This window comes from Triplophysa rosa, linkage group LG12 (genome assembly GCF_024868665.1).
Source record: "Triplophysa rosa linkage group LG12, Trosa_1v2, whole genome shotgun sequence".
Lineage (NCBI taxonomy): Eukaryota > Metazoa > Chordata > Actinopteri > Cypriniformes > Nemacheilidae > Triplophysa > Triplophysa rosa.
Genome location: NC_079901.1, coordinates 12311275 through 12434109, shown reverse-complemented (window position 1 = coordinate 12434109; position 122835 = coordinate 12311275). Strand labels below are relative to the sequence as shown.

Below are 122835 nucleotides of genomic sequence, written 5' to 3'. Positions count from 1 at the left end.
AAAGTGTGTACTTTTACTCTTACTTGAGTAAATTTCTAATAGAAAATCTGTACTTTTACTTCGTTACATAACTTACATTGCGTGACGTTCCTTCGTTCCTTCATTTTAAAATATGCTTTTTAAAACGCGTTGTTTATTTCAAGGTTGTCGTCTCTTTTTACGGGCATTCCCGAGTGATCGATTCTTTTGAGTCGATTCTTTTGAAAGCATTAATTGAACAATGGGCAAAACCATTTGAATAGGCTAATGAATCAGTTCAAATGATTTGTTCAGTTCGCAGCACGATCTGAATCATCTGAAGCAGGATTACTCACTCCTCGTATAGCGCGAAATTTAAGAACACTCAGAACACAATGAGCGTTGGATGAAGTGGATATTAATCTATATCTATACAATCAAAACTGCAAATGTGACATATTGTTTGCCAGCGATGATAAATGCCCGCCATTTGCGCGCACCCGCGCGACCTGTTCACATGCGCGTTACCTGTCAGACACAGAGACGTGGGCCTGCAGAAATATACATTTGAAGAACAGAAGGAAGAAAACTTGTTGATGGGCGTGTGGTTCACTGTGTACAGTTTGTTTACAAGTAAGAGCGTTTCACAACACACACGTGACACAACACGAGAAAACATGAGCTTTGTTCAAAAATGTGTATTTCATTTAAGAGAGCACTGCAGATGTTCTAGATCATCTTAGGAAATGCTCTGAGTTTAGTTCATGCTTTAGTTTGACATGGTCTATTATTCTAAATAAGTTGTGTAAACTACATTGACATCAGGACTAGATGATATTTACAGAAATGCTCGTCTCTTCTGTGTTTGTCTATTCTTTAGTCTCTCTAGTATATTGCAAAGATATCTGCTTATGATAAGTAAAAATATTGATTAAAATGTAATATTAAAATATTGGCGTTAATATTAAGTTAATGTAGTAGGCCTATATAATCAGATACAAAGTAACTAAGTAACTAGCTACTTGAGTAGTTTTTTCATTGCATACTTTTTTACTTTTACTCAAGTAATTTTTAAAATAGTGACTTTTACTTTTACTTGAGTAACAATTTCTCTAGTTACTTGTACTTTTACTTGAGTAAAGATTTTGGCTACTCTACCCACCTCTGATTATAGCATATCATTATAAAGACAAGCATGTACTGAAACACATGCACATTCATGTTTTTATACAGTTTCAGCACATTCAATAATGGCATCAAAATTACAGTGTATAAAGAAAGAAAACAATAGCATGTGTAAATTAATAAATATATATATTTGTATATTAAGCACACATATACATATATGTGTAGGCCTCATGGGTCTTTAGAAGTAAGGTGATATTTCATGTTTTATTAAAAGCCTGGACTGAAACTGGGAGAAATCTTTGTGGTCTGTAGACTTTTAACTTTTTTCATTTAATTCCTTTATTGCAGCCTAGTGACTTCTAACTTCTGACTTCTCTGCTTTCATGCTAGCTAGTCATGACTGGTTAGTAAGTCATATTAGTCTGACTAATATTGTCATTAATTACCTCATCATTACAATGCAACCTGCAACGAGGAAAGCTGAATGGAATTTCACTGAATTTTAAGTCAGGATTATTAACACCTTTTAGGATGATCTTCCCATTAGGGCTTTTTTAGTGTTTCTTTCTGGATGCAAAATAATGATGAAGCACTTTGGAGCAAATATAGCCACCAGCAGTCCAAAACTAGAAGCCAAAATGGCAAAAATCTCCACAGCCACTGCATATTTCCCCGGTGAGCTGACATATGCTGGAACAAATGTGATCCACACAGCACAGAAGATCAACATGCTAAATGTTATGAACTTTGCTTCATTAAAATTATCTGGAAGTTTTCTTGCCAGGAAAGCTAACATGAAGCTTACAGCCGCCAAAAGGCCAATATAGCCAAGTAACATGGAAAAACCTGCTACTGAGCCTATAGTACATTCATACACTATTTTTGAGCGTGTATACTGGCTGTTTCTATGGGGTTTTGGAGATGCTGTTGATAGCCAGACTGCACAAATCACCACCTGGACAGCAGTTAGTACCAAGACTGTGCCTCTTTGTTGAGCTGCTCCAAACCATTTCATTGCACTTTTACCTTCTGGCCGAGATGACTTGAACACGGCTATTACCACCATAGTCTTGACCAGAATGCTGGAGACGCACAGAACAAAACTAATGCCAAACACATCATGTCTCAACTGACACGTCCACAACTGTGGACGACCAATAAACAGCAGCACACACAGAAAACACAGTTTGAGTGACAGCAGCAGCAGGAAGCTGAGCTCTGAATTATTGGCGCGCACTATAGGTGTGTTTCTGTGATGAGTGAAGATGACAATTACAAAAGCACAGAAACTGGTGCCTATAAGGGAAGCAGTGGTCAGAGAGATGCCCAGAGGTTCCTCATAGGACAGATACTCCACTTCCTTTGGGACACAGAGAACCTTTTCTGGATTGGACCAGAACTCATCTGGACACACCATGCACTCAGTCGAATCTGTGAAAAACATACAAAGCGAGTTGTACAAAGTTGCAAAACATGTGCACCAAATACTTCAATAATTTGAATAATTTTGTATTATGTCTCACCTGTTGTGTTAGAAATCTCTCCATCTGCACATGGCAGGCAGTCAAAGCAGCAGACAGGAAGGCCCTTCCTCCTGGCTCGTCTGGTGCCTGGAGGGCAGCTCTCACTACACACAGACCGCGGAGGCTGAAGGAGACATTAACTGTTACATACTTTAATCACAGTGCATTTCATTTAGTTGCTATGCATTAAGTGCTTAAATAGAAATGTTTAAATAAATAAAATCATATATGTATAGAGGATTTGAAACTAAACATGCAATGTACATTACTTTTCTAGTGTCAAAGTTCCAGTATAATGCTTCTTCATTCAGTGTGAGCACTTTCCCTGTTGCCGCCCCTTCATCCACCACACCGACTGTTCGGACAATGATGGACCCATCAGAGCTCGGCTGCCAGTTCATCACATCATAGATGGCCAGAGCATCTCCATTCTTATCAAATGACACATGATCCCCAAAACTTGTGGCGAAGTTCACTTTCTGTAGATAATGGACCAGCTGTACATTTTGTAGACAGGACAGGTGTTAAATGTAAATCTGACATTTTCCCCACATAAAGATAATCTGCTGTGTGCAGTATTACCTGCCAGGGCTGCAGGTTGGTTATGTCAGCACATGTATTCTCACTGAATGGTCCTCTCCCCTCCTCACACTGCATCAGGTCATGAAGTGCATGTGCCAGAGCATAAACTGCCTTATACACATTATATGAAGCCCTCAGCTCTGATACATCAGTGTATGTTGTGTTTGTACTGCTCAGATCCTCTTGACCTGTACATGCTTTTTCTTTCTCACTGTCTGTTGTGTCAAATCTGCACCCAAACATATTCTCCCAGAAGACTGTAACAATATTATTTCTTGGATTTTTGTCAGGACGCAAGCGTAGCAAAAAGTCCCAAAGTCCCTGGATCTCTCCACGGCGGATGGCGATGCCCAGTGTGCCCCCCAGGAAGGGCAGAAGACGTGGAGTGTGAAACACAGGAGAGGTGGCCCAAGCTTCACTTGCAATCCACTGCCTGCCTGTCACATTCTTTATTTTTATCTCATCCATCAAAGCCAACAAATAAGCTTCAGTGGAGATAACCACAACCACTTTAGCTTTGGAGGTCTGAATCACTTGTACTATGCGCTGAATATCTCTGCGGTTGTTATCAAGAGGCAGGATTTCTGAAAAAGCAACGCAACCTCCAAACAACTGCACCTCTTGATGAAAGGACTGAGCGGCGTAGATGCCATAATCATCATCACTATATATGACACCCACCCATGTCCATCCAAAATGTCTCAAGATCTGCATCATAGCCCTCACCTGGAAGGCATCGCTGGGGATTGTTCTGAAAAATGACGGGTACTTCTTCCTGTCACTTAGACAGGAGCAGGTGGCATAATAGCTAACCTAATAAAAGAGACAATGGTAAAACAGAAAAGTGTCATCAATTACTATTTTATATGGCTTTTAAAAAGTAAAACCATTTAATTCATGGAACATTATTTCTACCATAGGTATTCGAAACAGCCCCAGCACACTGGAGATTGCGATACAGTGAGTGGATCCTGGATCTCCAACAATTCCAATGACTGGTGGTGGTCCAGTACATTTGAAATCGGAGAGAGACTCTTCTGTCCCACTGATCAAAGCTGTTGCAGCCCGGAACGCAACTCCCAGCTTCACACAGTTGTCATACAGATGATAACCAAGAGTGATATTAGGCAACAGTCTAGACTTCTTATTGATCTCATTTATGGCAAAAACCATAGCTTGTGCCTGCTGGAAGCTTGCCATATAGAATCTAGAAAAACATACAAAAATTGTATTCAGTTACTTTAGAATCTCATCACATGTAAAATAATGGGAACATTTGTGCAGCCTCATAATATGATCAAAGTTTTTCACAATTTCAAGAACTGTTACTTCAGTTAATTTGAAATACATCATCAGACAAATATTTAAAAATACAAGTGAGTAAGAGCAAATAATTTGTGTTTGCTTCCTTTCCCCCTCATTATCTTTCTGTTGTCGTGTCCTTTTCATTTGCAGTCTTTGTTTGCAGATTTTGGGGCTTTTTGTTCAGTTTAGCCCAAGCTCACCGCTGGCAATACGGTTGTTCCGGTTCTTGTCTGAAGCTCAGTTCTGGGAACACTGTGATGAGATGAAATGCAAACAGGCCTCCAATAATAAGATCTCCATCCTGGTACATCCCGTTTAACTTGAAGTGACCCTGAAGCTGACAGAAGCCTGAGCTACTCATTGAAGATACAGAGATACAGTTAAAGGTCAGATATAGACATACATGCAGAGTGATCCACATCTCTCTCTCTCTCTCTCTCTCTCTCTCTCTCTCTCTNCTGAAATACTTGGCAACAGTAAAAGGTCCTGGCAGATCGCAAGCCAGATAAATTGCGCACACAGGAAACCCCGCTGCATAGAAACCATTTTCTACTTTTGGACCTTTTTATAAATGTAGTGGAGTAAAAAGTATGATATTTGTCTTTCAAATGTAGTCAAGTTAAAGTACAAGTACTCAGAAAAAATAATACTCAAGTAAAGTACAGATACTCAAAAAGTGTACTTAAATACAGTACTCAGGTAAATTTACTTCGTTACTGTCCACCTCTGGATTTTGATAATGCTGTTTGCTTTTCATGGCTGTTCTCATCCTGTGCAGTCCAAACTCACTCTTCACACTGCGGTTGTTCTGGCTCCATTCTGAAGCTCAGGTCTGGAAATTCGTTGACACTCTGAACCTCAAACAGGCCTCCAATAACAAAATCTCCATCCTGGTACATCCCGTTCAATCTAAAGTGTCCCAGGAGCTGACAAGAGTCTGAGCTGGGGATGAAGGCAGGCGATATACAGGTAAAGCACAGATACAGGCAGATGTTTACAGTGATCCACATCTCTCTCTCTCTTGATCTCTGTTTGACCCCCTCACCCTCTCAGTGCGCCAAGATATTATAAGAGCTGTGCATCAGTTTTTTTATATGGGGCAGGAGGTGCTACATGGACGTCCCTGGGAATGAATACATGAATTTGTATTCATTTCCTTTTGTCTATATCATTGGTCAGTGGCAGTTCAGAATGTTGAATTATTAGGTTGCATGCTTTGTTGTCAATGTCTTTCTCCAGTACTCTGTCATTACAAGGACATATTATTGTTTTAATTTAATTTAAACAAATATAATGCTTTTTTCTGCCTTTTCGTTTTATTAAAATTAATTTTACGTTAATGTCACTTATTTATCAGTTACTGTTTATATAACATGCTTGTTCTCAGAGTGAATGAGTGGTGTGTTTTGTACTACATGCATGATGCAGCTTCTGCACCTTATTCTGAGGATGTTCTATGAGGATGCGAACACATGAAATTCATCTCTAGAGCTGCAAGAATTTACTTGACTAACATTTCACTGTTTCATTACAAAACCTTTTGTCAAACATACAATGAAAGTCAAAAGAAAAAAAGAAAAATGTAATTTGTGAAAAAATAAAATGCATTTCATAGGGCCCTACATTGTACACACATGCACCATCTACGTTTGTGCATACTGTTTACAGGGTCTTTTGGCACATGTGAACAAAAATATATAATATATTTAAATACATATACTGTATATTTTTACAATATTTTATACGTCTAGCAATAGATATTTTGAAACAAGATTTTGAAACAAGGTCAGATGAAGAGAACTGGAAGATATCCTGGTGCCCTGACTTTTGATTCATTTTTTTATTTCATTTAATTTTTTAAACATTTCACAGATTTTTAATTCAGCATTGTTAACATTTTTAGGTGCCTCTTCCCATTAGGGCTTTTTTAGTGTTTTTTTCTGGATGTAAGATGATGATGAAGCACTTTGGTGCAAATATAGCCACCAGTAATCCAAAACTAGAAGCCAAAATGGCAAAAATCTCCACAGCCACTGCATATTTCCCTGGTGAGCTGACATATGCTGGAACAAATGTGATCCACACAGCGCAGAAGATCAACATGCTAAATGTTATGAACTTTGCTTCATTAAAATGATCTGGAAGGTTTCTTGCCAGAAAGGCTAACAGAAAACTAACAGCTGCCAGAAAGCCAATGTATCCCAGCAGCACAGCAAATCCAACCACTGAACCAATAGCACATTCATACACTATTTTAGACCTGATATATTGACTGTTTTTATGGGGTGTTGGAGATGCAGTTGATAGCCAGACTGCACATATTATAACCTGGAAAGCAGTTAGTACCAAGACTGTGCCTCTTTGTTGAGCTGCTCCAAACCATTTCATTGCATTTTTACCTTCTGGCCGAGATGACTTGAACACGGCTATTACCACCATAGTCTTGACCAGAATGCTGGAGACGCACAGAACAAAACTAATGCCAAACACAGCATGTCTCAACTGACACGTCCACAACTGTGGACGACCAATAAACAGCAGCACACACAGAAAACACAGTTTGAGTGACAGCAGCAGCAGGAAGCTGAGCTCTGAATTATTGGCGCGCACTATAGGAGTGTTTCTGTGATGAGCGAAGATGAGAACCACCACAGAACAGAAGCAGGTGCCGAGCAGTGAAGCAGTGGTCAGAGAGATTCCCAGAGGCTCTCCATAGGACAGATACTCCACTTCTTTAGGGATACACTGATCCTTATCTGGATTGGACCAGAACTCATCTGGACAAATTGTGCACTCAATAGTATCTAAAAAAGAGAGAAAAATAATGTTATTTGTTTCAAATTAGGATTTATCTTTATTTCTGTAAATAATCTTGTCACCAGTTGTGTTAGAAATCTCTCCATCTGCACATGGCAGGCAGTCAAAGCAGCAGACAGGAAGGCCCTTCCTCCTGGCTCGTCTGGTGCCTGGAGGGCAGCTCTCACTACACACAGACCGCGGAGGCTGAAGGAGACATACATCAACTTTTATTTACACACAAGCATTAATGTGTTTTTCTGTCGTAATTCACATTCATTTTAACTTCATTACTGTGCATTTTTGCTTCAGGGATTTGTATTAAATTGATATGGCATCTGCACAAAAAATAACATGATGCGCACACAAACCTTGGGGACTAAGGGGGAACAACATCTGTCATTACTCATCAGTCATGTGTGTTTGTTGGATATACTACAGGACATTATAGTGAACAATCAAAGAATACACTTTACATTAATCTATTATCAGATTTGATTATAGTTCTGTGTTGTTTTGTGTTAGTTACTTTACTAGTGTCAAAGTTCCAGTATAATGCTTCTTCATTCAGTGTGAGCACTTTCCCTGTTGCCGCCCCTTCATCCACCACACCGACTGTTCGGACAATGATGGACCCATCAGAGCTCGGCTGCCAGTTCATCACATCATAGATGGCCAGAGCATCTCCATTCTTATCAAATGACACACGATCCCCAAAACCTGTGGTGAAATTCACTTTCTGTAGATAATGGACCACCTACACAGGTTACAGAGAGGACAAGTGTGTATTTGTTTATTAATATTTTGTGTTAAATTAGTTTTTTCTAGCTATAGAGAAAAAAATGTTGTGTAAAAGATAAGCTGTGCTTCTGTGTATAGAATTACCTGCCAGGGCTGCAGGTTGGTTATGTCAGCACATGTATTCTCACTGAATGGTCCTCTCCCCTCCTCACACTGCATCAGGTCATGAAGTGCATGTGCCAGAGCATAAACTGCCTTATACACATTATAAGCGGCTCTCAGCTCTGATACATCAGTGTATGCTGTGTTTATGCTGCTCAGATCCTCTGTCCCTGTGCACAATTTCTCTTTCTCACTGTCTGTAATGTCAAATCTGCACCTAAATAAATTCTCCCAAAAGACTGTAACAATATTATTTCTTGGATTTTTGTCAGGACGCAAGCGTAGCAAAAAGTCCCGAAGTCCCTGGATCTCTCCACGGCGGATGGCGATGCCCAGTGTGCCCCCCAGGAAGGGCAGAAGACGTGGAGTGTGAAACAAAGGAGAGGTGGCCCAACCTTCACTTGCAATCCACTGCCTGCCTGTAACATTTTGCAGGGCCACCTCATCCATTAAAGGTACGACATAAGCTACAGTGGAGAAAACAACCACCACTTTAGCCGTAGAGGTCTGAATCACTCCCACTATGCGCTGTATATCTTCGTAGTTGTTATCGCGTGGCAGAATTTCAGAAAAAGCCACACAGCCTCCAAACAACTGCACATCTTGATGAAAGGACTGAGCGGCATGGATGCCATAATCATCATCACTGTAAAGGAGACCGACCCATGTCCATCCAAAATGTCTCAAGATCTGCATCATAGCCCTCACCTGGAAGGCATCGCTGGGGATAGTTCTGAAGAAGGACGGGTGCTTTTTTCTGTCACTCAGACAGGAGCAGGTGGCATAATAGCTAACCTAATAAAAGACACAATTTTGAAAAAGAAAGACATCATTTTTATATCAAATACGGCTGTAAATAATAAAGTGAAAACAGTTAATATTCAACGGAAAGATACAGAACATTATATTCTTGACATCCTACCATAGGTATTCGAAACAGCCCCAGCACACTGGAGATTGCGATACAGTGAGTGGAACTTGGGTCACCTACAATTCCAATGACTGGTGGTGGTCCAGTACAGTTGAAATCGGAGAGAGACTCTTCTGTCCCACTGACCAGAGCTGTTGCAGCCCGTAATGCCACTCCTACTTTAATACAGTTGTCATACAGATGATAACCAAGGGTGATGTTAGGCAACAGCTTAGGATTCTTATTGATCTCATTTATGGCAAAAACCATAGCCTGTGCCTGCTGGAAGGCTGCCATATAGAATCTAGAAAAAGCATCACAGTGTCGGAATTCAGTTACTCTAATGAATCTCATGACATGTACAGGTATGTAAAACAATGGAATATTTACTGCACCCTGTAATATGATGTACTTTTTGTCCCTATTTAATAACAATTAAGTCACAATGTTAAATCATTTTAATACATTTTCAAACATGTAAATTAAGTATAAGCAATAAGAGCAGCGAATTTGTTGTTAATGTGCTTCCTTTTTTTCTTTTTCATTCTGTTGTCGTGTCCTTTTCATTTGCAGTCTTTGTTTGCAGATTTTGGGGCTTTTTGTTCAGTTTAGCCCAAGCTCACCGCTGGCAATACGGTTGTTCCGGTTCTTGTCTGAAGCTCAGTTCTGGGAACACTGTGATGAGATGAAATGCAAACAGGCCTCCAATAATAAGATCTCCATCCTGGTACATCCCGTTTAACTTGAAGTGACCCTGAAGCTGACAGAAGCCTGAGCTACTCATTGAAGATACAGAGATACAGTTAAAGGTCAGATATAGACATACATGCAGAGTGATCCACATCTCTCTCTCTCTCTCTCTCTCTCTCTCTCTCTCTCTCTCTTTCTCTGGCTCATTAATGTCTGACAAAGACTGTGTGCAGTACTCATTTATAAAGCAGGTGGTGCCACATGGGCTTCTCAAGAAAGACGTCACACTAAATCTGTCTGTCACTTCATTTTACAGTATTTTAGCACTGAGATGTAGTGACAACTTGTCAAATGTAAAGAGGGGATTCTTTAGTTAGATTCTTTGTATTTTTAAGATCTCAAGTAACTCTGTCACATTATCACACACACTATCAGTGTCTGTTACACACTACTGACGTATTTTAAACAGGTAATGTCTTGTACTGTAAAGGAGAGTGTGCCTTAAATTGTCCAGTAGATGGCAGTCACCCCACAACAGGCTGTACAGTAGGCCTGTCTGTCATTTCTCACTCCATTAAACAAACACTAACCATACATACCTAGATAGTTTCATCAGACACACGCGCCTTGCTCGAAGTTAACTTCCGGTCTGTTTGTTGATCGGTCTGGCTAGTGGCTAATAATATAAATATTTATATTCTATTTAATTTCTATTAATATTAATTTGTATTACTATTTTATTGTATAATAATTGTATTAAATAAACAATATGTTGAATTTTTTTGTATATTCATTTATTAAATAAACAATTTGTCTAATGGGTCGTGTAACTTTGTCACATTTAAGTTTAGCCAAGTAACGGTTCTTCTATTGCTAACCCAAAATAATAGGCCTACTGGCTACTAGACATACTTTTAACATGCTAGCAAATGAAATTTACTTATTATTGCTTTTGCTTATTTTTAGAAATAATCTACAGGGACTCTATTCTTTGCGGATGTGTACCGGAAGTAAGTTTGGGACAGAAAAGTGTGCATGCGCAGCCTGACACAAACACACAAGCACACACAGATACATAACACATACAGTAGGCCTACCTGTCAAACAGTGTCTGAATAGTTTTATTAAAAAAAACCTTGGTTATTCATAACACATCTGCATAAAATATCAGTTTCCCTAGAAATTATTGCTCATGAATGTAAAATGATCAACAAAAAGATTAATTTTAAATAGATGTTGATTTAGATGTGTTTAGATGTCAGAAGCACGCGTGTCGCTATACTCCACCCACCATGTACTTTGTATACCATTGGCTAGATATATCTGATGTTTCAAATGACATGTCTGTGATATTTTTATATAGCAGGGAATTCAAGACTTTCATACACTCTGGATGGAGTCCTCACCAGCTGTGTCCATGGTTGTTTTTAAAAGATTCAGCAATGGCCAATAAGATGCCAGTGATTGAACTGGTACCACTGGGTCTTTTGCTTTGCTTGCCAGTCGTCTGCACCTCGTTGGACAATAAGTGCTGGAGATTGAGTGATTTTAACTCACCAGTGCTGGAACGGGAAGGTGATATTATAATTGGAGGGCTGTTTCCATTGCACTACATTGCTCCGGAACCTGAGTACACTTACTCTGAGCTGCCACAGTATCAAGAGTGCAGCGGGTGTGTGAGACTGTACTGCACAGACATAGAGAAAAGCAATGAAATTATAAGTTTAAACCCTTGAATGTAGCATAAATGAGATTCAGATTGTATTACCCAGATTCTATGTTGTATTTTATTCTACTACGTTGAAAGAATTGATCTTGTTTGTATAAATTGTTTGTGTTTTGTATGCAAATCTGTTTTCTTATATTTCACCAAAGCTACATACCGTATGTCTTCCTCCTTTGTGTCTCGTCCTATCTGCTACACAGGTTTGATTTTCGTGCATTCCGCTGGGTCCAAACAATGGTTTTTGCCATTGAAGAAATCAACAATATTTCCAGTTTGTTACCTGGAGTGACACTAGGCTATCGGATCTTGGATAGCTGTGATTTTGTCCACACCAGTCTGCGGAGCACGTTGGCTCTGGTGAACGGCACCTCCGGTCAAACACAGGCTGCTGGCAGTGCCAGTGCTAAATGCCTTTCCACGGCCCCGGTGTCAGCTGTCATCGGTCTGGCATCGTCTTCACCTACTCGTGCTGTGGCACATACTTTGGGTCCATTCGGAATTCCACTGGTAAGAATCTGAAATACCTATCAATTTCAGACATGCAATTATAATATGTAGTGTTCTCCCTTTTTAAACTTTTTTTGTCATTTAAACCACCTGTGAATATTCAGAAGAATTTCACTCACTCATTTTGGCTGGTGTGAGTAAAACTATAAAAGGTGGTATTCTTCATTAAACCTTTATTAAATCCTATTAAAGAAATTCATGATGATATCTGTTGATATATTTTGCTACAAGACTACAAAAGGTGTCTTAGGTGTCTAGCGGTTTTGATGATCTGTTTTGTCTGTTATGATCCCCAAACACATTCACGATACTTTGCATCTGTTATTTTCTATATAAAAAATAGTATGATTGTGATGTATGATGTTCAGATTTTTAAACATGTCAAAATCCCAATTTTTTGTAAAGTGTTGCACATAACCGTTTTAGTTAAAAAGCAATGAAAAACATCAGAGACACACATGCACACTGTCATACTTGATATTTCAATATTGCCACCTTGGAATGATAAGTTTCTATCTGCATTTTGAGCAGAGATTGTGCTTCAAAATTGTTGCATTCGATTTGACTGTAGATAAAACCTTTATGATTTCCAAAAAATTCCCAAAATGTACACAACGTCAAGAAAAACATCACATAATGTAAACAGAGCGTACAAGAATATGTGAATTACCCAGTTTCGACAAATATGTAAGAACCTTATAATTTCAGGGTAATACTGTCAAGTGTTTGTATACATTTTTAGCAACATATGACCAGATATTAACTAATTCAGCTAATTCAATATTCTGTTCTAAATATAACACTTTCCAAGTTTAATTTAATTCTCTTACAAAGCTCTTAAAAATCAGAAAAAATAATATGCCAAATACAGTACGACCAAGCTTCACTTTTTAAATCCCTTCTAACTTCCCTTTTTCCATTTCTCTTTGTCTGCTGATATCGCTTTAAGATAAGCTACTTTGCGACTTGCACCTGCCTTACAGACAAGACAGAATATCCGTCTTTTCTCCGAACGGTCCCCAGCGACGTTTTTCAAGTGCAAGGACTGGTTCAGATGGTTTCCTACTTTGGCTGGCACTGGGTGGGCACAGTGGGCACAGATGATGACTACAGTAACTATGGCATCCAGGCCTTTACCGAGCAGCTCAGACAACTTGGTGGCTGTATAGACTTTCACCACACTATACCCAAAGCAGCCTCCCGGGCACAAATACATGCTATTGTCAACAGTCTGGAGGCTTCATCGGCACGAGTCATAATAGCATTTGCCACGGAAGGGCAGCTGCTGGAGCTCCTGACTGAAGTGGCGCGCAGAAATCTGACAAGGCGGCAGTGGATAGCCAGTGAAGCTTGGGTGACAGCAAAACTTCTCACTGTCCCGGAGCTTCACCCTGTTTTGGCTGGAACAGTGGGCTTTGCTTTCAGAGGCACCACTATTCCTGGCTTGGCTGAGTTTCTTCTAAGAGTAAGGCCTTCACCAAGTGCTGAATCTGTTTTTACTAACATGTTTTGGGAGGAACTGTTTGGATGCAGACTAGATTATGAGGACGACGGTGATTCAGAGTTACCCCTATGTACTGGCTCTGAGGATCTGATGGACACTGAGAGTAGCTACACTGATGTAACACCGGTGAGAATTTCCTACAATGTCTACAAAGCAGTGTATGCCATCGCCCATGCTCTACACCAACTGTTACAATGTGGCTCTGAGGGCCGAGGCTTTGATGATAAAGTCTGTAACACGGCATTAAAGTTCTCTCCATGGCAGGTAATGCGTTTTTCATGTGCTTTTAAATTGTTTGAAATGATCAAAATCATTCTGTCATTCAATTTTTTTCTTTCTTTCTAAAAAAGCCTTACAATCAAATGTGCTTTTCCACATAATTATATAAAGATGTTCATTGTACACCTTTCTTGCCTAACCAATTCAATAGCTTCTTCGCTACCTGAAGGAAGTCAATTTTATCAACCAGTTAAACGAGAAAGTAAATTTTGACGAAAACGGAGAACCTGTGCCCCTCTATGACATCATAAACTGGCAAACAAGTGGCGGCGGTGCCATCGGGTTTCAGATCGTGGGCACCTTTGATGGTTCTGCCCCACAAGGGGAGCAGCTTAAGATAGATGAGAAGTCAATTCAGTGGGCAGGGGGACACGTTAAGGTGAGGTTTCCTAACAAACAGTTATAAAACTCTTTTTTTTTTATTAAGAACTTGACTCACTATTTTCTACATTGTGTGCAGGTCCCCGTTTCTTTATGCACCCCTCCTTGTCCTCCGGGAACACGACAGGCCACTCGGCCAGGGCAGCCTATCTGCTGCTTTGACTGTTTGCCTTGTGCTGAAGGGGAATTCAGCAATATCTCAGGTAAACATCGCATGGATTTACAATGATGCATGATAACTCAAATATGTAAAGTTTACATTCTATATTGATTATAAATCTGGTTATTGTGTGATATACTAGGTGCTACTGAGTGCATCAAGTGTCCCCAGTACTACTGGCCAAACAAAGAAAGAGTTGCCTGCGTTGCTGGCATGGAAGAGTTCCTCTCCTACCACGAAATTATGGGCGTCATTCTCATTTTTCTGTCTCTCCTTGGAGTTGCTGTAGCAACTGTTATCACAGTGATATTCTTCCTCTTTCGAAGCACGCCCATAGTTAAGGCCAACAACTCCGAGATTAGTTTTTTACTCCTGCTCTCTCTCAAACTCTGCTTCCTTTGCTCGCTGGTGTTCGTGGGCCGGCCCTCGCCATGGACGTGCCGTGCCCGGCAAGCTGCGTTCGGGATCAGTTTTGTTCTCTGTATCTCATGCATTCTGGTTAAGACCATTGTAGTGCTGTTGGCTTTTCGTTCGACTATGCCTGGGTCCAGTTCTCTAAAGTTATTTGGTCCTCCGCAGCAGAGGGCTTTTATATGCTTTTGCACAACGGGTCAGGTTATTCTATGTGCTTGCTGGCTTGCACTAGCACCTCCTTACCCCTATAAAAACACATCATATCAGGGTGGTAGGATTGTTCTGGAATGCAAAGACGTGTGGCCTCTGGGATTTTATCTGGTGCTGGGTTATATTGGATTGCTCTCTTGTATGTGTTTTGCCCTTGCTTTCCTAGGACGGAAACTCCCGGATACGTTTAATGAAGCCAAGCTCATCACGTTTAGTATGCTAATTTTTTTTGCGGTGTGGGTCTCCTTTATACCAGCATATAACAGCTCACCAGGGAAATATACAGTGGCGGTTGAGATTTTTGCCATTCTAGCTTCCACTTTCGGACTTCTGTTTTGTATTTTTGGACCTAAATGTTACGTGATTCTGCTAAGGCCTGATTTAAACACTAAGAAGGGAATGACTGGAAAAACATCAAAATGACATTTTTTCGACCTGCGTCACATTGCCCATGTCCAGAAGGATTGTCATGTGTTATGGTTATATTTTCAATTCATTGATTGATGACAGTTTTTTTTAAATGTGTGTACGCCGCCATTATACTATGTGATAAAATAACTCTCCTGCAAATTGTCTTTAATGTTGACATAAATAAAACCATTTAAAAATAGAATGTTTCTTTGCCTTTATTTTCCACAAAATAAAGTAGCCAAGCATCTTTATTTAAAAGGATATGCAAAAAGTAATGAAAAATTATATACAGTTTAATACAGTACACAGTATATATCAATTCATTGTTTCCATCTTCTGTGGGCTATTTCAAACCTAGTTTCTATACACTTACAGAACAAACTTAAAACAAATGGTTAAAATGAATCACGAATGCATTAAAATGATATTATATATTATGCTGTGTGTGCTTTGTTTATCTCACAGGGCTTTTGATGGTACTTTCCCCATTAAATGTTTTTTGGTATTCTGCTCTGGCCTAAACACAATAATGAAACACTTTGGAGCAAAAATACAGATAATCAGACCAAAGCTTGAAGCTAAAATAGCAAATATCTCTACAGCTACAGTAAACTTCCCAGGAGAACTGACATAAGCTGGTACAAATGTGATCCACACAGCACAGAATATGAGCATACTGAATGTGATGAATTTAGCCTCATTGAAGTTATCAGGCAGCGTCCGAGCCAGAAAAGCTAAAACAAAACAAAGGAAAGCCAAAAGGCCTATATAAACCAACACAGCCCAGAAACCTACAGCTGATCCTAAACTGCACTCTAGAATGATTTTTTCTTTGTAGTGTTGCATATTATTGTTAGGGAAAGGTGGGGATATTGTTAACCAAAGCACACAGATAAGAACCTGTACAAGAGTAAAACCAAGAACACTCATTCGTTGTTGTACAGGCCCAAACCATTTCATGACATTACTTCCTGGAAGTGTGGCCTTGAAGGCCATTAACACAACTAATGTTTTCCCCAGAACACAAGAGATACAGAGGACAAAAGTGATCCCAAACGCTGTGTGACGTAACATACAGGACCACTCAGTGGGGCGACCAATGAAAGTAAGTGAACAGAGAAAACACAGAGTCAATGAGAAGAGCAGCAGGAAGCTCAGCTCTGAGTTGTTGGCTTTTACTATGGGAGAAGCTCTGTTTCTGTAAAACACTAAAGCCATGCTCAAAGCCACTAAAGAGCCGGCAATAGAGAAAGCAGCAAGGATTATCCCAAGGATCTCATCCCACGACAGAAACTCCACTGGTTTAGGAAGACATTTATTCCTCTCTTTATTGGGCCAGTACTCAGGGTGACAGGCGTGACAACCTAAAGAATCTGTAAGATGAAGATTTAATGACAATGACTATTTACAAAGATAAAAAAACAACTCTGTTCTGGAAAGACGATGCTCCTGTTGGAGCATTACAGAACAAACTAATACATTACCTATTACCTATATGATGCATAAGAATCACTGGTTATTTATTTAGAAGCAAACACATTACCTGTCTCATTACTGATTTCTCCATCTGCACATGGAATACAATCATAACAGCAGACAGGTCTTCCTTTCTGTACAGCCTTCCTAGTGCCTGGAGGACAACTCTCACTGCACACAGACGCAGGCACCTGGAGGTGACAGGTGACACAAAGCACTCACAGATAACCACAAGCAGATAGAAACAGAAGAAAACATTAGCATACCTTTTCACTTCCATCATTCCAAATTATAGCTCTGCTCAAACTGAATTCTTGGCCTTTAGGCTGTGCAGCATCATAGTGACCCACTGTGACAAAGTCAATCGAACCATCTTTCTGACGCTGCCAGTTCACAAGTTCATAGGTGGCTACTGGGTCCCCGTTAATATCAAATGAAACAGGATAATTATTTTTAGTGAAATTCACTCTCCTGAGCTGTTCAGAAATCTGCATGATGGACATGAGACATTTAGTCATGATTTGTTATTGTTGATTAGTGATATTGATGAAAATTACATCTGCTAAATAATCTGTGTTGAAATCCCATGTGGACCTCTGTGTCTGTACAGTGCAGCCTACACATTACAGAAATTGATTTTAAAACATACTGTATGTAGATCTTCAAAACGTATTTACGAAATTAAATTATGTGTCACATTTTATCAGGAAGAGAAAGCTTACCTGTGAGGGTTTAATCTGGATGTTTTTGTCACATTGCTTGTCCTTACAGACAATGGCATGGATGGTATGAGCTATAGCATATGTGGCTTTGTACACCATGTTAGAGATTCTCAGTTGGGATGTATCTGTATATGGGTTCTGTATTGTGCGCAGGTCCTGAGTACCATCACATGCTGGCAAACCAGAGGAAGAACCTGTTTGCTGTTTTAAACTACAACTAAATGAGCTTTCCCAAAATTCTGTCAACAGGGGAGATTTCAGTACCTCTTCTGGAGAGAGATCAAGTAAAAAGTCTTGAAAACCCGGAATAACAGAGCGCTGAATTCCAAAGCCCACAGCACCGATGCACAAATTAAAGCGCAACATTCCTGGGTCTGTAACCCACGACTCACTGCCAATCCACTGTAACGGAGGAGGGGGCTCCTGGCTAAGTTCTTCTAATAAGATTCTCATGTCACCTGAGGCAAGAAAAGCAACGATTACACGAGCCGTTGACCTGCGAATGACATCTGCGACTCTTTTGAGTTTAGTGCGCGGCTGGGTCCTGTAGTAGGCCTCTGAATACTCCACACAGATTCCCTCCTCCTCCGCAGCTTTCAGAAATGATGCCATGCCATTGTTCCCATAGTCTGAATCACTGCGCACCGCCCCGATCCACGTCCATCCTAAGTGCTTGACCATTCGTGCTAATGCGGCCGCTTGATGGTGGTCGCTGGGGATGGTCCTGAAGAAAGTAGGATACTGACGCTTATCACTGAGACACGCGCAGGTTGCGTAATGACTCACCTATAATTCGCCATAAAAGAGACAAAAATGTGTGCCAGTAAGCCATCGATATATTGTTTTAAATTTTCAATATACTTGTTTGTTTATTTATTTATTTTGGAGCACGCTAATAAATTAGGTCGAAATTACATTTTGGTTACTTATATCAAATACTTCTCAGTCAAACTTTCTGACAAAGATGTTTTGCTGGAGTCACACTATTACAAAACATGACGTTATGTTTTTTTACAACGATTTGGAAACCAATGTAAGATAGCAAACTTTTTCTCTTTGTTATTTTTTGTGGTATCGTGTATTATATTATGATGTTGAAGAAGCACCTGTGGATATCCAAATCGACCGAAAATCCTTGACATGCTTATAGACGGAGTGGAACCAGATTCTCCAATTACTGCGGCAGACGCAGCAGATTTTGCGCATGACTCGGTGTTATTATAAACGAGATCAAATCCATTGGTAAGCTGAAACGCCACTTTTATTGCCATTGGCACAGATGCACAAGAATCATAGATTTGGTATCCTAAAGTGATGCCCGGTAGGAGATCAGAGCTGTTGTTGATCTCTTCAATGGCAAATTGTAAGGCACGAGCAAAGCGCAGCTCTCTGGTATCCATGCTGTAAACATACACGTAACAAATATTACATTAATACAATAAAAAGTAAAAAAAAAAACGAACAAGTGAAAAATGTATGTTTGATTACTATTATCTTATTTACACAACAAACAGAACGACAATTATAATTTCAACAGTAAAACAAATGAACCCTGACTGTATCCTGTTTGTCAAACTCTAACCTGCCACTGCACTCTAGTGGCTGTGGCCGTCTAGTGTAGGTGCGATTCTCTGCCTTCAAATAATAATGAATGGTGAAAGCCCCTCCGATAATAAAATCTCCGTCCTTGAAGAGACCAGGAGGCTGGGGATCACCTCGCAGAAGGCAGGTGACTGGATTAACCCCACACAGAGCAGGACAAAGCCTGGTAATGTACAGTATTGTCACTGTTAATATGAGATTAAAATGCATTTCTCCCACAAGGACAACAGACACTCCAAATGTGAAGTGAACATCACAGCATGTTTAAATAGCCAACACTACCACAACTGTACCTGTGTTGTAACTATACAACTGGGATCCTAAGAGGGCGTGGTTATTTTTCTTACCTGTCACTCATAATGACAGAATCTGCCTTAAGTGTAACATCAAATTTAAAAACACTAAAATTAAAATAAAAAACCTGCCTTTTTATGGTGGTCATTCCTGCCAACCTCATGAGAGATGTCACAAAGCATATTTTCTTACCACACGACAACTCCTATTTCTCGACATGTAAGATAAATAAAATAAACAAGAAATAAATGAGACAATCTTTTATTAAATATAAAATCTTTATTAAATACTTTTTATTTAATTCTCTAATTTTATTGTCTGTTAAATTAAGATAAAAAAGTTACATGAATTAGTATAACATTACAAGTAACAAAATTTGTAAAGCTCAGAGATTTGCTGAAAGGTTATCAGTTAAATAATAAAGTAGGCCTACAAACATTGTGAATAAGCATCTTCTGTTGCGATTACATTTTAGGTGTGAAAATAAATCCATAAAAAGTGTATCAGCACATTCTTGTTTTGGATTTTTTGTGAGCTCTATTTTACTATCTGCATTTTTTTGTAATAAGTTACCATTTACAGTATACATTATAGTTAGTTTGAGAGATGAAAACTGATACAATCACAGAATGTACGTATATCAGCATAAGTGTCACTAATGGTTGCTTTAAGTGTTTTAAGGGGCTTTTGACTACTTTCCCCATTAAATGTTTTTTGGTATTCTGCTCTGGCCTAAACACAATAATGAAACACTTTGGAGCAAAAAACAGATAATCAGACCAAAGTTTGAAGCTAAAATGGCAAATATCGCTACAACAACAGTAAACTTCCCTGGAGAACTGACATAAGCTGGAATAAATGTGAAACCAGCACAAAATGAGCATACTGAATGTGATGAATTTAGCTTCATTGAAGTTATCAGGCAACTTTCGAGTCAGAAAAGCTAAAACAAAGCACAGGAAAGCCAAACAACCTATATAACCCAACACAGCCCAGAAACCCACAGCTGATCCTAAACTGCATAATGATCTTTTCTTTATAGTATTGCATATTATTGTTAGGGCAAGGTGGGGATATTTTTAACCAAAGCACACAGATAAGAACCTGTACAAGAGTAAAACCAAGAACACTCATTCGTTGTTGTACAGGCCCAAACCATTTCATGACATTACTTCCTGGAAGTGTGGCCTTGAAGGCCATTAACACAACTAATGTTTTCCCCAGAACACAAGAGATACAGAGGTCTGAGAATGTGACGTAACATACAGGACCACTCAGTGGGGCAACCAATGAAAGTAAGTGAACATAGAAAAATGATGTTTTATTAACAAAGTTCAGGAGGAGCCGGAGCATATAATCAAGCCCAGGTGATGTGCATCAGCAATCGCAGCTGATCCGCATCATTATCATGACTTCGACCCTATCAGACCCAGCAAACTATTCAATAAATAGGTAACCGTCTTACCTGCACTTTTCAGTCTTCGACATTCCTCCACCACCCCGGCTCCTCTCCCCGAACTAACTTTTCTCGCAGGACACCGGGGGGTACACAGGGTTCGGGCCGGTTCCGAGCTCGAGGCCCGCCCCCCCGGACAGCACGCCAAACAAGCATACCCTCGCTACTCCTGCTACCATCAATATTATCTGCATAGGCAAACTAGTGAACACAGTGTCAATGAGAAGAGCAGTAGGAAGCTCAGCTCTGAGTTGTTGGCTTTTACTATGGGAGAAGCTCTGTTTCTGTAAAACACTAAAACCATGCTCAAAGCCACTAAAGAGCCGGCAATAGAGAAAGCAGCTAGGATTAACCCAAGGATCTCATCCCAAGACAGAAACTCCACTGGTTTAGGAAGACATTTATTCTTCTCTTTATTGGGCCAGTACTCAGGGTGACAGGCGTGACAACCTAAAGAATCTGTAAGATGAAGATTTAATGACCATTTATAAATAACAATAAAATAGAAATACGTAATCAGACTGGTTTTAGAAAAGTCCAGTCCAGAATCATTACCGGTCTCATTACGGATTTCTCTATCTGCACATATAATACAGCAGACAGGTATTCAATTCAATTCAATTCAATTCAATTTTATTTATATAGCGCTTTTCACAATGTGCATTGTTCCAAAGCAGCTTTACAGGAGCAAATAAGAAAAACACAGAAAGGTAAAACACAGCACAGTGCATGGTGTTTATAGACCAAGCAAGATCATTCTAATAAATAATATCTAAAAAATAAATGAATAAATAAATAAATGCAGTCTCCCGGTGAGCATGCCAACACTGCACTGCTGTGGCGAGGAACCCAAACTCCAATGATGAATAATGGAGAAAAAAAAACCTCGGGAGAAACCAGGCTCAGCCGGGAGGGCCAGATCTCCTCTGACGTGTCATAGCTGCACTCAGTGACCCCGACCAAAGCCACCGAGCAACGTCCACGAAGAACAGGGAGAGCCCACGAGCCGCGACCCAGGAAGCCCCACCCGCCGAAACCGTGCAGGTCCAACCCGGTCCCATTCCGCGATCAACAACAGACAACAGAGGAACAACCAGGGAAAAGTAGTAATGGCATAATTAACTTTATTCCTCTGTTGTCCGACATCGACCACAAAACAAGACCAACCAGACCAGACCCACACAGTCCCAACAAATGAAACGCCCCGAACCACAACCAACAAGCCCCCCCACTCCCTACAACACCCACCCAGCTACCTCCAATCAAAGTCACTGAGTGCAGCCATAACTTCAAACTGCTGTCATGTGATGTAAGTTTAGCATTAAATACCAAGTATTGTAAATTTAGCATTAATGTGACAAGTAGTCCTTCTTTGCTCTCGGTTGGGGATGGAATTGTCTGAGCTGGGCCGGTCAGATGGTTGCCTTTTTCTTGGGTGGTGATGGAATTGCCTTGGATGGAGCTGGGATGGTCAGTCAGTCCGCAGGCTCTCGCAGGAGGATGGCACGGGATTTTCCGATGTAGCTGGCGTAATCTCTAGTTGTGGATGGGCATATGACGTTCATCTGGGCCTGGCGGAATCTCTCCCTAGGCGAGGGCAGAAAGAGAATAATTAGCATAGCTGCTGTTCATTAGCTATGTATTAGTGAATGCTTGGCTGAAAAGATGTGTCTTTAATCTAGATTTAAATTTGGAGAGTGTGTCTGACCCTCGAATAGTATCAGGGAGGCTATTCCAGAGTTTAGGTGCTACGTATGAGAAAGCTCTACCTCCTTTGGTGGATTTAGTTATTTTAGGTGTTATCAAAAGTATTCCTTTCTGTACAGCCTTCCTAGTGCCTGGAGGACAACTCTCACTGCAGACCGACACAGGAACAGGCACCTGGAGGTGACAGGTGACAAGCACGCACAGACAATCACAAGCAGACAGAAACAGAAGAAAACTTTTGCATACCTTTTCACTGCCATCATTCTAAATGGTATCTGCTCAAACCGAATTCTTGACCTTTAGGCTGAGCAGCATCATAGTGACCCACTGTGACAAAGTCAATTGAACCATCTTTCTGAAGATGCCAGTTCATAGGTGGCTACTGGGTCCCCGCTGGTATCAAATGAAACGGGATAATTATTTTTTGTGAAGGTCACTCGCTTGAGCTGATCAGAAACCTGCATGATGGACATAAGACATTGGTTTTTGATTTAACATCATTGCTGGTTAATGTTACTGGTTTATTTTTTGCTAAATAATCTGTTGAAATCCCCAGTGGGCCTTTTCTGTCTATGCAAAATCTTTAACAGTTTACAGAAGCTGAAATAATATTCCAAATATATGCAGAATTGAAATATCTTTAGTAAATCAAACTTTGATGAATTAAAATAGCTTATTCTATGGAGAGAATACGCTTACTGCTTGGGCTCAATTTTAATATTTGTCACACTGCGTGCTGTTACAGCCAATGGCATGAGCTAGCATACGTGGCTGAATACACCAATTAATAGTTCGTAACTGGGGTGTATCTGTATACGGGTTCTGTAATGTGCGCAGGTCCTGTATCAAGAACGGTGAGTGCAAGGCAGAGGACCCAGCAGGTGAGGGGTTAACAAAAAATGATTTAATATAAATAAAACAAAAACGAGGGGGTAAAACACCAGAAGAAGGGTATAAACATGACAGGTCACAGGAACATAGACGGACTACACCAAATTAGACAAGACTAAATACAACACTAGACAAACTACAATTAATTACACTAGATAAACACAGCAATACAAACTGGGAGGGTGACAAGAAACAAACAAAGCAAAATGATCCAGCACAAGACAGAAGACACAGGGGCATTAAATAGGGAACCAAATCAAGAGGGGAACAGGTATAGGGCATGAAAACATTAACAATCAATTACGAGGAGACAGGAACAAAGACGAGACCCGAGACAGCGCATGGTACATCATAACAATATCATGTCTCTCTCACGCTAAACACGTGGGTCTGTCATGATCCTGCCACTAGACTACAAAATCAAGACAAAAGGAGGTAGAATCATGACATCCTGAGTACCATTACATGCTGCCAGCAGATGTACCCATTTGCTGTTTGAAACTATATCTAAATGAGCTTTCCCAAAATTCGGTCAAGAGGGGAAGCTTCAGCACCTCTGGTGGTGAGAGGTCAAGTAAAAAGTCACAGCACCAAAACCCACAGCACTAATACGCAAATTAAAGCGAGCATGCCCAGGTCTGTTAAGACTCACTGCCAATCCACTGTAACGGAGGCGGTCGATCCTGGCTCAGTTATTCTAACATTCAAAAGTCACCCGAGGCCATGAAAGCAACTATTATACGAGCCTTTAGCTTGCGAATGACATCATCTGCGACCCTTTTGAGGACGGGAAAGCGCTGGGACGTGGAAGCACTGGGCGGGTCCAGACAAAAGTCAATGTCATTTGTCCAATCCAACAGTCCAGAGGCAGTTTGCAGCTCACCCTTGGCGGCGGGAGTATGGGCTGGGCTTCCCTCAAAGCCCATGAAGTCCACCAGTCCTCCCACAGCGGAGGACGATGTTGCCAGCTCACGCACCTGGTTAGACGTGTCTCAGGCTCCAGGGCGAATGCAGGCTCAGTCACTGATTTGCATGCTGGAGTCAGTGTCACTGTGGGCACAGGTTCTCCATCTGCGGTGACATCTGGCGAGCGCTCCGTGCTGAGGGGTGGTGGCTGGCTGGTCGCTGGCTGGTCGCTGGTTAGGGGCGGGATCTGTGGGGTTCAGAGCACTGGACTGCGGAGGATTGAGGCGCGTATCACAGGTGAGCCGAAACAACCCCGCCATTTACGGCCGGGACCGGATGACTACTGTACTCACACTCATTACTTTCCCCAACGTAGTAGTCACACCCCACTGCCTGGAGGACACGGTTAATAAAGTGAGTAGCTCATCATCCAGTCCCGACAGAAACAAATGGTTAAATTCTGGGTCGCACCAACTCACCAGTCTGCACGCCTCGAAGAAATCCTCTGCATACCTATCCAGAGACATGCCGTCCTGGCAGAGCTGCATTAGCTGGGTCTCTGGAGAGGTTATGTCAAAGTCCAGGTCCGATAGGGGGTCAGTGAAGGGGTCCGTGAAGGAGTGGTCGTCGTTAGTGTTGGTCAAGTCTTCTGTAACAATTACAGGCAGAGGGACGATGCCACACAGAGAGCTGAAATTGACTTATTGGTTTATTGCAGGGTTTGCAGATGAACAGAAGACAGGTGAAACAATCCAGGTAACATTCACAGGCAAGTATAAATGACAGGAAAACATCCACGGGTAAGTAGAAATAACAGGTAACATCCATAGGTATCAAACAGTCTACCTAGTGCACGGAATAATACAACTAGACTAGACCCAGAACACAACAAAAGACGTGGCATATATCCTGGGGATGAGGTACAGGTGTGAGTGCAATCGGGGATGGTCCGGTGCAAGGGATTATGGGAGGTGAATGGGAAAAAGCCCCGATGCTGAGGGGCGTGGCTGACAGACGAGAGGGGATGTTACACATACAGCAAAACAGTAATGCTGTGCTGATTTTTACAACAGCGATTAAGTAGCTATGTTGACATATTTTGTTTTTGTAGGCACTACAGAACAAGGACCTGTGGACATCCAAAGCAACCGAAAATCCTAGACATGCTTCTAGACGGAGTGGAACTGGATTCTCCAATTACTGCGGCAGACACAGCAGATTTTGCGCATGAATCCGTGTCATTATATAAGAGTACTTTTATTGCCATTGGCACAAATGCACAAGAATCATAAATTTGGTATCCTAAAGTGATGCCCGGTAGGAGATCAGAGTTGTTTTTGATCTCTTCAATGGCATAGTACTCCAAGGCATGAGCAACTCGCAGCTCTCTGCTGTTAAAATACAAATAAGAATATTGCATTATAACAACTCGTTCGTTTTTTAAATTAAATTATCTTTTAATTACAAGTAAAAATATCAATGTCTGGTTCTCATTAGCTTATTTAAACCACAAACAAATGTACAATCATGACAATTTCAGCAGTAAATTACATTAAACCCTGATAGATATTGTAACAAACTTTAGCCACGACTAAGGACACTTCGGAGCTTCAAGTAATGTTGCTGCCACCACCACCATTAATTATAAACCGGTAATGTCCGGAGTGAGCACTACAGAAACGCACAACTCAAGGACACCAGATAAAATTGTGTTTATTTCAATAACAGCAGCTCTGCAGCATTGGTCATAATTTACTTCACAATAACACACTAGTTATCCCCTATAACGGCCATCCACCATAAATTGGCCCAGCACACAGTAGACATTCACAGCAAACAATTCATAGTGCAAATGATCAACAAACATCATAAATACCAGTAGCACAGCACACATTATAAAAGCTCTTAATACACGACCCATGCACATACGTGAAGTTAACCATCCTACATAACCAGCATATGGCATTGAGAGAAAATTAATCACATCTGCAAAGGAGCACAAGAACATTAACAACACATAAAGCAATAAAAACCGGACTTCCCTGTCTGTCTGACGACACCCCACCGTCACGTTCAGTAGGCAGCCGTCTCTGAAGCTCCCCTGATGTACCCGCCAGCCTAGGAGAAAACAATTGCTACTGAGCTAGAACTTCCGCTGAGGAACCCGACGTCCTTGTCTCTACTGCCTGATCTGGTGTAGGAGAACTTTCGACCCCTGTAGGCAGCACCAATGAAACTGGTGTCTCCGCAGCAGCTGAAGAAACCGCCAAGGGAAACTCTTCCACCACCCTGGACGTGACCGTCAAAACAGCTAGACCCACAGCGTGGACCCTTGATTCGGTTACACCCAGTGGTCTGAATGGGTGTATTCTCCTGGACAGCCATCGCTTCAGTACCACCCCCGCAGGCCCTGAAACAACAGAATTGCCATAAGGTTTCAATTGGTTAAAATGCACTACATAATTTGTAGCTCCACCTTCTGGCTGTATCCGATAGAGGACTTCGGACAACTTTTCCACGATTCTGTAGGGGCCCTTAAATCACTTCTGCAATTTAGGACTCACCGCTTTCTTTCGAGCCTTATTCTTTAACCACACCAGCTCCCCCACTGAATAGTACTGCCATTGAGCTTTAAAGTCAAAGTAAACCTTTTGATGCACTGAAGCTAGCAACTGGTTTTTTTCACAGCTTCAACGACTGTAGAGAGACCTCCTGCCTCCCTTTCAACGTAATCATTTACGGTTGAAAATTTCTCCTGTCCCTCCACGTCCATCATTACATCAATAGGTAAGACAGTCTCTTGACCAAACAAAACCTTATATGGGGTAAAACCAGTGCTGGCATGAACACTACTCCTATATGCCATCATGATATAGACAGCAATCAACGAAATTGGGATGTCTTGCTACCCATGTTGTCTTTTTACGTAGATGACAAAGTACAATTAAACCTCTCAATCATACTGTCTGACTGTGGTTGTTCTAGTCTTATTTATACTCAACAAGCAGCACAGTTCCCCAAACAGCTTTGATTCAAAATTCCTGCCGCAAACTTTCCACAGTTCCAAGTAAAATAGCCATTTGTGCATCATCAGGAGTAGTATTTGACACTCCACGCACTCTTGCTTCCGGGGTCATCGGACTCTGCTCTAACTCCCGAATAAGCTCAAGTTCTGTAGCCAAATTTATAGCTGCCTCTAACGTGGTTGGTCTAGTGCTACGGAGCTGTATTCCCAGTTCCCCAACATGAGCGATAAAATGTTCTCGTGCTAACAGATCCTGCATAGCACAGTCGGCAGCTGGTTAAGATTTAGTCACGAGTCATCTTAAGGCATTACCAAACTCTCGTATGGTTTCCCCTGGTACTCTTCTTCTAGAAGAGAAACTAGCACGATTCCAAGCCTCAGTTTCACATGGATTAAAGCATTTACTTGAGCTTCTTTCAATTTTTTATACGTGCTACGGTCATCCCTGGTCAGACCACAGAATACATCTCTAGCTCTACCTGACAATAAGAGACATAAACTTTAATTTCAATACTTCAACCCAATTATTGACGTCTGCTGCTAGCTCAAATTGTTGGGACCAATCAAACCAGCCGCGACCACATCCTGTGAATGTCTCTGGCATAAACACCAGACAATTCACTAAGCCATGACTGTTACCGGTCCTCCCACCACCTGCCTGAGCAGAAAGTTCTTGTGCAGCTTCTGAGTGCCCCATTATCAATTTTCCTAGAAGAATTAGGAATTTAAGCTAAGTAGCACCGCTGCCACCAGTGTAAGACCCTGTCCCAGATGGCGCACTCCGGTCTTGTGGACCTCCTCCGAGTCCACACTTGGTGACGTCAGGAAGTGCCTAGTGCCCTATAAATCTTCACAAGTCCAGAAGGGTACATGGGAGTGCATTTTGGGACAGACTCGAGGTCATCACACCGGAAAGAGCAAGCGGTGCTTTCTAATCACTCTCACGGTACTTTGTTGTCATACACTGAGACTGATCAGCACCGCATGAAGTTGATCACACTTGTTGTCCCATTGTTGTTATTTGGGACAGGAGCTGCCGTTCTTTTTTCCATTGTTCTATATTTTTATGTTGCTATGCCACCCGAGCATTATGCAATAGATACTTATGTTTGTAATGCATTAATTTGGCATAACGTAAATGCAACTGCTTATTTATATTTATTTGTATACACTATACTTAATGTGCATAATGTCTTCTTAATATGCATACATGTTGTTATTTAATATTTCTCTATAATACAGAAGCTGTGCTATTCAGCTCTACAGAGCCCAGAGACAACTAGATATGAATCTACAACAAAACATGGATTATTACCTTAAGTAAGAAAATGCACTGCATAATAAGTTTTTATTCTTGAATAGCTGGCTTAATAGAAAATAAATAAGCAATAATGTGAATAAGAAACGAATTAATTAATTATGAATTTTATCAAAACATACATTTAAAAATGTATCCGTCATGTTTACGTACATGTCTGACATCCACGACACTCCTCCCATCCGTGCTATGATTGGGCGTTTGCAAGGATTCCTGGGTAGGTAACTTCAGTGGAGTCTGCATCAATGCGGGCTTCGCCGAAGACCGCATTGATGAGAGCTAAAAAGACAAATGGGACACACTACGGACTTGTAGACTTGGCGAGCACGCGCAATTTAAGTCCACGAGACCGCAAGTCCACCTGAAGTGCGCCATTTGGGACAGGGCCTAACAAACTTTAGCCACCACTATGGGAACTTCGGCGCTTCAAGTAATTTTGCTGCCACCACCTTTAATTATAAACTGGTAAGGTCCGGAGTGAGCACTACAGAAACGCACACAACTCAAAGATACCAGAGAAAATTACGTTTATTTCAATAAGAGTGTGTTATTTTGAAGTAAATATGACCAGTTATCGCCTATAACGGCCAACCACCATAAATTGGCCCAGCACACAGTAGACATTCACAGCAAACAATTCATAGTGCAAACGATCAGCACACGTCATAAATACCAGTAGCACAGCACACATTATAAAAGCTCTTAATACACGACCCATGCATGCACATACGTGAGTTAACCGTCACACATAACCAGCATATGGCATTGAGAGAAAATTAATCACATCTGCAAAGGAGCACAAGAACATTAACAAACACATATAAAGCAATAAAAACAGGACTTCCCTGTCTGTCTGTCTGACGACACCCCACCGTCACGTTCAGTAGGCAGCCGTCTCTCGGCCGTGGGGACTGAGGAGAGTAATTAAAGACGTCCACCTATAGTCCCTTTCCTCGCTCTCTACCTTTTTCCCGCTCTCTAACTTTTTCCCACTATCTACCTCCGGGCCAATAAGTGGCCCACGGTTTTCTTCGGCGCCGGTGGTGCTAGCCAGCCACGAATGCCACAATTCGATCCCAGTGGACTCCCGGTGTTCTGCCAATTTATGCTACCCATACATTTGTGCTACCCTCGTGTTGTGATTGGGTTGGGGGAGGGGTTATTTAGGTGTAAGGGTTGGGTTGGGGGAGGGGTTAGTCCTTTTTGTATGGAGGTAGCAAAATTTGATAGGGATGCATAAATTGGCAGAACACCGGCTTGCTTTTCCGTGTATTCAGTCTTAGCTCCTCCTCCATTTTTTCTCTCGTTGCTCTTCGTTCTCCCCCTTTTTTTTTCCCGCGATCACTCATTGTCCACATGTCCGTTCATCAACAACAGCGCACCTCCTTCATTACGTCACTTTTAAATGACATCACTATCACCCAGGTTATACACATTACAATATTGTAGCCTACTGTATTGAAGCTTGTTTTTTAAACTCTAACCTGCCACTGCACTCTAGTGGCTGTGGCCGTCTAGTGTAGGTGCGATTCTCTGCTTTCAGGTAATGATGAATGGAGAAAACTCCTCCAATAAGAAAATCTCCGTCCTTGAAGAGACCAGGAGGCTGGGGATCACCTTGCAGGATGCATGTGACTGAATAAACCCCACACAGAGCAGGACAAAGCCTGGTAATGTACAGTATTGTCACTGTTAATATGAGATTAACTTGCATTTCTCCTGCTAGGCCAGCAAGCACTCCAAATGTGAAGTAAGCGTGCATGTTTAAATATCCACCACTAGCCTACCGCAACTGTTGTCTGACTCTACAGTGGGGAAATATAAGAGAGTGTAGTTAATATTTAATATATGTCAATCATAATGACAGTATGTGTCCCAAGTGTGTCTTATACTGTTAACACCAAAACAAAGACCTGCTTTCTTTAAGGTCATTAAACTCCTGCCAACCCCATGAGAAATGTATCACAATAAAAGCATGTTTATTTTATTTAACTTTAATCAAAATATGATAAAAACGTTTCTCAATAATAAAAAACCTTTTCTCAATAAAAAATAAAATACTAAATCTACCTATCAATAAATCCATATACTAACATAGATAGATTTATGAGGTGAAGGCAGTTCTGATTTATTTAACCTAATTGATTTTGAGATTTTGATGACCATCACAATGGCCATCGGTTCTGATAGGTGTCCGTTTTTACATGGCAGTAATAATACTACAAATTATACATAATAGGATAACTGTTTTACATAATGATGCCTTTTATCATTTAATTGATGGTCTTTTTGTTTATTTAATCATTATTAAATACCCGATTTATCAGAATTTCCCTATGACAATACAAGCATTGGAATTAATTTAGATTGTTTATCTCTGTATAAATCACTGAAATTTGCTGAGAATTCAGCAGTTAAAATAATAAAGTGCTCACAATCTAAATGAGCATCTTTAGTTCGGGTTACATACTGTATGTGTGAAAACAAATCAACATTAAATGTTTTAAATATTCTTATTTTGAATTTAATTGTAATATATTTTTACTCTCTACATGTTTATGATGACTGCATGATTTATAGTACATATAATCCGTGTGAAAATTGAAACAAATTGAATTAAAACACAGAATGTCTGATATTAGCACGAGTGCATTTTGTGTTTCAAGGAGCTTTTTACTGTACTTTCCCCATTAAATGTTTTTTGGTATTCTGCTCTGGCCTAAACACAATAATGAAACACTTTGGAGCAAAAATACAGATAATCAGACCAAAGCTTGAAGCTAAAATAGCAAATATCTCTACAGCTACAGTAAATTTTCCAGGAGAACTGACATAAGCCGGAATAAATGTGATCCACACAGCACAGAATATGAGCATACTGAATGTGATGAATTTAGCTTCATTGAAGTTATCAGGCAGCGTCCGAGCCAGAAAAGCTAAAACAAAGCACAGGAAAGCCAAAAGGCCTATATAACCCAACACAGCCCAGAAACCCACAGCTGATCCTAAACTGCACTCCAGAATGACTTTTTCTTTGTAGTGTTGCATATTATTGTTAGGGAAAGGTGGGGATATTGTTAACCAAAGCACACAGATAAGAACCTGTACAAGAGTAAAACCAAGAACACTCATTCGTTGTTGTACAGGCCCAAACCATTTCATGACATTACTTCCTGGAAGTGTGGCCTTGAAGGCCATTAACACAACTAATGTTTTCCCCAGAACACAAGAGATACAGAGGACAAAAGTGATCCCAAACGCTGTGTGACGTAACATACAGGACCACTCAGTGGGGCGACCAATGAAAGTAAGTGAACAGAGAAAACACAGAGTCAATGAGAAGAGCAGCAGGAAGCTCAGCTCTGAGTTGTTGGCTTTTACTATGGGAGAAGCTCTGTTTCTGTAAAACACTAAAGCCATGCTCAAAGCCACCAAAGAGCCGGCAATAGAGACAATGACGAGTATGATTCCAAGTATTTCATCCCATGACAGAAACTCCACTGGTTTTGGAAGGCACTTATCTTTCTCTTTATTGGGCCAGTACTCAGGTGAACATGGAAGACAATCCACAGAATCTGTAGGATGAATCATAGTTAACAAATGGTAACCAAACAGAGTAAATCAAGATGCAAAATTTTTGCACCTGCAAAAATAAGCTTAGGAATGACTAACTACAAGCAGCTTAGCTGCTTAGGATATTCAATTTTATAATTATGAATGTTTTTCTTATCAGACTATGTCCAAAAATACATTACTTGTTTCATTACTGATTTCTCCATCTGCACATGGAATACAGTCATAACAGCAGACAGGTCTTCCTTTCTGTCCAGCCTTCCTAGTGCCTGGAGGACAACTCTCACTGCACACAGACGTAGGCACCTGGAGGTGACAGGTGACAGAAAGCACTCACAGATAACCACAAGCAGATAGAAACAGAAGAAAACATTAGCATACCTTTTCACTTCCATCATTCCAAACGATAGCTCCGTTCAAACTGAATTCTTGGCCTTTAGGCTGTGCAGCATCATAGTGACCCACTGTGACAAAGTCAATTGAACCATCTTTCTGACGCTGCCAGTTCACAAGTTCATAGGTGGCTACTGGGTCCCCGTTAATATCAAATGAAACAGGATAATTATTTTTAGTGAAATTCACTCTCCTGAGCTGTTCAGAAACCTGCATGATGGACATGAGATACAGCATGGTGACTTGCTGGTTTATGTTATTGATCTATTTGCTCAATTTTCTGTGATATCTTTATGTACAGCATTTTACAGTTCAAAGTAACATTACAATAAAAGCAAATATCTTTAGTACATAACCCTATGTGGAATTTAAAAAAAAAATAATTCTGTGGCGATAACTCTTACCTGCTTGGGCTCAATTTGAATGTTTTTGTCACACTGCGTGCCGTTACAGACAATGGCATGGATGGCATGAGCTATAGCATATGTGGCTTTGTACACCAAGTTAGTAATTCTTAACTGGGATGTATCTGTATACGGGATTCGTAATTCACGCATATCTTGAGTACCATCACATGCTGGCAAACCAGAGGAAGAACCTGTTTGCTGTTTTAAACTACAACTAAATGAGCTTTCCCAAAATTCTGTCAACAGGGCAGATTTCAGTACCTCTTCTGGAGAGAGATCAAGTAAAAAGTGTCGAAAACCCGGAATAACAGAGCGCTGAATTCCAAAGCCCACAGCACCGATGCACAAATTAAAGCGCAACATTCCTGGGTCTGTAACCCACGTCTCACTGCCAATCCACTGTAACGGAGGAGGGGGCTGCTTTCTCAGCTCTTCTAATAGGATTTTCATGTCACCTGAGGCCATGAAAGCAACGATTACACGAGCCGTTGACCTGCGAATGACATCTGCGACTCTTTTGAGTTTAGTGCGCGGCTGGGTCCTGTAGTAGGCCTCTGAATACTCCACACAGATTCCCTCCTCCTCCGCAGCTTTCAGAAATGATGCCATGCCATTGTTCCCATAGTCTGAATCACTGCGCACCGCCCCGATCCACGTCCATCCAAAGTGCTTGACCATTCGTGCTAATGCGGCCGCTTGATGGTGGTCGCTGGGGATGGTCCTGAAGAAAGTAGGATACTGACGCTTATCACTGAGACACGCGCAGGTTGAGGAATGACTCACCTGTAACGCATCGTAAAGAGGACAAAAAAAATTGTCCGCAACACATTAATATACAGTTTTTAATATTTATAGCCTATAGGCCTATCATACGATTTTTGTAAAGCCAGTATATTTATAAAGCGTTTTTTTTTAACGCAAAGAAAATAGGCCAATTGCACAGTTTTCTTTATTCTATATGTAGGCACTGCAGAAAAAAACACCTGTGGATATCCAAAGCGACCGAAAATCCTTGACATGCTTATAGACGGAGTGGAACCAGATTCTCCAATTACTGCGGCAGACGCAGCAGATTTTGCGCATGAACCAGTGTCATTATAAACGAAATCAAATCCATTGGTGAGCTGAAACGCTACTTTTATTGCCATTGGCACAGATGCACAAGAATCATAGATATGGTATCCTAAAGTGATGCCCGGTAGGAGATCAGAGCTGTTGTTGATCTCTTCAATGGCAAACTGCAAGGCACGAGCAATACGCAGTTCCCTGGTATCCATGCTGTTTAAATACATATACAAATATTGTAATAAATGCATATAAAAAATATTTAAAAATAAATAAGTGAAAAACATACATGTCTGATACCCTTATTTACACAATAAACTCACAATTATAAACATAATTTCAGCAGTCAATGTCATTCAACCCTGATACAGATTGGACTGTATTAACCCTTTTTTAACTCTAACCTCCCAGTGCACTCTAGTGGCTGTGGCCGTCTAGTGTAGGTGCGATTCTCTGTTTTCAGATAGTGATGAATGGTGAAAGCCCCTCCAAAAATAAAATCTCCTTCCTTGAAGAGAGCAGGCAGCCACGGATCACCTTGCAGGATGCAGGTGACAGGATAAACCCCACACAGAGCAGGACAAAGCCTGGTAATGTACAGTATTGTCACTGTCAAGAACAGATTCATTTCTCCTGGACCAGCAAACAATCCAAATGTGAGGGGAAAATTAGGTCTTGTTTAAATATTCACCATTACCACAACTGTTGACGCAACTGGGAAACCTGGAGGGTGTGGTTAATATTTCATATCTCTCAATCCTAATGACAACTTGTGTCTCAAGTGTGTCATATACTGTAGTTTCCTAACACCAAAACATAGACCCGCCTTCTTTAAGGTCATTTCGCTCCTGCCAACCCCACACTGTAAAAGAAAATCCCGTAAAAAACGGATAGAGTACTGGCAGAAAATTACCAGTACATTTTCCTTTATTTTATGAACATTTCCATTAATTCTAAAATGCAATTTAATGCAGTCTAAAATGTAAAATACAGGTAAAACAACTGTAAAAATGAATACGGAAAATTCCTTCATATTTATACAGTATATTGTGCCCTATTTTTACGGATTTTTTTTAGTGTGCATGAGAAAAGTATCAAAGCACGTTTATTTTCCTTTACCTCTGACCAAAATTGTATAATAACCATTTCTCAACATGTACTGTAAATAAAAATAAACACTGTAGATAGATATATTTTTTAATCTGTTAGGTCTTTTGCATGCTACGTGTGGAAATGGATCAATGAAAAACGTTTCAACACATTCTTATTTTGAATTTTATTGTAATATATTTTTACTCTCTACATGTTTATGATTGTATGATTTACAGTACATTTAATTATTGTGAGGATTGTAACAATAAAACAAAGTATGTCTGATATAAGCAGGAGTGCTTTGTGTGCTTCAGGGGGATTTTTACTGTACTTTTCCCATTAAATGTTTTTTGGTATTCTGCTCTGGCCTAAACACAATAATGAAACACTTTGGAGCAAAAATACAGATAATCAGACCAAAGCTTGAAGCTAAAATGGCAAATATCTCCACAGCTACAGTAAATTTTCCCGGAGAACTGACATAAGCCGGAATAAATGTGATCCACACAGCACAGAATATGAGCATACTGAATGTGATGAATTTAGCCTCATTGAAGTTATCAGGCAGCTTTCTGGCGAGAAAAGCCAGAATGAAGCACAAGAGAGCCAGTAGACCAATATAACCCAACACAGCCCAGAAACCTACAGCTGATCCTAAATTGCACTCTAGAATGATTTTTTCTTTGTAGTGTTGCATATTGTTGAAAGGGAAAGGTGGGGATATTGTTAACCAAAGCACACAGATAAGAACCTGTACAAGTGTAAAACCAAGAACACTAAGTCTTTGTTGTGGAGGCCCAAACCATTTCATGACATTACTTCCTGGAAGTGTGGCCTTGAAGGCCATTAACACAACTAATGTTTTCCCCAGAACACAAGAGATACAGAGGACAAAAGTGATCCCAAACGCTGTGTGACGTAACATACAGGACCACTCAGTGGGGCGACCAATGAAAGTAAGTGAACAGAGAAAACACAGAGTCAATGAGAAGAGCAGCAGGAAGCTCAGCTCTGAGTTGTTGGCTTTTACTATGGGAGAAGCTCTGTTTCTGTAAAACACTAAAGCCATGCTCAAAGCCACCAAAGAGCCGGCAATAGAGACAATGACGAGTATGATTCCAAGTATTTCATCCCATGACAGAAACTCCACTGGTTTTGGAAGGCACTTATCTTTCTCTTTATTGGGCCAGTACTCAGGTGAACATGGAAGACAATCCACAGAATCTGTAGGATGAATCATAGTTAACAAATGGTAACCAAACAGAGTAAATCAAGATGCAAAATTTTTGCACCTGCAAAAATAAGCTTAGGAATGACTAACTACAAGCAGCTTAGCTGCTTAGGATATTCAATTTTATAATTATGAATGTTTTTCTTATCAGACTATGTCCAAAAATACATTACTTGTTTCATTACTGATTTCTCCATCTGCACATGGAATACAGTCATAACAGCAGACAGGTCTTCCTTTCTGTCCAGCCTTCCTAGTGCCTGGAGGACAACTCTCACTGCACACAGACGCAGGCACCTGGAGGTGACAGGTGACAGAAAGCACTCACAGATAACCACAAGCAGATAGAAACAGAAGAAAACATTAGCATACCTTTTCACTTCCATCATTCCAAATTATAGCTCTGCTCAAACTGAATTCTTGGCCTTTAGGCTGTGCAGCATCATAGTGACCCACTGTGACAAAGTCAATTGAACCATCTTTCTGACGCTGCCAGTTCACAAGTTCATAGGTGGCTACTGGGTCCCCGTTAATATCAAATGAAACAGGATAATTATTTTTTGTGAAATTCACTTTCTTGAGCTGTTCAGAAACCTGCATGATGGACATGAGACAGGGTTGCTGGTTAACATTACTGATTCGTATTTTACTAAATTATCTGTGCTCCAGGGTTGCTGGTTAACATTACTGATTCGTATTTTACTAAATTATCTGTGCTGATATCCCCACCCGGTACGTAACCTATGGCATTTTACAGTTCACGGAAACTAAAGTAACATTACAAACATATGCAGATTTAAAATTTCTTTAGTAAATAAAACTTTGTATGTCTCTTGTTGTGAATACGCCTACCTGCCTGGGGTCAATTTTGAAGTTTTTGTCACACTGCGTGCCGTTACAGACAATGGCATGGATGGCATGAGCTATAGCATATGTGGCTTGATACACCAAGTTAGTAATTCTTAACTGGGATGTATCTGTATACGGGTTCTCTAATGCACGCAGGTCTTGAGTACCATCACATGCTGGCAAACCAGAGGAAGAATCTGTTTGCTGTTTTAAACTACAACTAAATGAGCTTTCCCAAAATTCTGTCAACAGGGGAGATTTCAGTACCTCTTCTGGTAAGAGGTCAAGTAAAAAATTACGAAACCCAGGAATAACAGAGCGCTGAATTCCAAAGCCCACAGCACCGATGCACAAATTAAAGCGCAACATTCCTGGGTCTATGACCCAAGTCTCACTGCCAATCCACTGAAGTGGAGGTGGGGGCTCCAGGCTCAGTTCTTCTAAAAGGAAATTAATGTCTCCTGACGCAAGGAAAGCAACGATTACACGAGCCGTTGACCTGCGAATGACATCTGCGACTCTTTTGAGTTTAGTGCGCGGCTGGGTCCTGTAGTAGGCCTCTGAATACTCCACACAGATTCCCTCCTCCTCCGCAGCTTTCAGAAATGATGCCATGCCATAGTTCCCATAGTCTGAATCACTGCGCACCGCCCCGATCCACGTCCATCCGAAGTGCTTGACCACCCGTGCCAATGCGGCCGCTTGATGGTGGTCGCTGGGGATGGTCCTGAAGAAAGTAGGATACTGACGCTTATCACTGAGACACGCGCAGGTTGCGAAATGACTCACCTGTAACGCATCATAACGAGGACAAAAAAGAAAAACGCGTCAGTAACTCAACAATATTTCTATAATCTATATTTAACATTTGTTTACACATTTACATAATAAATATCGAGTGAAATATAAAACGAACGGACTCAAATCACATAGGTTTCATAGTATTTATTTTACACAAATCCGAATCTTAACGATGTCATTATCATATAGGCCTACAAAAAACTATTGTAATGTTGTGCAGTTCTTATAAAAATTATTCATTAAATAATAAATTGGCACTATGGGAAAAAAAGCACCTGTGGGTATCCAAACCGACCGAAAATTCTTGACATGCTTATAGACGGAGTGGAGCCTGTTTCTCCTACTAGCGCCGTAACAGCAGCAGATTTTGCGCATGACTCGGTGTCATTATAAACGAGGTCAAATCCATTGGCGAGCTGTAATGCTATTTTTATTGACATCGGCACAGATCCACAAGAATCATAGACTTGGTATCCTAAAGTGATTCCCGGTAATATATTAGAGCTGTTGTTTATCTCTTCAACGGCAAACTGTACAGCGCGTCCAAAGCGCAGCTCTCTGGTGTCCATGCTGTTAAAACAAACATCGCACAAATACACACTGCATTACAATAAATGGTTATTTATGCTCTTTTAAAGAAATTATTAAGTGAAAAATAGCTATGTCTGATTCACATTAACCTGCCACTGCACTCTAGTGGCTGTGGCCGTCTAGTGTAGGTGCGATTCTCTGCCTTCAGATAATAATGAATGGTGAAAGCCCCTCCGATAATAAAATCTCCGTCCTTGAAGAGACCAGGCAGCCAGGGATCACCTTGCAGGGCGCAAGTGACTGAATAAACCCCACACAGAGCCGGACAAAGCCTGGTAATGTACAGTATTGTCACTGTTAATATGAGATTAACTTGCATTTCTCCGGCCAGCAAGCACTCCAAATGTGAAGTGAACACTAGGCCTTATTTAAATATGCACTTTAACCACACTGCTGTGTTGTAACAATACAACTGGGAAACTAAGGAGGGTGTGGTTAATATTTCATATCTGTCGATCATAATGACAATATGTGTCTCAAGTGTGTCATATAGTTTCCTTAATAACAAAATCTAGACCTGCCTCCTTCAAGGTCAACATACTCTTGCCATTCCCATGAAAAATGTGTCACCTTGAAAGCATGTTTTTTGAAAGCATTTCCTTTGACATCTCACCAAAAGAAGAAAATAAACCTTTCTCAACGCATACTGTAAACATATATAACAACTAATACAAAATGAAATGCAGGAAGTGTACTCATTTCTAATGTCATTCACAACATGCCTTGGGTTTAGGTGTCCACTTTTACATGACACTCTTATATTCTTATTAGGTAAAATGACTTTTTTATTTAATTCCTAATTACTGAACTTATTTTCTGCTTGATAATAATTTAATACCAGATATATCAATGTACAATTTGTGTAATATTTCAAGTATTATGTACAATTAGATATAATCATATAAATTATAAAAAAACGTCTATTTTCTGTATAAACAACAAAAATATGCTGAACAGTTAGTTAACACTAATTTGTGTGTGAAAGGAAATCCATAAAAAACGTCAGCACATTTTATTTTTAAATTTGACCATGACGACATAGTACATGTTATGATTTTCAGTATATATACAGATTTATCATTAGTGTGAGAGCTGAAAATCAGCATAAATGTCATTTATGTTTGCTTTGTGTGCTTCAGGGGGATTTTTACTGTACTTTTGCCATTAAATGTTTTTTGGTATTCTGCTCTGGCCTAAACACAATAATGAAACACTTTGGAGCAAAAATACAGATAATCAGACCAAAGCTTGAAGCTAAAATGGCAAATATCTCCACAGCTACAGTAAATTTTCCCGGAGAACTGACATAAGCCGGAATAAATGTGATCCACACAGCACAGAATATGAGCATACTGAATGTGATGAATTTAGCCTCATTGAAGTTATCAGGCAGCTTTCTGGCGAGAAAAGCCAGAATGAAGCACAAGAGAGCCAGTAGACCAATATAACCCAACACAGCCCAGAAACCTACAGCTGATCCTAAATTGCACTCTAGAATGATTTTTTCTTTGTAGTGTTGCATATTGTTGAAAGGGAAAGGTGGGGATATTGTTAACCAAAGCACACAGATAAGAACCTGTACAAGTGTAAAACCAAGAACACTAAGTCGTTGTTGTGGAGGCCCAAACCATTTCATGACATTACTTCCTGGAAGTGTGGCCTTGAAGGCCATTAACACAACTAATGTTTTCCCCAGAACACAAGAGATACAGAGGACAAAAGTGATCCCAAACGCTGTGTGACGTAACATACAGGACCACTCAGTGGGGCGACCAATGAAAGTAAGTGAACAGAGAAAACACAGAGTCAATGAGAAGAGCAGCAGGAAGCTCAGCTCTGAGTTGTTGGCTTTTACTATGGGAGAAGCTCTGTTTCTGTAAAACACTAAAGCCATGCTCAAAGCCACCAAAGAGCCGGCAATAGAGACAATGACGAGTATGATTCCAAGTATTTCATCCCATGACAGAAACTCCACTGGTTTTGGAAGGCACTTATCTTTCTCTTTATTGGGCCAGTACTCAGGTGAACATGGAAGACAATCCACAGAATCTGTAGGATGAATCATAGTTAACAAATGGTAACCAAACAGAGTAAATCAAGATGCAAAATTTTTGCACCTGCAAAAATAAGCTTAGGAATGACTAACTACAAGCAGCTTAGCTGCTTAGGATATTCAATTTTATAATTATGAATGTTTTTCTTATCAGACTATGTCCAAAAATACATTACTTGTTTCATTACTGATTTCTCCATCTGCACATGGAATACAGTCATAACAGCAGACAGGTCTTCCTTTCTGTCCAGCCTTCCTAGTGCCTGGAGGACAACTCTCACTGCACACAGACGTAGGCACCTGGAGGTGACAGGTGACAGAAAGCACTCACAGATAACCACAAGCAGATAGAAACAGAAGAAAACATTAGCATACCTTTTCACTTCCATCATTCCAAATTATAGCTCTGCTCAAACTGAATTCTTGGCCTTTAGGCTGTGCAGCATCATAGTGACCCACTGTGACAAAGTCAATTGAACCATCTTTCTGACGCTGCCAGTTCACAAGTTCATAGGTGGCTACTGGGTCCCCGTTAATATCAAATGAAACAGGATAATTATTTTTAGTGAAATTCACTCTCCTGAGCTGTTCAAAAACCTGTGTGAAGGACATTTTGATGCATTTTACAAGAAGATGTTGCTATGTATGATTTAAATATTAACTGAATAATTCATATTGTATATATTTTTTTCAGAAAGTACAAGAATATTTGAAAAGTTTCATACAAGCCTTTGTTGGCTGTCATTTAAGACTTACCTGCAGGGGCTCAACTTTGATGTATTTGTCACATTTATTGTCGTTACATACAATGCCGTGGATGGCATGAGCTATAGCATATGTGGCTTTGTACACCATGTTAGTGATTCTCAACTGGGATGTATCTGTATATGGGTTCTGTATTGTGCGCAGGTCCTGAGTACCATCACATGCTGGCAAACCAGATGAAGAACCCGTTTGCTGTTTTAAAATACAATCAAATAAGTTTTCCCATAATTCTGTTAATAGGGGAAATTTCAGCACCTGCTCCATAGAGAGGTGAAGCAAATAATTACGAAAACCCGGAATAACAGAGCGTTGGATCCCAAAGCCAACAGCACCGATGCACAAATTAAAGCGCAACATTTCTGGGTCTGTAACCCAAGCCTCACTGCCAATCCACTGTAACGGAGGAGGGGGCTCCTGGCTAAGTTCTTCTAATAAGATTCTCATGTCACCTGAGGCAAGAAAAGCAACGATTACACGAGCCGTTGACCTGCGAATGACATCTGCGACTCTTTTGAGTTTAGTGCGCGGCTGGGTCCTGTAGTAGGCCTCTGAATACTCCACACAGATTCCCTCCTCCTCCGCAGCTTTCAGAAATGATGCCATGCCATTGTTCCCATAGTCTGAATCACTGCGCACCGCCCCGATCCACGTCCATCCGAAGTGCTTGACCATTCGTGCCAATGCGGCCGCTTGATGGTGGTCGCTGGGGATGGTCCTGAAGAAAGTAGGATACTGACGCTTATCACTGAGACACGCGCAGGTTGCGTAATGACTCACCTGTGCACCATAAAGAGAAGAAAAAAGTCAGCTTCAAAAATACATTACATTTTTTAAACGATATGTAAAAACTAGACAATCACCTGTGGAATTCCAAATGGACTGAGAAGTCTTGATATGCTTATAGATGGAGTGGAACCAGATTCTGCAACTACAGCAGTAACAGCAGCAGATTTTGCGCATGAACCAGTGTAATTATATACAAGATCAAATCCATTTGTGAGCTGAAACGCTACTTTTATTGCCATTGGCACAGATGCACAAGAATCATAGATATGGTATCCTAAAGTGATGCCCGGTAAGAGATCAGAGCTGTTGTTGATCTCTTCAATGGCAAACTCAAAGGCACGAACAAAGCGCATCTCTCTGAATCCCACACTGTTAGGGTAAACATAATAAAAATGTTTCAAAAACAGTTGCACATCTGATTTCTCATAATCTTACTATTACATTTCAAACATTAAGTAATTTTATCCAAACAATTTAACTCAATACATTAAAATCATACATCATGATTTAATTCATATTAAGCGTGCTATTCCATCATACATGCATATGCTAACCTCCCAGTGCATTCTAGTGGCTGTGGCCGTCTAGTATAAGTGTGTTTCTCTGCCTTCAGATAGTCGTGAATGGAGAAAACCCCTCCAATAATAAAATCTCCATCCTTGAAGAGAGCAGGAGGATGGGGATCACCTTGCAGGATGCAGGTGACAGGATAAACCCCACACAGAGCAGGTGTGATGTACAGTATTGTCACTGTCAAGAACAGATGCATTTCCCCTGCAAGGCCAGCAAACATTCCAAATGTGAGGGGAACATCATAACATGTTTAAATAGCCACTGGTGTTCTCTGTGGAAATTAATTTGCATGGGAAATGTGTAAGAGGGTGTGGTTAATACTGTAACTGTATATCACAATGGTAGATGATAATGACATTGTGTTGTGTTTACTGTCACCCCCAAGATTAAATAATCTTTTAATGTGTCCTTTTGAGACCTGTTTTATTCTAGCTTAGGCCTTTTGGGTATGTGAAATATGATTGAGTCATTTGCTTGTTTGATTTCATTTTGTAAAACATGATTAATCCATTTTATATAAATTATTATAGGATACTTTTAATTGCAGATTGTAATAGTTTCCCTGTTGCCAAATGATTCAGCATTGATGTTTGGCATTAAAGGTCCAATGTGTAATTTTTTGGAGGATCTATTGACAGAAATGCAATATAATACACACAACTATGTCTTCAGAGGAGTATAAAGACCTTACATAATGAAGCGTTACGTTTTTATTACCTTGAATGAGCTATTACTATCTACATACACTGTGGGTCACCTTGCATGTAATTCACCATAGACTGTAAAAAAGATGGACAGCATTATGCCACTTCCTTCCATTGTAGTGAATTGAGCGTAAAACGTCCGATTTTGGAACCTGGGCGTGCGCAGAAGGAATTGTAACCTGAGTCTGCGCAGTAGTGAGCACGAAGTGGATCCTGGTATTGTAACAACACCAGACAGATGGACGATGCCACACGGGAACTGGAGTGAACAGGAGGTTTAATGGGGTGAAACAATAGGTGCAGAAACAAACAGGGAACATCCATAGGTAAATCCACAGGTAGGCAAAAACACAGGTAACATCCACAAGTAAATCCACTGGTAAGTAAAACACAGGTAAAATCCACGGGTACGTAAAAACGCAAGGTAACATCCACAAGTAAATCCACTGGTAAGTAAAACACAGGTAAAATCCACGGGTACGTAAAAACGCAAGGTAACATCCACAGGTAAGTAAACAATGGGTCTGAACTAGCGAACATAACGAAACAACTAACAACTAGACCTGACAAATCATAAGACAAAACACAGGGTTTAAATGGTGTCTGGGAATGAAGATCTGGGGTATCATTTATAACCGTTGCGTACGCACAAAACGTGCCCTGAAAGAGGTGTACGCCACTTCCTGCGCAAAAGATGGGATTTATAAAAACAAACTTGACGGGAAAATTTGCGCATTTGCATGCTAACTCTGACCCATGCGTACTGACATTTTGGCGACACCAATGGTGAGCGGAGGAACTGGTGGCAGATGACGGAAATTAAATAAATTTAACTTGACATGTTGCTCAAAAATCACTTTTACCACAAACCACAAAAAAATCACTTTAAATCCAGGAGGTGGACGAGGGGTAGGTAAAGGGAAGGTGGCAGGGGATAGTCCATGGGGCTGTGGAGGTGAAGATGGAGTCCACAGCAGGATGAGAAGAATGACCCAGAGACCAGCCAGGAGGCGGTCCTAGAGTGGAGTCGAGGGGGGGGAGCCATGGTGGAGAGCAGACAGACGACACTCTAGGGACGAGCGACAGAGACGACGAGGGAGGAGTCCAGGGTGGAGTGCAGGCGGAGAGCCCGGGCGACTTCAAAGGTCCGAAGGGCCAAGGCAAAGCCGACCAAGGTAAAGACATGGACACGGAAGACCGTGGCGGAGCCAGAACGACTGAAAATGAAGGAGGAGCCTGACAGAGCCGAAGGGGCGGAGAGACGAGGCATAGCCAGAGTATAGGAGCCCCAAGGCGGTGGATGTCGACGACTGACCACGACGGAGCCGGAGGGACGAGGGAGCCTTGTGAAGCCAGTGGGATGATGGGCCACGGCAAAGACGAGGGAGACAGGAGCCAAGGTGAAGCTGCTGGGTCAGAAAACCGAGGTGGAGTTTGGGTCTCAGAGGCTGAGGGCGGAGACATGGGATACTCCATTTCAGGGGTAGTAGGCAACTGTAGATCTAGAGGCTCATCCGACCCAACGGTGCTGGCATTCTGAGGGTGAGCTGAGGGATTTCTGGGTGCCAACCGATCCAGGGCTTTCAAGCTTTCAAACTGGCTGACGAAGGCAGAGGGAGGGAGGGCAGAGCTTCCAGGGGGCTGGCGAAGGAGAGTTGGCTGCTGAGGGAGGACTGGTACGGGTCCAGCGGAGATGAGGAAGCGCTGGGCGGGACCAGCGGGGACGTGGAAGCGCTGGGCGGGACCAGCAGGGACGTGGAAGCGCTGGGCGGGACCAGCGGGGACGTGGAAGCTCGGGGCGGGACCAGCGGGGACGTGGGAAGTAATTAGTAATTAGTCCAGTCATGAAGTCCAGAGGCCATTTGCAGCTCACTCTAAGCGGCAGACTCGGGCGGGGCTTCCCTCAAAGCCCTCGAAGTCCACCAGAACTCCCACGGCAGCGCACGGAGTTGCCGGCTCGCGCACCTGGTCAGATGCATCTCGGGGCTCAGGCTCCAAGGCGAACGCAGGCTCATTCGCTGGGTCGAGTGCTAGCGTCGGTCTCGCTGTGGGCTTAGTCTGCGGTGACGTGGCTGGCTGGTCTCTGGTTCGGGGCGGGATCCGTGTGGTTCGGAGAGCTAGATGGCGTAGAATTGAGGCACGCATCCCGGGTGATCTGAAACAACCCCGCCTTTCACAGCTGGGACCGGATGACTTCTGTACTCACTCTCATCACTTTCCCCGATGCAGAATTCACACCCCACTGCTTGGAGGACTCGGTTAATAAAGTCCTCCAGGGGGTATTCATCTGCGTCAGGAAGCATAATGAGAGTGAGTAGCTCATCATCCAGGTGTCAAGGTCCTGCCCATATTCCGTGATGACTGTATTGTAAACGAAGAAATCATATTACCACACCCCTTTTTATCTAATAACTTACTAAGACCAAACTTATTAAAAAAACAAACATTTGGACATCCATTAACCTGATAAAAAACTGACTGAAATAACAGAAGACATCTTTGGGAAAATGTTTTTTGAAGTGTAATTGGATTTTATAGTTTGGCTCCTGTGCAATTTGTTTACATGGAGAGGGCAAGGTTTATGACCTGTACTGCAGCCAGCCAGCAGGGGGCGATCAAAGAGCCCGTAGCTTCACTTTTCAGGACGTGTGAGGCACTACTGGAATCCAGTGCCTCAGAGATTATGCATTTTTGTAGGCTATCCTGGAAGTAAGCGCCGCGCTGGTTCCCTCGACCAAAAGCCTTTTTCTATATTTTTCCTATAGACTTTTGGAAGATCGCAAAAAATAAGATCTGTGATTAACAGAGGTTTATGATGTTTGTACGCATTGTCTATCAAGATAATGTTTACAAATTAACACAACATTTGTTACTTTTGAAGCCGATATACAGTCGGCAGAAGTAAAAAGCTAACACGATGCAATAAACAGACTATACTTAAGGTCGCTCGATATCAATGTCACCACCACCAACCCTCCGACAACTCTTTAAAACTTTATTCAAAATGTGTTCCCTGGTAAGGAATTACTCCGTGAATGAATCTGCATCTACGTTTTAAGAGATCTGTGCCCATGTTGCATTATTTGTGAGCTTTATATGCGCGTTGACGTCTAACATCCCCCCCAAAGGAAGTCACTTTTAGCAACGTGTTAGCATCTGCCGTTTTTAAGTAAATTATTTAAATAATCACAAGCGGGTTATAATTATTGTGTTTTATGTCATAGAATAAAACTTGAAAATATTTAGAGGTTTTGTTTACGTCAGACCAAACCGATTTAACAAAAACCTATTATAAAAACCCATAGACTTTGGAGCAATGGAACCGGAAGTCCTAAAATGCTAACTTGCTTCCGGGTTTTGCATACAAAAATACGTCATCTCCTCGGCTCCCTATTCACCATGTTGTTTCTACAGTAGCCCTAAACGGACAAACTGCTCTACAGAGTGTGTTTCGTTTACATTTACATTTATGCATTTGGCAGACGCTTTTATCCAAAGGGACTTACATTGCATTATACTATACAATTGTTTCTAAGTCTGTCCAATCTAACCCAAGTCTGTGCGATCTAACCCATGACCTTGGCGTTGCTAGGGCCATGCTCTAACCACTGAGCTGCGGGAAAGCGGGAAAAGCTGGAAATGTTATCTCCGTTGGGAAAGAAGCTAAAACTTGACGACATGTTAGTCCTGTGTCAGCCTCCATAGTGCCTCACCACTAGATGCCACTAAATTTCATACACTGGACCTTACTAAAAATGTTGGCATTGAGTTAAAAATGAAAAGATAACAATATAATATGAGTTTTATTTATTTATGAGGGGTGGGGGTAATGGTGCTGTTTCATAAACATTTGTAATAAGTACACAATATGATTAATATAATTATTTGTCTTTTCCCATGAGATGTTGTTTGGTATTTTTCTCTGGCTTAACTAAAATTATATAAACCTTTGGGGTGAACAGACAGAGCAGCAGACCAAAACTAGAGGCTAACATAGCAAAAATCTCTACAGCTGTTGTGAATTTTCCAGGTGAACTGACATATGCAGGTACAAAAGCCAACCACACAGCACAAAAAATAAGCATGCTGAAAGTGATGTACTTGGCCTCATTAAAATTGCCCGGCAACTTTCGAGCCAAAAAAGCCAGAAAAAAGCAAACACAGGCCAGGAGGCCGATATATCCCAGCACACACCAGAAGGCCATATCAGAGCCAACACTGCAATCCAGGATGATCTTAGACTGTTGATATTTAGTGTTTCTATAGGGGAACGGTGGGGACACTACAAGCCAGGCAGTACATATCAACACTTGAACTAAAGTGCAGCTGAAGATGATGATTCTCTGCTGTGTGGGGCCCAACCATTTCATGATATTGTTTCCAGGTCGAGTAGCTGTGAACGCTGCTAATACCACTAAAGTCTTTCCCAGGATGCAGGAGATGCAGAGAGAGAAGGTGATGCTGAAGGCAGTGTGTCTGAGCATGCAGGACCAGGATGTGGGTTCTCCAATGAACACCAAAGCACACAGAAAACACAGAGTCAAAGATAACAGGATGAAGAAACTGAGCTCTGAGTTATTCACTCGGACTATAGGCGTTCCTCTGTTGTACAAAAATATCAAGAGCACTGTGATAGTAAGAAACGCTCCCACAACAGCTATCACAGTCAGGGTGATTCCCATTGCATCATGGGAGAGAAACTCAACTACCTTCGGCACACATATTGTTCCGTTTATATTGGACCAGTAATCTTCAGGGCATGACAGGCAATCTATTGAATCTAAGATAATTACAAATAACAGTCAGAGAGAGCAAGAGAGGAATAAACCAGCATATACTGTCTGTAAGAAAAAAAGAGTACCTGTTTGATTACTGATCTTGCCACTTTCACATGGAACACAGTCAAAGCAGCACAGAGGCTGCCCACGACGGACAGCCTTCCTAAATCCTGGTATACATCTATCAGTGCACACAGAGACAGGTACCTATAAAATATAACAAGACAAAGTCGTTTAATTAATTTGTCAGGAATATGGAAGACAATTGTATTATGCTTTTGGTATAATGTTTTAGTAAATACACTCTATGTAAGAGCTTTTTTAAAAAAAATACAGCTATATTTTGATATAAAGTACAGTACACTTTAATGTATGCAGGGGTGAATAGATTACATAGTTCTATTATTATTATTGTTTGTTAGAAAATGAACCACGCAGGTGGCAGCGCAGCGCACTGTCAACACCTTGCCTTATTGTGTTGGTTAGACCACATGATGGCCTCCTCCTCAATCACCAGTTCTTTCCCTGAATGCTGAGCACCGTCATACAGGCCCACATTAACAAACTCAATATCTCCATTTTTGTGTGTTTGCCAGTTTATTAAATCATAATATGGGGTTGCATCTCCTTTCTTATCAAAGTCAACATTTTCTCCTGAAATTGAGAAGGAAACTTCCTGAAGGTAATGCTGAAGCTAATGTGCATTAAAAAAACAGATGAAGAGAGAGACATAACTGTTAACAGGGCATAACCATTTTTTTTCAATGATAATTATTTGAACAAAAACTAGAAGATTAATATTAAACAATTTGAAATATATTATTTATTGGTAACACTGTACAATAAGGTTGTATTTGTTAACATGCATTAACTAACATGGACTAACAATGAACAACATCGTTTTTCAGCAGTTATTAATCTTTGTTAATGTTACTTAATGTCAGTACAATTATTCATGATTTTAACATTAGCATGAACTAAGATTAATAAAAGATGAAGAAGTTTTGTTCATTGGTAATTCGAGTTAGCATTATCTAATCTTATTGTAAAATGTTAACAATTTATCACATATATTATTATTTATTAGTTATATTATGTATTATTATTTAGATTTTGTGGGACAAGTCAATTCTCATCAGACCCTAAAGTATTTTTACCTGCCATGGAAACACATTGTTGAAATCTGCACATGAGAAATTCTCAAACAGTCCATTTCCAGGTGTACAGTGAATGAGATTATGTAGAGAATGAGCAAAGGCGTACACCGCTTTATACACATTATAGCTGACACGAGGGCTAGATGTGTTCATGTATGCAGAATGCTCTTCTCTGAGCGTCTCTTTCCCTGTACAGGAGGGCAGATGACTGTTTAAACTGATAGAAGGAGAACAGCCGTAGAGAGCTTCCCAAAGCTCCTGAACCTGAGGGTTAGACGGATATTCTTCTGGATTCACAGTTTTGAGATAATCCTCCAAACCTGGAATGTGTCCTTGACGAATCGCAAACCCAATTGTGCCTTCTAGAAATGGGTATGTTTTTGCTAAAATGGAGGCTGTAACCCAAGCCTCACTTGCAATCCATTGAATTCCTGTGATATTCTGAATCATAAACTCTCTCAAGAACGGATAAAACTCCCCCTCTACTGAAAAAACAACTACAACCTTAGCTGTGGATTCTTTCATTACTTTTAAAATCTTGAGGACTTTTTCTCTGGTGTAGTCTTTTGGGATCATTTCATGATAAGCTAAACAAATGTCAGTGTTTTCAATTTCTCGTTTCAAGCCCTGTAAAGCAAACCTGCCGTAGTCATGATCTTCAGTGACCACGCCAATCCATGTCCAGCCGAACTTCTTTAAGAGCTGTGCTATAGCTTTGACCTGGTAATCATCATTGGGGACCACTCGGAAAAATGTTGGGAACTGCTTTCGGTCGCTTAGACAAGAGCAGGTTGAGAAGTAGCTTATCTATGAGTTAAAATTAAGAAGAAAAATACACCAAAGTCTAAACATTAATGTCTCAAGTTAATCATGTTTTACCTAAGGTATGTCACAAATAGGCAAAAGACTGAAGAGTAGAATATTAACAATTTAGAAACCACATGCATCTTATTACCATTGGTATTTTGAAAGGCTGCAGAGTTCTGGAAAGCACAATAGATTGTGAGGAACCAGATTCCCCTACTAATCCTATTAAAGGAGCAGACCCCGAACACATTACACTTTGCATAACATCCTGCCCATTCAGTACGGCCAGGACGGCTTTCTGAGCTGTTACAGGGGTGGAGCAGGAGTCAAATATCCTGTAAGCCAGAGTATGGTTGGGCAGGAGGTCTTTTCTGTGGTTTATCTGTTCCACTGCAAGCTTCATTGTGAGAGCCCAGCGAAAGGCCCTTGGATCAAACCTGCATACAAAAGACTGAATAATAACTTTATACATTTACTTTTCGAACAATAAACTGACATCTCATAACTTGATTTAAATAAACAAAACATATATAAACACTAGACCAAATTTTGAATAGCCAAGCTCATATCCTTACCCTCGACACTGTGCTGCTAAGGGTCTCTTTATGTAGTATGTTGGTGGAAGCTCTACTCTGTAATGCAAAGGAAAAATCCCTCCTAGTGTGAAGTCTCCAGTAGTTAAAAATACTGGCAGATCAAAGTCATCCTGTGGGGAGCAGTTTGGAGACACAGCTGCACTGGAAAGGTGAAACACAAAGACAAAAATGTAAATCATTGTTCTTTCGAGCTCCACATAAACAAAGAGTTAGGACATATCTTGTTTCCTGAGGTTTTAAATGGCTAGTCGTGCTCCTTGCATATCATTATGTCTGACGTGTTCTTGGGTTATTTGCTGAATCGGTTGTGTGTAATATTATCCATGATGTAGCTAAGGGATATTACTGCCTTGTGTGCTTGTGAAAGACATGAAATACTTCAGAAGAAAAAACATCTCATTTTTACACTACATATTGTATTGCTTTCCAATCAAATATCAAAACGTTTTTTTCAGTGTCAGACTTCGTTGACATTGTTAAAGGATTCACACAACAAATAAAAAATCTGTCATCATTTATTAGCCCCCATATCATTCAAAACCAGTATATGACCTTCTTCTGGAAACAAAAACACAAAATGAGACATTTTGAGAAATGTCTCAATGGTTTTGTGTCCATACAATGGAAGTCAATGGAGGCCAACATTGTTGGTTACCAACGTTCTTCAAACTATCTTCCTGTGTTCTACAGATTAAGGCAAAACATACAGGCTTGAAATTATTATATCTAAATACTATCCCCTAAAAAATTCATCCAGTACAAATGACTAATTGTGTGAGTTCTAAATTTCTATAATTTCACTGATCACATGACTTCAACTGAGGTCAGTGTACATGACCAAACATTTTGTTGTTTGTTTTGTATTTTTAAACTGACAGGAGGTACACTTTGTCTGTTTTCAAACAGACTTATTTCACAGTGTGATGTGTACAAACCGGAAGGTAAACACTTGTCAGGTCAATGCTCTAGCTCTGTTCACTTCACAGAACAGTTGTGGAGACCAGAAGCAGTTGGGCATGTAGCGCTCCCTTCATGCTGATTTGTCTAACATATATATCAGACCTTGATAATAAATAAATTGCTCAAAGAAACAATGTTTTTGTAATGTTTGTTTTCCCTATTTTTACATCTCCCAGTAAACCATGAACAAATCGCACAACATATGCTACTGTTGCTTTGGGTAAATAAAATAAATGCCTGTGAGAAAACAAGCTGAATGAATGAATGGCTATGGCAGCAGTGCGACAGGAAAACGTTTTCCCCTACTTCCGATCTCTGTTGTCATATTGTGAAATAGGCGAACTGCTAGTGGGATATGACCCCCATTGTATAAAGATTCATTTGCTGAGTCTCATCAGTTATAAGACTAATGTAAATTCAGAGATATCAGTAAAGTAGATTATTTTGTTTCCATAATTAAGTAAAGTGTATCATTTTAACACATCTTAATAATGTTTATTCTTTTCCACAGTTATTCCATACGAGAAGGCCCAGTTAAGTCAGTAACATGGAGGATTATTTAAAAAACAACAACAATAAAATAGTTTCAAATGAAAGACCTTTTTTATTATTTTGCTACTTTTCCCATTAAATGCTGCTTGGTGTTTTTTTCAGGCTTTAGTAAAATTATGTAGCATTTTGGAGCAAATAAGCAGAGCAGCAGACCAAAACTTGAAGCTAAAATAGCGAAAATCTCTACAGCTGTTGTGAATTTTCCAGGTGAACTGACATATGCAGGTACAAAAGCCAACCACACAGCACAAAAAATAAGCATGCTGAAAGTGATGTACTTGGCCTCATTAAAATTGCCCGGCAACTTTCGAGCCAAAAAAGCCAGAAAAAAGCAAACACAGGCCAGGAGGCCGATATATCCCAGCACACACCAGAAGGCCATATCAGAGCCAACACTGCAATCCAGGATGATCTTAGACTGTTGATATTTAGTGTTTCTATAGGGGAACGGTGGGGACACTACAAGCCAGGCAGTACATATCAACACTTGAACTAAAGTGCAGCTGAAGATGATGATTCTCTGCTGTGTGGGGCCCAACCATTTCATGATATTGTTTCCAGGTCGAGTAGCTGTGAACGCTGCTAATACCACTAAAGTCTTTCCCAGGATGCAGGAGATGCAGAGAGAGAAGGTGATGCTGAAGGCAGTGTGTCTGAGCATGCAGGACCAGGATGTGGGTTCTCCAATGAACACCAAAGCACACAGAAAACACAGAGTCAAAGATAACAGGATGAAGAAACTGAGCTCTGAGTTATTCACTCGGACTATAGGCGTTCCTCTGTTGTACAAAAATATCAAGAGCACTGTGATAGTAAGAAACGCTCCCACAACAGCTATCACAGTCAGGGTGATTCCCATTGCATCATGGGAGAGAAACTCAACTACCTTCGGCACACACATTGTTCTGTTCATATTGGACCAGTAATCTTCAGGGCATGACAGGCAATCTATTGAATCTAAGATAATTACAAATAAAAAGGTTAGAGTTAACATCTGGAAGAATAAATTAGACATGGAACCAGATTATAAACAGAGTCTTTCCATTTATTTAATTTAAAAAATACAGCTTGGGTGGTAGTGTTACCTGTTTGATTACTGATTTTGCCAATATCACATGGAACACAGTCAAAGCAGCACAGAGGCTGCCCACGACGGACAGCCTTCCTAAATCCTGGAGTACAGCTGTTGCTGCACACAGATACAGGCACCTAGATGAAAAATAATTCATCAAACAATCTAAAGGAACTGGACTAATTCATGCAAATTCTGATTAATTTATAAATTGCAAAGTTAAAGCTAACTTCATACAAATTCCTTTACACAACTGCATTTCCTCATAGTGTAATTATTTCTTATTTAGCATCATTTGTTTATTTAATCCAATATTATTGTGCTAATTGTGGCCCCAGGATCCTATTATGCTTCAGTTTTTCTTAAATGGCAACAGATGGCAGTGCAGCACACAGTCAACACCTTGCCTTATTGTGTTGGTTAGACCACATGATGGCCTGCTCCTCAATCACCAGTTCTTTCCCAGCATGCTGTGCTGTGTCATAGAGACCCACTTTAATAAACTGAATATCTCCATTTGTGTGTCTTTGCCAGTTTATCAAATCATATGATGGAATTGAATCCCCCTTGATATCAAAATTAACTTCTTCTCCAGAAACAGAGAAGGACACTTCCTGTAAATAATGCTGTAGCTTTGGAATACAAAATCAAAGAAAACATAGAAAGAAGGGGCAGACATTTAAATTAAGATTTACTATTAAAAGAAAAATGTAACTTGTTTGTGGATTGCTATTCCAGAATTTTTTATATATATATTGTTTACATGGAAATAGACCCTAAAGTATTTTTTACCTGCCATGGAAACACATTGTTGAAATCTGCACATGAGAAATTCTCAAACAGTCCATTTCCAGGTGTACAGTGAATGAGATTATGTAGAGAATGAGCAAAGGCGTACACCGCTTTATACACATTATAGCTGACACGAGGGCTAGATGTGTTCATGTATGCAGAATGCTCTTCTCTGAGCGTCTCTTTCCCTGTACAGGAGGGCAGATGACTGTTTAAACTGATAGAAGGAGAACAGCCGTAGAGAGCTTCCCAAAGCTCCTGAACCTGAGGGTTAGACGGATATTCTTCTGGATTCACTGTTTTGAGATAATCCTCCAAACCTGGAATGTGTCCTTGACGAATCGCAAACCCAGTTGTGCCGTGTAAGAATGGATAGGATTCTGCTAAAATGGAGGCTGTAACCCAAGCCTCACTTGCAATCCATTGAATTCCTGTGATATTCTGAATCATAAACTCTCTCAAGAATGGATAAAATTCACCCTCTCCTGAAAAAACAACTACAACCTTAGCTGTGGATTCTTTCATTACTTTTAAAATCCTAAGGACTTTTTCTCGGGTGTAGTCTTTTGGGATCATTTCATGATAAGCTAAACAAATGTCAGTGTTTTCAATTTCTCGTTTCAAGCCCTGTAAAGCAAACTTGCCGTAGTCATGATCTTCAGTGACCACGCCAATCCATGTCCAGCCGAACTTCTTTAAGAGCTGTGCTATAGCTTTGACCTGGTAATCATCATTGGGTATCACTCGGAAAAATGTTGGGAACTGCTTTCGGTCGCTTAGACAAGAGCAGGTTGAGAAGTAGCTTATCTATGAGTTAAAAGAAAAAAAGGAGAAGGAAAACAATTAATGGTACATTCCTCCAAGAGTAACATTTTCATCACACAATGAAGCCAGTAATTGTTAATCTGCTTGCAAACATGATAAATAAAACACTTGAATGTGCTTTAAACATACACAAAAAAGGAAAACAACTCTGTATTACCATTGGTATTCTGAAAGGCTGCAGAGTTCTAGAGACAACAATGGACTGTGAGGAACCAGATTCCCCTACTAATCCTAATAAATTACCAGTTTTAGAACAAATAAAAGCTGAAACAATATCATGCCCGTTCAGTACGGCCAGGACTGCTTTCTGAGCTGTCACAGGAGTGGCGCAGGAGTCAAATATTTTGTAGGCCAGAGTACGGTTGGGCAGGAGGTCTTTTCTGTGGTTTATCTGTTCCACTGCAAGCTTCATTGTGAGAGCCCAGCGGAAGGCCCTTGGATCAAACCTACACAAAGCATCCCATAATTAGCAATAGTATTAGTAAATTAACAATAGAAAAAACTGAATAATCACACACGAACACATTTCCTTACCCTTGACACTGTGCTGCTAAGGGTCTCTTTATGTAGTCTGTTGGAGGAAGCTCTACTCTATAATGCAAAGGAAAAATCCCTCCTATTGTGAAGTCTCCAGTAGTCATGAACACTGGCCGATCAAAGTCACCTTGTGGAGAGCAGTCTGAAGAAACGGCTGCACTGGAGAGGTGAAACACATAGAAAAAAATATAAATCATTATCTTCTTGGCTTCACTAAACACAAGTGTGTGATGCTACTGTTACTCTTTGTTTTATATGTCAGTCATGCTTCATGCATATCATTATGTACATGACGTCCTCCTGTTTTATATATTGAATCAGGTGCTTTGGGACGTTTCCCAAGATACCACTGACAAAAACACTATCATTACTGTAATGTCACACATTTTCAATTAAATCAAATTTTAACGTTTTATGGAATTTTGTAACAAATTCTAACGATTGTGCATTGTTGAAAAGCAGCTTTACATTAAATACATATTAGTACTAGGGATGTCACGGTTATTAAATAATCGTCTCATCGCGATTGTTTGGCCTCATCGCGATGGTTTCAGATCATCGCAATTATTGCACATCTCTACAGAAGACACTAGGGGGAGCTGTAGTGCATCTGCATATTACATATTTTAGTGTATTTATTGTAACTAAAGCATGGTAATACTTGTAAAATGTACCACCACAACACAATAAAAACTAAAGCATATACCATAAAAATCACCTGCAGAACAATCGAATATTATTTAAAATAATCTCAGTGTGAAAACCAGTCTACCAAAATTTCATTAACATAGAAGTAAATTTTTATTTTAGTCTTGTAAGTGAGAAAAAACAGACTAGACGCATTTCTATGACTGATAGCATATCAATGGTGGCTTCAATTCACCCCTGATCAATTTACTTAATTTACAAGTATTTTGCGGTTGTATTATTGACAGGTAAAAGCCTAAACCTTAAATATTTGATGAACCAATATTTCCAAGGAAAAAACCAGTCTTATATTCAGAACAACATGGTCCATTCAAAGCTGAATAAAAAATGTATGAGAATTAAATGTCAAAGCTCTAAAACAGACAATTAATCGTCATAATCGTCAAAGCCCTAAAACAGACAATTAATCGTCATAATCGCAATGATTTACTAGACAATTAACCGTCAGCCAAATTTTAGAATAGTGACAGCCCTAATTAGTACAGACAGTAGAAGCATTGGGGAACAACAAATTATGAAATATATTACATAGTGTATTAGTCTATTACATATTACATAATTACATAGCACAAGTGCATGTAGACCATTACTATAATTTTCTAATTACCTTTGTAAGATTTAATCACTATAATATACATAGTGACATCAACAAAAGGGTAAGTTTGACTTAAACTAGCATTGAAGGGTGAAATCATCAAACATAGAAGTAGCTAAATTTATTTCACCTCTTTAGAATGAAATATTTTAGAACATTAAATGTATCATGGTCATCATAAATGTTTATGGTCTTATGACTTAAGGGGCTTGGTTCATAGACTGACAGTAGAAGCGGCATATGCTATTGGTTTGTATGTTTCTCCGTGAAATGTGAAAGCCAACCCTCCATCACAGATTGTCTATATATTCTGTATATCCACTAACTCTGTTTGTCTGTGTCAGTTATGGCACAACTCTATTCAACTCTGCTCACATTTTGCCTTCTGCTGTCTATCGGTGTGCATAGTCAGCCTCAAAGCAAAGACAAGTGCACGTATCAGGGAGATGAGGATACTCTTAGCTTTTACCAAGAGGGAGATGTCGTTTTGGGGGGGCTTTTTCCAATGCATTTTAGCCCTGTATCATCGGATTTATCATTTAGGACCAAACCGAAGCCAAAAACATATAAATTGTGTGTGACGGTTTTACCTTATGATCCTGTAGATATTGTGTAAAATAGGAATACAACTGTAACTTGTCTGGTTAGATTTTTTTGGTTGTTACATGTATGCATTTAATACTAGCTTTTGATGTCCGTTGCAGCTTTACCCCTCGAGCACTGAGGTGGATGCAGACAATGATTTTTGCTGTGAACGAAATAAACCAGCGGAAAGACCTCTTGTCAAATCTGTCTCTGGGCTACCACATCAAAGACAGTGGTGATGACATACCTATATCTATAAAAAGATCTCTTCTCCTGGTCAATGGACAGCCAGAGAGAGGCAGAGAGGGACAAGACTGTCAAGACACACAAAAGCAGCCCAGTCCTGTGATTGTAGGGGAGGCTTCATCAGGAATATCTATGGCTGTTTTGAGAACTCTTGGCTCCTTCAAAATACCTGTGGTAACACAAAAAAGATTATGTTTATCATTTATTTAATTAAATGTATCCATTATTGAATGTTTTTATGATGTTAACATCTTGTATTTTATTATAGTAATATTTTCTGTATTTTGAAGTTTTGTTTGTTGTACTTAAAATGTTTTTGTTTGATTTCAGGTGAGCTACTTTGCATCCTGCTCCTGTCTCAGTAACAAGAGAGAGTTTCCAGCGTTCATGAGGACAATGCCAAGTGATGCTTTTCAGATTAAGGCTTTGGTAAAGCTTTTCCATTATTTTCAATGGACATGGGTTGGGGTAACCGGCGTGGATACAGATTATGCTCGCTTTGCCATTCAGCACTTTCTGAAGGAGTCAGAAAAATTTTATATTTGTCCTGCTTATGTTCTCCTTTATCCTGTTGCATTGACCCAACATGCAGTGGAGGAGTTTGTGAACATTTTAAAAGCCTCTTCTGCCACAGTCATACTAAACTTCTCTGTAGAATCATATCTGCATGGCATCCTTAAAGAGTGCAGACGACAAAATGTGACACATCTTCAATGGATTGCTAGTGAGGCCTGGGCCACATCAAAAGACCTGTGGGAAGATTTTGGTGATCTGTTACAGGGGACACTGGGATTTGCCATACGAAGGGCTGAAATTACACATCTTGGCAGTTACCTAAGAAGATTAAGTGTTCCAGTTGCACAAACATCCCATTTTCTCTCTGAGTTTTGGGAAGAGACTTTCCATTGTCGGATAAAGGGGTCTTTAAATACTCATGTACACAGAGAGGATGCTCAGAACTGGCCACCCTGCAATAGCAGTGAGAGTCTGGATGATGTGTACACCACTTATTCAGATGTTTCACAACTCAGAGTCTCTTACAATGTTTACAAAGCTGTATATCTCATAGCTCATGCACTACATATCATGAGCACATGTATCCCAGGAAAGGGCCCTTTTCAGAACGGGACATGCGGGAGTCTAAATCCCATTCTGCCATGGCAGGTGTGTGTTACTTTCTGTTGAATATTCTCTGCCTTTATTGTCCTGATAATGAATATCATTTTATAAAACAAAGAACCTCTCATCCTTAAAAATACATACATATTTATTATGCGTGCCTAACTTTGAATCATCCTTTCTCCCAATCTTCACCCAAGCTTCTGTACTACATGAAACGAACACATTTCACAACATTAGGGGAAGAGGTGAGATTTGATGACAATGGTGACCCAATTGCATCCTATGATCTGATGAACTGGCAAAGAGGATCTGACGGCTCCCTTCAGCTGGTGAAGCTGGGTTTCTATGATGCATCCCTGGAAGAGGACAAGGACCTAATAATAGATGAGCCAATAATTATGTGGCACAGAGGAGAGAAGGTGTGTGCCATCCCACTCATCACCAGATATTTCTTGCTATTTTTGCTTTTTCTTGAACTTTACCTAATGTTAATGTCTGAAATAAGTAGAATTCAATTTTGTATATCTTAATGAAAAATATAGTTGACTTTGTGTTTAAATATGATGTTCATTTGTAACTCTGCACTGTATTACTGTACTGTATGTAGCTGATCCAGCACACATTTTATGTTTTCTATGTTCTACAGTTATTTAATTTATACACATTTAGCATAGACAGATAAACTGTAGAATATATACAGTATATGTGGTAAGTGGAATGCCAATGCAAATAGCAAATTATGCAGTGCTTGTCTACTGCCTCCTGTGCTGTGGTCATTAGGCACCAGAATCACTGTGCAGTAAAAGCTGTCTGCCAGGCTCCAGGAAGGCCAGGCAAAAAGGAAAGCCAATCTGCTGCTTTGACTGTATACCATGTGCAGATGGAGAAATCAGTAATCAAACAGGTGTGAATTGCATTACAGCTCCACACTTACTAGTATTTCTGGAAGCAACGAATATTAGTGTTATACTGTAAGTTCCCCTTTCCACAATTTTTTCCCCACAGACTCAATAGATTGCCTGACATGTTCAAAGGAGACATGGCCAAACCAAGCCCAAGACCAGTGCATTCCCAAGACTTTAGAGTTTTTGTCTTTCCAGGAGCCCTTGGGAATAGTTCTGTGGTCAGTTTCAGCACTCGGGGCCTTTACAACATTAGCAGTGCTTGGTGTGTTTATAAAGTACAGAAAGACCCCAGTCATACGAGGGAATAATATGGAACTAAGTTTGCTTCTCCTCCTGTTCCTCTCCGCATGTTTTCTGATAAGTCTGACATTTATAGGAAAGCCCACTGACTGGCTATGCCGGATTCGGTATCCAGCTTTTGGAATCAGCTTTGCTCTCTGTATCTCATGCATTCTGGCAAAAACTGTTGTTGTTTTAATGGCATTCAGGGCCACTCTCCCTGGCAGTGATGTCATGAAATGGTTTGGTCCTGCTCAACAACGATCAAGTGTAATCTTGTGCACTTGTGTTCAATCACTTATTTGCATTATATGGTTAACAACCAAACCACCATTTGCTTCGCATAACACCAAGTTCATGAGTGCAACTTTAATTGTTGAATGTTCTGTAGGATCTGAAGTTGGATTTTGGTGTGTATTAGGATATATTGGTTTCTTTGCTTTTTTGTGTTTCTTACTGGCATTTTTGGCCAGAAAACTACCAGATAACTTTAACGAGGCTAAATTCATCACATTCAGCATGCTGATATTTTTTGCTGTCTGGATTACCTTCATTCCAGTTTATGTGAGCACACGTGGAAAGTATACGGTCGCTGTCCATGTCTTCGCTATTCTAGCATCTGCCTTTGGTCTCCTGCTGTGTATATTTGCTCCTAAATGTTATATTGTATTACTGAAACCTGAAAAAAATGACAAAAGGAGTATGATGAAGAAATAGTACTTATACAAAAACACTTAAGGTGCCAGCCTTGTATGTAATTACACAGATTTACAGTTTACAGATTTTATTCAGGTAACATTGTGCATTTTTTTTTACAGCAAATGGACCAAATTATAGAAAATTTCAGGCATGTAAGATGTACAGAAGAAACTTATTTAAAGATCACACTTATGTTTTATCTTCAACCAACATTAAACATTTGTCTAATTGACCAGCATCAATTATTAGCAATATATGGTTAATCAATGGCTTTGAGTAGCCCTGACCCAGATTTCTAATTTTCCAAAAACCGCACTGTACATTTTCACCTCCTGTTTCTGTTTGTATTTTTAAAATAAAAACAAACCTCTCTATTACACTACGTCTTCAATTGTCATATCTAAGTATATTTGATTTCATATAATGTAATTTCTACAAGTCATTATTTAGGCAATTAATGAATGAATGTGAATCAATGCATTGGTGTACTGTTATGACGTTAACTGTTAAACTGAAAAAAATGTGGATCTATCCAATGCGGAGCTGAACACTTTGACATTGCATCAAAAGCTGATGCTTGGCAAAAGCGGAGCCATGTAATGCGCTAAGAAGCCATTAACCATCTGAAACAAACGGTTACACAAGCATACACAACTTCAAGTAGAAAAAGGGTTCAAACTCACAGAAATGACGTAAAGCAAGGAAAGCATTAAGAGAATAGGAACAACTCTTTTAGACCTTGCACCAGGTGTGCAAACCATTTTTCCCGTTGTTAACCTAGCAAAAGTGGATTTTGACATGCCCTAAGTGCACTTGCGCTGTGTGCTTCAGAACATGTGATTAGATCGTTAAAATAGGGCCCATATGGGGTCTTTGAAGGTGTCTGGGTCAGGGCCATCTTTGTCAGCATTTGTGCCTGGAAAACCTGAAGCACTGCCATACAGTGAAGGGCCGCTCTCTAACATAGGCTGTCGTCCAGCAAGACTTTGAAGGAAACGTGTCTCCGTTCAACAAAGTGACTGCTTCCCCAACGGGGGAATTCTTGAATACCCCTTTGCATCCACTCTGTTGATCCTCAAGAAGGTGATCCTGAAGTGTGGGTGTGCGTTAAATTGGACCACGTCTTAACTAACAAAGGGATACCATCTCTAATATGGTGTGGTAGCTTAGCACCAATTTGTCGGAGGACTCCTACTGCAGACTGAAGTCCTTAACCACTTTAGAGAGGATTCTCATCAGCTCCTCTCATACATATCCAGCCCCTCAGCCTTAGATTGCTCCCCTGGGCATTTAGGCCAGTCATTGTCCAATGCCATGGTGGACAGTGCATCATTGCCATGCCCTGTTGCGTCAAAGGATATTTTACATTTACGCATTTGGCAGACGCTTTTATCGAAAGCGACTTACAGAGCGTTCATGTGTGTTCCCTGGGAATTGAACCCACAACCTTTTGTGCTGCTAACACAATGCCGGTCCAGTGTTTACGAGTGTGAAGAAAGAAGACTGTTCAAAAGATCTTGGATGTTGAATGACATGTTATATGTCTTTGAGTATGGCTATTGATTAAAATGGTCAGTTCGTGGGCATATCAGGGATGTTTTAATCTTTTGAAATCTTCATCACGCGTAACCTTTCCAACGTGATTGTTTAATATGGAAGTTGTGGACGCGAAACCTGGAGGACCTCCAAGGCAGAACAAGCTGTATATTTATGTTTAAAAAGTGTCATGATTCAGCAAAGCAACGGACTCAGATGCAGGGTACAAGATAATGCTTTATTGTCACCACAGACTGGGAGAGCAACCGTAGACAAGAGTCACAACTGTCCCGATAACATGGCAGAGAAATTCCAAGGACAATGGAGGTTGGGGGTTAAAGTCTCGAAAGCTCGGCCGGGGAGGGTTATGGGAGAGACGCCCTGGCGATCCTGACTCGCACCGTGAGAGAAGTCACAAAAGGGAAATCCACAGGAGTGACGGAAATAATCCACTGGTGAGAAATTCACCTTAGTGACAAGAATAATCTGTTTGAGAGTAATCCTTTTGAGCGGCGAGAATAATCCACTAGTGAGAAAGGGACGAGAACCACGGACAGAATCCGCCCGGAAGACGAGCTCCACTGAGGCTGGCGAAGCGGCTGTCGCCAAGGAGGTGAAGAATCTCTGCCAGGGCCAGGTTCCTGGAGGCCAGATGTAACCCGCAGTCAATCACGAGGGACCCAAATAAAGGGAGGAGGAATTTGACTCTCGAGGTGAGAGTGTGAGTCGAGGTCGCTGGGGCAGCCGTAGAGGACACAGAAGACGCAAAACACTGTGCAGATGATTAAAAGATCTGGAGCCTAGACAGGGTAAAAGTGTTACTATGAGAACTAAATCTAAAACTAGACAAGATACTTAAGACAACACTTGGCAAGACTGGGTAGTCACTATGGCTAGAAACATCTAACGATCTGACAAAGGACATTAGAAACAGAGGCAGTATAAAGGGAAGGAAATCAGAATCTAATGAGAAACAGGAGGGGAGAGAGAGAGAAGACAATGAGCAGGGCAGGTGAAAGTCATAAAGAAAACGAGAGACAGGAGAGGAGAGAGATAAGACAATGGTCAGGGCAGGTGCAAAGAAGCCTCCTGGCCCTAGCGGAAGCCGACTTGGGGGAGGCGGCAGCTGACTTGGACATGGGAGCAGGGGAAACTGCAACTGACTTGAACATGGGAGCAGGGGAAACTGTGGCTGACTTGTATATGATGACAGGGGAAGCTGCTGCAGACTCGTTGGCCGGCTCAGGGAAAACGGCCGCTGACTTATGGCCTCCTGGCCCTAGAGGTGTAGCGGTGGAAGCTGGCTTCGGGGAGGCTGCAGCTGACTCTGACGCCGGCATGGGGAAGGCTGCAGCGGATCCAGACACTGAAGCCAGAAAAGCAGCAGAACTCCTGGCTCTCTCTGCTGCCCTCTGCTCTCGTCGACGTCGAGCGCGAGATAGATCTGGCGAGAGCGCTGGGAAGGGTTGGTGGCACTGGATCTGGGAGTTCGAATGGCTCTAGGGGCTCAAACCAGTCAGAGTCCGAGGAGTATTTGAAGACTGATGGAGGGTTAGGAGGGGTTGGTGGAGTAACTTCTGGAAGGTCAGCAAACTCCGAGTCATTGTCTGAACAATCCGAGAACTCAGAAGGAGAGAACAGCCAAACCATCATCTTGCAGAAGTCCCCAAAGCGGTGGCAGAAAGGTGCCTCAGCCCCACACAGCAAGCCCCCAGTCTCTAGTCCGGCCAGTGAGCCGTGTGATGGTATAAGCCACCTTGGCAGTCTCTGTGGGGTATAGATGGAGCTGAAGGGCAAATACAGAAGAGCACTTTAAAAGAAAAGGTCGACAGGAACTGGGATCACCATCTTAGGGCTGTGGGTCGAGGACGTGGGGCTAGGCCTCATAGCTGGGTGGTGTCGACAGCCTGGTGTCCGGGTCTAGGGGACAAACGGCAAGGTGACCACCAACATAGATGCCCGCTGAGTCCATCTTCTGTTCAGATCATTCTGTCATGATTCAGCAAGGCAACGGGCTCAGATGCAGGGTACAAGATAATGCTTTATTGTCACCACAGAGTCAAATGAGTCACAACTGACACAAGAGTCACCACTGTCACAAGAGTCACAACTGTCCCAATAACACAGCAGAGAAATTCCAAGGACAATGGGGGTTGGGGGTTAAAGGCACGAACGCTCGGCCGGGGAGTGTTATGGGAGAGACATCCTGGCGATCCTGACTCGCACCGCGATAGAAGTCACAAAAGGGAAATCCACAGGAGTGACGGAAATAATCCACTGGTGAGAAATTCACTTTGGCAATAAGAATAATCCACTTGAGAGTAATCCTTTTGAGCGGCAAGAATAATCCACTAGTGAGAAATCCACATGAGGGACGAGAACCATTGTGCGGGACAAAATCCGCCCGGAAGGCGAGTTCCGCTAAGGCTGGCGAAGTGGCTGTCGTCAAGGAGGTGAAGAATATCTGCTGGAGCCCGCTTCCTGGGGGCCAGATGCAACTTGCAGCCGATCACGAGGGACCCGAATAAAGGGAGGAGGAATTCAACTATCGAGGTGAGAGTGTGAGTCGACGTCGCTGGGGCAGCTGTAGAGGACACAGAAGACACAGAACACCGTGCAGATGGCTAACAGCTCTGGAGCCTAGACAGGGTAAAAGTGTTACTAAGAGAACTAAATATAAACTAGACAAGATACTTAAGACAAGACTTGGCAAGACTGGGTAGTCACTATGGTTAGAAACATCTAACGATCTGACAAAGGACATTAGAAACAGAGGGAGTATAAAGGGAAAGAAATCAGATTCTAATGAGAAACAGGAGGGGAGAGAGAGAGAGAAGACAATGAGCAGGGCAGGTAAAAGTCATAAAGAAAACGAGAGACAGGAGAGGAGAGAGATAAGAGAATAATCAGGGCAGGTGTGAAGAATGAAACAATAACGAAGAGATTAACAGGGTAATGAGGGGGCAGGGTCACACCACAATTACAGGGCACATGGCAGGTGTCAAGCACACCATGTGCTTACAAGAAACAAAACATCAACACAAGAGAGGAAACAAAGACACACTAAACAGGAACCCTGGCAAAAAAGTCTATAATCTTTTAGTTTTCTTAGAAAATGACTAATCATTTCGCTAGACAACACCCTTATTCATCTGCTGGTGTTGTGTAGAGCCTTTTGAAGCTGCGATGAAACTGAAATTTGGACCTTAACCAACAGCCCCAGTTTAAGTGCATTATATGGATAAGAACCCTGGAAACCTTTCCTCAAAAGCCTCAATTTGTTTTTCGACAGAAGAAATAAACACACAGATGGCTTGTATGACATGTGGGTGAGTGAATTAGCATGAAATTTTAATTTTAAAGTGAACTACTCCTTTAACCAAACACTTAAAAAAAAACATTAGAAGTTCGAAAAATTAGATGAAAATGACAAAAATGTGTTCTCTTGTGGTTCACTGAGCTTTGAATGATTTACTGATCTCTTATATTCGCTACTGATTCAACAGTTTTAACTGTTCCTAGCCAAAGCCACTAGAAGGCAAGCCTGCAACCTATAGCCAAAAAAAGCATAACGGCTAATGCTAACACTCTGGCTTCAGCGGAATGCAGGAAAGGAGACCAGATGCTCGTTTTTTGAATGGATGTCAATGGGTTTTGTTAGCTGTTACGGGTTCAATTGGAAGTATTACAGACCCTCCCATCTCCCTATAATAAGAGTATCTTTGTCCTAGCTCATTAGGAGGAAATTCAATTGCAACTCTTCAGAGCCTCCTTAGTGGAGTAATGCCACAACTGCAGTTACAACTGACAGTCCATTGAGTGCACACGGTTTTCTTTTTTTGTGAAGTGAAAAAAGAAACCAGTGGCGGCTGGTGCACAATTTTTTTTGAGGGGGCGCAACAAACCATTTAACATGTGATGTAAACATATCATCACTGCTTAGCTAAAAAAAGGTTTAACTATCAAAGCAAGTAATGGTGTTTATTAACAGTAAGGTGCCAGTCCAAATAAAAAAATATTGCAGTATACTACTTTATTATTTATTATAGTAAACTTTAGTAAAATTCCTAGATGCTACAGTGTTTTTGAACCGTACCATAGTAAATATTAAGGTATAATACAGTATTTGTATATGTATTAAGGTATAATACATGTTCCGTACCAGGGTTCTGGGTGAGAAAAGGATTCGCTGTGAAACAGTTGAGAATTGTCCAATCACCTGAGGTCAAACATGTAAAAATCAATATTGATACGCTATCAGCAAAAGTAGGAGGGTCAAGGGCGCACAGAGCTACGCCCTGGTGACGTTCTGATGCGAGCCAATACGCCCTTTTCACAATGACGTCACTTAACTTCCGCCTTTTTGCAAAGCAGTGTATCATAACATCCGTCTTGCAACAAACAACAAGAAGAAGAACTTCCGTTTTGCCGTCGCGCTGGAATTTAACAACAGTGAGGAAAAAAACTGACAGAACACGTATTCAGGTACTTATCCTAGCACCTTCACTAACACTAAAAGAAAACAAAACACTTACCTTCATAATCAAACAGGTACTGTTCTACGAAGAATTTGTATCCTTTCTCTAGCTTTGATCTTGTCATTAGCGAAAATTTGTCTGCAAGACGTTGTACATCATCTAGACGTATTTGTGTCAGATGTGCAAGCCACTTGGTAAACTCCATTCTGAGGCGCTAGCGGAAGTAACTTCTTCTTCTTGAGTTTTACTGGCGGTTGGCAAATCAGCTTATAGGTGCATTACCGCCACCTTATGAACTGGAGTGCTAGCGGAAGTAATGATACACTGCTTCGCGGCAGAACGGAAGATGCGTGACGTCATGTGAAAAGGGCGTATTAGCCTGTATCTGCCTGCCAAAGGTTTGTCTACCTACTACCTACATAAACACTCATTTGTCCGGTGTAACACAAACATGCATTGTCATGAACATTATTGCAAGAGGCATACATATTATACAGTTCAATAAAAAAGTTATTAGATGTAGTAAGATGAAATGTAATTAGAGGAAATTTGAATTATACTGATTTTTTTCATTTTGTAGATTTGAATTATTACAACACTGTACAGCATTGTACCATACCACTTGATATGTTGATAGTCGTATTGTGAGATATGTTTATGGTATTGTGACAACCCTAGTTAACATATATGTTTAAACCAAATATTTCTAGAATGTTAGGAATTGTGTCACATAAAAAGGACCTGAATGTAAAATATACACTAAAAATTGATGTATACATATTTTATGACAAATTTTGCTCGCAACAAACAGATGCAGAGCATTTGGATTCTCTCAGAAAATGTTGTTATTTTATTAGTCTGCATATAATATATTAATCCAAAAACGATGATTATAACTGTAGTTTTTGGTTTAGTTTAAAACATTCTGAACAGGTTATGTGAGTTTAGATAAAAATAAATAATTAAAATTATTTATGCAAAATATTGCATTTACAAAATATATATTTTTGCAAACTATATATTTTTCCCAGAAGACAAAATATTCAAATTGACAGCAGGACTGACATTGAATTGCCATTGGATTGTCTGTTTCCACGTGAGACATTAAGGCCATCCCTCATAACAGATTGTCTATATATTCTGCACCCCCAGTTCCATCTGTCTGTGTCAGTTATGGCGCGGCTCTGTGTAACTCTGCTCACATTTTGCCTAATGCTCTGTATTGTTGTGCAGAGTCAGTCTAAAACAAAGGACATGTGTATTTACCAGGGAGATGAGGATATTCACAGCTTTTACCAGGGGGGAGATGTTGTTCTGGGGGGGCTTTTTCCTTTACATTCCAGCCCTATTGCATTGATTTCTTCTTTCAGGACCAAACCAAAGCCAACAGAGTATAAATTGTGTGTTATAGTTTTATCTTCTGGTTGGTGTGTAAAAGAACAGTTATTAAAATAGTATTATATGCTCTTACTTTAAAGCTAATGGTCTTTTTATATTACAGTTACGTAATGCAAAGTGTTTGAAAAATCTGTTGTAGCTTCACCTCTCGAGCACTGAGGTGGATGCAGACGATGATATTTGCTGTTGAAGAAATAAACCAGCAGCAGGACTTATTGCCAAATCTGTCTCTGGGCTACCACATCAGAGATAGCTGTGATGACATACCTGTGTCTGTTAAAAGATCTCTCCTCCTGGTCAATGGACAGCCAGAGAGAGGCAGAGAGGGACAAGACTGTCAAGACACACAAAAGCAGCCCAGTCCTGTGATTGTGGGAGATGCTGCATCAGGAATATCCATGACTGTTTTGAGAACTCTGGGCTCCTTCAAAATACCTTTGGTAAAACAAACATATATTAAAACATTATTTTATATTTGAACTCTTCACAATTACATATAATTTCTTTAAGCTTTGATATGGAGGCTTTAATGTTGTATTTATATGTTCCTGTATACGTTGATTCACTTAAGATCAAATACAGTATATAAACAATTTCTGGGTATAGTTTCGTATATAAAATTATGTTCATTTTTGTCCAATGATTTTGCTATTATGCTCAAATCCTTTTCTTTTAGTTATTAGTTGCAGTTTTGACCTTACTAAACCATGTTTTTAATTGATTTCAGGTGAGCTACTTTGCATCCTGCTCCTGTCTCAGTAACAAGAGAGAGTTTCCAGCGTTCATGAGGACAATGCCAAGTGATGTCTTTCAAATAAAGGCTCTAGTAAAACTGGTCCATTATTTTCAATGGACATGGGTCGGGGTGATCGGTGTGAATAATGACTATGCTCGCTTTGCCATTCAGCTCTTCCTGAAAGAATCAGAAAGATTTAATATCTGTCCTGCTTATGTTCACTTTTATCCTGTAGCACCGATCAAAGATGCTGTGGAGGAGCTCGTGAACATTTTAAAAGCCTCTTCTGCCACAGTTATAATAAACTTCTCTGTGGAATCATATTTGCATAGTATCCTAATGGAGTGCAGACGACAAAATGTGACACATCTTCAGTGGATTGCTAGTGAGGCCTGGGCCACATCACAAGGTCTTTGGGAGGATTTTAGTGACTTATTAAAGGGAACATTGGGGTTTGCCATAAGAAGGGCTGATATTCCAAATCTTGGCAGTTACCTCAAAACAGTAAATGTTCCAGTTGCACAAACTTTCCATTTTCGTTCTGAGTTTTGGGAAGAGACTTTCCATTGTCGGATAAAGGGGTCTTTAAATACTCATGTACATGGAGAGGATGCTCAGAACTGGCCACCCTGCAATGGCAGTGAGAGTCTGGATGATGTGTACACCACTTATTCAGATGTTTCACAACTCAGAGTCTCTTACAATGTTTACAAAGCTGTATATCTCATAGCTCATGCACTACATGTCATGAGCACATGTATCCCAGGAAAGGGCCCTTTTCAGAATGGGACATGTGGGAGTCTAAATCCCATTCTGCCATGGCAGGTGTGTGTTACTTATTAATGATTAAATAAAGAATAGTACTAATTTCTCATTTAAAAATGTAGTTTCATTCATTTTAATGTGTGTGCTTTATTTTGAATCATCCTGTCTCCCAATCTTCACCCAAGCTTCTGTACTACATGAAACGAACACATTTCAGAACATTAGGGGAAGAGGTGAGATTTGATGACAATGGTGACCCAATTGCATCCTATGATCTGATGAACTGGCAAAGAGGATCTGACGGCTCCCTTCAGCTGGTGAAGCTGGGTTTCTATGATGCATCCCTGGAAGAGGACAAGGACCTAATAATAGATGAGCCAATAATTATGTGGCACAGAGGAGAGAAGGTGTGTGCCATCCCACTCATCACTAGATATTACTTGTTAGTTTTGCTTGTCCTGCAACTCTGCCTTATGGTTATATGTGAACTAAGCAGCATCCAATTTCGCAATTTTAAATGGAAATGCACGGTTTATTCTGTTGATTTTATTTTGCATTAATCATATGCATATTCAAATACTGTATGCACTGTTACGCAACAAATGTGTAATGCAGAATTTAATATATAGATGACTAATTTAGTTAGATTTTATATTCAGATAAGATAAGAGTTCGGACTGTGCTGTGCTGTGGTCATTAGGCACCAGAATCACTGTGCAGTAAAAGCTGTCTGCCAGGCTCCAGGAAGGCCAGGCAAAAAGGAAAGCCAATCTGCTGCTTTGACTGTATACCATGTGCAGAAGGAGAAATCAGTAATCAAACAGGTGTGAATTTCATTAACGCTCCACATTTAATATTTTTTGAAGGAAGCAAAATTAGTGTTATATTTTCCAATTTCCCCCCAATTTTCCCCCACAGACTCAATAGATTGCCTGACATGTTCAAAGGAGACATGGCCAAACCAAGCCCAAGACCAGTGCATTCCCAAGACTTTAGAGTTTTTGTCTTTCCAGGAGCCCTTGGGAATAGTTCTGTGGTCAGTTTCAGCACTCGGGGCCTTTACAACATTAGCAGTGCTTGGTGTGTTTACAAAGTACAGAAAGACCCCAGTCATACGAGGGAATAACATGGAACTAAGTTTCCTTCTTCTGTTTTTCCTCTGTGCATGTTTTCTAATCGGACTGACATTTATAGGAAAGCCCACTGACTGGCTATGCCGGATTCGGTATCCAGCTTTTGGAATCAGCTTTGCTCTCTGTATCTCATGCATTCTGGCAAAAACTGTTGTTGTTTTAATGGCATTCAGGGCCACTCTCCCTGGCAGTGATGTCATGAAATGGTTTGGTCCTGCTCAACAACGATCAAGTGTAATCTTGTGCACTTGTGTACAAGCACTTATTTGCATTATATGGTTAACAACCAAACCACCATTTGCTTCGCATAACACCAAGTTCATGAGTGCAACTTTAATTGTTGAATGTACGGTAGGATCTGAAGTTGGATTTTGGTGTGTATTAGGATATATTGGATTCCTGGCTTGCTTGTGTTTCTTACTGGCATTTTTGGCCAGAAAACTACCAGATAACTTTAACGAGGCTAAATTCATCACATTCAGCATGCTGATATTTTTTGCTGTCTGGATTACCTTCATTCCAGTTTATGTGAGCACACGTGGAAAGTATACGGTCGCTGTCCATGTCTTCGCTATTCTAGCATCTGCCTTTGGTCTCCTGCTGTGTATATTTGCTCCTAAATGTTATATTGTGTTACTGAAACCTGAAAAAAATGACAAAAGAAGTATGATGAAGAAATAATATTCTCTCTCTCACACACAATTATAAATATTTAATGTTTAAAGGTTATTTTATGCTTGTGAAATTTACAATGCAGAACCCATGAATGTTCCTCAGCCAACAATAAATTTGCTGTTAAGGTATATTAAACGTTGCTTGTAAAAATACACTTTGCTTTTCTTGTTGTTTACTACTATAACAAAATACTGTTTGATATTTACTTTCAGTAATATAGACTTGCAGATGGAAAAAAATCAGGCCTGGCTTTAATTTTTAAGTAATCTTTTGATATCAGTAATGGGAAGAAAGGCTTTTTTTTCTGCAGACATAATTGCTAAATAATGATATTGAGTAACAGTGTGTCACTTTATGCACATTTCAGTATAAGTGGGTTGGTTCATTTCAAAGCCTAATTCATTTAGGTTGGCCAGTGAATGAATAAATTAAATAAACAAGAAATACAGTAGAATAGGTGATTTTCACAGTTTGGGCTGGCAGCTGAAACAATCAATTCACAGCAAATGATAAAATTGACCTTACAGTTATTTTAGGATACGGTAACAATATGTTATGCTATAAGTCCAATCGTTAAAAACCAAAAATAACTTACTTAAACAAGAATCAAATAAGGCCAGAGACCAGAATAACTTTGTTTTGCTATTTACTAATTAAGGTTGAAATTAGAGACATCTCATATGATGAAATACCTGTAACAATGAGATCTTAAATCTAAAATAAATGAAACTCAGTCAACTGAAGCTATTGTCAGTGAGTTTCATTGAATATGAGATGGTGATCTTGTTTCACTGCATTGTGCTACCGTGCATACGTCACAGCCCTATACAACGTCAAACATGACATCCGTTTAAATCTCTGAAGATTATGTGGATTTATAAAAAATAAACTGACCAGGAAAATTTTATCAAGACAAAGTCACAGCCCTATACATCCTGGTGTAAGAAACTAGATACCGTGGTAGCCACGCAAATATTTTACTATTTCATTTCATCAGTAAAATCAGAAACTATGGTTGTAGTTATTATGCTATTGGTTTGTGAATTTCCCTGCAAAGAAAAATAAGACCATCCCTCAATCACTGATTGTCTATATATTCTGTGCCCACCAGCTGCATTTGTCTGTCAGGTATGGCACGGCTTTCTGCAACTCTGCTCACATTTTGCCTTCTGCTGTCTATCGGTGTGCACAGTCAGTCTCAAAGCAAAGACAAGTGCACGTATCAGGGAGATGAGGATACTCTCAGCTTTTACCAGGGGGGAGATGTCGTTTTGGGGGGGCTTTTTCCACTGCATTTCAGCCCTGTATCATCAGATTTATCATTCAGGACCAAGCCAAAGCCAACAGAATATAAATTGTGTGTGTTAGATTTCTATTTTCTGTCAAATGTTATGTGGATAAAAATACAATTGTTTACAAATCGTAAATCAATCTAAAGCATGCTTTTCTTTGTTATGTTGCTGGTGTGTTATGTCTTCAACATGCATGTGTGTGAAATCTCTTGCAGCTTTACCCCTCGAGCACTGAGGTGGATGCAGACGATGATATTTGCTGTTGAAGAAATAAACCAGCAGCAGGACTTATTGCCAAATCTATCGCTTGGTTACCACATCAGAGATAGCTGTGATGACATACCTGTATCTGTTAAAAGATCTCTCCTCCTGGTCAATGGACAGCCAGAGAGAGGCAGAGAGGGACAAGACTGTCAAGACACACAAAAGCAGCCCAGTCCTGTGATTGTGGGAGATGCTGCATCAGGAATATCCATGACTGTTTTGAGAACTCTGGGCTCCTTCAAAATACCTTTGGTAAAACAAACATATATTAAAACATTATTTTATATTTGAACTCTTCACAATTACATATAATTTCTTTAAGCTTTGATATGGAGGCTTTAATGTTGTATTTATATGTTCCTGTATACGTTGATTCACTTAAGATCAAATACAGTATATAAACAATTTCTGGGTATAGTTTCGTATATAAAATTATGTTCATTTTTGTCCAATGATTTTGCTATTATGCTCAAATCCTTTTCTTTTAGTTATTAGTTGCAGTTTTGACCTTACTAAACCATGTTTTTAATTGATTTCAGGTGAGCTACTTTGCATCCTGCTCCTGTCTCAGTAACAAGAGAGAGTTTCCAGCGTTCATGAGGACAATGCCAAGTGATGTCTTTCAAATAAAGGCTCTAGTAAAACTGGTCCATTATTTTCAATGGACATGGGTCGGGGTGATTGGTGTGTATTTTGACTATGCTCGCTTTGCCATTCAGCTCTTCCTGAAAGAATCAGAAAGATTTAATATTTGTCCTGCTTATGTTCACTTTTATCCTGTTGCGCTGGTTCAAGATGCAGTAAAGGAGCTTGTGGACATTTTAAAATCCTCTTCTGCCACAGTCATACTAAACTTCTCTGGAGAATCAGAAATGCATAGTATCCTAAAAGAGTGCAGACGACAAAATGTGACACATCTTCAGTGGATTGCTAGTGAGGCCTGGGCCACATCACAAGTTCTTTGGGAGGATTTTTGTGATTTTTTAAAGGGAACATTGGGTTTTGCCATAAGAAGGGCTGATATTCCAAATCTTGGCAGTTACCTCAAAACTGTAAATGTTCCAGTTGCACAAACTTTCCATTTTCTTTCTGATTTTTGGGAAGAGACTTTCCATTGTCGGATAAAGGGGTCTTTAAATACTCATGTACATGGAGAGGATGCTCAGAACTGGCCACCCTGCAATGGCAGTGAGAGTCTGGATGATGTGTACACTACTTATTCAGATGTTTCACAACTCAGAGTCTCTTACAATGTTTACAAAGCTGTATATCTCATAGCTCATGCACTACATGTCATGAGCACATGTATCCCAGGAAAGGGCCCTTTTCAGAACGGGACATGCGGGAGTCTAAATCCCATTCTGCCATGGCAGGTGTGTGTTACTTTCTGTTACACAACAAAAAGCCTATATTCTCTAAAAACACACATTTATTTATTTTAAGTGTTTGGTTTGCATCATTTTGTCTTTCTACTTTCATCCAAGCTTCTGTACTACATGAAGCGAACAAATTTCAGAACATTAGGGGAAGAGGTGAGATTTGATGACAATGGTGACCCAATTGCATCCTATGATCTGATGAACTGGCAAAGAGGATCTGACGGCTCCCTTCAGCTGGTGAAGCTGGGTTTCTATGATGCATCCCTGGAAGAGGACAAGGACCTAATAATAGATGAGCCAATAATTAATTGGCACAGAGGAGAGAAGGTGTGTGCCATCCCACTCATCACCAGATATTACTTGCTATTTTTGCTTTTTCTTCAACTTTACCTAATGTTTATGTCTGAACTAATTAAAATTTTTAACTATAATCTGAAATGTACTGTTGCTTTTATTTTGCATTAAACAAATGCACATAAAAATATGTTTGTAATTTGGCACTGCATTGTACAGATATTCAAGCAAATTGTTGTATTGATAATTTAGAACAGAACATTTTGAATAAAGTTGAAATTATGCAGTGCTTGTCTACTGCCTCCTGTGCTGTGGTCATTAGGCACCAGAATCACTGTGCAGTAAAAGCTGTCTGCCAGGCTCCAGGAAGGCCAGGCAAAAAGGAAAGCCAATCTGCTGCTTTGACTGTATACCATGTGCAGATGGAGAAATCAGTAATCAAACAGGTGTGAATTGCATTACAGCTCCACACTTACTAGTATTTCTGGAAGCAACGAATATTAGTGTTATACTGTAAGTTCCCCTTTCCACAATTTTTTCCCCACAGACTCAATAGATTGCCTGACATGTTCAAAGGAGACATGGCCAAACCAAGCCCAAGACCAGTGCATTCCCAAGACTTTAGAGTTTTTGTCTTTCCAGGAGCCCTTGGGAATAGTTCTGTGGTCAGTTTCAGCACTCGGGGCCTTTACAACATTAGCAGTGCTTGGTGTGTTTATAAAGTACAGAAAGACCCCAGTCATACGAGGGAATAATATGGAACTAAGTTTGCTTCTCCTCCTGTTCCTCTCCGCATGTTTTCTGATAAGTCTGACATTTATAGGAAAGCCCACTGACTGGCTATGCCGGATTCGGTATCCAGCTTTTGGAATCAGCTTTGCTCTCTGTATCTCATGCATTCTGGCAAAAACTGTTGTTGTTTTAATGGCATTCAGGGCCACTCTCCCTGGCAGTGATGTCATGAAATGGTTTGGTCCTGCTCAACAACGATCAAGTGTAATCTTGTGCACTTGTGTACAAGCACTTATTTGCATTATATGGTTAACAACCAAACCACCATTTGCTTCGCATAACACCAAGTTCATGAGTGCAACTTTAATTGTTGAATGTACGGTAGGATCTGAAGTTGGATTTTGGTGTGTATTAGGATATATTGGATTCCTGGCTTGCTTGTGTTTCTTACTGGCATTTTTGGCCAGAAAACTACCAGATAACTTTAACGAGGCTAAATTCATCACATTCAGCATGCTGATATTTTTTGCTGTCTGGATTACCTTCATTCCAGTTTATGTGAGCACACGTGGAAAGTATACGGTCGCTGTCCATGTCTTCGCTATTCTAGCATCTGCCTTTGGTCTCCTGCTGTGTATATTTGCTCCTAAATGTTATATTGTATTACTGAAACCTGAAAAAAATGACAAAAAGAATATGATGAAAAAATAATGCTCTCACACATGTAATATGGCAGAACATCATAACATTTTACAAATTCAATGTTTATACAGGTTGATTTTTTGTGTGAAATTTACACTGTAGCCTCAACTGTCCCTGAGAAATAAATGCAACCAGATCTGACTGTTTATTTTGCCTATTTATTAAACCATTTAAAACAATGTTTTTTGTTAATGTTATTATTGCAAATTACTTTTTAATAATTTATTTAACTTTTAACTTATTTGACTTCCAACAGAGGTACAGACTTACTATTATCAAATGAAGAACAGTACACGGATAAAAAATATAATAAATGTGAGCTGTAAAAATAATAATATAGTATTCTTATGTAAATACATAACGTACACATTAAAGCACACAGGCATAGGATATAGAGGTTTAGTTTTTTATTATTTTTATACAATTATTATATTTACACATTTAAAAAGTGTTGTTAGTAAAAATAAATTACATATGAAAGCTCATGTCATACTAAACTGTATAGGCCTATACCAAATTATCAAAAAGTTCATATAATATTATATACTGTAGCCTAAGAACAATAGATTCGGTACTGCAGTATTGGCCCTAGTGGTTTAGTTAGAAATTTTCAGACCACTAAATATCTGAGATAAAAAAACAAACAAACAAAAAAAACCCCCATAAAACCGGAAGAGCTGCAGGAGGACCAGTGCTGAGCCAACATCTTGTGAAGTCGTCTATAAAACAAGTGCCGTACCCTACTGTTAATTTAAAAAATGTCTTTATACTGTATGTGGTATCGCGCCATATTTTAAAACACCTTTAGAAGTTGCCATAAATTCGTAATTTACTAGTTCAAGACTACTTTCTGGTGAATTACTTTATTAGCTGTATCACAGTGTGGTCTACTTATCGTTACCTTGTGTCTCACGCCACTTGCGACCTCGCACACAACTTTTCCCCTCACAGTCACTCGCCTGCTACCACAGTTACACTACCAATCATTCTGAACTTCTAATAACCAAATTCCCTCATTCTTTTTCATCGTCAATGCATTGTAGATGGACAAATCAAATCACTGCATTACAATACTAACCACAGCTTGACACTTGAAGTTTGCTTTTTCGATTGTGCTTCTTCGTTGCTGTGGGTTCTTTCATTTTCATTAGTTACTTCAGACAAAAATAGCCACATTTCATGTCTTTGTATCTTTAATGCAGATGAATCAGCACACTGTTACTTTGTAGCGCAGTGACGAGCACTTACTTCAAGCAAGTGAAAAATGCGAAGTAATGGCGCAAATAGGCCGCGTTTGATAGGTCTTCATGATTTACTGCGTTAAATATGCGCAGGTTTGGCTTACACAAACTTGGAGAAAGATGCAGTTTGTATTTTGCAGTAAAATATCCAAAAACCACTAAGCTAGTGTTATATATTTTGTTCAGCTGAGTACTTACAATGTCTCAAATGTTTCCTTAACTACTTGTAAATCGTGAGAAAATCGCCATTCTAAACAGTGGCCGTTTCTCAATATGAAAGTGACCTATTAGTCAGATATGGTGACCCATACCCGAAATGTGACCTCTGCATTTAACCCATCCAGAGAGTAGTGAACACACGCACAGCAAGTGGTGAACACACGTACACCCGGAGCAGTGGGCAGCTATCACTGCAGCGCCCGGGGAGCAAGTAGGGGTAAGGTGCCTTGCTCAAGGGCACCTCAGTCATTACCCACCGGTCCTGGGAATTGAACCAGTAACCTTCTGGTCACGAGTCCGACTCTCTAACCATTAGGCCACGAATATGCGTCCTTGTCTGTACTTGTGTCCTTGTGGACTTGTGAAACGTCATCAGTAGTGATGTTACGTTCTGAGCCGAGGCTTCGGAGCGTGTGTCGAGAAATCCTGGAAGCTTTCAGTGAACCGCGTATCGAGGCTTGTATCGCTTTAGACCAATGATGTCATAGATGACGTCTGAAGCCTCGCTTCCGCCTAAGTGGTTCAGTAAGCGGTACGAATCTTGCCGCGACATTTTGACAGCTATATAAACCAAGTACCACAATCACATTCACTGCCCGATGCCCAGTTAAACACAGACACTTTCCAGTTTTAGAATAATAATATTGCCCCTTCTGCCTATTATGACCAAATAATTGATTTACACACATTTATTTCAAGCCAATACGTTATTTACACAGTTATGTTATACAATAATATTATATACCACCAGAAAATACACATTATATTCATATAAATAGATTAGTCTATGTGGAAATTGATTTTTTTTCTTCACCGCTATTTCTTAGCCTTAACTGGCGCAAAATACAGTGTATCACAGACCACGTCTGGCACATCTGTAATGTATCTGCTTGTTTTACCCTTTTTGGACACCAGATGGTATTGTGAGCAAATGAAGCCTCGAGAAATGAATCCTTTGAGAACCACTTGGCTAAAAAGCTTCATGATGCTTCATCTCGCCACCACTATTCATCAGAAGCAGCCCAAGTCCTGTTCCAAATCAAAGTTCACATCTAACCGAGTGCAGTTCAAATCCCCGGATGTGTTCTTGATGCGCCCCTTTTATCGAGGTTGCATAGGGAGGTGACTTGTGCGAACTTGATACGGGGCGGGCCATAACCCAGAATTCAGTTCGCTCCAACTGACGTTCCGTAATGGCGGAAGAGAGAATGCACAACTGTAAGTAATACATTTGGAAATACTATTGTTATTATGTCACGAAATGTCGTTTTTGAGGTGAGAATATAGTTGTTTAGACTTCAAATCTGGCGTTGAATTATAAGGTTAGCCACTATTTGAAAATTTCTTCAGACCATTTCAGAGGTTGGAGATCCCGGGTAGTCAGCGCTTATGTACCTATGTACCTGCCGAGGCCAGCCCTACCTCGGCAAGTGCTCCTGAAATATACTGCTTCCAATAGCGTTCCTGTAGTGGTTCCATTTTGATTGATTCTTTTACTTATTTCACTTTCCTTTTTTTCTGTGTCTAATTTTTCCTCGTAACGTCCAACACTTTCCCACCACCGTCTTTCCCGCTTTTTTTATTTGAATTGAAAACGAGAAGAGTCCATTGTTTGATATTCAATTTTATTTCAAACGAAATTAATATAATCAGAGTAGGCAAATATTGCCTGAACAAACATATTGATGTTTAATAGTTTTAAAATACTAAAGAGGCAGCTGTATAATATCCATTGTTGGGCAGTAACGCCTTACTGTAGTTTGATTACTTTTTTGGTAACGGAGTAATTTAATGGGTTATAATTCCTAAAATAGTCATTAGATTATAGTTCCAAGCCCAGGTAACTATACGTTACAGCTGCGTTACATCGTTGCCTTGTATTGTTTTATCATTTAAATTGTAAAAAGCGAAATAGCTTTTTCAAAGTCTGGATGCCTGCCTGTCGCACCCGCAACGTCATCAAACTGAAACGCGCCTGCGCGGAATGTACTACCAAAGCCACTCCATGGAGAGCCTGCCACCTTAAGCTAAAAACTTGTAACAGCCAATGCTATCGCCGTGCGGAACGCAGGCAAGGAGACTAGACACCGGATATGATTGGCTGAGGTGCCTCTCGTGATCGATGTTAGCCTTTATGCTCCAGTTGTAAGTGTTACAGACCCATACATCTCCCTATCACAAGACAATCTTTGGTACCAGCGAAAAAAAATCTCAGGATGGGGAGAGAAACGTATGCGTTCTGTAGCTGGAAATACAATCATTATTTTGAGTATTAGTTTGAGTCTGTCAAAGGCAAGTACATTGTTGTGCGTTGTCGGTCATGTGAAGGTACGCAAAACTCTCTCTCCCGCGAAAAACAACCCGAAAGGGCAGTACAGCACGGTTAAACTTCTGGAGAAAGTAACGTCACCTGGCACGGAGAGCAATGAATCAACTTCTACTGTCGGGTGCCAGGCTGCTATTAGCAACATGTTATGTTTTGTCAGACTCGTTTTTGCTGCTCTAATGCTGTTATATTTGTTAAATGACGAAGAAATCATCATAGAAATATGCAGAAGCACTAGTTAAGATATACAAGTTATAAGAAACTAAGTAGAGACTTTTTACATTATGGAGTATGCTAGTTTAGAAATACTAGTTAACATATGAAAAAACGTTTGAAGTTAAAATGTCACAGAGTTTAATTTGTTATTATTTATGACAAGCTTTAAAGGTGCCATGAATTAAAATCACAATTTTAACCCGAGCTTTTGTTATATAAGAGGGAATCGTATTCACGCGAACATCATGTAAGTGTCAGAACTGAAAACGCCCTTGTTACTGAGATTGCATCTGTTATTGACACAAGGCCCAGCCAACGGCAGGTTCTGGAATGCACCTATCATTGATAGGTCAGGGTTTTTCCTGCATAGAGAAATTGGAGGCGGCCGCCTCCGTCAAATGTCGTGCCGCCTCAGGCTCTCGCCCAAATTATGTTACGAGTCTTCACAAGAAATGCTGCGTGCATTTAACAGACTGTCATTTGTAACTGCAGTTGCCACATTACGCCACAGTGGAGGCGCTATTTCTTTATCAGCACACTGAGGCACTAAAAAGAGTTGCAGAACAAGAGCCAGCCTGTGTTTCCACGACTGTTTGTTTTGCATCCAAGTACGTTTAATTTCTTGAAATTTATTAAATTAACATGACGTACACCATTGTAATGTCTTTAGCTGTGCAGTTGGATCGTTGAATCAGCGTATACTGTACACAGCGAGTTCGCCAATATGAACGCACATTGCGTTCAGAACAACTCGCACACGAATGACTCATTTGAACCGATTCATTTAAACTGTTGAACTTTTCAGTCACTAGCGAATATAAGAGATCCTTGAATCATTTAAAGTGAACCACAGAGAATGCAAGATGTGAAGGAGCTTTGCTCATTTAGAAAGACTGGTTAATTCAGTTGGCTATTGTGGGCTGAAAAGTTAGTTAAAATGATAAAAAAGCTTTATTTGATTAAAAAAATCATTTCCTTTTGGTTGAATAAAAGTAATGTTTTATATAACTTAATAATTGTCATTTTTATCCAATTTTATTTGAACTTTTAATATGTCAAACTCAAAGTCACTTTGGATAAGCCACTTAAAGGTACGGTAGGCCTACGTGTGTGTGTACAAGATCAGGATGGCACCACCTCAGCCTTATTTTGAGCCAGGAAAAACCCTGTAGGTTGAACCCCACCTCATAAGAAAAAAATCAACGACTACTTCTCCAGCCCCGGCCACTGGTTCGCGCATGACAGAAGCAGTGTCGCGGAACCAGATAGAGCTAGCAAGCAATAAACAAACATGTCGTTAAATATAGCTAAATATTGTGCCATCCCAGGTTGTGGAAGAATGCAGTCGCTGCATAACCTTCCTTCGGATTCTGTTATTAGGAATGCGGGGTTAAAGTTTATTTTTAAAGATGTTCCAGCTCATGTGGGAAAAACATGAACAAGGCACTGGATTTGTGGAGCGACTAAAATTAAAAAGCAGTGCTGTGCCATCCATATTGGATCCGATAGGAATGTCACAGCGATCTTATGTGAGTAAAACATTTTTGTACTATGTGTCACTATTGCTTTGTTATTGATCAATTGATCTATGCAGAGGTTGTCTGTGATCTTAAGCCCATGCGAATCGGGATCTCTGTGATTTGGCAGGCTCATATATCATTTTCAAGGTTTTATCCACCGTTTGCGAATAATGGAGGCTGTTTGAAGTGTTTTGGTATTATTTTGGGTGCTGGGTGATATCCATAAGTTACTGGGAGTCTCCCGTTTGTTTATTTATCATGGAAACTCGTAACATTTGAGACCTGCGATCGCGGTGATCTTTTGTCCAGTTCGCGATCACGGGTCTCAAATGCTGACAGGTACGGTCACATATCATTAAACGCAATACAACTATAGGCTATACAAACTATACGCAGAGCCTTGCCATCACATCCTCGAATGCGTCACATGAAATACTGATGTGGGGAGGTAACTTATAAATCACAGCAGGTCTCCAGATAATACTAATGCCCTGCGAAAACTGTGAATGGTGCTAATGTGTAACCTAACGTTACGTCGTCGAACCAAATTCACAGAAGGCTCCAACTACGCAAACTGCTATCCAATCAAAGCGGTGGGTGTTTACTTATAAAGTCTTCAATACGGCACGCCCATTAAAACCGAGCGTTTGCAGAGCTGGCCTCAAAACCTGGGTAGAAAATAGCCTATTACTTATTGATTTTGATGATTTTGAATGTAAAAACCACGCGAACGTCATAAGTAGACCTCGTACAACAGTATAAAACAATAAACAACACAACGTCATCGCACCTTTAAAATGGAATAAGCAGAAAGAATATATTAAAATAATTAGGGATGAACCGATACCACTTTTTTACAAACCGATACGAGTATTTTCATTCGTGTACTTGCCGATACCGATACCTGATACTTATTAGATTTGCTTTCAATGAAAGTGCAATTAATTTGGAGGGAGGTTTTATTTTTTGCCTATAGTAAGGATGAATACAAACATCTTTAACAGAAGTCTATTCTAAGCCAAAAATATACACATCTTTTTGGTTTTAACAAAAAAAGTCAATGTCATCACTTTAGACAAAATGTAAACATAACCAGATAAAGGAAATGAAAAGTGCAGCATAGTTAACACACCCAATAACTTAACAAAAAGTGAGCAGAACTATTACTCATTCAGTTACACAAAGTCTCAAAACAGCCTCCTGCTTTTAAGTATACAAACTTTCACTTAAATTATGTGGCACTATTCTACTATTAAACAAATCAACACACTATGTTGTTAAATGACTATTAACAAACAATGTTGCAGCCTCTGAACTAGGCTATGTATTTTGGGGGACAGTGAGAGGGAGATATTTTTTGATGAACAGAATCATCTCTGCATGATCAGGTGTTAGCCTGTTTCTGCTTTCATTCACAATGTGTGACACTGAGCTAAATTTTGAGAAAAAAAACACCTTCATACCTAAAACATACAAACATGTAGGGTCATTGTGTGGCGATTTGGGAATTCCAGAATAAACATCCCAGCCAAGTAACTTGCATGGAATCCTATTCAGCGTTCACCTCTGATTACATGCACGCACGCACGCACGCACACACACACACACGTACGCATGCACACGCACATGTCTGGTTTAATATCTCCGCACGCACGCGCACGCATGCACAGACAGGCGCACAGACACACACACAGGCCTACCTCGGATCGAGTAAAGTTGTGAGTTTGTAGAGGGGGTTTTCTTCAGTATCGCCAAATTGCTTCTTGACGGCTGCAGCTAACTTTCCCTTCATAGTTTTGATGCCGTGGTCGTCCTCTGTCTCTCTACTGTACAGTAGATAGAAATCTTAGCAACACAGTGATCGCAGGAATCACGTCTGCTGCCATGGCATCCGAAGAGCTTACTCTTCGCGTCAACTCCTCAAATGGACCCAGAACAGTTGCCGTCTTCTCCAGCAGTGTCCACTGGTTAGCCGTGAGATTGTCAGGGAGCTCGTATTCAGACGCATATATACCTAGCGCCTGTTTCTGTTTGACCAGGGACTGGATGGATCATGTAAAAGGTACTATTCCAGCGAGTTTGGATGTCTTGTTGGACTCGTTTTGTGGGCTGATTGATCTGTAACTGGATGTCTTCGAGGCGGGAGTAGGCTAAAGCAGAATGTTTAAAATGCCCAACTATTCTGCGACCGACAACCACAGCATCAGCAACACTTCTCTGAGAGAGGAGCCCCTCGTGAACCACTAGCGGGAGAGTGTGAGCAGCACAAGGCAGGCTAAGTTTCCGGCTCGTTGTCTCCCCCTAGACATTGAAGTCAGGTAGGACAACAAATCACATCCGCGTAGTGAAATACTGTTGAGTGATATTGGTGCATGGTATCGGCAATTTATGTACGAATACGAGTACGAGTATTTTAACAAAGTATCGGCCGATACCCGATACTGGTATCGGTGCATCGCTAAAAATAATTAAAGGCGAGATAGAGTATGCACTTCCCAATAAAGTTTAGTCTTGAGAAGGCTAAAGAGGTTATTTTGTGTTTTTGAGGGGTGGGGGGTAGTAGTAATATAACGAGTAGTGTAACTAATTACTTTTGAAATAAAGTAATCAGACCAGTAACTTGATTACTTTTAAAAGAAGTAATCAGTAATTTAATTACATTTCCAGAGTAACTTTCCCAACACTGATAATATCGTATTACACACGTTTTGCTAATTACATTTAATATGTACATTAAAAATAAAAAACGAAAAGATATACAATGACGCTGATTCAAGCATGAGGTGCTGAGCTACGCTATCAAGTACGCTGCTGTTCCCTTTGTAAAATAACTGGACTTGCCTCCTTGCGTCTTCGGGAGTTCATTCTTCTGAGTCGAACTTGCCAAGTCCGATCTTGGAAGGACGCAAGTCCGGACTCTGCAAACTTGGTATTGAGAAACGGCCAGTGACACGGGGCTGTGCAGTCGCCTGTCAATGGCGTCATATCCGTGTTCGACTTTGTTACTTTACTGACGTAGAAACCGCATGACAGCAGTGTCGTGGACAAATGCGGAAGTAGTGTCTAGCGTCTAGCAAGCCACTAACTTGTTTCGAGCAGTCACTTATTTATGGACCATAAATAATTCTCAAAAATTATAAAACTTTACCTCATCTGCTAACATGATATCTCGTTCCCATCTGATTGATGGCCATCAGCAGTGGAGTTGAAGACAACAGATCCCATCATTCCACGCTCCTTCACAGCATCATCAAGCTATGGCATTGTTGTTGTTTTGATCGTTTTTTTACAAACTGCACCTTTAGTAGTTTAAAACTTGGTAGTTATTCTGTTGCAGGCCCGCTCAATGGACTACGTTTAGAGAAAGCTTTTAAGATAATCTTTAGATGACGTCACCATTCTGGGTCATTATCACCCAGTTGATGTTTATAATTTGGTGATCAAAAGATACACACATCATACCCGTGGCCAGGTGAGAAATGTTTCCTAACTCCTACCCTCCTAATGTTACCCTAAACTCTATGGCAATAGTTGATTTAATAAACGCTTTACTGTTATAGTTTATGACATGGATTGACAGCTGTGTATTTGAGTTATTGACCAGAGTTATTAAAGCAACTTTTAGAAATCTCAAACACTATAAATTTCTAGTATGATACATTAGGTCAATGCATTTAAGAAAACGTGTAGAAAAGCGATATAAATGTAGGCTATTACCTTTTGTTGAATTTTTTTTAGAGATTTGGTCTTATTGGGCATGGGTATAGAACATAAAGCCTTTTAAAGACACATAAGGAAAACGTGTCCTTTTTCTGGTTATATTTCATAAATATTTCTTCTTATACCAAACTGTAAACAATTTTGTGTGCCGTAATGTGGTTCAAATAGGTTGGCCTTAATTTTATAGAGCCACTGAATCATGAGGTCATGACATCATCAAATTGTATAGGGCAGTGGTTCTCAAACTTTTTTGTTGTAACAGTGAATTTCCACCACAGCAGAACGTGCCGCTGTCAATGCTGTGATGCGTTTGCTTTGAGGCATGTCATTAATTTTACGCCAACACGCCTCCGAAATGAATCCACCATTTGCAAGCAGTCGGAAACATACGTCATAATCTTGATTTGCTTACTGTTTACAGCGATTGGCTGTCGCCCGGCATTTGTTGCTTGATATTTGCATGAAGTTAAGAAGAGCCTAAGGCTGCATCCAAAATCGCCTACTTCCATACTATATAGTAGGCGAAAATGAGTATGAGTCATGAATAGTATGTTTGAAACCTCAGTATGCAAAAAACAGTAGGCGAGAAATACCCGGATGGTCTACTACTTCCACCGAGATTCGTAAGTGTGGATCGGATGGACACTTATCTATCCCATGATGCCACGGGAGCTGAGCAACGGTCAAATTTCAAAAGTAAATCAAATAAATAGCGGAAAACATTAAGGCGGACGTCCTTAATGTAAGTGCCAATAAATTAATTTCTTGTGACTAAATTAGGTTTTTATCAACTCTCACGTGTGGTTGTTGTTAATACGTCATAGGTCAAAGAGCATACGGTCACATGACCATAAAACATGGCGGACGCAGTATGTCTGAATTGTATTTATACTACTCCCACTCATACTATATAGAACGTACTATTTTGACGGCCGATAGGTAGGTACTTATTCAAATTCAGTACGTAATGTCACAATATGCGATTTCGGACGCAGCCTAAATTTTTGACTTTGCGTCAAGCGCAGCTCTCATACTAATGAATTGAAAACGCTCACTCTGCTCCGCACACTCTGCGCCAGTGGAAACGCACCGCGAGGCTCCTTTTTTGTAAAGTGCATCGCTTTGCATCCCCCCAAAATAAAGACTTATAATCTTAAACTTAGAATTTTAATTAAACCAAAAACATATTCAGTTATACAATGCTAGAACATCAATTATTTTTATCTGTTTTTCTGGTTGACCAAAATGTATGATAAATCTCTAAATTTCATAAAATGCCACAAAATCTGTGGCCCCTGTGGATCCATCTTGTGTGGCCTATTTACTGTATATATAAATGTATATTCAAAGACTATATCATTTATATAAGTCTATGTAAATACATTTACTGATATATAAAGCATGAGATATACTAAGACTTTATAAAAGCTATATAAAGCATTTTTACACTTATGGCCAACTTATTGGTCAGCTTTGATGGTTTTTAAATGATATATGGACCTCAAAGACTTGCCTTTTGAAGTTTTCCCATCATGTGTTTTTTACTATTTCTCTCTGGTTTTATGAGAATAATGTAACATTTTGGCACAAATATACTCAACAGTAGGCCATAGGCAGATGACAAAATTGCAAAAATCTCCACTGCAACTGTGTACTTCCCAGGTGAACTGATATAAGCAGGTATAAATGTTGCCCAGACAGCACAAAATACAAGCATACTGAACGAGATGAATCTGGCTTCGTTAAAATTATCCGGTAGCTTCCTAGCTAGAAACGCCAGAACCAAACAGATAGCAGCGAGAAGGCTGATATATCCTAAAACTGCGTAAAATGCAGCGTCTGATCCTGTATTGCATTCTAAAATGATCTTTTTATTGTTATACTTAAGAGCTCTATCAGGAAATGGTGGGCTTATTTTTAGCCATAGTATACAGATGACTATTTGAATTGCAGTGCAAGAGAAAACAATGATTCTTTGTTGTACTGGCCCAAACTTTCCAGCCATATTATTTCCTGGTAATGTGGCTCTGAAAGCAGTGACAACTACTATGGTTTTCCCCAAAACACAAGAAATGCAAAGGGCAAAAGTGACCCCGAATACTGTGTGACGTAGCATGCATGACCAGATGGTCGGCTCGCCAATGAACGTAAGCGGACAGAGGAAGCAAAAGAACAGAGAAACAAGTAATAGTGAGCTCAGCTCTGAGTTGTTCGCTTTAACTAGTGGTGTTTCTCGAAAGTGTATGAATACAATAATAGTGGCCAAAGTAAGACTAGCTCCAAATAGTGATAAAACAGTCAGAATTATCCCCATTGTTTCTGTATACGATAGAAACTCAGTGGCTTTTATGACACACTTGTCTCGTCTCTCATTTGACCAGTATTCTTCAGGGCACAGAATGCAATCTGCTGCTCCTGTGAAGTGGACAGAAAAACAAGACATTGTGATGTTGTTGTAATTGGTGAGGGGTATTTAGGCAGTGCAGGTGAATTTAAATCGGTACCTGTTGTATTTGATATGGAACCATCAGCACACGGGATGCAGTCAAAGCAGCACACTGGCCGTCCTTTGATTTGTGCTTTTCGTGTGCCATTTGGGCAGGTTTCCGAGCACACAGACTTTGGTATCTGACAAAAGAATGTGTTAGATAATGTATGATAACAGAAAACTAAGACTGTTTGCTTGCATATGTTAAAGAGTAATGTTTTAGTACCAAATTTCCTGTGTTCCAACGGATGGGATCATCTTTTACTGTAAGTTTATATGTTCCATCTGTGGAGGTGCTGAAATGACCCACTGCTACATGATGCACCTCTCCATCTCTTAGCTGCCAGTTTATGAGCTCATAGGATGCAGGTGGATCTCCATTCTTATCAAAGAACACTTTTTCTCCATATTCGTCTACAAAATTCACCGTCTGCAAGCGATCGCTGACCTTACAATGAATTACAGTATTGTTAAACCATTAATGTTTAAAAATTATACTTAGGGTTATACTTCAAATATTTTCCAACCTGTTTAGGAGTTATTTGTGATATGTTTAGGCACTGTTTTGTTACATCATTTTGATCTGTATTGCAAAAAAGCACTTTATGAATGGCATGTGCAATGGCATACACGGCTTGATAGACATTATATGCTACTCTCAGTTGTGATGCATCGAAAAACTTGTCAGTGTAATTAAGTTTCTCTTCTCCTTTACATATTTGGTTAAGCGTAACATTTGCAGATGGTGCACAGTTAAGACAGGGTTTACAGCCGGCCATTGTTTCCCAAAAGTCACTGACAAACATAGATTGTGAGGTAGAATAAGGACTGATGTTTTTCAAAAAAGGTCCTAGTTTGGGCATGGCCATCTTTCGTACCACAAATCCAACTGTCCCTCCAAAAGACTTGAACATTTCCGGGGTAGAGGGCCTGGCTGCAGTTACCCACGCCTCACTTGCAATCCACTGAATTCCTGTGATGTTTTGTTTCACGACTTCTTTCATTAAAGGATAGAGATCTCCCTCTGGCACAAATGCCAGGATCACTTTTACTGCAGATTGTTTTATCAGTTCAACAACCTCATTGATTTTATTCTGGGGATATGTTCGTAAAATTGTGCCAACAAATGCAATACAAACTCCCATTTTTTCAACTTCCTTTGTGAAGGCTGATATTCCATTTCTTCCATAATCATTGTCAGACTGTAAAGCTCCGATCCAGGTCCATCTGTATTGCTGTACAAGAGAGGCCAATGCCTTTGCTTGGTAGTAGTCGCTTGGTATTGTTCGAAAAAATGTTGGATATTTACTTCTGTCGCTTAAACATGCACATGTTGAAAAGTAACTCACCTAAAATAAATAAACAAAATGTTTAAAATATAAATGACAAAATTAGTATTAAATATCAAAAGCATGTAAAATTTGTCATTTACTTTGCCTCGTGTTCTTTCAAAACAGTATGACTTCTTTCATGTAACAATAAAGTAGAATATTAGTGACTTAGCATCTCAGTCCCTATTCAGTTTCATTGTAAGAGCAGCATCAAACATACTGGTTTTGAAGACCATGAGGATAAGTAAATGCTTTTGGGTAAACTGACCATTTAAAACCATCAGGAGCATGTAAAATGCAATTGCTCATCAAGAATGATTCATTTTACCATTGGCACTCTGAATGGTCCAAGTGTTCCTGCAACAGCTAAAGATTGTGATGATCCTGATTCAGCTACAAGAGCTGTTAGTGGAAGGTGACACTGCGTTGTAGATTTCTCTTCCTCCTGCTCACTCACCAGCGTGAGGGCAGCACGTAAAACATTTGTGGGAGAAGCACAAGAGTCCATTATTTTATATCCCAAAGAAATATTAGGAAGCAAAAACTCATCCCGGTTTATCTCATCTATTGCAAACATCATGACCTGAGTCCAACGGAAAGCACGTAAGTCAAATCTGTGTAGAAGATTTGTGAAAAAAATCATCCATAATTCTTGAGAATAATTTACTTAGAAAATCACACGTATGCTTTGAACTTACCCATTACATTTAACTCTTGGCATTTTTCTTTCAAATGATGCAATTACATTTTCTTGTTTGTTAAAAATGGGAAAAATTCCTCCAATCATGATATCCCCACTTTTGAAAATATTAGGCATTTCAAATTTATTAAGCAGCTGGCATGTGAAGCCCATGTGTACATATAGCAGACAGGAGAAAAGCAAAATATAAATCCTTCCCATGGCTGAGCATTGGTTCAAAAAGAATAAGGCTGACTCTGAAGTTCTGGCTCAGTTATATAGAGTATCTGTCCTACCGTAGTGAAAATCGACCCATGCTGGCAGGGTTCCAGCTAGTGTTATGATATTCCCTGGTGAGCTGGTGTGGTAGTATGGGCACGGACATCTTAATTGTAGAAGTAGTCAAAGAAATAGTCTATGAAATTGAAAGTGTAACAGTATAATGATGTTTTGCATATTGCGAGTATGTACAGTATCTTAGAGCTATGGCCATTGTTTTACGATATAATGTCTGTTTAATACTGTTGGTTGTTCTGCCAGCATGTGTACCTGTGTCAACATATAATGTTAATGGTTTTGTTTAATTTTGGGCTTTTACTGCTGTTAGAAGTTAGGCTAAGCAAGTGGGACACCGTCCCATCTATGACAATAGCGTCCAGAATTGATAAGTAAGCCCCGATAAGCCTCTCCCCTCGAAAGCAGATGAGCCAATGACAATTGAATATGAGTTGCATGGGGACCAGAACTCGGACAACTTTAGGGGCCGGTTGCATAAACATAGCAGCTAAGTTAAGACTGTTTCTTCACAGCTATAGCGATTAGTTAGGACTAATCAGTCTTACTTTTCATATTTCAATAAGACCAATCTACCTTTTTATTTACCTGACTTGAAGAAGTTATGGCCAGTCTTGAAGAAGAAAATTATGTGACTTACTTGTAAGACTAGTCTAAGCAGTTTATGCAACCGGCCCTAGGTTTCAGTGCCATAGAGAAACAATGAGTGCGTTTACATGCACAAAATAAACGGACATCTATCAAAAATCAGCTTAAAAAGAAACCTGTTTTCACGTGTTTACATGCTTGCATAGTAATAAACCGGCTACGCATAAAACCGCGTTTACGTGGAAGTTTGAGACTTGCCGGGTTTCTCGCATGCAGTGACGGCATCGTCGATAGTCTGTTTAGTAATGAAAAATGCAGCAGGAAAACGGTCAGAAGCTGTATTTTTATATCTCCTCTCATGTCCGCAGTACCTGCATATGCAACAATAGTTCTTCATTTTGACGTTTCTACATCAACTGCATGATTCGAGGGCGGACTTTTATGCGTTATTTTACTATAACTTTTGTTTGGGACTTTTACTATAGCGCTGTCAGACATGCGCACATAAACAAAACTGAGAGAAAACCGGTAAAGGCGTTTACATGCAGCGCGAAATCAGAGTAATGGGCAAAAAACTACCTCTGCCGAGTGGGTTTTGCTTACGCCGTTTATGAGCTTTCCCCGATAAAAGAAAACCGTTTTACGCATTTACATGACTTACACGTTATCAGCTTATTAAGCATAATCAGAGTAAACGCTCTCATCGGTTTTATGGTGTTTATGCTACAAAAATGATAAAACAATGTGCCTGGGGTACTTGTAACACTAATTCCAGGTGTCCTGAGAGGATGTGGAATGGAATTTATCTTATTCAATTTCCTAAACCCACACAAAAAAGAGCAAAATGTGGGCGCAGTAACCCGATTCAACTCCAATCTCAGTGAAGAGAAAAATGTTTATTTTCTGGTTATCATACTTTCACTAAGTTATAGTTTTCATCTGCAGATCATTAATGTCATCTTGTGCTTCAGTAGCCGCTTGTTAAGCCTGATGTCATGCACCACCATATATGGAAGGTCATATAAAGAACAAAAAATGCAAATATACGCTCATGGCAAGCTATAAAACTATCGGAAAACCGCGATCCTAACCTTTATCTTCATAATGAAATCCCACATGGCCAGTCAGCGATTTATTTTTCATAATTTATTCAAATATTGATGTCGGAGATTCCGTGAGCCTGGTGACTGTAGTGTATACTTTGAGTTAATACATCTTTCACTTAAATATGCAATATGAGTTAACAGTGCTCATAAACAGCTGTTTAAGCTGTAGCCCCGTTGAAATGAATAGATGCTTAGACCCAAAAAAGGTATTCCTTACGTCACCACTTAAAGGGATATTTAAGGCAAAATTCAAAATCCCATATTTTACTCACCCTTAAGGCATCCTAACGTCTTTCTTCTGGAAGAAATCTGTAGTCGGAGTTATAATATCACAAATCGCTTTTTTCCAAGCCGTAGAATGGGAGTGAAAGTGCATCAATGGATCAAAGAACATCTCGACACGGCTCCGTGGTCTTAACAAAGGTCTCCTGAAGCGAATCGATACGTTTGTTTAAGAGAAATATACATATTGACAGTGCTATTAACGATAATGTCCAACATCCGCTGCAGGCGAACGAGAGGCTTGTTCTTCCGCTAAATGATGGTGACGAAAAGTCCTGCCCAGAGGAGGCGGTGTCCTATTGGCTGAAAACTAAAAATGCTGTGTTCGTCACAGGAACTTACCTCTCGCCTGTGTCATTTAGCAGAAGAACAAGCAGCTGAGGAGGGATGTTGGGAGACATTCGAGAGAATGGAGGCAAGGCGGCTTGACTATTTTTAGGGCTGATAGGATGATTGATGTGATTGCTAATCGAAAGCCAGCCGAGTTAATTATCTGCACGTGCTCCTCCCGAACCTTGTTAATAAAACATAATTTCACGAGTTTGCCTCGCAGATAATAAGGTGGGGTGGATAGTATGCGTATTTGGCGTGTTGTTCTGGGGCGAGGGCTCCGAGCTCGGTGATTCTCCCTGAACTCGGAGGACCCACCCCTTGACCAGGGAGAGGGCCCCGGGCCCGGTGTGTGCCCGAACCCGGAGCATATCCCCCAAAAGATGCAACTGGTGTGGGACAGCAGCCGGAGCAATGTATCCCCAAAAGAGGCTGGCTTGAGTTGGCGAGGTGCTGGACCAGCTTGGAGCGGGCCGCAATTGTGGGTTCTTTGGGGGCGAACGTGTCTATTGCAGCGAGAAAGGAAGATGAGGCTTCTAGTGGAGTGGGCACTACTGCGGTAGTGCAGAGTAGAGATAGGGCTCCTGTGGAGCGACACTACTGTGGCAGTGAGGAGTAAAGGTTGAGGCTCCTGGGGGAGTGAAGGAGGAAGAGGCTGCAGCGGCCTCTGATAAGAGGACTGGTCTCCTGGAGCGGCACTGCTGCGGCAGAGGGGGAATGATAGAGAGGTTACTGCTACAAAACTGGCTTCATGTTAGGTGGTGTCTGCTGAGGTAGAGCATGAGAAGGAAGTGGGGGCGGTTGCTGCGGTGATACTGGCTTCGTGTTGGGTGGTGTCTGCTGCGGTAGAGCACGAGATGGAAGCACGGGCCCCTGTGGGGGCGGTGGCTGCGGCGATACTGGCTTGGTGTTGGGTGGTGTCTGCTACGGCAGAGTACGAGATGGAAGCACGGGTCCCTGCGGAGGCGGTCGCTGTGGCGAGACTGGCTTCGTGTTGGGTGGTGTCTGCTGCGGCAGAGCACAAGATGGAAGCACGGGCTCCTGCGGGGGCGGTCTCTGCGGCGATACTGGCTTCTGGAGGAGTGGTGTCTGCAGAGCACGAGATGAAAGCACGGGCCCCTGCGGGGGGGTCGCTTCGGTAATACTGGCTTCATGTTGGGTGGTGTCTGCTGTTCTTTGATGAGGGAGCGATCTGACCAATGTAGCTTTTGACAGCCTCTGATGACCAGCGACCCAGAGTTTGGATCAGGGATTCGGAGAGTCCTTTTTCGCCAGCTCTGGTTGCTATGTTGCTCTGGGTCCTATGCAGAAGGACTGGCTAGAGAAATGGTCTGCTGGAAAGCCAGAAATAAGTAAAACAGATTTTTAGTTGTGATGAGTTTGTGAAATATTGAATTCCACTTAGGTACCCTTTAATGGAGCTGGCTTGGAGTTTTTTGGTGGCGCTTAGGTGCTGGGTCAAGAGCCAGGGCATTTGGTGGGATGGGCATCGGAGAGGTGGACGCTAACGTGAAGGGAGGGCGGGCCTGAGGAAGAGAGAGCGGAGGATGGAAGGTGTCCGCTGGAGCCATGTGCGGAGGCAGCCTCATGCTTGGGTCAACTCATGGGGCAAAGATGGAAAAAAGTCCAAAGGTGGCCGCCGGAGCCGTGTGCAGAGGCAGTCTCATGCTTGGGTTGGCTCCTTGGGCAAAGGCAGATGGGAAGTCGAGAGGGGAGGCAGCCAGGCATGTGCTGCTAACGGAGGCAGCCTCACGCTTGGGTCAGCTCCTGGGGCTAAGGTGGAAGAAAAGTCGGGAGGTAAGGAAGCCGGGGCCTGCATCGCTAGCGGAGTTCGATGGAGGGGCAGTGTGCCATGGACAGGGTAGAAGAGCTAAAGATAGGTCTGTGCCACCAGCGGAGGCGTGCTCGTGCTGCTGAGGAAGCTTGTGGCAGTGTGGGCCAGCATGGCACTGGGAAGGTTGCAGTGAGGGGCTGGGCTGAGTGGAGAACCGGTCGGGGGGTAGCAGCGGCAGAGTCTGGGGCGCGACCCAGGCTTGCCTAGGGCATGCTACTGCAGCCTAACGACTGAAGGCCCTTTCTTGTGAGGGCAGGAGCAGGGGTTTGATCAGGACGTGGTTGTGATCAAATGTAGTCTCGTGTAGCCGGACCTTTATACTGAAGATCTGGTTTTATACTGCTTTCTGGCCAGGGACCGCCAAAGAGACCATATGACTGACAGGCATGCGATGATGTTTAGTTTCGCACGGCAAAATGTTTATGAGCGTAGAAATGCAACTGCAATAACAGGCCGCTGTGCATTCACTAAGGTTTCAAAGGTTTACAACAACCATTCCGAGTTTATGGATCGTGATGAATTCTTGTGTAGGTGATACGTGGGCTTTGCAGACGGAGTATAGCCAGCGTGTGCATGATTTTTACGCTACGAGTGAAAAGTTATTACGTATTAGCACTGACATGCCGTTTGCCAAATTGGGTCGAAATTCCGATTTTATTACAAGTGAAACCTGCCGATTCTGATTTTTGCCGATTTCGATTTTCTATCCACAAACTATAATTGACAGTATACTGTATATAAAACCATATTAACTTTTCTTCAATACACATTTTTTTTTTATTTTCATTGAATAAATGATTGAACATTACAATTTCCCCAAATTTCCCTAAATGCAGTTCTCCAAGCTGCATTAAATTACAGAATCTTCTCTTTCCCAAACAACTCTTAAATTGAATAACTCTGTGACTGAAAAGAAGTACAAATAATAAAATATAACTAAACATGTCACTTAATTTACATTTTTCATTTTTGTACTCATCTCACAAAAGTCTAAGATAACAATAAAATACTTCAACTTTATTCTTGTCTGTTTCTGTTTATGAAACTAACATTGCTTTATTTCATTTTTTATGAAATGTAAAATAAATTGTCTTTATCTTGTGTCTGTAGGATTAAAAGAAGTGGGTTGATTTTTGCTGCAACTTCAATAAAAAAGTTAAAAAATCTTATGAGTGAATTCTACTCTAAAGATGTATATGTATTTGCAGTTGTTTGTGTTAGTAAAGAACTCAATCAGATATATATCACATATATTGGTTGATTTATTCATTTTTTTATATTTTGGATTTTTAAAAACAAGTAGAAGTCGTGTTGAATGTCATTTTACCTAGGTGAAATGACCACAGTTTTAACGTAAGACAAGGTATCAGGTTGAATGGAATTTACGTTTGTTTTACACAGAGTGAACGACTTCAAAATGAGTTTAGCATGTGTCAGAGTTTAGCATGATGCTAATAGCATCACTGTTGGCATACATACCCCATGTAGACGGAGCAGCGAGAGATGAACTACAGTGCACCTTTTTGTCTGTACAGTACATGATGCGTGTGCACGCGCGTGCAGTTAGCGGACATGAGAGATGCGCGTCAGTCAGCAGAGACTCGCGGTCCGGTGGACCCACATGCGAGTATAAACGAGCCGTGAAAGACAGGCTGTGCGCGCGCACGTTTACATGTTTACTTGCGGCTTTGAGTGTACTGACGGCTGTGACGTTCTTGCCCGCATCACGGGAAACAGAAGATCGGCTTGGAATTGGCGAGACGTGAGACTGACCGGCCGACTCCGATCTCTTGCCGGTCAGTCGGTGCACCTCTAGTTTTCATGCCTATTTATGCATGGCCTGTTAGCAGAAATCAAAGATTACATTAGCAGAGTAATAGCACAGCTCTACTTAAAATAGTACAATATAAAACAACATAACAGGAGACGTATCAGAGTTCAAAATAGGATAAATTGAATCAATATCGTGGCGTTCTCTGCACTCGCTACTTATGCTAGTTGAACATCTTACATGCCCCTGTAGTCACCATATGTGAATATTTTTCTTTTTATTTGGAGTAGTTTGGAGGAGGGAGTGAGGAAACCGACTTGCATTTGTGACCTAGGACACAAGTAGGACTTCTGTAATTTTGTGGTATAAATTATTGTAGTTTAAAAATAAAATGTTATTACAAAAAAAGTTTAAAAGGCATTACTTGATCTGAGTAATAAAGCTGCCAAGAGGCCAGCATATTGGAACTCTTGTTTCATAAAGCACCCCAAGATGCTGGGTAAAGTGGAATTTTTATTTAATTAGTCTGAGGGCGCCTTTTTTATTATTATTGTTATAAGTTGGACTGTCTTTTTGTCCATTGTTTCTTTCAAAAGGGAGTTTTAAAAGATTATATACACATACAGATGTTTATATTGACATCATAAATACTTTAATTTGTCATATTCCAAGATTGTATAATGCAGAACATGGTTTCCTCTGTGTAGGTTAAATGCACACTGGCAATATAGTAGTTATTTTAACAACACCCCTTGAGATACCTGCTGATAATCAATGTATTTATATATTTTTGTCATAAAAAATTTAGGAAATATTTACGTGTGAATCAGTGTTGCCACAATATTTCAATCTCAGAAATTTTCTGGTTACGAGTTTGTAGTTGTCTCTGACCCTCTAAAACAGGCCAACTATGTAAGGAATAATTGACGACGGGCCGTTCAATTATCGAAAGTTAATGCACACCCCGAGGTGGTAATGCAGCCACGATGCGAAGCGGAGTGTGCATTAACTTTCGATAATTGAACGGACTGGAGTCAATTATTCCGCTTATACCACGGTCACAACACCACAAGATGTTGTTACGATGTTTTATCTCAAGACATTTGTATGGTATTTGTCCCGGAATGCACTTGCTGGTAGGACTAATTTGTTACGCATCTCATCTGAAGGCGTTGCTTGAGCCTGCATATGCAGTTTTCCGAGAGCGAGAGGAAGACAGACAGTGCACATGCACACGTGTTTGCTTCACTGAGAGTGAAAAGTCAAGTATCTACATTTGATTTGTTTTTGTCGTATTTAACACCCCTGCCGTATAAGAAAAGTATTAAGAGAAAAAAGTGACTCGGAGGTTTCTGCGCCAGCTGCGGTTCTCGCAGTGGCATAGAAAGCTTCCTGCTGTGTGTTTTAAGTCTCTTTTACTCATTCCACAGACGAATTTAAGATGTTGTTGTTGTTATTTTTGTGCTTCGTTTTTATCTTTAACCCGCTGATTGTGTCATGTAGTTTGCCGTTACCTTTGATACATGCTTTAGTTTTTTGTCTGAACAGTCCTGTACAGTGCTCTCGCCATTGTTGTTCAAATGTTCATGCTGTCCATAAATATTAATAGTTATTTCTTCTCAGACAATGGAATTTGCCTGTCACTTTGTCTGTTGTTAGATACGTATTCACTGGTGGACAGTAGGCTACATTTAAGTTAAACTTGGCGAAGTGATATGGAACTGTAATGCGGTCAGCAGACCTGGAACACCTTCATAGGGGTGCATTTACCAAAAGTTAATGCATGCCCATAGAACGTTTGTCAGCCAATCAGATTGAAGCATTCAACAGCCCCGTGGTATAAACTTTAATAATGCTGTGATCTAATAGTGTGTGTAAGAGATATTCTTGTAGTCAAACACATAACTGCATGGATGTTCAGTATTGAATAACAGGCTGTTGTGAATAGCATGTTACATACAAGAAATGTAAGAATAAAACTGAGCACCAGGTGACCCAAACTAGGACAGAAACCAATTGCTGAGAGCCCATAATAATCTAGTGTTTGATCTTGGTAACCATTCATAATCACGTTAGAGCACGAGTAATGTATTAAAAGCCAAAACACAAGGACACCGATCTGTGTGAGAATAAATACAGAAACACCGAGTTGTGGTGGCCATGGCCCAAACCACTTCATAACATTACTGCCTGGAATTGTAGCCTTAAAGGCCATTAACACAATTATTGTTTTCCCCACAACACAGGAGATACAGAAGACAAAAGTGATCCCGAACGCTGTGTGGTGAAGTTTGCACGAACATCCAGCTGATTGTCCAGTAACAGGAAGCGGACTTAAAGAGCACCATGACATTGTAAAGAGCAGCAGAAAACTTAGATTTGAGTTCCTGACTCTGTGGATTGAAGTAAGTCTTTGCTTACAGTTGACATATATCAGAATTGCTGTCTGTCCAATTAAATGTAGAAAAACAGTCACAAACAACATTCTCATAAACCAATGATGAAACAGCCCTCTGCTGAGTAGTTGAGTGCAGATCTGCCAGTGTAGCGGACTGATCTCTAGAAGTACAAATGAAATGCAAAAACACATCAATTTATATGTCAGATCAAATCAACAGTGTTGATTATTGCATACATGCACAGAATACACTTTAAACACAAAATACAGTTTAAGTCTCATGTTATTTTAAAAACAAATATAAAAACAAAGACGTCACCTTTTTGGTCTTTGTAGATGAGCATATTTGCTTTGAGGAAACTTTTAGTCACCTGGTTTAACTCCCTCTGTCGCTGCATTGAACATGGCCGTATGTGTATGAACTGTCAAAAAGAACATTTATTAATTCATATTGCATGTTGCATATCAGTTTTGCATTTAATGTCTTCTTTTTATGGATCTTTGGTATCCATTCATTTATACAATCATTATATGAAAAAGAAGAAATGCAGTAATTTATAAACATTTAAAAAGCCGGGTTCTTTCTGTACCTGCCAGCTATCGCCTTTTCCTCCCTTAAGGTAGATTATGCAGAAAGACCTGTGGAGTGGCAGTACACACTTGCAACCCATAGTAGTACACACACAGATCGAGGAGGCCAAGACACAGCCTGTCAGCCAGGGAGAAGTCCACATTACTGCTGTCTGTGACACATCCACTCTTTCACAAAACATAGTCAGTCCCAGGTCTTTCGACTTTAGAATGTTTTCATCAGTGAAGTTAGCTGGTATGAACCAGGCTCCAGTTCTCATCCTCAGTTTATCCATCATATACATCTGCTCTTTTGCAGTCACAAAAATATCAACTTTGAAGAAGCACACACAGCTCATCACTCTCGTAAGAGTTTTGACATTGAGTTCATAGACCATGAGCGGTGCATTAGTCAAGCAGTTGTCTGAAATGTTCCTATTTTTCTGGACAAGCAGAAGATCAACAGGAGGAAAGTAGTGACTGTCCACAAATGTCAAGATCAGGAGATACACATAGCAGTAGTTTGAACACGGCCTTGAAGATGAATGTGAAACCTAAACAAAAAATAAGAAAAGGGGAGATGAAGCAAGCAGGCATAATTACAGTATAAGAGGTTTAAAGACAGATTTCATGTTATTCTTTGTCCGCTTTTACATACACAAATGGACACAATTTTTTAAATCAAGTTTCCCATTAGTAGCAGATGATTTACATTTTGCGGTGCATGTCACCTTCCCTTTTCTTGAATTTACTCTGGAATTCTGTATTAACACCTCATGCTCACCTCATGTAAGCCCAGAGTGTTCTGCTTAGGCTCTAATGTGTGTTGCACATCCAGGTCTTGCCTTTTCAGTCCACAAAGGCAGAGACAGAGTCCTGAACATCTTACAATAACAACTTGTACTGTGATCACTTCAAGTTTTGTCACAGGATGGATCATCATATATGTAGAACATTCTTCTACCATGCAGCTAAAATAAGATTACAAACAGAAGACCTTAGACCCTTTGGGCGTAAATGCAATAGGGTCTAATACAGAAAAATATGTTCATGTTTTACTGCACAATTGAATCATAACATCACACGTAGGAACAGTTGCAATGTATAAATCACGTCTCCATCTTTAAAACCCATAATTGTGTTTGATCAAAGTACAAACATCTTAACATAACAATATATCAGCCATGAGAAATTGTGAACAAAAAAAATAAAAAATAAACATTCAAAACAAATCATACCCACCCTTCACATGTCATGGGTTCATGACTTGTCACAAAGGCTCTGCTAACTTTGACACCTCTGTGTTCATTCTGTCTCTCTGCATCTCCCAGGCTTAGTGATCTACAGCAAGGGTTCAGTGCTCTTGTCAGAAGAGCAAGTAGAACCAGAGTGGCTCCTCTCATCTCAGAGGCTGGACTGGTGTGGAGTTCTTCTTCCAGATACCTTGCTAGATTTATACACTCCGTAAGTGACGGAGGAAGGAACAGTTCGTGGGAAACACAAGGGCCAATTCCCAGAGGTGAATGCAGTGCACAAACACTTTTAGAAAATACCAGCACCAGCAGAAAAAGTGTACATTTACATTATTCATTTGGCAGATGTATCTTAAAAATGAGCATTTCACATTTTGCCATAAGAGCCAACAATTATCATAGTACAAAGGTATGTTTACAAGTAGATTTATTACATCGCTTAATTAAAACATTAAAGGGATGCTCCACACAAAATGAAAATTCTGCTGTGAATTACTCACTCTGAAGTCGTACAATAACCCTAGGACCTCTGTTCATCTTTGAAACACAAATGAAGAAAGTTTTGATGAGGTCCAAGAGCTTTTTGACTCCCCGTAGACAGCAGCGTAACCATTATTCAAAGTGCAGAAAGTGAGTAAAGACATAGTTGAAATAGTCCATGTGACTCCAGTGGTTCAGCCTTAACTGTATAGAGCGACAAGGATACTTTTTGTGCGCAAACAAATGAAAATAAGGATTTTATTCAACAATTTCCACACTTCTGCCTGTGAATGCCGGCTCCAGCGCCTTGCCAACACGCATGAATTGAGAATGCTGGCTGCTGCATCAGCACCGCATGTATTCGTCGCGTGGTCGTCTGGACGCGCGTTGGAGATTGCCACGGAAGTCAGGAAATTGTTGAATAATGGCGTTATTTTTTTATTTGTTTGCGCACAAAAAGTGTCCAGTCTCTTTATACAGTTAAAGGTGCAATGTGTGATATTAAGGAGGGTCTATTGACAGAAATGCAATATAATATACATAACTATATCTTCAGAGGTGTATGAAGACATAATGAAGCGTTGTGTTTTTTTATTAGCTTACAATCAGCTATGTCTATCTACACACACCGCAGGTCCCCTTAAATGGAATTCACCATGTTGTTCCTACAGTAGCCATAAATGGACAGACTGCTCTTCAGAGCGCGTTTCATAAATGTTATCTTCCTCGGCAAAGAAGCAAAAATGTGACGACGTCTTTGTCCTGTGTAAGCCACTGTAGTTTTCAAAAGGGAGGGGTGAGATGAGCTGTTGGTTGCAATTCGTAACCTCAAAACTAGATGCCGCTAAATTTCACAAACTGAATCACTGGAGTCACGTGGGCTGTGTCCAAAATCGCCCACTATACCCGCATTCACTATTTCCTACATTAGTTCACTAATATAGTCCACTTTAAGGTACGGGTGAAAACTAGTGAGTAAATTCGGATACTCGGTGCACTGGAAACGCTGCGGGCGCCATCTTCTGCTGAGACGCGGGAATTCATTCAGCGCAAACATCACGATAGATGGCTAGCAGCTAGCTGTGCGTGTACATCGGTTGTACACTCATTATTATGATGCATCATGGGATTGAATGAGTGCACTCAATAATATCCACTATGAATTCGGACACCACTAAAAATGGATGTCCCCTCAAATAGTGCACTATATTAGGGTTTAGGGGTCTATTTTGGACACATCCATGGACTACTTCAACAATGCCTTTTTTTCACTTTCTAAGTTGCTGTCTATGGGGGGAGTCAGAAAGCTCCTGGACCTCATCAGAACTATCTTAATTGTGTTCAGAAGATGAATGGAGGTCCTAGGGTTATAGTACGACTTCAGGGTGAGTAATTCATGGCAGAATTTTCATTTTAGGGCGGCGTATCCTTTTAAATAATATCAAATAATCTGACAAAATATTTAACACACATTAAGATGGACTATTTATGCACCATGTAGTGATTTAATTTTTACTTGAGTGAAAACATTGCTGTGAGTGGTTTTGTAGTTGTATTTTTTCTGTTTACAAATATCTTGCTGAAATATATTAATATGCAAAAATCATGATTGGTTGACACGTTTTTTGAATACTTAAGAAGTCATGTGTCAGAGGTGTGGTCTGATGCAAATGCTCTAAGATTAGGTTGTGGTGCTTACTGACCATTTTCAAGCCCTCTGTGACAAACAAACCCCAGGCCTTACGGTACATTAGCGTTACTGTAGTCAGGTGGAGGGACTGTACTCATTCAACAGTAAATTACTTGAAAGATCTATCATGTCTAAATATGAATTAAAATGGAGCTTAAAATGTCAAATTAATAAACAATTTATATATCTTTAAAGCAGAAATCATTTTTATTAATTGATTTTTTTAAACCTTTGATTTTATGGTCTTGTAGTTTAAATCAAAAGTAGGAATGTTGTGCACAATTAAACCACACAGGATGTGTAAAGGTGTGTGTTTTATTTGGTACAATGCAGTAATAATTCTGAGCATTAATGAATCAGATTACATGAGGATACATGACTTCAAACAGATTAGAACATTTGATGTATGCATATGCCATGACTGCAAAACAAATCGTCATGACTGCTCACAAGTTCTTGCATTAGTGGGACTACAGCGTTTTCCACTGGAGGGATATCATAAATGTGTGCTTCAGTGGGATGACCAACTAGGTTTAGTTTTTTCACTGTTTGGTCTGACGTGTTCTTTATAGCATTTACATTTTTCTTGTACCATATCTTGTAATAAATTAAAAAGTCTTTTATTTTATTCTTTTTCAAAACTTCAATATGTGCTGTTTCTGTAAGTTCTTGTTAATGTGGCATTTTTCCTAGTAGATGTTTTTTTGTGTTGGCGTCTGGTCTTAAAAGAATGACATAACATTTTGGAATAAAAATACATAGCAGCAAACTATAACTGGAGGCCAGAATGGCAAATATCTCCACAGCTACTGTAAACTTTCCAGGTGTGCTTGCGTAAACTGGAATAAATGTGATCCACACAGCACAGAATATGAGCATACTGAATGTGATGAATTTAGCTTCATTGAAATTATCAGGCAGCTTCCGAGCCAGAAAAGCAAGAATGAAGCACAAGATGGCTAGTATACCAATATAACCCAGTCCAGCCCAGATACCCGCAGCAGAACCTAAATGACATTCCAAGATGATCTTTTCTCTGTAATAGTTCATATTCATGTATGGAAATGGTGGGGATATTGTTAACCAAAGCACACAGATAAGAACCTGAATAAGTGTAAAGGCAAGAACACTGAGTCTCTGTTGTACAGGCCCAAACCATTTCATGACATTACTTCCTGGAAGTGTGGCCTTGAAGGCCATTAACACAACTATTGTTTTCCCCAGAACACAAGAGATACAGAGGACAAAAGTGATCCCAAACGCTGTGTGACGTAACATACAGGACCACTCAGTGGGGCGACCAATGAAAGTAAGTGAACAGAGAAAACACAGAGTCAATGAGAAGAGCAGCAGGAAGCTCAGCTCTGAGTTGTTGGCTTTTACTATAGGAGTGTCTCTATGTTGAAAGAAAACTACAAATACAATCAAGGTTAGAAACACACCAAGTAACCCAAACATCATCAAAATGATACCCATGATTTCGGTGAATGACAGGAATTCCACTGTCTTAATGATACACTCATCACTTCTGCTATTGGACCAGTATCCGAAAGGGCACTTCACACAGTCAGATGCATCTGGGTGTGGATGAAAATGGAATTGCAATAGAAATGAGTCTGTTAGGTCAATGAGCATCCTTCTGTTTTAAAACTGTTTCATGTTCCTGACAATATTGCATTTATTTTGTATGATTGTTTAGATGTCAACAATTGCTAAATATCTCCATTTGATTCTCTTTCGGTGAACGGCAAGTGTTAAAAGAGCAATTAAGGAAATGTTACCTGTTGTGTTGCTAATCTCTCCTGGAGGACATGGAATACAGTCATAACAACAGATGGGTCGTCCTTTCTGTACAGCCTTCCTAGTGCCTGGAGGACAACTCTCACTGCACACAGACACAGGCACCTGCCACACATCAGGGAAAAGCTAGTGCACAATAATATAAAAATAATATGCCATGTTACATGTTTGCACACGTTTATGCATGCTTGTCTTGTTGATTTATGCCGTTACAATGCATCTGAGCATGCTAACATGTTTTGATCTGAAAGTTAATCTGAACAGAGGCTCTTACGCTCTTTAGTCCACCTCCCCAGATGATGTTGACGGGGTTCATGGTAAACTGTTGGCCTTGGGGCTGGGTTGCATCATAGTAGCCAATTGTTGCCACCTCCATGGTGCCTTTTGTGACCTTTTGCAAGTTTACCAGTTCATATCTTGCAGGGGGGTCACCTTGTCTGTCAAAAAACACAGTTTCTCCCCCATTCATGCTGAAATTGACAGTTTGTAAATAATGTAAAACCTGAAATAACAAAAGATGATTTAAGGACATTTTGCTATATGGAAAAGTAAAGTCTGTTTGTTCCCTGCTATTCAATGTAATTTCTGTATATGTATACATGCTCTACAGAGCAGGAAATGTTTTAGAACAAAATATATATACAGTATTTAGTAATTTCATAGTTTATTTTTAATAAAGTTAAATAATTCAAATAAGTTAAATAATTTCCTTTAATTTAACAACTGTTTTAGACATTTTGGAAAAAAAGCTTTCCTGCTACAGTATATGGAAATCTACTCAACATATATGAATGATTTCATAGTTTATTAAACTTTATTTTTTACATAGTTTGCTTTATCTTATTAACCTGAAATAACAAAGATGATTTAGACATTTTGGAAACAAAGGTTCCCTGCTACAGTGTATTGAATTGTACACAGTAAAATCGGCAGTGTAAAAAAAGTCAAATTAACTCTCACAGTGTATATATAATACACATGTTGAGAGTGTGGATTATATATACACTGTGAGTGTTAATTTGACCTTTTTTAACACTGGCGATTTCACTGTGTACATAAAATATATAATCAATAATTTCATAGTTTATTTTTATATAGTAGGCTTTCATTTATTTTAATCAGTGTTGTTTATGTAGAGTATCTCACCTGCCAGGGTTGTATTGTCATGGTCTGGCCACATGTGGCATTACTAAAAGGGCCTTTTTGTTGCTTACATGAGAGTAAATTGTGTAGTGCATGAGCAACTGCATACACAGCCTGATAGACATTGTTGATGAATCTCAGATCAGACACATCAGTGAAAGGATGTTTAACATATGCCAAGTTCTCAGAGCCATTACATTTCCTTTGCACACTGTTTGGACTGAATGAGCATTTAAATACATTTTCCCAGAATTCTCTGAGAAACATGCTGTTAGGAAACTGAGAGGGATGGACTTCTCGTAGAAAAGGGCCTAGTCCAGGGATCTGTGCGTTGCGGACAGTAAATCCTACAGACCCGACGAGCAGAGTGTGGCCTGGGCCGTCTGCAAGCGAATCATCTGTGATCCAAGCATCACTTCCAATCCACTGCAGACCTGTAATGTTCTGCCTGTATAATTCCTCGACCAGCATCTTGATCTCTCTGTGTGACATGAAGGCCATTATTACCTTTGATGTGGAGCTTTTGATGATTTCTACTGTTTTTATTAGGGAAGTTATTGAGTATGTGCTTTCAAATGAGGCCGAGTACTCAATGCAAATGCCCTCCTCTTGAGCAGCTTTAATGAATGTGGTGATGCCATTTATACCATAATCATTTTCATTGCTTAAGGCTCCCACCCATGTCCAGCCGAAGTGTTTGACCAGCTGGGCCAGCGCTCTGCTTTGGTAGTAGTCATTAGGAATGGTCCTGAAGAACGAAGGAAACTCTTTTCTGTTGCTCAGGCAGGCACAGGTGGCAAAATGACTGATCTGTTTGAAAAACATACTTTTGTGAGAACAGCATGTGATTGTTTTTTTTATTCACGGATTGACCTGTTTTTTTTCTTTTATCGTTTTTTCATCGTAATATACAATACAGAATAATAAATTATGTGGATATGCATTTAAAAAATACAGATTTTAAGTTTTTTTTAGGTTTTCCAAAATGTTGAAAAAAATAATCACATATACATAAGATTTATTAGAAATATTTATTTTGCTGCATTTTTTCTAGGTGTCTGTTCCAATAACGTAAATAGCTCATATTTAATACATTCAAGCACACAAGGTGCTTTAAAAGTATTTTGAAATATTATGTATTATCAGGTTTTGAACAAATTTGTGAAGTCTTTACTCCTTGAATTAAAGTGAAAAGGGCATAAACTAAATACTGATAACCTGTTAAATTCATTAACCTTTGCTTATAATATAATTTGTATTGAAATATATTAAAGAAAACAAAATGGAAGCATTTTACCACAATAATATATTGCCATATTGTCCTCTTTACATTTACATTTATGCACTTAGCAGACGCTTTTATCCAAAGCGACTTACATTGCATTATACTATACACTTTGAACATACAATAAACTAATAATTAATTACAATGTTTGTGTTAACAGAGAGGGACTATGACTAAAAACAAATGACATGAAGTATGGTGATTAGCTTAACTTCAGATGTAGCTGTGTACTAAAGCTAAATTTGAGGGGTAAATCTTACTGTGGGTATATGGAATCGACCCATTATTCTTGCAAAGCCAATGGTTGGAGTTGATGCCGAATGTCCTATAATAGCCTGTGCAGTTTTAATCTTTGTGCAGTTTCTTTCATCAATGACAGGTTCTTGTCCATTGGAAAGTGCAAGTGCAGACTGAAGGATGAAGAATCCACAGGCATTATAGATTTCATATCCCAGTGTGTGGTTTGGAAGGATACTTGGATTTGTATTTATTTCCTCTATTGCAAAGATCATGGTGTATGCAAATTTAAATTCCCTGTAATTGATACTTGATAAGGAGATAAAGATGCAACATGTTAAGAGTAGAAAAACGTTTGCACGAAACAGTACATTTAGTTTAAACAAAGCACATTAAATATAATTAAAGTTACACTACATTAAGCCAAGTAATGTACAAAGTTATACAATTTTGCCTATTAGAAACATACTTACTCCTTGCATTTTGGTTGAGGAGGTAAGCGGTTAAACTTCGGAATTACCCCGGTATAACCGGTGTAAAATGTAAATATGCCCCCAATCTTTAGGTCTCCATCTTTTAGAAACTCAGGCAGCTGTGTGTTGCCCTGTCGCCTACAAACTGGCTGTTGTGCCCTGATGACCACTGACATGAGCAGTAGCAACTCCAGAATCAGCATTGTGGGTCTAATCTTGTCAAATGCTCTGTGACCAGATACAACATTCCCCCTTTATCTAGCCTTAAAGCTTTAGCTGACACCCTGAACAGAGGATGTACTTTAACTGCTATACATCAGTTTAACACAAGGGTAATTATTGTTTATTATTTCTTAAAGACTTGCAACATTTTTACGTCTCAGGGATGTAAAACAATTTTTTTTAATTTAATTTTATTCAAAATTATTTTATTAAGAGATTTTCAGATGTCTGCTTGAGGACTTTTATGACTTAATGCTTCAGATCTGCTTTCAGCTATTTTAAATGCTTGTTAGAGATATTTGAAGGATACACGTCGGAATATTTTATGGCATCATTCAAGTTGAGTATACAGCACACTGAGTCTTAAATCCTTTAAACTTTTGTTGCATATTTTGTAGCATTAGTATTGGACAACGAGCATGCTGGAAATGTCTCAAAGTGGGACTGGAATAATTTGTTTTAGAAAACTACTTTGGTGTCAGTAGGACTGCATACCATATGATTATGCGGAAGAGTTACTAAACATTGTGACAATTGTTAAGTTGTGAAGATAAAATTGATGGTGATTTACCAAACAGGCCTCTTTATAGTATATTGCCTGTTATTCATATTTGATTTAAAATATTAATTCAGTAAAAAGATAAAGAGAATTTAATTTAGAAAATAGAGAATATATACTGTAATAGAGAACAGAAAACAAAAATAAAAGCTAAAATTACAATCTTCATATAATGTAGTCTTATGATTTAGTTTACATGACCACATGCATAATAATTACTTTCCCATCATGTGTTTCTTTGTGTTTTGCTCTGGCTTTAGTAAAATGATGTAACATTTTGGGGCAAATATGCAAAATAATAATCCAAAGCTTGAGGCTAAAATGGCAAATATCTCCACAGCTACAGTAAATTTTCCCGGAGAACTGACATAAGCTGGAATAAATGTGATCCACACAGCACAGAATATGAGCATACTGAATGTGATGAATTTAGCTTCATTGAAATTATCAGGCAGCTTTCGAGCCAGAAATGCCAGAATGAAGCACAAGAGAGCCAGTAGACCAATATAACCCAACACAGCCCAGAAACCAAAAGCTGAACCTACATTACATTCTAAAATTATTCTTTCTTGATAAAGGTTCATGTTCATATATGGGAAAGGAGGGGATATTGTTAACCAAAGCACACAAATTATGACCTGTAATGAAGTGAAGGTTATGACACTGAGTCTTTGCTGCAAGGGCCCAAACCATTTCATGACATTACTTCCTGGAAGTGTGGCCTTGAAGGCCATTAACACAACTAATGTTTTCCCCAGAACACAAGAGATACAGAGGACAAAAGTGATCCCAAACGCTGTGTGATGTAACATACAGGACCATTCAGTGGGTCGACCAATGAAAGTAAGTGAACAGAGAAAACACAGAGTCAATGAGAAGAGCAGCAGGAAGCTCAGCTCTGAGTTGTTGGCTTTTACTATGGGGGTGTCCTTATGTATAAAGAATACTACAGCGATGCCTAATGTAAAAGATACACCCAACAAAGAAAACGCTACTAGAACAATTCCCATCACATCTTCAAATGACAGAAATTCTGCAAGTTTCAGGACACACGTGTCTCTCCATTTGTTGGACCAAAAGGTAGGAGGGCACTTGAGACAAGTCACAGAATCTGAGGATGTAAATTGAATATAACAGTTACTTTTTATCTGAGAACCCTCTTTCTTATTAACCTAGCTTTAGAGGCTGTGTCCACTGAGGCGTTTACGCCTGCGGCCGGCATGTTTTTTCAATTGTTTCCTATGGAAACCCCACGCTTTTAAAAAAAGCCATCAGCTGACGTTTTTTTTTGCGCTCTGCGCTGGTGCTATGCATTATTTTCACGCTCAGCGCCGGCGTTCGACCGAGCGCCCCGAGTTGAAAAATGCTCAACTTTGGGAAGAACGCTGGGCGTTTTCAGCCGCGCTCCTGCCGTTTTCAGCCGCGTAAATGCGCCTCGGTGGACACAGCTCCTTAGACATGAAATGTAATATACCTGTCTCATTGCTGATTTCTCCATCTGCACATGGAATACAGTCATAACAGCAGACAGGTCTTCCTTTCTGTACAGCCTTCCTAGTGCCTGAAGGACAACTGTCACTGCACACAGACACAGGCACCTGTAAATGTAACAGTTTCCACCAAATTACTGTAATGTTTCCAGCAAAAGCACATATACTGCTTTGTGAACTACAAGAATTACCTTGTGTTCATTTTGGGCCCAGACTATGCTTATGTTTTTAAATGAAAGCTGTAAATCAGGTGGCAAAGATACATCATAGAAACCCACTTTAATAAACTTGGTTGTTCCATCCTTCCCCTGCTGCCAGTTTAAGAGGTCGTACCTCGTTGCCGGATCTCCATTCTCATCAAAGTACACTTTTTCACCAGTTTCCGTAAAAAAACTGACTTCCTTTAAGGCATTAAGTACCTGAAGAGGAAAACCAAGTTATATTCATTTCTGAAGAAAACTTGACACGACTAATTTAATATATGTGCAGCTCATGCTACCTGCCACGTGTTGTTGATTTTTTCCAGGCATTTATTTGCACTGCCTTGGTTTAGGTCCCATTTTGAACAGTTCATTGTGCGGTTTAGAGTATGAGCGACAGCATACACTGCCTTGTATACATTATTAGCGATCTGTAATTCTGTGACATCTGTGTATTGGTTCTGCACATTGATCAGGCTTTCATTGCCTTTGCATATATTACCACTTAATGCAGTTTCTTGTGAGGGGATTTTACATTCAAATACAGTTTCCCACAACTCTTTATACAGAGCTACACCAGACGATGGGCTGAGTTTGGTAAGAAACTCCTCAAGGCCTCTTATTTCAGCTTTTGGGATGGCAAAGCCCATGGACCCTCTGAGAATGTGTTGCCATTTACCAGTAGCAATGTTCATATCAGAGATCCAAGACTCACTACCAATCCACTGCAGCCCGGTAATATTCTGCTGGGCTAATTCACCCAGAAGAACCTCCATGTCTGAGTAAGATACAAAAGCCACAATCACTTTAGAGCTTGCACTTTTAACAATGTTCACGATTCTCTGAATTTCTTCTTTGGGATCGGTCCTGAAGAATGCTTCTGAAAATTCCACACACACTCCGAATTCTGTGGCTGCTTTGATAAATGTGTTCATGCCGTTGTTTCCGTAGTCGTTATCGCTGCAGAGAGCCCCCACCCACGTCCAGCCAAAATATTTCACCAGGTTGGCCAGTGCTCTGCTCTGGTAGTAGTCACTGGGAATAGTTCTGAAGAATGATGGGTGTTTCTTTCTGTCGCTAAGGCAGGCACAGGTTGCAAAATGACTGATCTGCAGGATCCCCATTAAACACAATAGAATAATATATTAGTAGGAACATTCTTACACGTTATTGCAAAATGAGTCTGGTCATGAGAGAAATATCAACAGATAAAAATACAAACCACCGGTATATGCAGAGGCCCAACAGTAGCTGATATGGCAATAGTTGGAGTTGAGGATGTTTCTGCAATGACAGCTTGGACTGTGATAGGTCTTTGACAGGACAACTGAGAAGCATTTTCCTCATTAACTAGTGACAGAGAGGCTCTGAGAGCCATTTCTATGGATCCACATGAATCATAGATTTTGTAACCCAACCTGACACCCGGAAGAATATCAGATCTGTTGTTGATTTCTTCTATGGCAAATACCATTGTCTGTGCATTCTGAAACTCTCTGAGGCTCAAACTATAAAATACAGTCAAAGTTATGATTTAGTCTTGATTGGACAAACAGGTCAGCAATGCAATGATTAAAATACCTTCTGTAAATTACAGCAATTATTTTAACTTGATTTGTACATGTCAAATAATCTCCATACAACATATCACTGCTCACCTCTTACATTTTGGCCGCTCTGGTCTTGATGTGAATGTGGGTATCATCTCCTCCCAGCTGTTGTGGAAGGAGAAGATGCCCCCGATTGTCACATCCCCATCTCTTCTGAGCTGAGGGCTGTCTGGAGGCCCCCATAACTTGCATGGAGGGTCGGCTGCTCTCACCATTGTGAACAGAAGCCATGTGTGCAGGAACCCCATTCTTACCCCTTAAGACGATAAACCTCTGATAAGGTCTTATATAACAGCGTTTTATTCCACGTTGTGGGTGTTGCTTTTACAAATGCATTGCGTGTTTTCTGCCTTGAACCTTAGCCAATGAGAAAGAATCACGTACATATTTATAATCTTATACTGCTTTGGAAAATATAGCGGAATGTAGGTTACGCAATCTTTTAAACTTGACTATCAAGCAAACTAAACAGGAAATTGTTATGGCAGTGCCAGATGGCTGACAGCATCACAAGTATGTGCAGAAACAACATAAGAACAAAAGTCAAGGGCCCTCTAAATCTGACACTGATAAAACTTCTAAACAATATAAACAACAAAATGTGCATTATGGCTGTAAATCAGCACGACTGTGATTCGGTTGTAAGCACAAGGCCACAGCATGCTAATATGTAGAAATAATAGTACAATTGTGAGTGTTATAGTGCTTTTTCAACAGTTCAACGGACATTGCACAGAATGTAAATAGGACATTTTTGTAGATATACTCTGACACTACAGATCTGTCATTGCTGTGTGTACTTCAAAAGATCCAAGACCATGTGACTAATCTGAGAACGTCACCTTAAAACTAGCAACCATTAGTATTCGACTGCAGTGTTCATTACAATGTTGTTTTCATAATTTTATTTGTGAGAAGATGCACTTACTAGTAAATACTTGCTAATGTCTATCTGTCTCTTTATACTGATAGTAGAATTAGACCCTATTCTGACACCTAGTGCCATTGCTGCATGACGTTTGTTAACCAGAGTGATTTAAGTGTTGTTTTAGTTTTATTAATATTTTGAATTAGTTGTACTATGGTTGCTGCAAAGCACTAAGATGTCGTTACGTTTAGCTTCTTTGCCGATTGAGATAACATATTTACTAAACATATTCTGTAGAGCAGTTATAGAAACAATATGGTGAATTCCATGCAAGGGGACCCATGGTGTATGTAGATAGAAATAGCTCATTCTAAGATAATAAAAACATAATGCTTCATTATGTAACATCTTTATACACCTCTGAAGACATAGTTCTGTTAGTAGATCCTCCTTAATATCACAAATTGCACCTTTAATGATAGTTTTTCTAGCAATTGTGTTTTTGTCATTTTATTATTTATTCAAATGTTGCTGTATACGTTTCGTTGATTTTTGTTTCAGTTCTGGTTTTAGCTTTTATTTTCATTTTATAACGTTTGTGCCTCAGCTTTTAGTTTATTGCCTTGGCAGCATTTCTTATATTTGGATAGTTTAATTGTTTCATATAATGTTCAGGCCAATAATTTATTTTATTTCAATGAACAATAACAATGTCTTAAGGGTTTTAGCTTCAGTGAAGCTTTAGTAAGCTTTAGATGTAATGTCAACTTGGCGGCGCCCATGAGGGGGCGCCCTGCTTCCACGTAGACCAAAAACGTTTTTATTAAACTAATATTATAAAACTAATGTTTAAAGTCCTTAACCTCCTAATGGACATAAATGTATTCATCAAAAATGTTACATTTGAGAAAAAAAGAATAAAGCTGTGTTTTTAAGAACAACATAATTATTGAATAAGGAAACATAAATAACAAACTAGCATTAGGATTGTTTAATCTGTTTATTGTTTGCTCCTAAATACTGAAAAAACAACTGTATCTTTGAAGGAGGCGTGTTGTGGTGTGGTGACTGTTGATTTCTTGTTGGTCTTTATTTTTATTATGTCTCTGTTTGTTTCATTGCTGTAGTAGTTTTATACTTACTTATTCTGTTTGGACTATTGGGTCATAAACATCTTTCTTATTGCAAACTTGCTCCATCTGGAATACAAGACCTTTTCTAGGCCTCTATGATTTTCAAGTTCTGAAAATGTTTGGCTATCATATCACACAACAGTTCAGTCATGTTTATTTTTATTTGTAGAAATGGTCTAACAGCCTATGTTGGTGATGTTTTTTCACAAACTTTATTAATGTTTAATGTAATGTTTTTGTCATGACAAGCTTTTTAGTATTAAATTCAGGTCTCAGTAAAATTATATAGCATTTTGGCAAGAAAATACAGAACAGTAAACCATAGCTGGAGCCCAAAATGGCAAATATCTCCACAGCTACAATAAACTTTCCTGGTGAACTTACATAAGCCGGTATAAAACTTATCCAAACTGCACAGAATATGAGCATACTAAAAGTGATCAATTTAGCTTCATTAAAGTTATCAGGTAGTTTCCGTGCAAGGAAAGCTAAAACAAAGCAGATGACAGCCAGAAGACCAATATAACCCAACACAGCCCAGAAACCTACAGCTGAACCTAAATTACATTCTAGAATGATTTTGTCTTGATAATGATTTAAATTCATAAAGGGAAAGGGAGGAGAGACTGTTAACCAAAGCACACAGATAAGAACCTGTATAAGTGTAAAGGCAAGAACAGTAAGACGTTGTTGTACAGGCCCAAACCATTTCATGACATTACTTCCTGGAAGTGTGGCTTTTAAGGCCATTATCACAACTATTGTTTTTCCCAGTACACATGAGATACAGAGGACAAAAGTGATCCCAAACGCTGTGTGACGTAACATACAGGACCACTCAGTGGGGCGACCAATGAAAGTAAGTGAACAGAGAAAACACAGAGTCAATGAGAAGAGCAGCAGGAAGCTCAGCTCTGAGTTGTTGGCTCTGACAATAGGTGTACTTCTGTAGGTGTAGAAAATAAGCATGGTTACTATTGTGAAAAAAACCCCAACTAATGAAAACAATGCTAGAAGTATTCCCATTATTTCATCATATGACAAGAATTCAACTTCTTTTGGGATGCAGGCGTCTCCTCTTGTATTTGACCATTGTGCAAAAGGGCATTTGAGGCAAGCAATGGAATCTAGAAAGGCAAAAAAAAGCAATTTTATATAAAAATGTCTAATACCTAATATCTAATACTAGATAATAAGATTATTGTGTACCTGTTCTGTTACTGATCTCTCCTGGTGGACATGGAATACAGTCATAACAGCAGACAGGTCGTCCTTTTTGCACAGCCTTCCTAGTTCCAGAAGGACAACTTTCACTGCACACAGACACAGGCACCTGCCATATACAAATACATACAGTACACACAAACATGAAATCTGTTTACTCGACTGTACTACTAAATACATTTTTGTTTGTAGGTTTATTTTTTTTAAATACAACACATGCTTTACCCCGTTACTTTCTTCTCTCCAGACTATCAGAACATTGTTCATGGAGAAACGCTGACCTTTAGGCAAAGATGCATCATAGTAGCCTATGGTTTGGACCTTCATTTTTCCTTTATTAACACTTTGCAGATTGATCAGCTCATACTTCGCTGGGGAATCTCCGTTGTTGTCAAAAAAGAAATTTTCACCACTGGGTGTGGTAAAATTGACCAATTGCAAGACGTTTAAGACCTTCAGCACACAAGTGAATAAAAACATTGGTGTCTGCGGGGCTAAATATGGTTATAGTTTATGATTGTTTCATTATGTTCATAGAAAATGTTCTGGCCTTACCTGCCATGGCTTTATTTGATTAAGCTTTAGACAGGCATTAGAAGTTGAGCTTTTGTTTTGCTCACATGAAAGCAAGTTATCGATCGCATGGGCCACTGCATAAACAGCTTTATATATATTATCAGAGATCCTTAAATCAGTTACATCAGTGAAGGAGTTCTGCACATCACGCAGGTGCTCTGACCCGTTACAGCTCATTTTTACCTTACTCTGAGTCAAAGAGCAGTCAAAGACATACTCCCAGAATTCTCTGAGAAACGTGCTGTTAGGGAACTGAGAGGGATGGACTTCTCGTAGAAAAGGGCCTAGTCCAGGGATCTGTGCGTTGCGGACAGTAAATCCTACAGACCCGACGAGCAGAGTGTGGCCTGGGCCGTCTGCAAGTGAATCATCTGTGATCCAAGCATCACTTCCAATCCACTGCAGACCTGTAATGTTCTGCCTGTATAATTCCTCGACCAGCATCTTGATCTCTCTGTGTGACATGAAGGCCATTATTACCTTTGATGTGGAGCTTTTGATAATATTCACTATTCTCAGTATTTCGTTGTATGGACCAGTACTTTCGAAGGCTTCAGTGTACTCAATGCACACTCCCTCTTCATGAGCAGCCGTAATGAATGTGGTTATCCCGTTTATTCCGTAATCATTTTTATTGCTTAACGCTCCAACCCACATCCAGCCAAAGTGTCTGACCAGCTGGGCCAGCGCTCTGCTCTGATGGTAATCGCTAGGAATAGTTCTGAAGAAGGAGGGATATTCTTTTCTATTGCTCAAGCAAGCACATGTAGCAAAATGACTGATCTGCAGACAGAAGAAAACAAGTGCTGTGTATTGTGCATATATGATGACACATTTTTTATATCAAAACTAATATTATAACATAAAAAAAGAAAACAAATTGAATATCTCACCACCGGTATATAAAATCTTCCAACAATCCGTGCAAAACTCATAGTTGGTGTTGATCCGGAATGTCCAATAATTGCTTGGACTGTCTGTGGTTTGGTGCAGTTTTCTGATATTTGGGATTTCTCCACACCATTTACCAATGTCATTGCTGCTCTAAGTATGTCTGTGGATCCACACTTATTGTAAATCATGTAACCCAGTGTTACTCCGGGAAGAATATCTGTGGCTTTGTTTATCTCATCTATTGCAAACATCATTGTGTGAGCGAGCTTGAATTCTCTGAAACTGAAACTTAAAGGAAAATGTCATGTCAGCAATGTTATAATATTTATACTAAATGCAATACAAATGTAAGGCAGCAAATAATTTTTTACAGTGTTCCTATTTCAATTGTTTAAGTACATCAACTTGGCTTTATAAGTTATTTCAACTTACTATGTTTTGGCCATTGGTGAGTTGATATAACTTAATATAACAACTAAATAAGTTGTATTTGTTTAACTTACTTTGATGTGTTGAAGTAATTTAAAAAAGCTGAAATTACTCGTAAAGCCAAGTTGATAGCACTTAAAAAGTTAAGACAAATATTTTTTTTACAGTGAATGTTACACAATAGCATTTTCTTTAGCCTACTTACTTTAAAAGACAATGTTTTGTTTCTTAACAATTAACATACATTTCCCCAAAGAGTGTTAATTAGGAATTCATATGACAATTCAAGACAAATATGTTTTTTTTTCTGAGATATACCTACTCCTTGCATGGACGTATTACCGGCATTTTTGTAAAGGAATCTAGGTAACCGTCTTGTGTGGTGCGGAAGGAAAAGATGCCCCCAATGATCAGGTCTCCATCTTTCTCTAGTTCAGGCTGCTGGTGATGCCACTGTGGCCTGCAGTCAGGCTTTTCTGCCTGAGATAACAGGACCCTTAAAAGCAGTTGAAGTGTCAGCATGGCAGCTCTGTAACATGCGTTTAGCAGACCACCGGATTTATACAGTCTGAGATCCCAAACATGTGAAGCCTGTCACGGCATTAGATCTCAGGAGACACATAGTACCAATCACATTGTAGTTCATTGTTCTCAAGGAAACACATTTTCAGCCTTCTAACCACCAGTTTTTGCTTCTGGAAATGTTAATCTAGTTTTCCTTTTGTTAACAAGTGCTGCAAAATAATTGACATATAACTTATTTCGTGATTTACGTCTTGTCAGCCAGTGTTAATTTTTTTGACAAAGAACTTTTGTAAATGTTTTGGCTGCTGAAACAAGACACAGAGACGCACGAATGACACAGAGCACAGTTTCCGCCTTGTGTATAAACTAATTACTGCAAAAAAAATCAATGCCCGTGTGTGACCTGTATGTGCGGTCACAAAATTTGGCTCTGACATTAATATACAGGACGAAATTTGCATCACGCACACTGTATGCTGACCCTCGCACACACATAAAAAGTGAAGTTTACTTAGAGTAAATATTTTGTGATTTTTAAGGTCCTTCTTTGGTTTATGGAGTGTCCAACAACAAGTTTACGTACATACATGGTGTAAAAACACTTTCATTTTCTAATAATAGGCAGTTATTATTACCTTACTTCTTTACAGACTCTCAGATGATTCGTTCAGCGATTCATCTGTCTAATCCCCTTCCTTTCTATCAGCCTACTCTGATCTGATTGGTCAGATGGTCTAGTCCAGTGTTTCTCAACCGGGGGTACCCGGACCCCCAGTGGTCCGTGGCGTAAATGCAGGGGTCCATAGAAGCCTTTAAAAATTTAGTTATTATCTTGCATTTAGAGTTTGAAATTAACACTTTATCCAGAGAAGAAGACTGTTAAACATGAGTTCAACAAATATGATAAATTGAAAAAATAAATTGAAATTCACACTATATTCGACTGGTATTTGTGTTCGCATTCATTAAAAGTATTATTTAAATTGTATTTGGTTAATTTCTGTGACAGTACATATATATTCTATGTGCGGGGCATCGCCCCAGATCCTCCTACTTTTGCTGATAGCGTATCAATATTGAGTTTTACATGTTTGACTTCATGTGATTGGACAATTCTCAACCGTTTCACAGAGAATCCTTTACTCACCCAGAACCCCGGTACGGAACATTATCAAGTTTAGAATTATAGACTGTATGAACGTGATTTACAAATTCACTCCAAAAGTGGTAAAGGATGAGCTTTACTCACCCTTAGTATAAAGTGTTTACACTGCACGCGAGCAACGCGACAACCACTATAATCAGTGATGCTATTTGCATTGGATGCTGTGCGCTGCGTAAGTAATCCTTGTTATTGTTTTTTTTCTGTTTACTCTCTGTAAAACTGTAGTACACTTTTTACTATTTACACTAGTAAACTGTAGTAAATTGTAAGGTGCTGTTATATTTTATAGCTATATATAGATTTTATAAACGTTTTCTGTCATGATCGAGGAGTGGTAAGGACACAAGTACAGATGACCCAGACGCAGACAGCGGGTAAGGGGTTAACAAGAAATTTAATAAAATAATAATACAAAACAAAGACCCATGTGGGGGTACAATAACAAACAAAGGTATAACATGACATCAGGGAAAAGGACTAACTACACCTAACGAGACTAAGACAACACTTGAATTAAATACAAAATAACTAACTAAACTGACAAGAAACAGGAACTCACCCACATATGACACACACACAACAGTACAATGATCCAGCACAGGACATAAAACACAGGGACCTTATAAAGGGGACAAATCAAGAGGGAACAGGTGTGGGGCATGAACTAATTATCAATCAATAATGAGGAGACGAAAGGGCGGGAACAGAGACGCAACACTGGAGAGTGGAAGACCAACAGGGTCAAAACGCCTCTCTCCACATAAAACAAGAGGTTCTGTCATGGCTCTGCCACAAGATCAAGAAAAGCAAGACAAGATGGGGCAGAACCATGACAGTTTTCATTAGTAGGCTACTAACTATATTTGTTGTGCTTGTATAGCTTAACACAAATAAATGACGAGACACCTGATGGACTGTTATTATTCTTTACTGAACTAAAGTTAACTGAAAAGTTACTCTCATAATTTGTTACAGAAGAGATGGATGGCCAACCAAAACACTAAACAGGGTTACTCTCTCTCTCTGTGGTCCTTATTATCAATTCCAGAGTTTCCTGAACACTCCATACACTACAGTAGTGAATTGATAAACTAGAAAATACTGTATTATACCTTAATATTTACTATGTTACGGTTCAAAAACACTGTAGCATCTAGGAATTTTACTACAGTTTACTATTATAAACTATAAAGTATACAGCAATATTTTTTTCATTTATTAGTGTTAATAAACACCATTACATGCTTTGATAGTTAAACGTTTACATCACATGTCAAATGGTTTGTTTCCCCCCTCAAAAAAATTGCACCAGCCGCCACTGTTCTGCGCACCGCCGCAAAAAGTCGAACAAGCATATTTTCATTGAAGCACGCTCATTACCATATTCATGAGCTTAAGCTCTTAGCAATAAACAGTAATGGCATCAATTTCACCTCATCAGTTTAACACACGGATGGATCAGAACTCAGAAGTGTAACAGAGGCCTTCTAGTGTGTGAACGTGTGCATGTGCAAACAGCAATCTTTGTTAGATCACTCATCTGTTTCCGAGACCTGACATTGGACCGATTGGCCTCTTATTCGGAGCGGTTTCGAGTCAAAAGATGGTTTGAGATATGATGTGGTCCAGTTCTCAAAAAAGGTTGAGAACCACTGGTCTAGTCTGCTGTGATTGGTCTACCGTGTGCAGTATCGCAAATGGAACATGGGGGGCATTACACGGAGTGACGCAAATCTGATCCGGAACTGAAATTAGAACAACAGATGACTCGTTCGCGTGATTCAGAGTCGACTCCTTTTTTCCCAAGCCAGTAACTTTGTTATTCGTTCACTTTCGGCTTTACAAATTGGCAGACTGCTGACATTCACACACAGCAACATTACACACTCTTTAAGGCGGATTTATGGTTATGCATCGGACCTACACTGCAGCCTCTAAGCCATAGGCTATGCATTGGTTTTCATTTATACTTCTGCGTCGACATGCAATTACACATGCAGACCATTGGTAGGTAGGGCATGTTGCTGGTGTAACCCTAAGTATCAATGCAAACGGCGAAGAAGCAGCAGTTTGTTGTGTTTGTTGTATAAGTATGAGGAAATGCGACGCTATCCCTGTTTTTGTTTGAGGGAGGGGTTCTAGAAGACCAATCACTACCAGTGGGGGTCAATTTGATTCGCTGCTAATGTTGATTGACATCTGATTATACCTCTCCTTGAACGAAGTTTTTACTTTGACATTCGGCAGCAGTGTAGTGCAGTTGCTGATTTAGAGATACTCAAGAAGGAAACATCATATTTTCACTATTAAGTTTCACTATTTTGCCTTGGGTTTGGGATTTGTGAACAACTTTTCATTGTAAGTTAGCGTTAGGCTCTATTAACAGATGATTAATTAGATAAGAGCGATCTGATCCCAACATACATATTATTTATTATCGTTATGTTTACATCAGGGGGATGGAAATTAACAGAGGCTTTTGAAAAAAAAGGACAACAAGGTGAACAAAAATGCCCTCAAAATTCAAGGTAATAGGGGAAAACTGCCCCGGCACAATAAAAACTAACTACGACTGTCGCAATCTAAATAAGATTTAGTGAAAATGAACAAATATGGGTTACTGTCATGGCTCTGCTTCCTTAGTCATGTTTTTCTTGGTCCTGTAGCAGAGCCATGGCAAAGTCTTTGGTTATGTGTGGAGAGAAACATATTATTGTCCTTTTGACAATAATATGCGTTCTCTCCAGTGTCTTGTCATTGGCCCCGCCCCTCTCATTTCCTGTATCGTCTCCCTCTTGTGTCTTATGTTCTACACCTGCCCTTGCTGATTATCCCTCGTTTGTCTTCCCTATATATACCCTCTTGTTTCTTTGTCCTGTGCTCGTGTATTACGTTGTGTTTGCGTTGTGCTCATGGTCCTGTGTTACCCTGGTTCCTGTTCTGTGCCTTGTCCTTTATCCGTGAGTTGTGTTTTTAGTCTTTGTCACCCTGCCGTGTTGTTTTTTTGTAAGACGTTGTGTCGTGCCTTGTTTTGTTAGTTTGTTTTTGCCCCCCCGTGGGAAGTGTTTTGTTTCAGTTTTTTATCTCAGTTTTGTTTTCCCCATTGTGGGTGTTTTTGTTTTGTGTTTTGTGTAAAATAAATATTATTTGTTAACCCCTTCACTGCTGCCTGCGCTTGGGTTCTTCTTCTGCCAGACCTTGACAGAATACACGAGCCACTACGAACCCAGTAGGCAGCATGGGCACGAGACGGTCCCACCAGGCTCGCCTCCTCTGCGGCATTCGTCAGGGGAACGATGACATCGAGGACTATCTGTATAGGTTCCTGGATGCCGCAGAGGAGGATGTCTTCGGGGAGGAGGAGGTGGCGGTGCTTTTTAACGCCGGTCTCAGGGACCCCCTGTCGCGGGCGGAGATGCGGTCGTTGAGACCGCTGGACTTCGATGTCGTGTGGCGGTACGTCATGAACCGACCGGAGTCCAGGGTCTCAACACGTCACTACCACCCATCTCCGCTGGCCGCCATACAGGAGGGTCAGACCCTGCAGATCGGGGTTTTAGGCATTGCCACACCGCTCTCCTCAACCCATGCAGCCTCGCCACCAGTAAGCCTAGGTGGCAAGCGGGGGAGACGTGAGTCCTGGGGAACCACCTCCGAGGAGTCCCAGCCGGAGCCAGCCGTTCCGTATACCTCCTTCCATCACCCGACCACCAGCCGGGTGGCTAGGCGGAAGAAGAAGAGGCAACGGCGGGCAGCGCGGACTCCTACCCGGCCAGTGCAGCCGGCGTCCAGTCCGGTGCAGCCGGCGTCCAGTCCGGTGCAGCCGGCGTCCAGTCCGGTGATCCAGCCGGCGTCCTGTCCGGCGTCCAGTCCGGTGCAGCCGGCGTCCAGTCCGGTGCAGCCGGCGCCCAGTCCGGTGTCCAGTCCGGTGTCCAGTCCTGTGTCTAGTCTTGTGTCCAGTCTTGTGTCCAGTCATGTGTCCAGGCCGGTGATCCAGCCGGCGTCCAGGCCGGTGATCCAGCCAGCGTCCAGTCCGGTGATCCAGCCGGCGTCCAGTGCGGTGATCCAGCCGGCGTCCGGTGCGGTGATCCAGCCGGCGTCCGGTGCGGTGATCCAGCCGGCGTCCGGTGCGGTGATCCAGCCGGCGTCCGGTGCGGTGATCCAGCCGGCGTCTGGTCCGGTGATCCAGCCGTCATCCGGTCCGGTGATCCAGCCGGTGTCCGGTCCGGTGGTCCAGCCGGCGTCAAGCCCTGTCCAGCCGGCCTTCCAGCCGGCGTCAAGCCCTGTCCAGCCGGCGTCAAGCCCTGTCTAGCCGGCCTTCCAGCCGGCGTCAAGCCCTTTCCAGCCGGCCTTCCAGCCGGCGTCAAGCCCTGTCCAGCCGGCCCCTGGGAAACTGCCAA

At 40.3% G+C, this 122835-nt stretch overlaps 15 protein-coding genes, 1 long non-coding RNA gene and 1 pseudogene across 17 annotated transcripts; 5 read left to right on the top strand and 12 right to left on the bottom strand.

Annotated features, from left to right (window-relative positions):
• Nucleotides 1-1218: 1218 nt before the first annotated feature.
• On the bottom strand, nt 1219-4917 carry LOC130562627 (extracellular calcium-sensing receptor-like). The gene is made up of 6 exons (XM_057347751.1): nt 4697-4917; nt 4107-4398; nt 3192-4004; nt 2879-3106; nt 2610-2733; nt 1219-2517 (listed from the first exon to the last, which is right to left on the bottom strand). The coding sequence occupies exons 1-6, from the start codon at nt 4915-4917 to the stop codon at nt 1613-1615; spliced, it is 2583 nt and encodes an 860-aa protein (XP_057203734.1). The 3' UTR covers nt 1219-1612.
• A 1478-nt stretch (nt 4918-6395) lies between these two features.
• LOC130562637 (extracellular calcium-sensing receptor-like) lies at nt 6396-11792 on the bottom strand. The gene is made up of 8 exons (XM_057347760.1): nt 11679-11792; nt 11436-11482; nt 9729-9881; nt 9118-9409; nt 8178-8990; nt 7822-8049; nt 7376-7499; nt 6396-7300 (listed from the first exon to the last, which is right to left on the bottom strand). Exons 3-8 carry the CDS (start codon nt 9836-9838, stop codon nt 6396-6398), a joined length of 2472 nt encoding a protein of 823 aa, XP_057203743.1. The 5' UTR covers nt 9839-9881; nt 11436-11482; nt 11679-11792.
• Nucleotides 9705-15536, top strand: LOC130562625 (extracellular calcium-sensing receptor). Its single transcript, XM_057347747.1, has 8 exons — nt 9705-9914; nt 10762-10805; nt 11159-11467; nt 11722-12028; nt 12978-13796; nt 13963-14190; nt 14272-14395; nt 14495-15536. Exons 3-8 carry the CDS (start codon nt 11238-11240, stop codon nt 15397-15399), a joined length of 2613 nt encoding a protein of 870 aa, XP_057203730.1. The 5' UTR covers nt 9705-9914; nt 10762-10805; nt 11159-11237; the 3' UTR covers nt 15400-15536.
• A 310-nt stretch (nt 15537-15846) lies between these two features.
• Nucleotides 15847-19403, bottom strand: LOC130562640 (extracellular calcium-sensing receptor-like). Its single transcript, XM_057347763.1, has 6 exons — nt 19168-19403; nt 18692-18986; nt 17586-18371; nt 17130-17351; nt 16931-17054; nt 15847-16760 (listed from the first exon to the last, which is right to left on the bottom strand). The coding sequence occupies exons 1-6, from the start codon at nt 19395-19397 to the stop codon at nt 15847-15849; spliced, it is 2571 nt and encodes an 856-aa protein (XP_057203746.1). The 5' UTR covers nt 19398-19403.
• Nucleotides 19404-19778: 375 nt separating this feature from the next.
• On the bottom strand, nt 19779-28163 carry LOC130562551 (extracellular calcium-sensing receptor-like; annotated as a pseudogene).
• Nucleotides 28164-31457: 3294 nt separating this feature from the next.
• On the bottom strand, nt 31458-34850 carry LOC130562633 (extracellular calcium-sensing receptor-like). The gene is made up of 6 exons (XM_057347757.1): nt 34627-34850; nt 34141-34435; nt 33155-33940; nt 32739-32960; nt 32540-32663; nt 31458-32359 (listed from the first exon to the last, which is right to left on the bottom strand). Exons 1-6 carry the CDS (start codon nt 34848-34850, stop codon nt 31458-31460), a joined length of 2553 nt encoding a protein of 850 aa, XP_057203740.1.
• A 774-nt stretch (nt 34851-35624) lies between these two features.
• On the bottom strand, nt 35625-43114 carry LOC130562550 (uncharacterized). The gene is given in 12 exon segments (XM_057347634.1): nt 35625-36538; nt 36719-36842; nt 36918-37139; nt 37398-38183; nt 38471-38765; nt 38876-39123; nt 39934-40835; nt 41016-41139; nt 41215-41436; nt 41596-42381; nt 42465-42759; nt 42945-43114. Coding segments are annotated over 11 exon segments (4902 nt in total). The 5' UTR covers nt 42744-42759; nt 42945-43114.
• A 4434-nt stretch (nt 43115-47548) lies between these two features.
• Nucleotides 47549-50827, bottom strand: LOC130562641 (extracellular calcium-sensing receptor-like). Its single transcript, XM_057347764.1, has 5 exons — nt 50558-50827; nt 49603-50409; nt 48915-49139; nt 48529-48652; nt 47549-48447 (listed from the first exon to the last, which is right to left on the bottom strand). Exons 1-5 carry the CDS (start codon nt 50810-50812, stop codon nt 47549-47551), a joined length of 2310 nt encoding a protein of 769 aa, XP_057203747.1. The 5' UTR covers nt 50813-50827.
• Nucleotides 50828-52572: 1745 nt separating this feature from the next.
• LOC130562635 (extracellular calcium-sensing receptor-like) lies at nt 52573-55862 on the bottom strand. Its single transcript, XM_057347758.1, has 6 exons — nt 55741-55862; nt 55364-55652; nt 54382-55188; nt 53997-54221; nt 53603-53726; nt 52573-53474 (listed from the first exon to the last, which is right to left on the bottom strand). Exons 1-6 carry the CDS (start codon nt 55845-55847, stop codon nt 52573-52575), a joined length of 2454 nt encoding a protein of 817 aa, XP_057203741.1. The 5' UTR covers nt 55848-55862.
• Nucleotides 55863-57392: 1530 nt separating this feature from the next.
• LOC130562630 (extracellular calcium-sensing receptor-like) lies at nt 57393-60900 on the top strand. Its single transcript, XM_057347754.1, has 6 exons — nt 57393-57619; nt 57751-58051; nt 58208-59041; nt 59197-59418; nt 59780-59903; nt 60005-60900. Exons 1-6 carry the CDS (start codon nt 57393-57395, stop codon nt 60898-60900), a joined length of 2604 nt encoding a protein of 867 aa, XP_057203737.1.
• A 7169-nt stretch (nt 60901-68069) lies between these two features.
• Nucleotides 68070-71609, top strand: LOC130562628 (extracellular calcium-sensing receptor-like). Its single transcript, XM_057347752.1, has 6 exons — nt 68070-68296; nt 68434-68734; nt 69022-69855; nt 69981-70202; nt 70496-70619; nt 70714-71609. The coding sequence occupies exons 1-6, from the start codon at nt 68070-68072 to the stop codon at nt 71607-71609; spliced, it is 2604 nt and encodes an 867-aa protein (XP_057203735.1).
• Nucleotides 71610-72733: 1124 nt separating this feature from the next.
• LOC130562629 (extracellular calcium-sensing receptor-like) lies at nt 72734-76275 on the top strand. The gene is made up of 6 exons (XM_057347753.1): nt 72734-72960; nt 73111-73411; nt 73699-74532; nt 74644-74865; nt 75155-75278; nt 75380-76275. Exons 1-6 carry the CDS (start codon nt 72734-72736, stop codon nt 76273-76275), a joined length of 2604 nt encoding a protein of 867 aa, XP_057203736.1.
• A 5166-nt stretch (nt 76276-81441) lies between these two features.
• Nucleotides 81442-103921, top strand: LOC130562645 (uncharacterized). Of its 2 annotated transcripts, XR_008963998.1 has the most exons (5): nt 81442-81797; nt 98458-98616; nt 100511-100698; nt 102193-102297; nt 103827-103911. It is a non-coding gene; the product is annotated as an uncharacterized LOC130562645 (long non-coding RNA). The 2 variants fall into 2 exon arrangements; XR_008963997.1 differs by lacking the exon at nt 102193-102297 and having other exon boundaries at nt 81447-81797; nt 103827-103921.
• LOC130562642 (extracellular calcium-sensing receptor) lies at nt 87010-90165 on the bottom strand. The gene is made up of 6 exons (XM_057347765.1): nt 90026-90165; nt 89656-89941; nt 88524-89345; nt 88223-88444; nt 88013-88136; nt 87010-87923 (listed from the first exon to the last, which is right to left on the bottom strand). The coding sequence occupies exons 1-6, from the start codon at nt 90142-90144 to the stop codon at nt 87010-87012; spliced, it is 2487 nt and encodes an 828-aa protein (XP_057203748.1). The 5' UTR covers nt 90145-90165.
• LOC130562639 (extracellular calcium-sensing receptor-like) lies at nt 103275-107342 on the bottom strand. The gene is made up of 5 exons (XM_057347762.1): nt 107091-107342; nt 105549-106355; nt 104677-104904; nt 104384-104528; nt 103275-104179 (listed from the first exon to the last, which is right to left on the bottom strand). The coding sequence occupies exons 1-5, from the start codon at nt 107340-107342 to the stop codon at nt 103275-103277; spliced, it is 2337 nt and encodes a 778-aa protein (XP_057203745.1).
• Nucleotides 107343-108536: 1194 nt separating this feature from the next.
• Nucleotides 108537-111731, bottom strand: LOC130562643 (extracellular calcium-sensing receptor-like). Its single transcript, XM_057347766.1, has 6 exons — nt 111670-111731; nt 111234-111519; nt 110311-111120; nt 110003-110230; nt 109796-109919; nt 108537-109432 (listed from the first exon to the last, which is right to left on the bottom strand). The coding sequence occupies exons 1-6, from the start codon at nt 111714-111716 to the stop codon at nt 108537-108539; spliced, it is 2391 nt and encodes a 796-aa protein (XP_057203749.1). The 5' UTR covers nt 111717-111731.
• Nucleotides 111732-113844: 2113 nt separating this feature from the next.
• On the bottom strand, nt 113845-116597 carry LOC130562644 (extracellular calcium-sensing receptor-like). Its single transcript, XM_057347768.1, has 5 exons — nt 116316-116597; nt 115402-116205; nt 115072-115299; nt 114832-114955; nt 113845-114749 (listed from the first exon to the last, which is right to left on the bottom strand). Exons 1-5 carry the CDS (start codon nt 116568-116570, stop codon nt 113845-113847), a joined length of 2316 nt encoding a protein of 771 aa, XP_057203751.1. The 5' UTR covers nt 116571-116597.
• Nucleotides 116598-122835: the final 6238 nt, after the last annotated feature.

Coding starts and splice junctions, on each gene's coding strand:
- LOC130562627 (XM_057347751.1), bottom strand. CDS start 4,917: ATGTGGATCACTCTGCATGTATGTCTATATCTGACCTTTAACTGTATC. Junction 4,399..4,696: donor GAACAACCGTATTGCCAGCG/GTGAGCTTGGGC, acceptor ATGTTTTTCTAG/ATTCTATATGGCAAGCTTCC. Junction 2,734..2,878: donor GGAACTTTGACACTAGAAAA/GTAATGTACATT, acceptor TGTCTCCTTCAG/CCTCCGCGGTCTGTGTGTAG.
- LOC130562637 (XM_057347760.1), bottom strand. CDS start 9,838: ATGTACCAGGATGGAGATCTTATTATTGGAGGCCTGTTTGCATTTCAT. Junction 9,410..9,728: donor GAACAACCGTATTGCCAGCG/GTGAGCTTGGGC, acceptor TGCTTTTTCTAG/ATTCTATATGGCAGCCTTCC. Junction 8,991..9,117: donor GGCTGTTTCGAATACCTATG/GTAGGATGTCAA, acceptor GTCTTTTATTAG/GTTAGCTATTATGCCACCTG.
- LOC130562625 (XM_057347747.1), top strand. CDS start 11,238: ATGGCCAATAAGATGCCAGTGATTGAACTGGTACCACTGGGTCTTTTG. Junction 11,468..11,721: donor CAGTATCAAGAGTGCAGCGG/GTGTGTGAGACT, acceptor TCTGCTACACAG/GTTTGATTTTCGTGCATTCC. Junction 14,191..14,271: donor GGGCAGGGGGACACGTTAAG/GTGAGGTTTCCT, acceptor CATTGTGTGCAG/GTCCCCGTTTCTTTATGCAC.
- LOC130562640 (XM_057347763.1), bottom strand. CDS start 19,397: ATGCATTTTAATCTCATATTAACAGTGACAATACTGTACATTACCAGG. Junction 18,372..18,691: donor GTCGATTTGGATATCCACAG/GTGCTTCTTCAA, acceptor GGCGAATTATAG/GTGAGTCATTACGCAACCTG. Junction 16,761..16,930: donor AGAAATCAGTAATGAGACAG/GTAATGTGTTTG, acceptor TTCATCTTACAG/ATTCTTTAGGTTGTCACGCC.
- LOC130562633 (XM_057347757.1), bottom strand. CDS start 34,850: ATGAATCTGTTCTTGACAGTGACAATACTGTACATTACCAGGCTTTGT. Junction 32,664..32,738: donor GGAATGATGGAAGTGAAAAG/GTATGCTAATGT, acceptor TGTCACCTCCAG/GTGCCTACGTCTGTGTGCAG. Junction 32,360..32,539: donor AGAAATCAGTAATGAAACAA/GTAATGTATTTT, acceptor TTCATCCTACAG/ATTCTGTGGATTGTCTTCCA.
- LOC130562641 (XM_057347764.1), bottom strand. CDS start 50,812: ATGAAGCTTGCAGTGGAACAGATAAACCACAGAAAAGACCTCCTGCCC. Junction 50,410..50,557: donor AGCCTTTCAAAATACCAATG/GTAATAAGATGC, acceptor TTTAACTCATAG/ATAAGCTACTTCTCAACCTG. Junction 48,653..48,914: donor GGTCTAACCAACACAATAAG/GCAAGGTGTTGA, acceptor TATATTTTATAG/GTACCTGTCTCTGTGTGCAC.
- LOC130562635 (XM_057347758.1), bottom strand. CDS start 55,847: ATGACTACTGGAGACTTCACAATAGGAGGGATTTTTCCTTTGCATTAT. Junction 55,189..55,363: donor AGCCTTTCAGAATACCAATG/GTAATACAGAGT, acceptor TTTAACTCATAG/ATAAGCTACTTCTCAACCTG. Junction 54,222..54,381: donor ACAATGTGTTTCCATGGCAG/GTAAAAAATACT, acceptor TGTATTCCAAAG/CTACAGCATTATTTACAGGA.
- LOC130562630 (XM_057347754.1), top strand. CDS start 57,393: ATGGCACAACTCTATTCAACTCTGCTCACATTTTGCCTTCTGCTGTCT. Junction 58,052..58,207: donor GCTCCTTCAAAATACCTGTG/GTAACACAAAAA, acceptor GTTTGATTTCAG/GTGAGCTACTTTGCATCCTG. Junction 59,042..59,196: donor ATCCCATTCTGCCATGGCAG/GTGTGTGTTACT, acceptor TCTTCACCCAAG/CTTCTGTACTACATGAAACG.
- LOC130562628 (XM_057347752.1), top strand. CDS start 68,070: ATGGCGCGGCTCTGTGTAACTCTGCTCACATTTTGCCTAATGCTCTGT. Junction 68,297..68,433: donor AAGCCAACAGAGTATAAATT/GTGTGTTATAGT, acceptor AATCTGTTGTAG/CTTCACCTCTCGAGCACTGA. Junction 70,620..70,713: donor AGAAATCAGTAATCAAACAG/GTGTGAATTTCA, acceptor TTTCCCCCACAG/ACTCAATAGATTGCCTGACA.
- LOC130562629 (XM_057347753.1), top strand. CDS start 72,734: ATGGCACGGCTTTCTGCAACTCTGCTCACATTTTGCCTTCTGCTGTCT. Junction 72,961..73,110: donor AAGCCAACAGAATATAAATT/GTGTGTGTTAGA, acceptor AATCTCTTGCAG/CTTTACCCCTCGAGCACTGA. Junction 74,866..75,154: donor ATTGGCACAGAGGAGAGAAG/GTGTGTGCCATC, acceptor TGTGGTCATTAG/GCACCAGAATCACTGTGCAG.
- LOC130562642 (XM_057347765.1), bottom strand. CDS start 90,144: ATGCCTAATATTTTCAAAAGTGGGGATATCATGATTGGAGGAATTTTT. Junction 89,942..90,025: donor CCAAGAGTTAAATGTAATGG/GTAAGTTCAAAG, acceptor TCTTCTACACAG/ATTTGACTTACGTGCTTTCC. Junction 88,137..88,222: donor GTTGGAACACAGGAAATTTG/GTACTAAAACAT, acceptor TTCTTTTGTCAG/ATACCAAAGTCTGTGTGCTC.
- LOC130562639 (XM_057347762.1), bottom strand. CDS start 107,342: ATGATCTTTGCAATAGAGGAAATAAATACAAATCCAAGTATCCTTCCA. Junction 106,356..107,090: donor GTCGATTCCATATACCCACA/GTAAGATTTACC, acceptor TTTTTCAAACAG/ATCAGTCATTTTGCCACCTG. Junction 104,180..104,383: donor AGAGATTAGCAACACAACAG/GTAACATTTCCT, acceptor ATCCACACCCAG/ATGCATCTGACTGTGTGAAG.
- LOC130562643 (XM_057347766.1), bottom strand. CDS start 111,716: ATGATACCCACATTCACATCAAGACCAGAGCGGCCAAAATGTAAGAG. Junction 111,520..111,669: donor GAGCGGCCAAAATGTAAGAG/GTGAGCAGTGAT, acceptor TGTATTTTATAG/TTTGAGCCTCAGAGAGTTTC. Junction 109,433..109,795: donor AGAAATCAGCAATGAGACAG/GTATATTACATT, acceptor TTACATCCTCAG/ATTCTGTGACTTGTCTCAAG.
- LOC130562644 (XM_057347768.1), bottom strand. CDS start 116,570: ATGATGTTTGCAATAGATGAGATAAACAAAGCCACAGATATTCTTCCC. Junction 115,300..115,401: donor ATCAAATAAAGCCATGGCAG/GTAAGGCCAGAA, acceptor TGTGTGCTGAAG/GTCTTAAACGTCTTGCAATT. Junction 114,956..115,071: donor GGAGAGAAGAAAGTAACGGG/GTAAAGCATGTG, acceptor TGTATATGGCAG/GTGCCTGTGTCTGTGTGCAG.